The sequence below is a fragment of the Rattus rattus genome, chromosome 4 (assembly GCF_011064425.1).
Source record: "Rattus rattus isolate New Zealand chromosome 4, Rrattus_CSIRO_v1, whole genome shotgun sequence".
Taxonomy (NCBI): domain Eukaryota; kingdom Metazoa; phylum Chordata; class Mammalia; order Rodentia; family Muridae; genus Rattus; species Rattus rattus.
This window is the reverse complement of record NC_046157.1, coordinates 27,160,643-27,304,821: the sequence shown is the minus strand read 5'-3', so window position 1 is coordinate 27,304,821 and position 144,179 is coordinate 27,160,643. Positions and strand designations below refer to the sequence as shown.

The 144,179-nt window shown below is 40.6% G+C and overlaps 1 protein-coding gene across 1 annotated transcript; it reads left to right on the top strand.

Moving 5' to 3' along the window:
* The first annotated feature begins 34,644 nt into the window (after positions 1–34,644).
* Positions 34,645–128,439, top strand: Gap43 (growth associated protein 43). Its single transcript, XM_032900206.1, has 3 exons — positions 34,645–34,885; positions 82,830–83,394; positions 127,767–128,439. The coding sequence occupies exons 1-3, from the start codon at positions 34,856–34,858 to the stop codon at positions 127,850–127,852; spliced, it is 681 nt and encodes a 226-aa protein (XP_032756097.1). The 5' UTR covers positions 34,645–34,855; the 3' UTR covers positions 127,853–128,439.
* The last annotated feature ends 15,740 nt before the right edge of the window (positions 128,440–144,179 follow it).

The following is a 144,179-nucleotide window of genomic DNA, read 5'->3' as shown; positions in this document are numbered from 1 at the left end:
TGGCAGCTAGTTTGATGCTCTGCCCATTTAGCTGCCTAATGATGCTAGATTCATCCCTGTAGCTTGTGAGATCTCCAACCATAGGTTCTTGGAGTGACTTACAGTCCCAGACACGTGTCCTTCTGTGGAGTAGAAAGTTACAGAAATTGGTTAGTTATCTCCACAGCATTTCTTACACTAGTGCACCATAGGCATATCTGGCAACACTGGTCATTATTGCAGTTCATGGAATTCCAAGCTGGGTCAGGCTCTTAAGTGGCATTTTACTCCAGCAGCCTAGATAACACTCTCTGGTACTATGAACACTAGTTATCGAGGATGAAGTTTCTGGTCAGTAACAACTTGATGTTGCAGTGTCCTATGACCGACGTTTGCCTGTCTTCAGCAATAGGGTCTTACCGCCAAGTCCATACAGGTAAGCAATAGCAAGGTGACACCTTGTGTCGTGTGGCAGTCTCAGAGACATTTCTGACCAACAGCTTGAGGGGAGACAACCCATGTATGGAATTATGGATATGGCACTGGGAATTTTATTTGGCAACCTATGGCTTCCAAGAACAGCGTACTCCCCTTTGTAAGGTGACTCCAAGTCGAATTTAATATATATATATATATAATAAAATATACAATATATAATATAATTAACATAATATAATATAATAAATAAAATAATAAAATGGAATAAATTATACACACATATAAGGTTATATATTATAATTTATAAATATGTTTATTTTATCTATATTATAAGTATATAATATATTATAACTTTTATAGCACTTTTGCTGGTATTTATCAGTGAAGTTCTTCCTCTGTCTTACATTCCTATCCCTTTCCCCACTTAAACCTCCCTCCCCATTACCTACTCTTCTTACCTCGTTCATAATAATAAAAGCAAATTAAAAAAACAAAGAATGCCAAGATAATTGGTAGAATAATGAGACTGACCTTGGCATAGGCATTCATTAGGCCTGAATTAGCCCCAAATCATCAGTCCATTATGTAGTTTTCAAGTACTAAGTGTGTAGACGCCTTGTATAATGTGTTGTAGAAAATACACACACACACACACACACACACACACACACACACACACACCCCACAAACTGAATAAAGTTTTTCCTTTTGTTCTCCTGGCATTCAAGTCCATCTGAGAAGGTAATGTATTCACAAAAGTACCTATCACACAGCCCATTCATAGAAGAGGGACAAGTGGGGACCAGTGAACTATCTCTCCTTGCTGTGTGTCTCTAGACCTGGTACATTGTAAAGGGAATGCAGAAAGTCTAGATAGAAGCGTTCCTTATTCAAAAACACCCGAGTCAATCTCAGGGAGAACCCCGAGTTCTTCCACATCTCAGGCCTCTGCTTTTTCTGATATGAATAAGAAATTTCTCCTGGTCTGATTTCTTAATGCGAATATGGAGCAGAAGGAGCAAGCTTCAAGAATTAGCTCTCGTTAATTACAGCTCTGACACTTCATCCTTTACTAACTGAATTTTCTGATGGTAAAAATGAGGAAATTACTTCATGCTCTGCATTTTATACCTGATGGGTTGGTTAGGAGACTCATGTGACCCTGTGTGAAAATACTTCGAAAATAATTAAGTGCCATGAAAGTGTAGAGGGTTATTAATTGTGACTCACATTGATTAAGTACTTATGTGCCAGGTATTGTGCTGACATTTTATCTTTCCCCACCTCAGTTAACCCTTCTGTAACCGTTGGCAGTGGATACGATTATCAACATTCTAGAGAGAAAGAAACCGAGGTGTACAGTGATTATGTGCCTAAGAGATGATCAGGCCTAAGAGAGATTTCAGTCGGATCAAACCTATTCTTCAACCCAGACCTGCCCTCTCTCACCAGCTCTGCTATCATAGGAAACACCGGATAGGTGAATGGGCAGTACCTACAGCTTCCCGATGGTGCCCGCAGGCATCATGGTGTGTGTGCGTGGTTTAAACCAAGTGCTTTGCTGGTGAAAGAAGAAATGCAGAGTCTTGGAAGAGAAAAAACATTTCCAAGGAGACTCAAATATCCCTTTGCCTCATGTATGCACAGGCACGTCCACTTCAGCCCTGGGTATTTAACCAAGCTAATTTGAAACTGATATTCACAGCTTGCTGTGGTGGCACTGATTAATCTGTTAGATTGTGGTAACAAGCTGAGGAATTGTTGGTTCAACTGCTCTCTTCCTGCCCAGGAGTCCAGGGAGCCCTGACTTGCTTTTGCTTTGTCCTTACTGCCCTGGGTTTCCTAAAGCATCTAAATCAAGAAACCAGGCCATTTTAGGACAAAGTTTGAAGCTGGACTACAAGAAGCAGAGAGATGGCAGCTAATATTGGGGTGTGTGTGTGTGTGTGTGTCTGTGTGTGTGTGTGTGTGTGTGTGTGTGTGTGTGTGCGCACACATGTCCATTTGCTACTGTAACTCCAAAATATCCTGGTTCAAAGCCTTATACTTGGAGCAAGAGGCACAACAATGTTTACAAATAGAACCTCCCCTGTCCTCCATCTCCACAGAGCGTGGCCAAGCAGATGAGAGGAGAGAACAGAAAAAAGGTGAACCTTTGGGGGAGAGGCTTTATCTTTGTTGTTACAGTGGACCCGTCCCAGCTCCAAAGGAAGGGGGTGACAGCAAGCAAGTTCCACACCATTCTTCCTCTTTGCCACCTGTGACCCCTGTTCCTCTAAATTGTATGCCAACGGTAGAAGTACCAGCTAGAGCATCTCATCATGTGGCAGCGAGAGGAATGATCTACAGACAAACCTGCAGATGCTGGTCCACCCCAGCTTGAACAGTACAGAGGTATCACCACACCTCCCCATTCTTCATCCCTCCTGGATGGAATAACACGCAGAGTTGATGATGGAAAGAGGCCTGGAGGAACTTGGGCTTCTCTCCAACATGCTGGAATCCTCCCAAGCACACCCTGGAGCCCAGTGCACAAACCACGCCAGTCAGTCAACATCCAACATCTTATTTATTCCTCAGAACACTCTCAAGAATGAAGTAAATCTTATTGTTCTCATTTTCGGAGAAATTCCAGGAGTTGCAGTGCATTATCCAGATAATAATGTGGAATGAGGACTCCACTGGTCGGGTTTCTGGCTGACCTGTGCACCTATTCTCAGCAGTCACAATTGGAAATCCATATATTGGGTATGTCCCAAGTCTAGCAAAAATGGCTTCCTTTTGGGTTGCCTCAGGATGGAAGCATCCCTGTGTGTTCTATGCTCTTCATGGGAAGCATAGTCATCATTGTTTCCCTTCAGACTCTCTGCCTGAGTCACCGTCTCTCTGCACTTTGTGTTCACCTCCCAGTGTCTTGCTTAGCTTTCTGATTCTCTTGTCATCTGCCTAAGAAATCACTTCCTGCATATATTAGGAACTTGGTCATCTAACTGTCCCCTGAAGATTTTTATTTTAAAAGAAAGCAAAATGGAACACTGATAAAAATGTACCAATCCTTCAAGTGGGAGCAGATCACCAGGATTTGGAGGGGGCAGAAAATGATATTTCAGGGATCATAAGGCTCACAACCTGGCATAGACTAGTGAACATTCATAAACATTTAAACTAAGCTCAGAGGAACACACATGTGATTCTGGTTCTGTGGAAGACTGACTCAAATAACCCTACCTGTCTCAAAAGGATGAATCCTCCTTAGAAATAAGAAATTTCCTGCATCTCTGCGGCCCAAATCAGGTCCACTTTGTCCCAGGAAAGGCAGCCAATCAGAGCACATGTTCTTCTTGGCAACTTCGTGTCATGCTCAGGTACAACCTCTGTCTGACACATGTCACCCAGTGTATGGTGGCTCCCAAAGATTCACAAGCCTAGGATTTCTGTTTCACTCAAACCAGCAGAACCTGCTGTCTGAGCCCCATAGGGATGAGGAAGCCTCCTTTCTGACCTCCCATTTTGAGTGTAGAAATGCAGACTGCAACAGAAGATCTGCAGAGAGGAGGAGGTGAACTAGAGAACGTCACCATGGTAACATCTTTTCCCAGCATCATTTTTTCTCCGGACCAAGCCCATCTCTAAAGCAATCCTTTCTGGAGCTATAGCCCTGTGAAGAAAGGGCCATGAATTTGCAACTCCCTCGTGTGTCACACTCAAGTGATCTCTCTGCCCTCCTCCAATTCAGGAGCTTCTGCTGTGAGTCTGAGTGTTTATTTACTATTCTGTTAGGCAGAAGGTTTTTGAGTTCCTTTTCACTAACCAGCTGCCCTGCTTTCAGTCCCTAAACAGAATGTAATAAGCTATCGGAGCTTGGGCTTTAAATCACCTTTTTCTTTTGCTATATTTTCAGAGACTACCTACACCTGGTACATACATGGTAGGTATTTAGTAAATATTTGTTTAATGAGGACAAGTCTAATTTGAAAAATAAGAAATGAATGCATAGGTTCATATGAAAGTAGGCAGTTTTAGTATTATGTATAGATTCCCATGATCATGTAGCTGGACGTTAAAGGACAGCAGCTGAGTCCCCACCCTTTGACATATATTGGACCATAACTGCAGTTTGTTGGGATGGAGAGATGGCTCATTGACTAAGAACACTGCTGCTCTTCCAGAGGACCTAGGTTTCAATTCCGAGCACCCACATAGCAGCTCATACCTGTCTCCAACCCCAGTTCCATGAAATCTGACACCCTAGCACAAACATACCTGCAGGCAAAACACCAGTGAATGTAAAACAAAAATAAATTATATATATCCGGCTTGTTTCTTACTAAAGTCAATGCAAAGGGAAGGGTTATCCTACCTACGAGATAAAATTTCTCATCCTTAAACTTTTAACACAGATCCTATGTATTATATAGTGGTGGTTAATATAGATTCTCAACTTGACAGCATCTAGATTCAACTAAGAAAACACTCTGGACAGGTCTATGGGGATATATCCTGGATGGATTGACTGAGGAAGGAATGAACACTGTCCCCCAAGACTGGGCAGCACCCTCTTATGGTGACAAATAGAAGCCCAGAGTGGGGGGTCGGTGGGGGTGGACTGTAACATGCTGCTCTTGCCTGCCCATCTTTTGTTTAGTTTTTGAAACAATGCCTCACTGTATAGCTCTGGCTGCCCTTAGAACTCGTTGTGTAAACCAGGCTGACCTCGAACTCACAGAGATCCACAGGTCTCTGCCTTTATTGCTCTTTGCTCATGCGATCTGGGATCTGGGATCTCGTTACTGCTATTGCTGCGGCAATTAGCAATTGCAGTTAATGCTACCTGGAACTAACAAGCCATTCTCTTTTGTATAAAAAAACGATGTTGCTATTTTGGTTCAAATTATATATATATGGAAATTCATATATATGGGAATTCATGTATATGGGAATTCATATATATATGGGAATTCATATATATACATATGGGAATATATATATGGGAATATAATATAATATATATATATCCTCTGCAGAAGTAATTACAGCTGACTATGAGCTGCCTAAAACAGGTGGAACTGAATCCAGGTTCTCTCAGCAAGGGTAGTAATTACTCCTAGCCCTGATCCTTCTACCCAACCCCCTTTCTTTTTAGGAGAGTGGTTCTTGAATTTATATGTGAAAGCAAACATGGCCGCTTGTTTAAGTTGAACCATCTTGAGCTGGTGAGATTTGAAGAAGGAGTATACACAAGTTTTCCTAGTTACTCACACAGCTTTTCTGTAAGTTTTAAACTTTCAAAATTGAAAAAGAAAACAGAAAAAAAAATGGCAGGTTTCTGTATTCGAAACCACTGCAGTATGTCAGGAAAATGCTTCAAGTAATTTGTATGTACGTTACAAATGGATCCAGTCTTGAAAAGCTCGCAGAAAACTTCAAAACCATTGTTACACAAGTGAATCTGAGATACAGAAGTGCATGGTGAAGAGCGGTACAGCAGATGCTAATTTGCATATGGTATTTTTAGGAAGGCCTGGTTCACAACCATCTAAAGTAGATAGTATGACAGGTTGACAGGTGAGTAGCACTCTGCTCAAACCTCTCAACAAACCACCCCTCAGCCTGGCTTTTTCTGTGGACTTCAAAAAGGCCAATGGTATCTTGAAATATCTAAATGTTGAGCCGTCAGGTGGAAGCCTGTGTGTCCCTCCTCCTCATGTCAGTGATTCTCATTCATACAGATGACCTAAATTGTTGATGTCTTTGCCACTGTGCTAGGCTTATGCCACCTGTTCCTGCAATCAAGGAACTATTCACAAATAACCAATTCCACAAAATTATCAGAACAGGGAAAGCGACTATCAGCAGCAGCCTGTGTTCCACGTGGACAATTACTGAGGACTTCCTCTTCTCAGGATGTCAATGGCATCGGAGATTCTCATTAGGAAAAGGGAGCAGGAACAATAAGGGTGATGAACAAGGAAACTTAACGGAGAGGGAAATCTCATAGACCTTAAGAGTTAGCTATGGAAGGCCTGTGTAGCAGTGATGAGCATATCACAGACAGAAACTTACAGGCAGCACAGTGCATTTAATCCTGAACCAAGGTATGTTTCTGCAGATGGGTGTGTCTCCATGTTGTCACATGACCAGTTAAAAAGGAAAAACATTAAGCAAAACATGCTTATTCTGCTTATATCTTTCTTTAGATCTTTTATTCTTCTCTATCATACACTATATGTATATCTTTTTGTCATATTCCATAGGTAGCTCTCAAAGTAAAAAAAAAAGTTAAAATAATGTGTGTGTGTGTGTTGTGTGTGTGTGTGTGTGTGTGTGTGAGACTATTCAAGATCGATGTTTATGTGTATATAGTACTGAGAATGGAATGTAAGGTGAGGCGAACATGATAACCACTACACTACAGAAACCACCTGAGAATGGAATGTAAGGTCTCCTTTTATACATTCAGTCCTTGAGCAGTTCCTTCCCATACAGATATAAATGAACTAATGAAGGGTTAGCAAGCATGACTGTAGCAGAGGCTTGCTATCTGTTCAGTGGTCTTATGTTTTGGAAATTTTGTTTTGGAAGCCAGTGATCATATTATAAAGTACCATACATTAGAACTTGGAAAAATAAGAAGACATGTAGAGAATTGACCTTGGGTGCCCAGCTCTAGATGAGTTCCTGGTAGACTACAGCCAGTTTGTGACCTCAGAAGCATATGTTCCCAAAAGCCAGTAATTCCCCTCCAAAATGCAAACACACAACTATACAAAATAACTAATTGTTGATGTTTTAGTCAACTGTGTTTTGGAGTATATTTCATTTAGCAGTAAGCTAGTGTTTAACATAGCAATTGGTGCCTATAAATTGAATGTTGCTAGAACAGAAATCTATACTACATGTCATTAGATTAGGACACAACAGATGTTTAAAGAGTTTTATACACAAGGTCCTTTGTGTATGTGGTGCTGGCAATGGAATCTAGGGTCCTTGGATACTAGGTGGAAACTACACCACTGAGATACATTTCCAAGCTCTTAAGGGCAGGTGGAAATGTTATATTGTTCATGGCCACCTGGAAAGGCAAACAGGTTTATTAGGCCAAATGAGGGCCTTCCTGGGGTTTTGATGGGATAGAACAAGTTTTCAAGGGCTAACCAGGTTGTATCAGCAGGTTCCAGTGAGAGAAATGGCTTCAAAGTATTTAATACTGGCCCCAGTGTGATGATGGAGGTGGCACACTGGGAAGAACTGTTGGGAAAAGGAAGTGGTTGGAGGATATTGGTCATAGATTGGTGAATAGGATGGATGCTGTGTACCCTACTGCATCCTAATTCTTATGCAGACTTAACATCCAAAGTGACAGAGTTCAGACATTGAGAAAATAAATTTATCTATTTATAGATTTAAACATGGTGATGCTGACTAGCCATCTTGATGGAACTGGCACTCATGTAGGAAGGAAAAGAACATATCTTGTCTGTGTTGTAGACAGCCATACACAAATCAGGAAAATGTCTCTCAGCAGCTAATAGCCCAAGTGATTCCCAATTTTGGAGTCCTCACCCTCCAGAAATAAGAAAGATCTTTGTTATTCAAGCCCCCCAGTCTATATTATTTTTTTAATAGTAGACGGAGACAGGGGCTTTTTATACATGAAAGGTGCTCCACATGGAATTTCTCATTGTCTTAAGGATTTGGCCAGATCCTCTTAGGTCCAAAATGCCGCAGCATCATTAACAAACAAGGTGTGAAATGCATGACTATTGGGGGATTGGGAACTCAAAGGTAGAAGAAGCCTAAAGAATTTGGAGACTGCTGAACTTCTAGAACGATAAGAGATGTCTACTGAAAGCTGGAAGAAGAACCAGGCTACAGGCTATAGAAAACTGAAGTGATTGTCACTGTTGGTAACCTAGAAAGTAGCTATTATAACCACGAGGTTGAAAACATCTCTAAAGAGACTCCCAGGCAGAATACTCAGCCTAAACCTGTGTCAGGGTTTCTGTTGCTGTGGTAAAACACCACTACCCAAACTAACGTGGGGAGGAAAGGAAGTATCCTGCCTATGCTTCTACAACATGGCCCGCCAAAAAGAAGTCTAGGCAGGAACTCAAGGCAGGAACCTGAATGTAAAAACAGAAGCAGAAGCTATGGAGGAAGGTGGATTATTGGCTCTCTTCTCTTAGTTAACTGAACTTGCCTTCTTATGCAGCTCAGAACCAGCTGCTCAGGGGTAGTATCACCCGCAGTAGACTGGGCCTCCCCACATGGAAGACAAAGCCTCCATAGACTTCACCACCGGGCAATCTCACAAGTAGCCTTTTCTCAATTAAAATTCCCACTTCCAAGATATACCTAGGTTTGTGTCAAGCTCACCAAGACCACCCATCACAATTGGTGTCCTCTGGTTTTGAAGAGCTACAGTGAGAAGCTGAAGAGACTGCTGTTCAGTTTTCAAGCTCAACTTGGAGGCAATCTCTCCCACTTACGAACTTCTGGTTTACACAACATGACATTTCCTTATTTCCAATGTCTCCAGCTGGTAAAACATTTAAAAGAAAGACACAATCCTACTTATACTATACATGGAAAATGAAGTTACCTCTGATTCATTCTCATGGGTTCTCAGAAATGCTACATCGATGTTGTTTAAAGTTGAAGGGTTGCAAACTACAGGCATATTTGACTTGCCACTTGTTTTTAAGTAAAGTTTTATTGAAACACTGCCATACACATTTGCTTACATTACATCTATGGCTGCTTTTGCAGTATAATCACAGAGGCCATATGAATCACGGTCATGTTTCTTGCGCAATATTTACAGAAAACAGTTGGTGGTCCCATGTAAAAAGCAGGTAACTCTAGCTATAGTTTGTTATGCGGAAGATAAATGAGACCAATATTTATCAAGAAGTCTAACATTTTACTAGGACTGAGTGAGTGCTACAATGAGAGAGAACTATAAGAAGAGCAAAGTAGGGATAGAAAAGCAAGAAAATGGCTAGAGAGGGGGATGAGGTATCAGAAAGAATTTGATAGGAAGAATAGAATGAGAAGGAGAAATGCTCATAGAAATGTGTATGTGCTCATAGTGCTTGAACTGTGCAATTTCTGGTTAGTTATAACTTCCTGTTTTTGTCTTGCATACAATCACTGTTAATATGCTACACTTGATTAAAGCATCCACGTTGCTTCATAGAACATCCACTTTTCCCATATCCAACCCTCAGAACTCTGCCATTGCTGTCTGCTAAGGATCCTAAACACTCTTCGGGTAGTAACAGTCACACGATATTTCTGGCCAGAGACACAATCAGAAATCATTGGTGGGAATTTTCCAGGAAGTCTTTTAAAAAGAGGACAGACAGGTGGCTCTTTACTTTCTTTTGTCATTTCCCTTGTTCTCCTGTTGGGAACATGAGTGCAATTTGCATAATTACTAGCTATGGTTGTCAAGGAACAGCAAAGATGGATGCAGTATGCTGGGGACGGGCAGAAAGTCAAGAACCTGGGTCCATTTGAGAGTTTTCAGATGGTCATGTCAGCCTTGGGGGATCAAGCTGTAAATATTCGTATGAGCAAAACAAATCCTTTCTGTATGTATACCATAATTTCGTGGGTATATGACAACGAAATGGATCATAATTATTATTACATATCTAGTCTTTGTTTTTTCCATGTCTTCTCAGAAGTCAAGGAGGCAGGACTTAAAATAGCTAGTCGTATCACATCTACATTTAAATCCAGGGAGAGAATTAATGCTTGTATGCCTACTCAGTCTCAACATACTTTCTACAACACTTATCCAAGATCCCCTGCCGATCCAATGGTGACACCCACAGTGGCAAGACCTTTCACCTGAGTTACTGAAATCAAGGCAAACCCCTACAGACATGCCCATAGGCCAACCTGATTTGGACAACTCTTCTCTGAAGACTCTCTTGCTGGGTGATTCTAGACTAGGTCGAGTTGATGGTTAAAGCTAAGCACCACCCCTACATTCATAAGCAATAATGGACAAATGCATTCTCCCGATATTTTGACTTTCAAGGAACAAGATATATAAATTAAACTTAATTACTGTAAAATTATATCAGATTGCTTAAGCTAACGCATCCTAAATTGCCCCAAATTTCACATTCCTTGTAATCGACTACTGGAATAGTTTGAACATTTTACATATTGGAGTATAGAAAGAAGTATGTATGGTACAATGAAATCAAGAATCCTGCACCTATTTTGCATTTATGAAAAACTATAAATTGATCTAATGTTATAAGTACTTACAAACTAATCTTTCCCCCTAGGCCAGTGCTTCTCAACCTTTCTAATGTTGTGAACCTTTAATACAGTTCCTCATGTTATAGTGACCCCCCAACCATAAAATTATTTTCATTGCTACTTCATAAGTGCAATTTTGCTACTGCCATAAATTATAGTGTACATTTCTGATATCTGATATGCAGGTTACCTGATATATGATTCCAAGTGGGTTGCAGCCCACAGGTTGGGAACCACTGCTCTAGGATGTTTTCTCTTAAGCCAACCAACCTCTAATTCTCTATGGACAGTTCAAGTCAATTCCAATACCCACTACTTGCCACTAGCCTCGAACTCACAGGCTAAGGGCTCAGCTCCACAAACCTCTTTTCTACTTCAGATTTGTCACAAGTCTCCAGAACCACCTGTTAAACTGATTCAGTATCTATTGGAAGCTTCCACAGCTCCTTCATACAGCTTGATAATTTGCTAGAATGGATTAGAGAACTCCAGAAAATACTTTGCTTGTGTTTGCTATGCTATATTATTATAAAAGATAAGAAAAGCTAGATAAAGATAAGAGGTAATGGAAAGTCAGAGCAGCCGTGCCCTCTTTGACTGTGCTAAAGCAAGTGGAAGTGTTTAGCAACCTACACGCTCTCCGAGTCTCCTCATTCATTAACCACTGCAGCCACTCTCTTCTCTCCCTTTCAGAGTTCATGAGGTTGGGTGGAGAGATCCCAGTGTTCACTTGCAACTACATGTTACTGATGAAGAACCCTCATTAGACAGCCTAGGAACTGGATCCAGCCTATGCAATCTCATTAATCTACCATGCTCAAAGAAGCCCTGTCCATGTCACAAAAGTCATTCCCATGACACAAATAATTCCAAAGGTTTTAGGGGTTTTATGCCATGGACAAGGGATAAAGTCCAAATAGAGTTGGTTTTAAAAAAGAATTGCTATTTATTCTTGACATGTGCAGACATACAAAGTCTTTGTGTGCACTTCCTCTTGACCCTTCTTCACAGAAGTGAGTTTATGCCTGGTACATAAATATGGCCAATGGAACTCAGGACATGGAGTATTTTGCTTAAAGATATTTATCAACCTGCTTTCTAACTATGTATCTCTCTACCCACAGATTAACGGCATTCACAGCCCTCATCAGAGAAGCGTCTTGTGGCATCGGTGGCATAAGGAGACTCAAAAATGGCCGAAGGGCAGAGTATAGGAGTGTCTAAGAAAGACTGTAAAGGGCTGAGGAGTTAGCTCAGTGGTAAAACGCTTGCCTAGCAAGCGCAAGGCCCTGGGTTTGGTCCCCAGCTCTGGAAAAAAAAAAGAAAGAAAAGACTGTAAGGCCAGGGGGCACTGGGACAAATAGTATTCTTATGATACCTCATTTTCTAATTTTCTTTTTTTCTTCTGGAGACCATAAAAACAGCAATAGATATTCAAAGTCCATATTTCCCCAGCAGTGAATAACAAGGGTATTAACTACTTAAAATTATCAGGTCAAAAACCTGGAAAAGGAAGCAGTGGTGAGCAGTTTGAAAGCATGGGCATAGCATTGAGTATAGATGTTGGAAGTCATGTCTTATATGCTGCATGGCATTTCCATCACGCATTCTTCATAAAATTCCAGATTTTCTGAGGCAAAGGTTTCATATGAAGGAAGCTACAGAGACATTTTAACTCGGGTGGAGCCTCCCCCTTGGAAAAGTGGATTTCTTCAGAAATAGATTCATTAAAATTAGATAATTTCTTCACGGAATTCTTATCAACCTTAGTATTTTTGGAACCTCTGAGTACTTCCCATCATGGTAGAATGTGCAGGTTTTCTGCCTCTTCTGTCTGACAAGAATATTGATAGCCCTTGATTATGAATATTGATAGACTATGAAGATGAGGCTTCCAGTTACAAAGCAGAGGAAATTTACCCCTGAAGCAAAAGTCTGAGTCAACCAAGCTACTTTCTAAAAAGGCAACCCAGAAATTAGTCAGGTCTTTGAAAATGAAAGATTTTCAGACAATGACATTATTAAAGCTACTCTCATGGGGCTGTCCTGGTCAGGTTCTTCCTGAAATGCTAATGTGCACTGAGGTATTCACCACTTGGAGTGTTTTGCCTGGAAATTTAACTCCCTTTTTTTTCTTTTTCTTTCTTTCTTTCTTTTTTTTTTTCTCAGAGCTGAGAACCGAACCCAGGGTGTTGCGCTTACTAGGCAAGTGCTCTACCACTGAGCTAAATCCCCAACCCTGAAATTTGACGCTCTTACTTCAAGCACCTTTGAAGCAGCTGTTTGGCTTAACCTCGACCATGCATTAACCTTATACTCAGTCCCCAATCCATTTGGTGACCCATGACCTCATATGAGCTTACCTACCATCCAGTCATGTAGCCCAGCATAAGACAAAAGCATACTATATCTGTAGCCCAGTTACTGTGCGGAGGGTCCTACCAGTCCTCTGCAAAATGCTGCCCCCCCCCAAAAAAAAACTCCAAAGAAAAAACCCACAAAAAAGAAATGCACTCAGGCACATTGGTGTACACACACAGAACAAGGCAACACTCAAACATTAGTGGCTTCTTTAAAAAGTTGAAGGATGAAAACAACACATGATTCTGACCCCTTTTCTGTTTTAAGAAAGATATTTTACTACAAAACATTCTTTTCAATCTAAAGGGTTTTTTTTTCCTTTTTAGCAACAGACGCTTTCAAACTTGTTTCCCAGTGCCTGCATTTACCAAAATACTTAATCTGTTCTGATCATTTCATTAAAGAAACCAGCAAAGAAAAGCTATTTTTCTCCCCCCCAAATACAGACACAAAAACAGACTATTCATTTATGAAATCACTAACTTCTAACTATGAAGTGCTACGCAGACCTAGCCCAGAAAGCCACACAAAGGCCTGGCCAGACACTGGGATGGAACTACTCTTAAAAAAAAAAAAAAAAAAAGTTAACCAGATTTTAAGTGAGGAAAAAAAAACAAAAACAAAAACAAAAAAAACCAGACAGATCCATCTGTAAGATGTGAGCATGACATGTCCAGAATAAATGGTCTTAATATTTGCATATGGATCATAGTCAATCCAAAAATATAGAGGCAGATGCGTGTCTATGTTAAGCATATACTCACATAAATGTGAGACGCGCCATCTGCATTTATTATACCTTTGCTTATATGTAAAGTAACTTACACTAGCATTTGCTTTTGAGGAAAAGTAAGGCAAACCGCAAGGCTCACACAGAGGTGACAGGGAAAACTAAAACACAGAAGAAAATGTATTCTCTAACTTTGCGGCATCCTCGTGTAGGTCTCTAAAATGAAGACTAATGGCTTTGCTGATCTGTTGCTAATAGGGGTAGATTAAGGAAGCAGTGTAGTTAGAAGCTAGCAGAGATGAGTAAGCCTAGGGATAACAACAGGGAAACTGAGTGTTTCTAGGCGGGGGAGGGGAGCAGGAATCATGAAGTGCATAGAAAGCAGAACCAGTGTGTGCTTGGCGGTTGTGTATGTTGTTGCTTCGCTGGGCTGATCGAAACACTGCCAATTTGTTTTGGTTTGTTTCCTGCTATCCTAATGGATGGCTATCACCAAGCTGTTGATTGTGTCATTGTTCAGTTGGCTGGATTCGTTCATTAAGATGGATGAAACGTTTGCACCAAGTGTCTCATGGTCAGATGATTTTGGTCACCTAAATAACATTAATATCGATTATGGGGAGATCTGAACACCATGCACTCTCTTCTTCTTCTTCTTCAGGATGTGCTATTCTAGTGACTATTTTCATGCTATGCTTGTTTTCAAAACAGTCTCAGAGAAATAAGTTGCAGCTAAAGAAGATCTAAAATTAACACAGACCGACAGCATAACTATATTAACACACAAAAATCTGTAAGCATATTATAAGTAATAAATTCAGGAACACCACCTACCACTGAGATGCTAGGGTTTTTTTTAAATTGGATATTTTATTTATTTACATTTCAAATGTTATCCCCTTTTCAGGTTTCCCCCTCTGGAAACTCCCTATCCCATCATCCCTCTCCCTGCCTCTAGGAGAGTGCTCTCCCATCCACCCACCCACTCCAGCCTCTCTACCCTGGCATTCCCTTACACTGGGGCATCGAGCCTTCCAAGGATCTAAGGCCTCTCCTCCCTAGGCCATCCAACAAGGCCTGCTGCTGCATATGAGGCTGAGCCATGGGTCCCTCCATGTATACTTTTTGGTTAGTGGTTCAGTCCCTGGGAGCTCTGGGGATGTGTGTGTGTGTGGGGGGGGGGGATCTGGTTGATTGATATTGTTGTTCTTATGGGTTGCAAACCTTTTTAGCTCCTTTAGATGCTGTTTTGGAAAGGCTACAAGATAAACTTTTCCTATGGAATTATCAAATTAAGCTTTATGGTCCTGACAGACTTTCTTCCACAATCCACGCTCCCCTCCCCAAGTATAATTTCAGGTCAAATTTTAAAAGTAAATTGGATTCTAGCAACTGTAGAGTATTGTTCCCTATGTCCATACTGCATTCACAATGCTACAAACCACCAGCCTTAGCGCTTTCTCATGCCCAGAAGAATGTCCAATGAAGCTGGGAAATAAGTCTGGAGCCCTGGGCTCAAAGTTTAGCTGTAACTGAGGAACTTTCTCCATGTTTTATGGCAATTCTTTGCCAGCCTTCAGAAGCAAACACTGACATTCCAGGGTGAGCCCTGGCTTCCTGTGGAGTCCACGTCCCGGTTCTGCCCCTGATGTTGACCTTGCCTGCGTTTTCGTTATTCCATCTTCTTCTGTCTTGATTGTAGTCAATCATCCAGAGACCTGCCTCTCTCTGTGCCCAGAGTGCCAGCTTCTAGTGCAGTGCATTTGGCCAGCCCCCGGGGCCCCACCTGGCACCTGTCACTCCACCCCAGGAATCAGAACCTTGCCCAAACTCGGCCTTCTGTCGGGGATTCTGCAGCATATGGGCACATCCCCTAGAATCATGGACCGCCACCTGCCTGGCTCCCAAGGGGTCACCCACTGCTGTGCCCTGTCCTTCCACATTGGACCTAATGCTCAAGATTGCCTGCACCATGCTTGTGCTTTCTCTGTGTCCCTTTCCTTCCTGAACTATCTCTCTACATCTACCTCCATGGCTCTTGTCCCGCTAGTCCAATATTTCCAAAACTAATGTTTCTCATCACTTAGGCCTCGTTCGATCTAGCAGAGGAAATATCAGAGTAGGGTAAAAAAAAAAAAAAAACCCTAGAACTTTTTTTAGCTGTTTCAATAGTGAATTTAATAATACTGTGACCCTAAAGGCTTAGCCCGGTAATCCTAAGTAGTCATTTTGACTTTCTGTATCTGTTATCTGAACTGTAAGGTGAAGGGCGTTAGAGCATGAGCCCCAAACTCCCTTTAGTTATAATTTCCCTTTCATTCTACAAAAAGCCTGAGGCCTTGGCTTAGAGATGTAAAGGCATTGTAAAATAAGTATGCATACAATTTATTAAAAATATCTATACCTCTGAGACTCAAATGTCAACATCTTCCCTTCACACTTGACACTATATATGATTACATTCGTGATCTGGGAAGGGAAGTGGGCAGCATACTGGTGATACACATCTATATTCAATTTTATACTCACAGCTACATTAAATTTTTAGTTATTTAAGACAGAGTGATCCACAAGCAGCTACAATGTCAGAAAAATAAATAGAAAAAAATTAGAATGTCGATTACAAAAATATCAGTGAATGTGTCACGGAAGAAAGATGATTCAAATCAGGTGCTTCTTAGGCCTGGAAAGACTGTAGAAACCATGTCCAAACTATCCAGGGATAACTTTGGTAAAAATTTCAGTGGAGTAATGTAAATTAATTGTCAACACTATTTAGAAGTGATTAGCAGGAGAACTGATCTAGTTCTCTCTCTCTCTCTCTCTCTCTCTCTCTCTCTCACACACACACACACACACACACACATATTAAATATAAGAAGCTGAGAGTCATCCATTTGATGAGGGTTCATTAACTTCCATGAATATGTCCCAGAGTTGTCACATGAGTAGGTCCCAGAGTTGTCACATGAGTGTGTTCCAGAGTTACATGAGTATGTCCCAGGCCCTTTCCTGGGAAATTGGAGACATGATGATGAGCAAAACTGAATTCCTTCCCTTAAAAATATTGGCGGTTTCTCAGTTTCTCTATCTAATGGTGAAAACATATGGGCAAATAAACACTGTCAATAGCATGTGGTAAGTGCCTCTGTGAGAAAGAATAGCCACACAGAAGACCAGGTGACCTGAGGAGAGTGCTCTCCTTACAAGGCAGAGTCCATTTTAGCTGGTATTTGGAAGAAGGAGAATTCAACCACTAAACAATGGAGGAACCATTTGGTGAATTCAAGTCAGTGTACATTCACAAAGGCACAGAGATAATGAAAGCTTAGACATCTGCGAAGAATGGAGGAAATTGGACATATAGGGCTGGGATTGGAGAGAGAGGTGGGCAAGCTGCACTAAGGGTGAGGTACTTGAGTGTTTTTCTGCATTAGAATGACTTGCTGTGGGGCTTGAAGTAGAAAACGGATCTGCCTGAAAAAATGATTCTGTATTTAAGGAGAAGATTGATATGACAGCCTGTACCAGGCGAATTAGAAAAATATTCTTTAAAAAACATGTTTACAGTAAGAACTATAAGTATTGTCACCTAGAGGATTTCATGACTTACTGAATAGAGGTAGAGAAAAACTAAGAGACTTTTGGGATATTTTAGATCTGGGTAAGTGGGTAGGTGGTGGTCCTATATAGCAGAATAGGGATTACAGGAAGAGGTGCATATTGTGAAGAGAGGATTCAGGGGGAAGAGAAGATGTTCATTTTGGGAGAATGAATCATGAATATGGAGAAGTGCATTTGAAGTAGGATTCCAATAATGTCTGGGCTGAAAATAGAGGTTTGGGAGTCCCACATTAAACCGTGGTGGTGGTGGCGGGATCTGTGGGCAACGCTCAGAATGCCCAAGCAAGTGGTGGCAGAAAGCGAAACCTGACAAGAAGGAGAAGGCAGGTAGAGATGTAAATCAAAGTTAGAAGCTAGATGTCACCGAGACACAGATAAAAGGAAACTAAAGAAAAATGAAATAAAGCAAAACTAGTGAGTTCAAAAGCAGCAGAGAATCCTTGAAAGGTAAGAAATGAAACGGTATGCATGTGGCCCCTCTCTCTCTCTCCCCCCTCCCCGTGTGTGTGTGTGTGTGTGTGTGTGTGTGTGGGTGTGTGTGGGTGTGTGAGAGAGAGAGAGAGAGAGAGAGAGAGAGAGAGAGAGAGAGAGAGAGAGAGAGAGAGAGAGAATGAACTTCCTGGTGACTTAATTATATTTACTAATGTAATGAATGAAAAAAAGCAAAATGAGGTAGAGAATTGGGGTTGAAGGAAAACATTTTATTAACACAGAGATGGAAGGGACAACAGTGTTCTTAGACGATGAAACAAAACATTTGGTTGAAAGGAAGGTGTTGATATGACAGGGAATAGAAGAACAAGGGCTCTGTGGAACGAAAGGATGCTTTTCCAGTTATGGGGTTGAAACTCCTGCCTTCAAAACTCCTCCACTTGGCCAGGTCCCGTGGCTGTGAAACAGAAAGGTGGCAAAAGAGCAAATGGCTGGAATCTCTGACTGAATCCATTCACTTTGCTGGTGGGAACAAGGTCATGGTGTTAGTTGTCTAAGGAGAAGTAAAACAAGGGTAGATTTCCCTCTGGTAAGGTTAAGGCAGAGAAAAAAATTGAAATGTGAGCTGTTTCTCATAGAAGAAGAAAACATATTAGAAGAGCAGAGGTTCCCGGGCACTGTTTTGATGCTGTGTTTTTAAGAGAAAGCTGGGGTAAGGAGACAAAGAGGTTAATACGAGAGAAGAGGGACAGTTGGCAATCCTGGGGAAGGGGCTGGCTTTGCAGAGGGGCAGTATAATCCTGTTCTCTGGCATGAGGAGGTAGTGACAGCTTCTAGACTTTGTCTCACACTTCATTAACGAAATCTCTAGAGTATCAGTGACAAGGTAGAGAAATTTGGGCTGGAGACTGAGTTAATTGAGCAGACAAATATTTTGTTGGTAATAAATGGTTTGGCCCTTGTATGGAGAGAATATTCTATTTTCATGGCCATAGATACTGTCCTTGGCTCTGTCCTAACAGATTTTTATTAGATTAAAAAGATAAAACAAAACAAACAAAAACCATGTCTCCATCAGATGGGATAACAGTAAGCTAGAAAGGACACAGATGACAGAGATCTGTGGTGGCAGAAGTGAGATCTAAGGAGTTATTGACAAGGAGAAATACCCAGTTAAATTTACAAGATGAAAATAAAAACACTCATATATAGTATTTTACTCAAGTGAAAGGAAACAATCAAACAGATCTTAGCACTAGAACTCGAGAAGTTCAGGGCTGTGGAAAGGACACTTAGGTTTACAGTGTGGCATTTAAAATACAGAAAAGGACACACTGATGCTGACCTAGGCATGGTTGTAGGAACTTCTGTGAACCAACTGTTTTCAGCAATGTGAAAACCAGTATTAAATGCAGTCAGTATTAAAATTATGGAAACTGAAAATTAACAATACATTAAAATGAGTACTAGATACTTTCACTCCTAATTATTTATCCCCTCTTTGTTAGAAGGCTCTCACTGGACTTTTGAAATGGAGGATGCTACAAAGTACATCTTCTCCCATCCCGGAGACCCAGTTTTAAATACTTATCAGTATATTACTGAATAATTTCACTATTAACTGTGTGGATGGAACACATGAGGATAGTTGCCTGCTACACACAGGCACACCCACACACCCACACATATATACACGAACGCACCAAGTTCATACAGTTCTCAGATATAGGTATTGAAATGAAATACGAAAATTATGATGATGGTTTGTGCACCCTTCCAATCACTTCAAATACTAGTTATGGAAGCATACTTAAAACATCTCTGTGGTTAAGAGCACCTCATGTTCTTTCAGAGGTCCCAATTTTGTTTCCCAGCACCCACATCAAGCTGTCCAAACCAACCTGGGGCCACAGGCTTTAGGGTTATCCAGTGCCTCTGGCCTCTGTCTTCTGGGGATACCTGCACTCATGTGCATACCCCATACTCAGCAGCACACATATACACAATTAACAATAAAGAAAAGTAATAAAGATGAATAGTATCTTGGAGAGCAACAGAAAAAGAGCCAACAGTCACATCCAGTGAATTCTAAATGGGGTTGGCATAAAGAAGACTCAAGAAGGATGCCTGAACTCTGTCAGAACACTTGCTGAAATCATGGATGGAATTGATTCATTCTTGGTCACAAGTCATGCAAATAAGAACCACGGGATAATCCCATGGAAAGAAAAATATCCCAAGTTAAAGATGAAAGTGTCTGAAAGTAACATGTTTTCTTTAGTACAAGACATTTTAACCTTTAATAGAATCAAGAAGGGAGCTGTGCCCAGCTAGCATAGGTGCTGTCTAACCTGAAATCTTTGAAGCTCAGCAACATTCAGGTTAAGCCTAAAGGCATGCAGCAGGGACCAATTTCTATGAAGCTAATTACTTCATGGCTGATTAAGAGGGAGCCCACGTCCTTACTGTCATTCAGACCATTAAACACATCCACTTTGATGGACGCCTAGATGATGACAATTTACTAACATTAGGCAGATTCCTCATATGACCAATGTCAGGAATGAGATAGATAAAATTTAATGAAAGCTTCCTAAATTAAAAAAAAAAAAAAGGTCAGTAAAATATTGGAGAGATTAGCTAGCTGCAGGGAGATAAACAAGGTGACATCTGTGAACTCTAGTTAGAAAATTCTGGTCTCCTAATGCTTCAAGGAAGCTAAAGAAATTGGATTTGAATTAACAAGTGTAAGTCAAAGCCAACACACCACTTTCTACCTCTCATGATTTTCATGTGCCCTTGAACGACGATGTGGATGGGTGGATGAGTATGCAGAGTGGCTGCAGACAGCTTTCCAGGATTAACACTTGGGAATTTTGTCTTGGAAATACAGAGGGCTATCTTTGTCATCAAGTAATTTTATGGTGTCTGAATGGTTGACGTATTTTGATGGAATTTGAAGGACATTTGGGATTAAGAGACGAAGGAAGAGTAAAGACTTGTCTCTAAAGACATTGGATGCCCAGGATTGGAAACCAGAAGAACTGTGCAGGAACAGACAGGTAGCTACTACAATCGGTTTAGAGGAAAGTCAAGTGAGCAGCAGTAGGAACATTTACCCCAGTGGCCTAAAATAAAGGGATGGAGAAGAGTTTTGTTTTGTTTTGTTTTTTGTTTGTTTTGTTTAGGAAATCCTGGGACTGGAGCCTATTGGCCACCTGGGGTAGGCCTTATATTCTTTCTAGGGAAAGGATTTTAAGAGAGAAGGGAAGTCTTAGCTTTCAAGCATGAAAGGGTAGAGGCTGCTAAGACTGGATAAAGCAACGTTAAGTTGCGGTGAGGACAGAAGTAGAAAAATAGGTGGAAAAGACTGGGTTATAGAACACCATTCATTCTGGATGGGTCCGAAGTCTCATCCAGATGCTTTAAGTCAAGAAAAGCAAACAATGCAAAGTTATGTAAGTGAAAGTTCTTGTATCATACATAAATTGTACACTATATGTACTATCCCCCCAAACCACCCCAATAACAGAATATTTTACAAGGAGGTATCAAAATAAATGAGGTATCATTGGGCTGGGTATCATGGGTCTAAAAAGCAGATAAAGTTGATAGAGTTAGGAATGTTCTCTCTAAGCAAGGATGCCCTTTCCCATGGAATGGCAGCTGACATTTAATGGAACCCAAATGAGGAGCTGTATTTTTGGAACCTGATAAGAAGAATGTTGGTGATTATTTCTCCAACATATGTGCCTTCAAGAAAGAAGTATAGAATGGGACAAGTTTGGGAATAGTGAGAGATGATCATGATTCTGTAGAAAGAAAATCACTATTAAAACATCTGGGTTTAAAATCAGTATTTGATATTAAGACCAACCACACTTCCTTTTTGTTTTATTCCTTTTCTCCATTCTCTCCCTCCCTCCCTCTCTCCCTCCCTCCCTCCCTCCCCTCCCTCTCTCTCCTTATCCCCCTCCAGCCCCTGCCCCAGGAGAGAGGACTCAAGCAATGTAAGCTTTGCTATGCAAACCTGAGGTCTGAAGTTTGGCGCCTTAGAACCCATTCATAAACTGAGAGGGATCCGCAGGAATACAGGATGTAGCAGGTGGCCTCCATAATTCCTGAGACAAGCACTTCAGGCACACTGGCTGCTCAAGGTTCAGCAAGAAATCCTACATTGGTAAATGAGAGTGATAGATGAAGACACCCTCAAGGTCAACTTTGGGCCTCCACACACGTGTACTTATACATGTGCTAACATGCAGAGATAGTTGCATGCATAACACACACACATACACACACACACACACACACACACTTTATTACTGATTCAATGGCTTTACACCTTATCCAGAACACAGAAACAAATCAACTGGTAGACTCACCCAGTCTGGGCTTTAGAGCTCCTCACTTGTATGGGACAAGATTCACATTGTTGTATGTATGTTTGTATAGAGCTTGCAATAGTGAAATGTTTTAATAGCAATTCACTAGAATTCCTCTCTGTTTCCACTCAATTTCTCCCTTTGTGATGTTTTTCCTTATGCCCGTTGTCTGTTTTGCACTGAATGGATTGCAGACAATTGTGGGAACAGATAAATGCGGTGTTGTCACAGTGTTGCGTGTAGCCTTAGTAGACTGACTGATGTTGCTTCTGGGGACTCCTGTATACCTTTAGGTTGTTGCCAGTTACTTGTGTCTTGAAGGAACACAGTGTGCCAACTCACTGGACATTCTAGCCAGAAGCAGGGGACCAAATGCTGAGTGACACTACACATATGTCTTACACTACCTGGCAGGTGTATCTTGGTTGAGATGCTAAGCAAAGCTTAGAATGCCTGAGTCCTGAAGCTGTTCTTTTGGGAATTAATCCTACCTCCAGCTGTGTAAAATGCTAAGTGGAAGAGTCCATTCTCACCACGACAGATCAAAATGAAAGTTCCTTCTGTCAAGAATTACTCAGATAATGCCTTATATACAAACACAAGCTGTCATACATATTTTTTCTCATTTAATAGCAATCATTTAAAATAGCATTTTCTCAGGATTCATGTGCTTTTGTAAAACTGCCAGTGCCCTACACAACAAAATCTATCTGTATGGGCCAGTGAGATGGCTCAGTGGGGAAAGGCACTTGCTGCCAAGCCTGACAACATGGGTTTGATTCCCTGGATTGACATGGTGGAAGGACAGAACCAGATTCCCAAAAGTTATTCTCTAACCATAAGCCCAGTAGCATGAGCACATACACATATGTACATATACAGGTATATACAAATTAATAAATGTGATAAAATATGACAAAAAGTCTCTACATGGAGTCTCATGTATTAAGTCTTTCTGATCTCAACAATAAAAAAAATAAATTCTGTGGAAGAAAATAAAATATTATCTTTCTATTCTCTTAAAAGTTTCTTTTGGGTTGGGCATAGTTAACACACAGTTTTAACCCCAATACTTGAGAGGTAGAGGCAGGTGGATCTCTGTGAGTTGGAGGCCAGCCTGGTCTACATAATGAGTTTTAGGACAGCCAGAGCTACATAGTGGGACTCTGTCTTGAAGGCAATTATTTTCTTTTGTACAGTGAATGCCATACAAAAAATGCCATCAGATTATGATTCTTAAAATGCAAGGATATGAAAAATCTGATACAGACATGTATCAGAAAGTTATAAACTATTAAATTTTCAGGGTTGTCATTATGAACTATTAACCCTCACTAAATCACAAAAGCGACATTTTCCCTTGTTCTAAATACTCATTTCATACTTGACCTTTGCTGTTGTAGATTTGGTTGTGTTTTCTTTTCTTTTTGACAAAGTCTCATGTGTCCCAGGCTGGCCTCAAACTTGCCATGTGACTGAGGGTAACTTTGAGCTTCAGATTGTCCCACCTCTACCTTCACAACAGATTGCAGGTATGTGCTACTATGTCCAGTTTATGTTGTGGTGGGGATAAAACCGAGGTTTTCATGTATGCTAAGTAACGAACTGAGCTATATTTCCCATCCTCGATGTAATTTGCTCTTGTGCATGTATACATGAACATACACATGCCCACACTAGCTAGCCAGAAGACAGCATTGAATGCCAATCCTCAGGAGTCATCCACTTTGCTTTGAGGTAGGGTCTCTCATCTTCCTAGAGCTCACAGAGATTCAGCTAGAGTGGTTTACAAACCCCAAGGCTTCCCCTTTTCCCACCTCCCCTGAACTGGGATTGTATCTATGCAAGCCTACAGCAGGCTTTTCATTTGTGTTCTGGGGATCAAACACAAATCTTCCTGCCTGTGTGACAAACACATCACTTACTAAACTGACCTATCTTTCTAGCTCCCTGTGATTTTTATTGTTATCATTTTTAAAAGGATGGACAAAGTATAGAAGCTTGAGGTCCTATGAATCTCATGGATGTTCCCACTGAGAGTACCAAGAACAGATCTGAAAGCTAAGATGTTGTGTCTGCTATTGGGTAATGTGAGTCACATCTATTCACCCAGAAAATCACCAAAATGTTAAGTTCAATCCTAGTTTATGGTCGATGCTCCTTTCTTCCCCTGCTACATGGCTCCCTGTCTGAGATTTACTTTTGTGGGATATTTGCTGCTCAGTAATTTAGATGGCCTCCAGGGTTCACTGGAACAGGGGAAAGAGTGGAGGGTGTGTTCTGGTAGGATATAAGGCATATCTGGAAAGGTGAGCAAGCATTCGAAGGTCTTAAAAATCATACAATTTCTGGCTTCAGAAATCTTGTCTGACCACAATAAGCACAATGAATCCTGGCAGTGAGGCCATACTGTGATGCTATCAGCCTAATTAATATGGTGACATCATATCACAGAGGCAAGCCTCACCCTGGAACAGATGTAGCCATGTCTTCCTGGAAGCCTTTGGCAGGTTCAGTCTGGCAGCCGTATCCTTGGACAGTGATGCAGGTCTAGCTATTATGTGCCAGTCGCTGGGTCAGGTCCTGGAAATCTATAGGTGAATAAGGGAAGGTCTTTGCAAACAAAAAAGATTTATATTTGAACGCGGAGAGCAAAAAAATCATCCTTGAAATGATAAAAGAATCAAATGCCCTGTTCTGCTCGGCTACCATGAGACCTGAGCAGGCAGAAGGAGCATCTGCAGAGTTCAATGAAAGCTAACGGAGGAGATAAACTATATATCTGATAAATGATCATTTGATTTTTTTTTTAAAGATTTATTTATTTATTTATTATATATAAGTACACTGTAGCTGTCTTCAGATACACCAGAAGAGGGCGTAGGATCTCTTTAAAGATGGTTGTGAGCCACCATGTGGTTGCTGGGAATTGAACTCATGACCTCTGGAAGAGCAGTCGGCTGCTCTTAACCGCTGAGCCATCTCTCCAGCCCGATCATTTGATTTTTAAGGCTCATATAAGGTGGCTTTTTTTTTTCCAGAATGGCCTAAGAAATTGAAACAATATCATGTGTTCAGTAAGTATATATTTTCTTTGTATTTAAAGTGGAGAATGCGTGAAATAAAAGACGTGGCTGGAACAGGAAAAGGAGTTTGGGAATTCGGGTTTGCCTTTTGTTCTTCAGACCGATCTTCAAGAGTGACCCGAAGATGTCTGTGTCGAAATTCTTTCAGTGTGCTGAAACACTGTAGAGCTGAAAGGTTAGCATATGTGCATGAAGGTCAACCATTTGTTAGAAGACATCCAGATCACTCACATTCTAGCAAATTCCTCCGGAGAATCTCATGGGCACTGAAGTGTTGACAGTAACTAACATGACAGCCCCAAAGGGATTTTGATAAGAATATCACATGACTATTACTTTAAAAATTTCCTTTTTGTAATATTTAGTTTTGAAACAATAACTAGTCATATCTATTCATTACTAATAATAAATGTCACTATTTATTGATTATCAAGGATATTAATAATAATAACTATTATTATTATTTGTGTGTGTTTGAATATATGTCACATGCGTGCATCCAGAAGAAACTGTTAGACCCCCAATAGCCCGAGTTAGACCCAGGATATAGGTTCTGGGAACCAATTTTGGGTCCTCTGGAAAAGCATGAAGGACTCTTAACAGCTGTGCCATTTCTCTAGCCTCCATGCTCATTATTTTAGACAGAAGCATGGAGTCACAATATGAAAGGTGGAGATCAGCCATGGGTAAATATGAAAATAGCAAAGCTAGTGAGAATGTTACTGTAACCGTCTTCCTAAGAAATGATGGTTGGCTAAGCCAGAGGAATTGAATAAGGGAAAGAAGAGATAATCTGCAAAGAACTTCAGAGATAAGGAAGAAGACCAGCGGCTTGTGGACACGCCATCTCTCAGAGCAGCCAGAATGAGGAATCTTGTCACCAGTGGGTTTTCTTCAGGGGCGAGGGTGGGTGTTCCGATTCCTGCAGCCGATGAATGTGATCCTGTGTCTAATGATTATGAGAAAGTAGTGAAGGCACAAAAGAGCAGAGCAACAGAGGTCGCGGGACCTTGAAAGATAAAGAAATAGGAGAAAGGGGAAAGAGGATTGAAGCTAGAAGAGGATCAAAGCCACCAGGTCCAGATTTTGTTGAAGACTGAAGTTGAGAAAACAGGAAATGATGTTTGGGAGTTGCTGACATTGTCTCACCTACTCTTTCAGAGAAGGACAAAGAGTCACCTCAAGGTTTTGCTTAGGGAGCAGACTCAAGACATTGACTGCATTCTTTCATAGTCATTATTCCTCCAAGATATATGAGGAACTGGACAGAACAAGATCTCCGACCTGACGCAGCAACTTTTTCTTTGACAAAACAGCGACACAGTAGTGCAGTGCGTAAGAACATGCAAAAGTATAGCTGTCAGGAAGGGCAGGGGCAGGGAAAGCACCAACAGTCACTGGATCCTGCACTGCGAGTGAAGAAGATCAGTAAGATTTTTGTGGGCAATGAGAGAGAGGAGTCACAGGATGCAATGGAGAAACCATATTTGTGGTGGTTTGAATACGCTTGGCCCAGGGAGTGGCATTACTAGGAGGTGCGGTCTTGCTAGAGTAGGTGTGGCCTTGTTGAAGGAAGTGAGTCACTGTGGGGGTGGGCTTTGAGATCCTCCTCCTAGCTGCCTGCAAGTCAGTCTTCTCTTGTTTGCCTTCAGAACAAGATGAAAAACTCAGCGTGTGCAGTACCATGCTGGCCTAGATGCTGCCATGCTCCCACCTTGATGATAATGGACTGAACCTCTGAACCTGTAAGCCACCCCCAGTTAAAGGTTGTCCCTTGTAAGAGTTGCCTTGGCCATGATGTCTTGTCACAGCAATGAAACCCTAACTAAAACAATATTTAAATCATTTACTGAAATATGTAGGTAGGTAGTGACCTACCAGTGTGGCCCCGCTGAGCAATAGCAGGCGCAGTAAAAATGGTAAAGGCTTGAAAGATTAAACCCAGGTGAATATGAAAGCTATGGTAAGGTGGGGAAATATGTGGTACTTCAGATTCCTGGAGCCCTGGATGATGAAATGGTATATATACTTTTAGAGCTTAAGAGTTGAATTGGTAATTAAAGCTGTTGTTGATCTAAATAGAAGATATTTGGGTGACTGAGTGGTAAAAACATATCTCTACAATTTGCATAAATGCAGGGTCTTGGATCTGGCAGAACAAGTTTGAATTTAAGAGCTCAAGTCATCTCCATGGTTCTTACCTGAGAAGCAGACAAGTAATTAAACACATCAGCCCCAACAGCTCTTGGACATTAAGATTCTTGGATGGGTTCCTATAATGTATGTTGATGGATCCCTGTTTGATTGTGTGGGTTTTGATTATTATATAAAAATCGCTGTTTTAAAAAAGAGGCTCTATAATTCCCTATTTTTAGCTATAGATATTCACTGAAAAAATCTCAACTAAGTATATTTAGCTAGCCAAGTATTTAGATAATTAATAATTTAGATAGTGATAAGGCCGTTGGACTTCTTAATAAAATTTTAAGAAAATAAACTCAAGAAAACGTTCTCAAGCATTTTCAAGGATATTATTAGCTTCTAATTTGCCACTCCCCTCTTCATCCCATCAGCTCTTTTTTTGATTCTGTCTTTAAGTTCTTGAACTCTGAACAATTTTCAAGGTTTATTCTTTGACCCTCTAGTTTCTACAGCACAGAATTTGATCCAATACACAGAAGATGATTCTGAGTCGGATTTGTTACAATATGATTCCATGTGGCATGTGACCATTTCAATGCCCCCAAACGATGCATCCAATCCCTCCATCATCTTGCTTACCAAGTTACCCCCCTATGCCCGTTCACATCTGATTATGTGAGTCTTATTCTCTAGACTCCCTAAGCTCAATCTCCAGACAATTTTGTTTCTTTTATTTTCTTCTCCCCTTCGATATTCTCCCATGAGACCAACACTGCAGTGTGTATAAAATATAAAGTGGGCAACAGCTGGAACACACTGGGCATTTAACAAGAGGCAGGTTTTTTCCCTTGCCATGATTCCTCCCAGATCCATGCAAAAGAACAACTTCACATTCTTCTCATTCTGTATCTTTCTCTCCATTCCAAATTACACAATATCACCACAGGCATTCCCCAAATTGCTACCATTTACTTAGCTCTAATTCTTTGTAATAAGAATTGACTGTCTCCCAAGAGTACACAGGGATAGACCTATGGCTACAGCCTCATATATAGCAGGGGATGACCTTGTTGGGCATCAATGGGAGCCTTCGGTCCTGTCAAGGCTTGCTGCCCCAGTGTCGGGAAATGTTAGGGGGTGGAGGTGAGTGGGTGGGGGAGCACCCTCATAGAAGCAGGGGAAGATATCAGGTTTCTGGAGGGGAAACTGGAAAAGGGGATAACATTTGAAATGTAAATAAAAAATATCCAATAAAAGTAAAAAAAAGTCAAAGAAAGAAAGAGAGAGAGAAAGAAAGAAAGAGAGAGAGAGAGAGAGAGAAAAGAAAGAAAGAAAAGAAAGAAAGAAAGAAAAGAAAGAAAGAAAGAAAGAAAAAGAAAAGAAAGAAAAAAGAATTTATGGACCAAAAGTGGGAAAAATGGACTGTCTCTCAAAAATCCATGTCCACCTTCTAATTTCTATGACCAGTGATTGTGCCCTTATTCTTTGGAAGGATACCTTTGTTGATATATTTTGAGGATCTCAAAGGAAGATCCTTCTAGATTTAGGATGGACACTAAATTCAGAACTAGGCATAACGTAAGAGAAAACTGAGTCATCAGAAAAGAAGAACATGTGAGGATGGAGGATGTAAAGAGGGGTGCAGCTTCAGACTAAGCAATGGCAAAGGTTGACCCAGCCCCTAGAAGCCTGAAAGAGGGTCTAGAATGGATTATTCTTCGATAGCTATCTCTGGTACTTTTAGCTTTTCTGGGCTGCAGGAATGTGAGAGAATAAAATTGTTATGGTAGGCTCAGGAAGCTAATGTATTCTCTTTGGTATTTTAAAAATAAAATCCATTTCTTCATTGATATATAAAAATTTGTATGGGGAACCATGGGCTATTTTAATAGATGCATACATTGTGTAGTGTTAAGTTCTTCCCTTTGAATACTTTCTCATTCCTTCATTGTGAAAATGCTTATAATTTTTCCTCTGACTCTTTGAAATATACAGTAAAGGATTTTTATCTTGAGTCACTGTAGTGTAGATGTATTACTCCAGCATCACACACACACACACACACACACACACACACACACACACACACTAGCCTTTCATTTAGATTGCTGTAAATGACAGTTTTTCATTCTTGTTTTAGTCAAATCTTTAAAACATTGCTTATTTAATAGTATCTTTCTCTGTCTCTCTGTCTCTCTCTGTCTCTCTCTGTCTCTGTCTCTCTCTGTCTCTCTGTGTGTGTGTGTGTGTGTGTGTGTGTGTGTGTGTGTGTGTGTGTGTGTGTGTGTGTCTATGTGTCTATGGAGGTCTTGTAGAGGGCAGAGTGCAACTTTGAAGAATCAGTTTTCTTCTTCCACTATTTTTTTTTCTGCTACATTGTCTGAAAGCTTCCAGATTATTTTTCTGTCTCCACTTCCTGCCTGTCTATAGGAGTGCTGGGATTGTAGATGTCCTTGCCACCATATCCAGATTTCAAAGTCTAGTTTCTGGGGGGTCAAAGTCCAATTGACAGCATGGCACAACAAGGCTGAGCTACCTCATGGTAGTTAGTTAGTTGAATCTTTTAAGACACTGGGATTTGGCCTACCCTTCCATTCTGGTCTCTTTCTCCTACTACTTCCATACTTCCATAGATTAACAGCCCTGCCAGCAAACAGTCCTTGTCTGCATTTGCTTTTTCTAATAGCATCCTTCCCCTTTGTCTTAGCATTTCTCTTGCTTTGAAGAAAGACCATGCTCAAAAGAAACTAGAAAAGGAAAGGGTTAATTCGGTTTCCTTGTCCACATCGTAGTCCATCATTGAAAGAAGTCAAGATAGGAACTCAAACAAGGGCAAGAACCTGGAGGGCAGGAGCTGTCAAAAGGATCGTGGAGGGATGCTGCTTACTGACTTGCTCCCCCTGGCTTGTTCAGCCTGCTGGCATATAGATCCCAGGACTACCAGCCCAGGGAGGGCACCACCCACAATGGGCTGGACCCTTCTCCACCAATCTAATTAAGAAAAAGCCTTACAGCTGGGCTTCATGGAGTACTTTTCTCTCAACTGAGGTTTCTTCCTTTCAGATGACTCTAACTGGTGTCAAGTTGGCATAAGACTAGCCAGGACAATCTCTCTGAAGTTCATTGTGTCTTCATTTCTTCAAATTCTAATCACACACACACACACACATACACACACACACACACACACACACACACACACACACACACACACACACACAAAGCCAATCCTAGCCCACATGTTTTTTTTTTTTTTATTCTGATTGTAGTGCACGTTTGATGAGTAATCTGGTTTGGTTTGGATAGCATTTGTTTTGCCTTCTTACACATGTGTGACTCTCTCTGAGGACAGGGTGCTCTTTCCAACTTCTAAAATGTGGATGATGTAAATGAAGCCTGGTAGCCCCTGACACAGCATGCAGGTGTTGTGGCTAAATTGTGCTGTGAACCTCAGCATTCATATGTTAAAGTTTAATCCGCGGTGCTTCAGAATAATCCGCGTGCTGGTGCTTCAGAATAATCCGCGTGCTGGTGTGGGACCTTTAGAAAGATAATGGATCTAAACAGAGGTTTAGGAATCCCTAACTCAATCTGATTAGCATCCTTATAAGAGAAGACTTCACTCAGAAAGAATCAGAGGGTGGTCATGTGCAAATTCATGAAAGCACTTGAAACAGACACTTCACCCAAGGTTCCCAAAGGACAAGCATGTGAGCACTTTGACCTTGGATTTCCGACCTTCAGAGCTGTATGAAACTCTGATTTTTAAGTCACCCATCTCAGTAGTTTGTTATGAAAGTCCTGGCAAGTTAACACAGCAGGGGAGGGGCTATAAGACAAACAGTTTAGATATTGGGGAGGAACAAGACCTATTTCCAAGATGACACTCTCTTAGCTACTAGCCTTCTAAACTGTTTGGCAGGGTGCTTCCGCCCATCTCTACCCAAGCACATAGTCTCTGGTTATACCCATTGTCCTCTCAACTTCTATGAGACCAATATCTATCAGATCCCACCTATCTATGAACCAGAATGTGTACAGTTGGCTCTGTGTCTGGGTCCTTTAAATGACCTCTAGTTTCGTCTAGATGGTTGTAAATGGCAGCTGGTCTTTCATTGTATTTTTGCTTTAGTCAAATCTATAAAACACTAGTTATTTAATAGTTTCTCTCTCCCTCCTTCTCTCCCTCCCCCCCCCTCACTCTCTTTCCCCCCATCCCCATGTGTGTTTACACTAATGCCAAAGAATTACTTGGTTTATTATGAACAGAGAATGATTTTAAGGCAAAGATCAAAGAAATCTGAGTGTGGAACTGGAATCTACTTTCCCAAACCCCCTCTTCTTCCAGACTCAGGAAATTGACTGATAATTTTATTAATTATCTTCCTAGTCTAATCATTATCATTTTTCAGCCATGAAGTTCAAAGCCATACATTGGCTTAGAATGGTGGTATGGGAATAAAAAAATAGAGTAGTTACCTAGAAAAGAATGAAGGTAACAGTCGCTATATCATTTTTTTTATTCTGCGTGCTCACATTTATATTTTGTTTTGATTTTGGTTTTGTTGTTACTGTTTTGGTTTGTTTAAAGTCAAATCAAGGTGTATGAGAGAGAGAGAGAGAGAGAGAGAGAGAGAGAGAGAGAGAGAGAGAGAGAGAGAGTGTGTGTGTGTGTGTGTGTGTGTGTGTGTGTGTGTGTTTTGAGTGCTTCTTTCCCATTCTTTCTCCAGCCCACAACTTACATTGTTTAGTTTGGGGAAAATGTCTTGGAATTGGTTCCATAGTTTTCGAACTCAACTTCCAATCCTGAGTTTCCTCCTTGAGAAGTAAATTTTAGAGGCTCATTGACAATCTGTAGTATTTTTGTCCAAAGAAAGGCATCTAGGGTGAATATATCACTCTGCCTGGCTTTTGAAGAACATAGTTCTTCATGGTTGGACTTAACAGTGGAGCTTGACGAACACTCATTCTAACAGCAAACCTCCCTAGGTTATCCACTAAGAACCAGGAGCAGCGAGGTGCTATTCCTATTGACTGGTAATGTAGCTTGGTTGTTTGAAAGGCTTTGAAGTCTTAAGTTTATCTCCTATTAGCTGGATGAGGTAGTCAAAAACCCTCAATTTCTCTCAGTCTTTGAATCCCATCAAAATGAGGACCAGGCCTTACCGATCCCACTCTACGAACACAAGACAGAACTCACAGAAGCTGACAAGGAAGTCTGCCCTACAATTGTGGTGTAGTTATACAGTTGACCATACCCATGTCTGACTAAGATTCCACCTTCTTGTGACTGTAGCCTGCCACATTGTTTTTCGAGTTCCTTCCCATCCACAAAACAGGAAGGAAAGCATAAATGGGAGAGCTGAGATGGTGGAGTACATGAAAAGGGAGAGGGATGATCTTATCAACTGAGCAATAAACCCATTTTGGTGGGAAGAGGAGTTATCTTCTCTGCCATGCTCCCAGTCCTGCAGGCTGAGCTTCCTCCCTTTGGTCCCTTCCAGCACTAGGAGGCTGATCCTAATCACTAACTTCTGTGTCTCCGTTAGGAGTCTTATCCATTCTCCCCTCTTCTATCACTTACATCCATGAAAGCTGGTTTTCAAGACTCAGCTCTGATAGGTTAAAAGAATATTAAAACTAGAATGTAAGTATTTTTTTTTAAAAAAAAATCATAAAATATGAAAAATGATGAACACACAGGGGTGGGGAACCAAGTAGTTTTGCTGTCAATTGGGTCATTCTCAGAGAGAAGCCCGAGGGATAATTTCTAACCATCATCCCTGTATCCCCATCACTGACTCTGGTCATCTTTCTATGATGGTCCATTTTAAGGGGTGTGCACCTTGATCTACTAAGTACCCATGGCCCTCAGCGGTCCTGAAATAAACATGATAACACGCTGACTGCCTGCTGTCTTAAACAAGTTTATGTCTAGGAGGGAGAGAGAACAACATGGGCCGTTTAATTAGAGATACTTGTCATCAGTAATGAACAATAAGGAATCATCTGGAAAGTTCTCTGAAGTAGCCTCTCAGAAATGCTATCAACATTGCAGAAAAGTTGTCGCCTGTAAAACCACTATGCTGAGACTGGCTCCAGGGTGCCTCGAACACATTGTATTCCATCCTAAAACGTGTTGGCAAGACTGACATTAGTATATCCACTTTACAGACGTAAAGGGCTCTCCAAGCCCACACAATACCAAATGTCTAAACTTAGCATAATACGAATTTACAAGTCACAGATTTCCTCCCAAATTAGGGAAGGCACGAGAAGGAACTGAGGTAGGCTTCATGGTATGCATCCTTTCCTCAAGAGTTTACTTGTATCCGCTGTGTTTAAATTGTAAGACATCACTGTCAGTGTTACAGAAATCTGTCCTTCACAGATACTGAGCTTCTTTTCTCAGTAAAATTAGAAGGAACCACAATGGTCAAACAAGCTTGTGTGCACAAGCAAAAATACCTCTATGCGGTTTTAGATGTGGATGCTAATTCCTAGACAATAGTTGTGTGTGTGTGTGTGTGTGTGTGTGTGTGCGTGTAGATAGAGTGTCAAAGCATAAATGAAATGTTTGAGCATAGCAAAGCATATCATATGTGTGCATTTAGGTTATATAAATAAATTCCATTAGTTTTGAGACAACTGAGACTCCACAATTATCAACTGCACACAAAATCTCCTGGCAGCTGTAACTTGTGTGCACCTCTAGCTCCTTTTTGCATTTTCCTTCTTGTGGTACTGGGGAAGAGGAGAGTTAGGAAAGAAACACAAGCATTCCTCAGGCCCCACTTCCCTAAAACATGTTCCATCCAACCTCTCCAACTGTCTGGAATATCCTTCTCTACCCCCACCCCATAGCCCTCCCGATGCAGTGAGAAAGTCGGTGGGTAATTGGGTCCAGATTGGAGGTGTTTAAATATTCATGAGGCTGGCAGGGGACTGGGAGGGGGCGACGGTCTAGAAATGGGGGTAGGGGCTATGGGAAGTGATTAGTCACTGGAAGCTAGTGAACAATTCTGAGAACGGGACCCAGGCAGAAAGAAGAAAAAAGATTGGGTGGGGAGTGGAGGAGAGAGAGGAGAAGGAAAAGGAGAGGGGAAGGGGAGGAAGGAGAGAGAGAGAGAGAGAGAGAGAGAGAGAGAGAGAGAGAGATGTGCGTGTGCGGTGAGCAATAGCTGATCGCTGTAGACCTTACAGTTGCTGCTAACTGCCCTGGTGTGTGTGAGGGAGAGAGAGGGAGAGAGAGGGAGAGGGAGGGAGGGAGGGAGGGAGAGCGCGCTAGCGCGAGAGAGCGAGTGAGCAAGCGAGCAGAAAAGAGGTGGAGAGGGGGGGAATAAGGAAGAGAGGAGGAAAGGAGAGAAGGCAGGAAGAAGGCAGGGGAAGATACCACCATGCTGTGCTGTATGAGAAGAACCAAACAGGTAGAGCTAAAGATTTTTTTACTTCTTTACTGTTGTGAAATTACCAGAGTACAATATTTTCCCGTGAAAGGCAGAAAAAAAAATTTTTTTTTAAAAAAACTGCTTCTGCCCTGGCATGGTGCTCTGGTTTCCTTAGCATATGGTAACTGATGGTCGCATCCCAGCTTTATTCTTTTCTGCCTTTCATGTTCTGGTTTTTGGAATGCTGCTACTAATTAGGGTGAGGGTAGAGAAATATGCCGGCTTGGCTAGAAATATGATTCCCCTCGCCTATTAGGAAGTGCTCAGCGGCTGGGTCTCTGGTTTTGAGGGTGTGGATGCAGAAAGGGGTGTGGGGACGATGAGGGCTATATCTACGAGATCAGAAAGCTATTCTTGATATTATTTGTGGAAAAACGTGGTCTGGGAGAATTATATTCACATTTCAACATTGCCTGTTCCATGATTCCAATTTTCTCACACGTGCTGCGGTAGATACCTGATTTCCTGCTTGCATGAGCTTCAAAGGGATGCAGGTGTATGTGGGGAAGCATGTGAAGGTTTTATTTATTTATTTAATGAATGAATGAAACTGATTTAGGATTTTTTATTTTATTTTATGTTTTTAAAAAGAGCCTAAAGACAACAAGGGTTGGGGGAGAACTGGCTATGCCGAGGGGGAAAATCCCCTTCCTGAGATCAGGAGCGATTGTGCGCCAGCTGGTCCGGGAAGAGGGTGGACCACGCCCCTAGGAGCTTTGAGCTTAGATGGGGTGGGAAAGGGGAGCTGAGCCGGTATTACCTGTTGGAAATCGGGGCTTTTCTCTTTCCCCTCTTCCTGTGAGTCTTTCCTGGCATTAGCAGTGACCAGAGGTGTGTTAATATCTTGGAGCAGGGTAACTCGTGTTCATCAGGGTGAGGGACGCGTCCAAGACATGCTAGCATCCCAATCTCCACCTCCCCTCCCCCACCACCTAGATTATTTTTTTCCCCGTTTATTTCAAATTGCTCACTTATTTCTTGAAAGACGTTTTAAGAACTTAATTGAGGTGAGGGTGGAGAGACTGGAGAAGCTTGGGATCCTGCAGTCATTCACAGTGCAGTAACACTCTCCAAACGCAGTCTTCAAACATTCCTAGGAGCACGTTTGAGTGATTTTTAGAGAAGGGTAAGGGGAAAAAAAATGGGTGTGGGGTTTGAGTGAGTGTGTGTGCCCGCGTGCGAGTGTGCCCATGGCAGGGTGGGGTGGGATGGCGGTCTTGGTTGTAGAGACCCTCTGCATACTGATTGCCTTAAGGGCAGGGTGCAAGAGACGGGGTATTTGGCATTATTCTTGTGCAGGTATTGGAAATTGGAAATTGGAAATACACTGTCTGAATCCAAAGTGGATGGAGGATGGTACAGAGGAAACAGCCCTTCAGCCTGGCCACATGTAGCCAGCGCCCTGGAAGGGGGGTGGGGTGGGGTGGGGAGTAGGGAGGAGGAAGGGAGAGAAAAAGAGGTAAAAGCCAAATGCCAAAATAGTTAGAGAAGAAGCAAGTTCACGATAAACAAGCAAACAAATAAGTGAATGCGGATCCTTGGTTGTGAGGGGGTGAATGGAGAAAAAGTCAGTCAAGGCGGGGCAGGGGGGTGTTGCTGACTGTGTTGCTCTAACTGCTCTTGGTTCCAGAAACTGATACTTCCATAGGAACATTTGTAAAACATTCATTCCCCTGTCTTCTTTCATTTTAATATATGAATGTAACAGATACAGGTGCCAGGGGCTAAGCACACCTCAGAAAAAGGTTGCGAGATGACTGCACTGGCCGGCTGGTAAAATACAATTTAGGAAGGTGGAGCCTTCAGGAAACCAGTGCTATTCATTTGAAAGGCTTGAATTCTGGAAAGAGAAGTGTGCTGGCTGACAGCTCGTCCCCACCCTATTTTTATGGATGGGAGTATCCACACATCTTCAGTAAAGGGAACCAAGCATGGTTTTTAGACAGGGAATTGGGGCTAAAGGAATTCCCTCCCTAAAGAAGGCGGACAGCTGCTTCCACTGGCTTCATCCTCACTGACAGCCGGGGAGCACTCACTCTGATGTGCAGAGTGATGAAGATGAAATTACGTGTTTAGGGACTTGTAGGAATTTGCATGTAAATGTGTATAGCATGCACATACTTCCCATGCAACCATTACGCATGTACTCTGCATGGGTCTCACATGTCTCCCTGTGCCTCAGCATCACTGATGCAGAGGGGGAAATGGAATGTATAGAAATGGTCCTTTCTACCCACATACGTTATGAATAGGTCCTCAGGTATAAAATGGTTATGTGCCCCGTGTAGCAACACTGTGTGTCATTTGCATATGTCAGCATTTAAGGTATCGTTAAACCAGACAGAAGGAAATGGTGTCTTCAGGGCGTGGGCTCATATTACATTGACAGGCGTTCCCATAGTATGGATACTTAAGTCCTCAAGCAGGTTTCCTTCTTGTGAAGTGACCCTCTACCGTTCTAGTCAGAATCTAAGGGTTTCGTTGCTTCTTCTGAAAGGTGTTTTTCATTTCAGCTCCTAACAGGGACTAAAAATGAGGGCACAAACCTGCAAAGGTCTAACTCTGCCACACCCAAGAAATCCAGCAGCAATGTGGGAGGGGGGGACTGGAGGGCCTGCACTTCCTTCCTCTTCCACTTGAGCAGCAAAAGCAAGCAGTCTCAGACATTTCTAAGTTGTAATACATTGTCAGTGGGTGTGAACAGTTAAATGATCTCTCATAGCCATTACTTAACATTGCACATGAGTAAAGAGGAAAGGGGAGAGAGAGAGAGAGAGAGAGAGAGAGAGAGAGAGAGAGAGAGAGAGAACTACAAGGAAGTAGGTAAAGGAGGGTTAAAATAAAAGAATCTTGGAGATTTTATTGGCTCACGATTTTCAAATATCTTGAGGCTTACTTTAAATAGCTCAATTACCATGCATACTGCAGACGATTAAAAACTTGCAAGGTGTGATAGTCTACAGAGACAGAAAAAAATGTGAGATGTTTCCTTTGTTTAAAAATAATGACTTTAGTTTGTAGCTTAAGTGTTCAAAAAAATTACCCTGCAAGCAAGCAGACCTGTCCCCACCTCTCACTCCGCCGGCATCTGCCCCCTCCCCATATAATAAATTATATCTTTGAGACATTAGTCATTGGTTTAGAACTCCAGCCTTGCAGTTCCCTTCCCCTAAAGCATCGGGAGGTGTGGAAGGGTCCAGCCCTGCTGCTGGGTGGGGACCATTCTTTCTAGTAAGAAATTGGATTCCTGCTCAGTCTCTCTGAGCCACACCCAGTGTCATCCAGGGACTTAGTGAATTGATTCAATAGAGGCCTTCTACTTAATAGAATTGAAGCTGTCTGTTTTTAACACGCATGGTATCTGCCATATGTTTCCAAAATTGAATGGAAGAAATTATTTAAAAGGTTTTTTATCCCTCTTCCCAAATCATCTGGACTTCAGAGAACCTTTCGTAGTTTGTGGTGAATTTAGCAATGTGGTCGTTTCTGATTATTAAAGTTATACTGTGGCATATGCACAATGACCCCAATCCTTCATGTTAAGAGAGTGCTCTGAATGTCACTGTGCTCCCTGCCCACTCTATTCCTGCAAGCTATGCTGAGGCAACTGGAGGAAGAAAACACAGGGTTAATTTTCCTTCTTGCTGAGCTGGTGAAAACTGCAGAAACCTCCTTTGATGTTGCAAGAAAAGGGCAAAGTTCCTGATCACCAAGAGGGAGAGTGGCCCAGGGTCTTCTTCTGTCAGAGTGAAATTACCAGTGACATGCCTGGGGCAGGATGATTCCACAGACTTCAGAGTTTTGCTCAGTCCCTTAGGGAAGGGGCGGAGGGCTTTCAGCCAATCATGGAGCTCTGGATTAACCCATTGTACTCCCAGTGCAACCCCCTCCAGCACTGGTCCTATTGACTTTAAGACACACCTAAAATCTTCCTCTATGAAATGAATCTCAAGGGAAACCTCTCTCCACGTTCACCCAAGAGTGGGTACAGCATTTAACCCTTTCACTTCTTGGCTAATTGTAAGACAGGAAGTGTCCCTTGTAAACCAAAGAGGATAAATTTGGCCAGTGTTGTGCCTCTTGGATTTTGAAGTGTAGACAGGTGGTCTCCAGGCAGTTGAAATGGAATCGTTACAAAAAGTCTCCTAGGAGCACCAAGCTTCTAGTCCCTAGTTTGTGCCTCTTACAGACTCAGAGACATTGAATGGCTCACATCATATCACGAAGGGTTTTAGTTACTTCCTGTCAGGAAGACGGAACAACTGAAAGACTGAAGCTGTCCAACCGAAAATCTAAGAAAACCGCCCACCCCACCTTAAAGGGTGTTATAAGGATTTTCTCTAATTTGGACAGGACAGACATTTTTTTCCCCACAACTGCCAGGACAGACCTGGTCTTTTCTATTAGAGACGTTTCCACTGCTCACCTTGAACAAGCGAGCACTCCACCTGGATTCTTGCCTGTTTTCTCACTTACTCCTGTTTCGTCCCCTTATGGTCCCTCCAGTTTATAAAGCTTTAGCTGGCTTCTCTGTGGCCTATGAATGCCCCTTTTCTCCTCTGTTCTAGAGTCTTCTGACTCCATCCCCATCTCTATAGGTCCCGTCCCACTTTCCTTTCAGAACAACATTTCTGAAAGCCTTCCATGCTCACGTCTCACTCATTCACCGTTCTACCTACTTTAAAGAGGCCCAGTTCCCATGGTTCCACTGACCCAGGGTAGGTACCGTTTCAGGTTGAGCCATGCTTTCTGTTGTTCTGTCATCTGACTGTTCTACACCACTTCTTCTCCTCAAACAGGACCTTTTAAAACTCATTTGATGTCTCTCTTCACTCTCCTGTCTGAGGACTGTGGCTTTCCATCTGGCATCTAGGTTTTTCTGTCATTCCACTCATTAATCCCAGGTTAACAAATCCATATTCAGAGCTTCCTGCAATTTCCAGAGGTCTGTCTTGACCTATAGAAGCTTTTCAGAAAAACCCCAGTTTCTCCTGTGCTGAATCAGGTGTCGGTTGGTTTGGACCACTCTTGGACTTCCTGCCTTGTTGCCCCAGCAATGCCCATCCAACCTCAGAGCTTTAGAAACCTAGGATGTGTCCCAAACGTGTTCCTTCCTTCCAACTTCCACATTCAGGTACAAAACCTTTTGACTCTAGTTAAAAAGATTTTGAATGTCATCTCTGCTTCTCCACACTTACCTGTGTAGTGTGGTTCAGTCTTTTTTTAGCTTTCATCTGGCCAAAGGCAACAGCTGCCTGTCTGGACCGCAGTTCCACACGTTTTCTCTTTTCAGTCTCCATGCAAACAACAGACAAACCGACTTTACCTCATGTAAATCTGGTCACACTAATTTCCTCATTGAAATTCTATAATGTTGTCTATAAGCTACTAAATAACCCTTCAGCATGCCTGCCATGATCTAGTCTTGTCTTCCTCACAGGGTCATCCTTAAATACCTCCTCCTTCTCATCCCTCACTCTCTACTCACTTTATAGTTCTTTCAGAGCCTGGGAAGTGTTTATTTCTCTTACAAGGGTTAGCTCTTTAAATCCACATGTCCATAAACGAACTTTTTCTACTATTTTTATGAGTGTACCGCATTTTGAACTAACTCTATGACCACTTGTTGTACAGCCTAGCGTTCATTTTCAAAATATGTATCTGTGCCCAACTTGTAAGCTTCTTGTGGAGAAAACGATACAATTTTAATCCTCTTTCTACCCATAACGATTATCATACTGCCCAGCATATAGGTGGATCCCGTGAACTGTGCGTGATCTGCTTGCTAAATGAGAATGGACCAGAGTTTTTAGTCTTGCCTCAAATTATGGTATATTTAAATGGGCAATCATTAGCAGACTTTAAAGGTACTACTGGTGTGAACTGTTAACGTAGAATACATCATCCTTTACTGTGGCTACAAATGTACAGACCTGGCAGACTTCCATTTTTAATGTAAGCAGGCACAAAATTAATCCATTCATAGTCTGCTTTTCTCCAAACTGCCATAGCTGGAACTATCTGGAGATATCCTTTCTATATGGACCACTCCTAGCAACCAACATGCCAGCCCCATCCTCAGAGGTGAAGAATGGCAGCCTAGCTATGGTTACTAAATTCTTGCAATTCCATGCAGCCTTGGTTTTGGATCCTGGTATACTCATGAGCCTTGCTTTGCCCTACAACTATCACAAGACCCTGTGTTCATCTTCTGCTGCTTGCAGCTGATTTATTTATGCGCATGTAGCATTAGCCTATGCTGAAGGGTGTATGATCAATAATTAATTTTACCTACATTTGAAATTTTTTTCCTTCCCATGAAAGTATCTGAATAAGAGTGTCTACCAATGCACATCACATGGAGGGTGAATAGTGGAGGGTGAATAGTCAGTAATCTCTTAAACCTGGGTTAAATATACAGAAATTGGGTCATTTGAATCTTTTTCGGTTTTGGATAGACTTCAAAGGATTTGGATCCTGGAGCAAGCCTATGGCATCCAGTATGGAGAAGACTGCAACCACATATTTCCATAGTTTCAGGTGGTGCATTCTAGTCACTTAGTTGAGATATCTTTGAGAGAACAAAGCAAGATGAAAATTGAAGGTGAAGTTTGTGTTTCATAGCCAAAGTTAGATGGTGTTTCTCAACCCTGATACCCTTGTCCTGCATCCGACTAGTGGTCCAAGCATCTCTGGCTTTGGGGTTTCTTTTTCTTTTCTCCTCCCTGCCAATGCAAAAGAAGTTTTTCAGGTTAGTGCACTGGTTTCTGCTAGTGCTTGGTGTTTGAGGCTATGAGAGAAGAACGTTAAGAAAAGGTATATGTTGCCCAACTTTCCAATACATGTTTTAAGCAAATCAGGTGCTGATTTGTCATTTAATGGATGTCTACTACAGAGTAGATTCTCAATGGGTATTACTTGAAGGGATGGAGGCAGGGATGGGGGGCTCATCATGATGGGATCTGGGAAGAGATGATTTAACATCAAGGGCATTCCTGGGTACCCATTCAGCGAAGACTGGGTTTCCTACTCAACACTATTGGCCTTACCAACAGAGTGGCTATGGTTGATGTTACAGTTCTCTGTGTTATTTGCTTAGAGTGGCATACTTGAAATCATTTGGGGTTTAGTGTGGGGCTGTGGAATTTCACATTTCCAACCCTTAATTAGTTACAGATCTTGATTTCTTAGATGTTCTTTGTTTAATGTCCTGTTCCATGTCTTTGTAGTGGAATAAATCCCTCCCCTGGGTTCTAGACCTGGCTCTGCCAATTGCTTGTCCTGTGATCTTAGGTAAGTAACTTAATCTCTTTGAGCCTCAGTTTATTCATCTGTATTGATGGGCATAATAAAAGCCTCCAAATCCTGACTCACTTTCTTAACTAGGTTGGTATGAGGCTCAAATAAAGTGTTAAAAATAAAAATATCTTGTAAACAATGCCTTTTGATTTTCCTTAAAGTCTTCATGGTGCTACACAAACAAGAAGTACCATTGATATCTACATAGAATATATATATCCTCCATATGCCCCCTCGTATTCTCTACAAAATGTTAACCACATGGATGGATGAGCACATAGAAGATCTTTATCATTTACTTTGAAAACCAGACTGACAGAATTCAGATAAGCATATACTTAAGTTGTCCTTAGCTCTGAAATATCCACTGTTTTCCTCTCTCTCTCTCTCTCTCTCTCTCTCTCTCTCTCTCTCTCTCTCTCTCTCTTTTCTCTCTCTCTCATTTCATATGCTAATCTCCTCTCCATTTGCTGTCTGCTTCTTGCCCCCACACCTCACCCCCCACACTCCACCTCCAAACTGGCTTCTGGGTATTAGCACACATGCTGTGCTCACATCTATCACATGAGGGCCCAGCCAGGCAGAAGAGGGTAGAGGGAAGGTAGGGCTTCTCAGAGCCTGAAAATGGAGATGCAGCCTGGTTGGAAACCCAGCAGATTATCACCTGGCACCATTTCCAGGTCTCCTTGGTGTGCCACTAATAAACCTTGACCAGGAGAGCATGGAGTCCTGAATCTTTTAAAACTCAACTCTAAATGCTATTGGTAATCTTCTCCATCCCCTGGATCTCTATAAAGGACAGTTTAGTTCTCTTGTGTTCATGGTTAGGACTGGGAAAAGTTACCTGTTAACATAACAAAATTTGCCAAATTTCATTCAAAGCAAAGGAATTCTGCAACTCCACCCCCACCCTAGAAGCTTAGTTTTATATCTGTAGAAAATATTGGAATTATTTTAAAATACAATAATCAGAACATGCTAGTACAAAGATTCTGATTCTCCTAGAAGCCAAACATCTACCATAAGAAAACCAGCATCACACATTTGACATAGAGGATCCCACAAAAGCTTATAACAGAAACTATGCTAATGATACTCAAAATAAACTGCTCTTCAGAAGAAACTAATTTATTCAATTATATTTATAGTTTGTTAAGGTTAATATCACTTTTAATCTCTCTCTCTGTCTCTCTCTCTGTCTCTCCCTGTCTCTCTCTCTCTGACTCTCTCTCTCTCTCTCTCTCTCTCTCTCTCTGTCTTTCTCTCTCATCTCTTCTGTTATTTATGAATTTTTTGATTAGGTATAAGTACCAGAATCTGACTTTAAGTATTCACAAAATTAATTTGTTTTAAGGAAACTAAAGATCCTATGAATTTAAACAAACAAATAAATTCAAGACTAAAGCAACCAGGACAGAAGTGCTAATCTTAACAGCAGAAAAGCAACCAGGACAGAAATGCTAATCTTAACAGCAGAAAAGCATGAATGCTCCCCCTCGGGGTTCTCATTTGGAACAGCCAGTTCCCAGGACCCAGTTTCTCTCCTTTTTTTTTTTTTTTTATAAAGATATGAAGAGAAAAGGAATCGGGGGAGGGGGGGGGGGGGGAGAGAGAGAGAGAGAGAGAGAGAGAGAGAGAGAGAGAGAGAGAGAGAGAGAATATTTTGTTGGTCTTGCTTGGATCAGCTACTACCATTTAGACAACTCTCTGATTGTAAGAAAGTCTAAAGCCCATAGTTTCTGGGAGCCCACACCCGTGGGAGAGAGTCCAGGCTGAGGAAGAGTCCCTGCATGTATTTCCATATACCTACCACAGAGCCTTGGTCAGGAAGACTCTGCCTCCACTGCGCTGCATCACTGAGTTTCCTTTTGGGATGTTGTCAGTTTTGCTGCCTCGCTTACTCATTCTCAATGCCTTCTGTTACGGTGATACAGTACCCTGACCAGAAGCAGCTTAGGGAGAAAAGGATTCCCTTTGGCTAATGGGTCCAGAGGCATAGACATAATGATAGGAAGGCACAATGACGTCAGGAAAAGCATGGGTGAAAGCAGGGCGAGCAAGAGGCTGGCTGATCAATCTCTCATTCACACACAAGAAGCAAAGAAAGAGAAACAGGAAACATTATCCCCTATGATGTACTTCCTCCAGCAAGACTTCACTTCTTAGAGATCCTACAACCTCCTCCAACGATAGCACCAACAAGGGACCAAGCTTCTATACACGAGTCAGCACTTCTCATTCATACCACCACAATACCCTTATTAGTAGTTTCTAGAAGGAAGTGGTTATCTCACAGATTGTTAATTTTGTACACGTGGTGAAGGTTAGAACTAGTTTCTATGCCTGGAGACGACCAATGCTAGATTTCTTCATCTTTTAGAAGCCTACACCTGACAGTTACCAGGGTTCTAAGAGGAGTCCAAGCTATCATACATTCTTGCTAACTTGGCATGACACAGCTTTGTTCTCTCTCTTAGTTTCCAGAATCACTCTATGGAATCAGTTCCTACCAAAGGGTTGGGCCATATTGGATGTAAAGCAGATCTCCTCAGTTTATACCAGAAAAGCACTACTCCTTGATATTAGTCATCTCATTTTGAATGTTCTTGAATTAATTCCAGCCATCCTCACCATATTTATCTATTTTTAGCAGATTGGCACTTTCAAAAATATTGAGCTGTTGTCTCCATATGCACGAGTTTGCTCTAAATGTAGAACGTTGGTAATTAGCCTCACATCCATTATTTGTAATCTCTGTTCCAATAGCTATTAAAAATGCTGTTTTAAATGGAAATTGAAAAAACCCCTAATATCTTCCCATTAATGATATCTTAAAAGAGCTCCATGAGGCAAAGACAAAAATAAGTGGAATAAACTTCAGAGCATACAAAAACTCAGGAATCAGCTGCCTTTTAAGGTGACTTAGAGCATCTTAGCATAACAAGCCTAGGAACTTAGCTTGACTGTAAATTGTCAGAGTGCACATGCTCAGTCTATTCTTATGTCCCTGTGGCTTACAACCCAATTCACCCAATTAGACATGTAAATTTGAGGATGCTAGACCTCATAATAGCTAGTCCCCGAAAATGAGGTATATAGTTCTATTCTAATCCCTCTTCTATCTGAAGGAAGAAAGGAAGGGAAATTTAAAATATTTCCAGTTTTTATTTACTTATCTTGAAGTTCATTTCTTAGACACCTGTGTCTAGCTGTTGTGAATTCTTTACTCTTCAGGGCAGCTCACTTAGACTATGCAGGCTCTTAGTGTGTTGGTTATAACAGAAGAAAAGAAGTTGGTGTTGAGTAGATAGAACACATTTGGGGCGGATGTTACATTTCAAAGTCCCTTCACTTTAAATAGGAAGATGTAATATTTTATTCGAGTGGGAAGAAGGGATGGCAATTTATTATAAATCCTTCCATTTCATCTTTATATAGAAATGTGGAGAATTTTTCCTCATCATCACAGTTGTCTGGGATGTTTATTTTTAATTTCGAGGTTTAAAAAGTAGGCGTGAAGGGGAGAGCAATATTCTTTCACTCAAAAATAACCAACTTTTTATTGAGTAGGGAGTTGGTTTATCTAAACATTATTTTGAGGGGTATGATCGGTAGGATTTCCTCACTGCTCAAAGATTTGTGAATAACCAATGGGAAGAGTGAGTCTGTTTTTGCTGTCATCCGGAAAGTCAACTCTGAGACAATTGTGCTGGGATTGTGCATTTATTCAAAGAAGTTGTCTATTGAGGTTTCTTAACTCGGTGCTCTTAAGGGGTTCAATTGCTTTGAATTAAAAGGCATAAGGTCATTGACTGCCTTTTGGTAGCTCAGCCAGATTTGGCTTCATATTGGCAGGCAGTGAATTGAAGAACAATATTGAACCTTAGAGGAGAGGACTTGATGTCTTATATATTCCATTCTAGACTTGACCTTGGTACCTTACATGTCTTATATGAAACCTGGGAAGAGATGAAATGGAGGATTTGTACAACTGAAAGGGGTTACAATTTTAAAACAGAATCACAGTTTTCTATTAAAATACGCCATAACAACAGTGATGACCACAAATGATTCAGATTCTACTTCAGAACTTCATCTTGAAAACAAAACACCCAAGAGAAATAATATTCAGAAAGCAAACCAGGAATATCTACTACAAGTGTATTCCAATATACTTCTATATTCTGAGGCTAAATTCAGATATTCTTATTTAAAAGGAAGAAATTATTGATCCTTAGGTAGTAATCAAAGCGATCATTTTGTTATCACAATAAGAACTTTCAGTAACCTTGAGTTTTCTGCCATGAAACTCAGAGCTTTTCCTAAGTGAGTAGTTTAGTAACATTGGAAACTGACTGTGTAAATAATAATGTGTGTGTGTGTGTGTGTGTGTGTGTGTGTGTGTGTGTGTGTGTGTGTGTGTGTGAAAGAGAGAGAGAGGAGGGGGTAGGGAGAGAGGGAGGGAGGGAGAGAGAGAGAAGAGAGAGAGAGGTTTATACATATAAATTCATCTAAAGTCATAAAAGGTGAACTAGTAAAAGAGGTCAACTTTTTTATATGAGATTTTCAGATATTAAAAATGTTTTCCTTTTATTTGTCTTTATTTCGGAATATGCAATACATGTTCTAAAGGAAAATTTAACCTTTCCTTGGACACTGTCTCACTACCCTTGGTATGAACTTAAACACTAGTTGACCTTTGCTTCTTCTCATCATCACTGCTTTGCAAAGCCTCTTTTCATGTTCAAATCTCTTCCTCCTATCCTGAGTGGAGAGTTTCTTTACTTGCATTGATATCACTTACTACTGTGGTTCTCCAAAGCCGTCCCACACCACCGCCATCTTTAGATCTCCTATAGTGGATGTGACCTCATCCTTGCCACTCATCAGGCAAAGTTTTACATGATTATCATCATGTATGTTTATTTGCACACGAATCCCATAACTAGCTTACAAACTCTGAAGATATCCAGTGCATCATCTGGCTCAAAACACATTGATTGAAATATTGATTGATATGTACTCTGCAGTGAACTCTGTATTAGACTCGAGGATGTTGTGCAAGACAAACAGCCATTCCAGTAGAGTCTCAGGAAGATATATGGGACTAGGTTCTCTGACCTCTTTAGAATGTTCAAAATTGTGAGCAATGCCTCTCCCTAGAATCTATTTTCCTGGCCTTCATTGTGTACATTTCTGCTGGAATTTTCCTCTGTTTTGTTTTCACATCCTCTATCTAACTTCACTGTGGCTTATTATTCTTTTCTCTATCAATCTGCAAAAAACAATTGTTGTTACTAAGATTTCTGTCATTATTATGACATAATGCAGGGCAGGGCACACAAGTGATCTCATCCATGGTCACACCTCTCATATGGATCTGTGAGCCTCAACCTAGAGAATTCCCAGGCTCTCCAGAGGTTACTTTCTAGAGGCTTGCTTATTAACTGTCCCTTGGAAATAAGCCTTGATTTCTTAATTGAACCATTTTCTCATCCAGTGTGGTAATTCATAAATCAGACACTTTAGTCTTTCATCAGATGTTTGTGGGTACTCCTAGTTTTTATGAAAACAACAATAAATAAATTAGTGATCAAATAAATAAATAAATAAATAAATAAATAAATAAATAAATAAATAAAATATCTTCCCTCCTTTACTCCATTTCCTACCCCCAAGCCATTTTCATTCAGTCTGTCCTTCTTCCTTTGTCATCTCTACTGTAGTCATTGATGGCAGAAACCAAAAAATATCGTCTGTCTTTTAGTTTCCTTTCTTCTATTCTCAGTGGAATTCTCATTCTGCTTTCAGAAGCCAGAGTTATATCTTAAAAGTGTCTTTCAAAATGTGTGTCTCTGACATGTTTCCTCTGCCCCTACAGTCAAAACCAAATGTATAACTACTGAGGCCTTTTAAACTGCTACATACCGGCCTTTATTTCTCTCATTTCTTAGGTTCACTCTCCTCTTGGCCAATGAATCTTCTGACTTCCTTTTTAATTTATAAGACACATCAAGAGTGGCTCTCTCCAAGCTGTTTGTATATGTTGATCCCCAAACCAAGAATTCTCTTTCCACTCTTTACTGAAAGAGTTATTCTCATCTGAGCAGTATCTGAGTTACTTTGGAAACACCACATTTCTTCGTTTTTTAAGACTGCTCAAAGTCTGAATCAGAAGAAATATAGTTAACGCTATCTTGACCCTAATTACCTTTTCAAACTTCCAAGCCAACTCATTTATACCACAGACATTATTGCAATTCTGTGCTCTCTATGAGTGATGCACATCCTTTTATCAACCCCCTCTCCCTTCCTCAATGCTCCCCTTCCACTCCTTATCTACATGACACAATTCCAGTGTGGTCATCCTCTCTGTTTCCTGCATACTACTTGAACATCCAACCCATGGCATTATATGCATACCCACCACTATCTCTTTCTGAAATAAAAATTCCCTTAGAGCAGGAGTCTTGCTTCATTTACTGACCATGTACCAAATATGACAGGTAGAGTGCCATTAAAAAGAAATGAGTAAACAGCCCATACAAATGAACAAATATTAGTGTTTAATGAGAACTGCGGGATGGCAAAATTTGGTTAGGAGTAAGACCAAGGTGGCCAAATACCCACTGATCAATCATAGAAACTGCCCAATTCTGGCATAGTCCATAATAGGGCACCTAATAGATATCTCACACAGAGCTAACACCACACAGTCCTGGATTTCACCCAAGTAGGTCCAGCTGGCTGCCTCAACAAACAGTCACCATTTTGTATAAGGGTTTTTTTTTTTAAATTGTGATGAGAAATACAGCAATACTGACGCTACCAACTACTATCTTAACTACAGATAGGTAGTCACTTTAAAATGTACAGCATTGCTTTCTCAGTCAATAATTCTGTATTTTAAACCAAGTCCAGAACATTCTATACATTTGTAGCATCTGAAACTCAGGTTTTATATTTTCTGCAGGTTTCTTGTTCAATTTGCTGTTTATTGTATGACATATGGTTATATGTGTAACCATAGTTCATAAAATAAATATATATAATAAATTTATAATCTGTCAAATAAATAAATGAAATAATTGTACTACTGTACACATTTCCAAACTCAGCAAAAACAAGTCAAGATACTAATAGATTTAACTGGGGATGGATGTGTAAGAATGGACACACCAATGGCCAGGAAGTTGATGATTTTTCAATATCCAATACCTCTTTCACATAGAGAAAAGGTTTCTGGGAGGTGGGATTGGGTTTCTTGGAACTCTGATGCGAGAGAATATTCCCTTTTATAAACACAGTTCTGAGAATCACAAAGGAAGATGAATGGCTCATGAACGTTAGGAAACTAGGTCATTTTAAACTAAAAAGCTAACAACTGACATAGAGAACAAATTTTTTTTTTGATCTGCATGGGGAACTAGTACTTAAGAATCATCCCCTCAGGAAGTAATAGTGTAAATTTTAAACCATTAACTATAAAAATAAGAATCTCCAAACTAACTACTTTTGGAATATATTGCATATGGAAGTCAAATTTGGCAAGGACCAAAAGAATATCATTTTCCTGTTCAGAGAGCAAATGATTACAAGAAAAGCAAGATGAAGCTGATTTAAGCTGAAAAAGCTGTGAGTCACCTTTCTCAATTGTACACTTTTTATTTTGGTAATTGTGTGGGAGGTGGAGAAGCTGTATGAGTAGTTTGGGTTGCTGAGAAAGTATTAGGAAGGCGTTCAATGTTGTCAGAATTTATTTGGTGAGATCTGGTAAAACCGAGACAAGCCAGTGAGAGATAAAACCATAAAGAACAATTTAGAAGAAAAAGTACTTTTTGTTTGTTTGTTTGTTTGTTTGTTTTTCCACCTGAGTTATTGATCCCACATGCCTCTGTTTCCAGTCTTCACAGATTATGCCTTTAGGTAACTTTCACAACAAAACCCTGGGATGAAATATAAAACTACTTCCAAATCAAGGCTCTGGATTCCACAGTCGATGCTTACATTGATTGACAAACCGCAGGCTCAGGCCACAGTAAATGCCCAATAAGGTACCAATGGTCATGTGATGTCCAAGGACTGACCAATAAATTATTCACTCCAAGTAAATCACACATAGGCTGCACTCTGTGGAACTCAGAGCGGGGTTTCCCAGGACTCTATTAGCATTTCTGCAGGTTGGTGTCTAAGGAAATTCGACTAGGAAATGACAATTATTTCTAGCCACCTTTCTTCAAAGAAGCTGATAATACCTCCTAATGTTAAAACTGATACAGCTTACTGACCTGATACAGTTTTTCTTCCACTCCTTGTAACAAGATTCTGCTTCCAACCATTCTCCTGAAATATCATCCATTTTACAAAATCACATCCGATTGCTCCAAACTCCCTGCTTGTTGCTTCATGTACATTCTCTTTAGTGACCTCCATCGCAATTCCTTCTTAGTTCTTTTGTCTTTTTCTACACAAAACATATTATAAAACACATACAGAGCACACACTACTACTATACTTTGTGTGTGTATATACAAATTGTGTACATGAATCTCTGTATGTGTTTGTGGATGTGTGTGCACATGCATGTGGAGGATAGCAGTCAATATCTCGTGTTTCTTAAAATTTCATCCCACCTCAGTGTTTAAGTCACCAGTAGTTTTTGTATTCTTTGACTAATTTTTGTGTGTAAAGAGTGAATTCTGGTCACTTTCAAGCCAATTACCCTCCCTCTTCCTCTACCTCTCCCATTGACACCCTTCTTTTTAACAAGACCCACAGGGTTTCTCACCAAGCCATAGAAGTCATCAATTCGTTAGAGGTTGACCAGCAATCCCTGTGAATTTTCTTGTACGGCTTCACACATCCGGCTTAAAAGCATCTACACCATCATCCCCAGACTTTACATGGGCGCCTGGGGTCTGAACTGAGCTCTCCTGCTTGCATAGCAAACATTTTACTTGCTGAGCCATTTTCCAAGTTTTTTTTAGCATTTATATGTTTATATGCAATATAATCATTGTTTCTTTAGAAATATCTCAAAGCCCTATTTCTAAGTTTTCATCCTTTAGACTATACAGGGCACTGAATAATGCATACACATACTAGATCTACTCTTAAAAACCAGTTACTAATGTTTTACTAAATATTTTAAGGATACATTGTCATCCGCATTGTTTGTACAGCTAATGTTAATTACGCCCATTGGTTAATAGAGCTTAGTTAAAAGTGCTTGTGGATTAGTAGTCATTTGAAATTACTTTTTAGCCAAGTAAATATTGCTCAAACCCCAAACATATTATATGGCTTAAATATGCTGCTTTGGATAAAGCAAAGTCTGGTGCTCCAGTAATCTATTTAAGCAACCCCATTCTGAAGCCCTCTGATGAAGCCTGGAGAGTCTCCATTCTGGAACACTGATGTATGTACAGTCTTCCATGGAGCTTCCATAGTGGGAAGTTCAGTGCTCAAGACCTTCATTTTGTGCCAAACTAGAATTGTTTCCTGTATCGGTATTATTCCTTTGAAGGAGATAGAATAAGATCATGTGACAGATCTTTAGATGCCCATATCTTTACACTTTTAAAACTTATATCAGACCTTATATGGCCCCATTAACAAACATGGTTCTTTTACAAATGGCGGCCAAAAGCTATTCTGTTGCTTTTTGCCTTTTGGCTATTATTTCTATATTAGTCTTTTTTTAAAATATGACTTTATTTTCTGAAGTCAATATTTTCCTCAAATATCATAAAATATATTTTATTTGTTTAACATGAATTTACTAATCTGTCTAACCAGTTTGGAAGTTTGAGGAGTGAAGTTTGTCAACAAAATGACGTTCATAGGTCTAAAGATTTAAAATAGTACAATCCCCAAAGATTTCAATGATTAAATGAGTACACACATACACACACACACACACACACACACACACACACACACACACACTCTTTAAAACCTGACTGGCATGCAACACATACTTAATTTTAGTTATTGCTTATTCTTGTTGATGTTACTACTGATCCATGTTAAAAAGAATCACATATCTAGGTATCTTTTTGGAGAGTTTCTCAGAAGGCTGGTTTCTGTATTGAGGGGTTGTGTATATGCGTATATGTACACATATGTGTTGCACGGACTTCAGTGGACACATGATTGGTTTCAAAGGAAAGAGGATCAATGCTGTTGGTTAAATTCTGTACATTCTTGGCTCCCAATGCTCCTTAGGACTAAATGTATTGGTTGTTGAAATCTGGAAATCTGGCATAATTAACATCATACAGGTGTGGCCAACATGAAGGAAGAAACCTTGCTTAGGCTGGAGAGGCTGTCTACTCCTTGGGAGCTGGACAATGGCAGGACTAGATTATCCACTTTGAGCCTTCAGTCAATTATGCTGAGAGGCAATGACTACTGCAAGTTATCCTCAGTGGTTGTGTCATGCAGGCCCTGTGGCTGTGCTCCTGATTGACCCATGTCCTATGCAGCTGATCTCTCCTTGATTGTGTTCCCCCAGACCACTTTTCCTTGGTTCCTGCATGTTTTGAATCTATCCTCTGGCCTTCACATCAATGGCATGAACTCAAGTATTATCCTAACCCAAGCCAGTTTCTATGATCTCATGGATACAACACTGTCCAGAAATTAGGCCTGAAGTAATATTAATTTTTATCTGGTTAATTTTGATAGTGTTGGGGCTTTGGTTATGAGTGTTCTTCCTATGTGAAAGGCTTATTCACAATATATACTCGTGATTGGTTTCCTTAAGTCTTTGAACATCTTAGCTGTTCAATCTCCTCAAAGAAATCTCTAATTACCTTATATGAACTAGCACACACCATGCAATCATTGTCTGTTCCCTTCCATGCACATTCATCTTTAACTCCAGCCATGGCCTCTGCTCTAAGTAGGGATCTATTATAGTCTTCTCACCCATGTGAGAACTGTGTGAACTGCACGCAGCTTCCATGACTCCAGCAGTGGTGTCTAGTTGCTGGGACCAACTGCAGTGCCTGACATATAGGAGATATTTAAGAAATATGCATCTAATGCTGATATGCATGAGTTTAGATCCTGCTGAGACATAAGAAGAAGCTAAGAAATGCAGCCACCAGAGAATCTATTCCACCTCTCCCTGTGCCATTCATGATTTCTGTCCCTTCAGGATGACCAACGGCATCTCTGATGTTTCTTTTAGTCAAGCTGTCAGTGTAAGATATACGATAGAACGAATCTCCAAAGAGGTTTGAAAAATAAGAATTGGTTCTGCCTACCGCTATAAAATGCTTATTTATTTCTTCTTTTACATCTTAATTGTTTAAATATTTGGGGAGGATTTTCCTGCTGTGATAAATTTATACTCATTAAATTGTCAAATGTGACTGTATTATTTATTTATTTATTGCAGGCACTGCCGGGGAGCTGCCTGCTTTTGCCACTGGCATCATGGGGCTTTGACTGATTATTGCATTTTTCGATAGTCTCTGGGCAGGACTATCAGGGTGATAAATGGTAAAGGTAGGAGGAGGTCAGACTCTGGATGAGGAAGGTTAACAAACCTGAAACCGTAAGTCTGGCGCCCTGAGACATCCTTAGCATGAAGATAAAGCGTCCGCCCAGGTCTCATTTGCATTGTGGATTAATCTTCAAGGAGTTAACATGGCAGCACACACTCAAGACAAAACAAGCAAGATCTTCTAGAAAGGATTTACGTTTCAAAGCAAAAAGAAAAATCCTTGTGATTACTGGCTGTATTATGATTCTAGCTAATCCTTATGGTTGCTGCTAGAATTTTATAAATGTCTTAGCATCTGTGCCTTATATATGGGCATAAGTTTTTAAAGTGACCCATGCAGGACATTTTAAAGCACTTGGAGTGATGTAGACCTGAGGGATAACGTGTAGGACTGGAGCAATGGCAGGTACAGTTCCTGTGATTGCAATAACCATGACCTCACATCACTTGCTGCCCCGACCTGCTCAAAGTCCTACCTCTATCAAGCCTTTCATTTGAGATGGAAGTCAGGTGGTGGGTCTGCCAATGTGGGGTGTGTTCAGCATGTCTTAGTCCAGCTCACAGTCTTTATGTGGCAGAAAGATACAGAAGCTATTTAATCTTTTATCTTTCCCCAGAGAGAGAGAAATAACTTTAAAAAAAATATATATATATGTTTAGCTCCAAAATATCCCAATATTTTAATAGTCCCATTGATCTCTAAGTTAGAAAAGATTTTAAAAACTATGTTATCTGCAAATCATTCATTTATTCATTAGGAAATATTTATTAAGTACCTTGTATAATGATTGTTGATTAAAGTCATTTTTTTTTCGGTTAGAAAAAGGGATCAGAACAGTGTTTGATGGGCACATACTAAACAGTTAACTGGTGTTGCTGCTGCTGCTGCTGTTGTAACAGTAGGGGCAGTAGATTTTCTCTTTGAGTTAGGGTTTGCTGTGCAGTGCAAGGTAGCTGTGTAACCCAGGTAAGCATTGAACACACAAATTCTCTTGCCTCTACCTCTCCAATGCTGGGATTACAAACTCTTGTCTTTAATTCTCAAGTTTCACTCTCCCTGGACATTCTCTGAGCTATTGTAGAGATAGACTTAGTAAAAAGTCATATGTTTATAATATATGTGATATAATTCATATATTAATATATATACCATAAATAGCATCACAAAGCCTCTCCATGTATCTCAGAATGCTTACCTCTGCTTGGTATTAAAAGAAGCCTCAACAACTCCCTTTAGTCTTCTTTGTATAGAAACATTCTATCTGTAAAGTAAAGCTGACATGTTAAACTGAATTTCACCATGTGGCCCATGCTTTTAAATATCTCAAGGAAGAAATTTCTTGAAGCTTCTCAACATTGACCTCAGAAAGACTGAAGGCATTATAAGGTCTAATAAAATATAAAATATAAGGCACACAAAATTGAAAACTCTGGAATTTAGAGACTTGAGAGATTCATATCTTAGGTCTACAATAATGGTTAATTTTCACTAATCAGAAGTTTGATTTAATAATGATTGATAAAAAGAAATAATAGACTAATTTTCAAACTTTTAAATATACCACCACAAAAGCTCATTGGATTATGCCTTCTTACAGGATTATTCTTAAATCATGACCTAAGAGTCTCCTGTTATTCTATCATTGCCAGGAACCAGAGACTTGGTGCCAAGGCTAAGTCAGCCTTGGATAAACAGATTGTCTGGCCTCGGCCACCAATCTGTCCATTGTTTGTGACCTATAAAGATTTTTCCTGCAGGCAGCTCGGCTTGTATCAAGTGTGTATGCAGAATGGAAACTTCCCAAGCTGTCAATTCTTTATCCCTCTTCTCCTCCTCCTCCTCTTCCTCCTCTTCCTCCTCCTCTTCCTCCTCCTCCTCTTCCTCCTTCTCCTCTTCTCCTCTTCCTCCTCCTCTTCCTCCTCCTCCTCTTCCTCCTCCTCCTCCTCTCTTCCTCCTCCTCTTCCCTCTTCCTCCTCTGTTTTTCTTTGGGTTTCATGAGGCTTCATGAAAGTGTACCATTTGCTCACAGGTTGGAATCTAAAGACCTCAAGATAATAGCACTTTAGCTTCAAAATGTACCTGTTGTGTAGGAAGGACTGGGTGGTCAATGTAAGTGGCCAAAGGAAAAGGAGGCCTTCCAGTATTTTATATTAAATATAACCTTCAGAAATATTTGCAGGGTTCAAGTTAGCAGTCAGCCATCTCTTATAGACAAAACATAGCGAGGATTAAATCCTAATGTGAGAGGCTTCTCAGTTGAGACTCATTTGCAAGTTGGCACCATATGGTGATACATCAGAAACCTTCTTACTCTGTGTTACACATTACCAACCAGCTTGTGTTCTCTCAACCACTCTCATGGGTCAGAGTCTAGTAGATGCCTTGAAGTACATTTTGCTGTCAGTGGGTTAACATCTCCATTAGCATGGCTGGAGGATGCTGTCGTATGAATGATCATGCCACACCCTAAGCTTCACCCATTGAAATTCTAATCACTAATGTAATGATCAAGTATTGTTTATGAGCCAGAAAGAAAAACTCCAAACCCTACATCTGCCAGCTCTCTGATCCTGGACACCCAGCCTCCGGAATCCCCAGACAAATTCTGTTGTTTATGAGGAATCTGGTTTCTGTTGTTTTTGTTAAAGCAGCATAGACTCAGAGAGGAGAAGGGCTGATATTTAGTACATGTGTACAAGCTGAGAGTAACAATTGAGAAAATAGTAAAGCAAGGTTGTTGACTAAAGCAGAACTTTTTGATATTATTTTCCTCTCATGATCCTTTTCTTCTAGGAAATTTTTGCATGACCCCAGTACATAGGTAAGGAAAATGAATATACTATAAGGCATTTACTGAAAATGAACTATAAATATATTTAAAGCAATTCTTATGCATATTGCTTTATCACTTATTAAAGACAAAAGCAACTTTTCTATTAGTCAGATGACCATTTATGCTCATTTATTTTTACATAAATAGTTGAATCTTGAGTGATTATTCAATACTGTAGGATACAAAGAAAGAGTGTTCAGTACTTTTCAGTGTTGATCAATATTTGATGATTTTCAGTGGTGATCAATTTCAGCATTGCCAGTGCTGAAAATGCCAGTTCCCAGCTATTCACACGGTAGAAGGGTAGCACAGCTCATTTCAGGAAGCGTGTAAAAGACTGTCTCAATTCCACGCCCAAACTCATTGAATCACTTTTTATGAAATTCAAGTCAGCAAGTCAAACAGCAGTGCTTGAAGTCAAGTATTCTAAAACGTACAACCCCCAAATACATGAATTCAACCCTTTTATGATGAGTATAGGACAGTAAGAAAATGCTATAACTTTGTTTTCTGTAGTTAAATCAATATATTCTGTAAGAACAGGGAATACATGTATATGTGTGTTATATAGAGAACATATATAACATATGTTTACATTATATATTATATATCTATATAAACATTTACATTTATATAAATGTAAAGTGAATTGGAGAAACATATATTAAAAGCTTTGAAATTCATAATATACAACCAACTCTAGTAATTTTATCTGAGGTGCTTTGATCAGTGTGTAGTGTGATAGAATGCACATGAAGTGTGTTTTAAGCAAGGCTCTTGTAAAGTCACAGAATGCAACATTGGTAAGAGAGACCGCTAGACACCATGAATTCAGTACGCATTTGATTTTGAATGACAAACTTGGAGCTGGTGAATGTTCAAAGATCCATTATCATCTCGCAGTTTTTAATCCCCACTTTACAATGGTAGGGTCTAACCCAAAGTTACATTTTAAGAGCAGCATTGTGAGAACCCAGTGAGAACTCATCCCTTGGAGGAGCCAAGGGATCCCAGGAGCTCTCAAGAGAAGAAAACTGGGAGGATGCTCAGGAGATAGAGACGATGAGAGGGCAGGAAGGATGTACTCTCACAGAGCGTTGAGGGGACCATCCTGCAAACTGTGAAGAGAGCTGGGTAGTGAGGGCTAGACCACAAGAAATGAGTGTGTAGGATGTGACCTAACTAAAGCACTTCATGTTCTATAGGAAGACATCTGTGCTTTCAGCTAAAGGGCGGACTTAAGAAGCACTTGAGGTAGTTTGTGCATGCCAGATTGCACTGGATTGTAGAAAGCCATGTTCAGAATTTATTTTAAAAACACACATACACGAGGAAATGACACCTTCAACTACAATTTTCAAAGTTGAAATCTAAATGCAAAGCTAGTTGGAGAACTTTGGGGGGAAATGAGCCATTTCCAGTGCTTAGGCAGAGTAAAGTCTGTGCTGACATAAGTAGTCTGTGATCTTTGCCTAACCAGGTATACAGTAGACAGGGGCTATCACTTTCTTACTTTAAGCAATTACCATGGGGCCTTTTGAAGATCTAGTTTTCAGCTTTCATTTTTTAATAGGTTGTGAGCTTTTGATACAACATACATTGATCATATTAACATATTAATCTCATCACTCATCCATTCCCTCATCCCTCCCTGCCTACCTTTGTTTTTTCTTTATTAAAACCTATCAAATTCAATTTGTGCTGCCAGTATACTGTTGGGTGTATAACCAATGAGTGGAGTGTGGTTGACTCCTCAGGGGTCAACCCTTAAAGAATACTGAACTTTTCTCTGCAGTAGCTATCATTTCCCCTTAGCTCATTGGGGATCAGTAGGACTTCGTGCCTACTTCTTCTATCTGTGCTGAGATTTTGTCTGGCTTGAATTTTTGCAGGTTTTATGCACGCTGTCATGGCCACTGTGAGCTCATGTATGCTATTTCCTTGTTGCGTCTAGAAGTCAACATTTTCTTGAGGTCAGCCTTTGCCTCTGGCCCCTACAATCTTTCCATCCACTTTTCCAAAACAGTCTCCAAGTCTTGGGATAAGGGGTATGAGCTATTAGTGTCCCAGTTGGGGTTGAATATTTCAAAGTTTCTTATTCTCTGTATCTTCACCAACTGTGGTTATTGGTATTAATTGCCAACTACTGAAACAGAAGTATCTCTGATGTGTGGTGAGAGATGCACCAATGTATGTGTCTAACCATAAGTGTCTAGGAGTTGGTTTAATGTTGTGCCCATTAAGCAGAGTATTCCTAGATATTCCCTAAAGGCCTCTGACCTGTCTAGCCTCAGGGTGCCAAGTATGGGTTTCATTTCATAGAGTGGGTTTTAAATCTATTCAGAAAGTGATTTATTACCACCATGACATTCCTGCCACAGTTGTACAAGTAAGCATCCATTGATGGGTTGGTCATTATTATAGCTCCCAGAGTTTACAGCTGGTAGCATTAACAATACATTTTTCCCCATCACGTAGCATGCATAGGACATATGGAAACTAGCCAGTGGGGATGAAGCTTGCAGCTTGATTTCTCCATGTTCTTTGACTCAAGGATGTAGTATTTCAGAAATCAGGTCTTACTCTTAGGTTCCATCAGGAAGATGAGAGCAAAGGCAATAGCTTATAAAGTGGTGGTATGGTGGAGCAGCTATGAGATCTCACTGGCCAATAACTCTAAAAGAGGTGACCCATTACTGGTATTGGGCTTTTAAAACAATTAGTCTACTGTCTTATTATAGGGTAACTCGACTTAAACATTTTATAATGCATGTATCACATACACACACATACAACATACAACATGCAACACACACAACACACACACACACACACACACACACACACAAACAGAGGAAAACTTCTGTAGTGGTAGACTTTCAGATGGCCTTTACAAAAGTTTTGATGTTAGTTATCTTTCCCTGTACTTTTCTTGAGTTTAGGCTTCTGCTTCTGCACCCTAACCCTCTTTGCTGCTCCGGACTCCTTCAGTGTGCTCCACTGGTGATTCTGAGACTGGGAATCATCTAGATGGGGCTGGTCTTCTCCATCACCCTGGGTACTCTCTAGCTTTACCTCTTTAAACACATTGAACATTTAAATCAAGACAATTCTCCTAATTTTCTCTGTGAGAGTTAGAAAATTTCCATGATTTCTACTTTAGATTTATAGAATGGAAATATTCTTGGTAGAACCAATAAACTTGAAATGAAAAGCTGATTTGATAAGGAATACTTAAACAAACAAAAACATGAACAAACAGCACGAACAAATAAAAACCAAACCCAACTCTTTCAGTATGCTCAGCATAAATAGAAACTTCAAAAGAAATATTTACTTGGAGAATCTGAGCTGGAGGCAGGGTTACATGGTGCAAATGACTCTAAGAGTAACTGAGAGATTTCATAACTGCAGTGGACAGAGTCCTACAAACAATCTGAGAGAAAGATTTATTTACTCTGCCAATCAATGGAAGAAATGCTTTATTGAAAGAAACAAAAAAGGGGAGTCCATAAAAGAACTGGCACGTGGGATCAGAGATGACACTGAGGAGAAAGCTGCACACAAGATTGATCAACACTTGAACCAAGGTGATCAAGGAGGCTGCGGGTGGAGAATGGACTGCTGGCTATAGAGGAAAAGGATCTTGAGAGCCCCTGAATATACAGTGCAGTAAGTGGTGAGGGGAAGGGCAGATTCAGAAGAAATGCACATGGATAGGACACATGTTAGGAAACTTGATGCTCATTCAGCTGCAGTCCTCACACAATATCACAGACCAAATCTTGATGTACAGTAGATATTTCTTTCTCACTGTTTGGGCATCAGGGAATCTTAAAATCAAGACCCTGGTGAATCATGCATCTAGTGAGGGCCTTATGCTTGTCTGTTAGCATGCTATTGTGTTCTTGCATGGCAGAGGACAAAGAGGAATAAACTCATTCAAATTTTTTATACAAGAATACTAATCCCATTTATGAAGGTTGGAGCCTCAAGACTTGATTATCTCCTAATGGCTCCCATCCATTAATACTCTATAGAAGGTTCTACTTCAACATGAATCTGGAGGAGACACCCTCCAACCACAGATGGGTGGAGGCAGATGAGTGGGACTATAGCAAGAGTTTTGCTCCAAACTCACTCTATCTCAGTGCATAAAAACCGGTCCCCTTTGCCAACAGACTTTAGAAAGAGGCAAATAGATCCAGAACTGCACAGAGTATAATTTATTGGAGACTTAGATATAGAAGGATGGTCTTGGGAGAGAGCAGGAAGAGGTAGATGCTTATGATTTGTGTTGGAAACAGGAGACTTAAATAGTCGGGACAACAGTGACTTCATCCAAGCTGAATATATCTGAGTTATCTTAAGCTAACATCCAGGAGATGGAATATTCCTATCACTGACAGATCCAAGGTGATCTTAATATTGCACATGACACTCCAAATGTTTTGTTTATAGTATGCTGGGAAATTCTCCTTCTCCTTCTCTGTCTCTGTCTCTGTCTCCTCTGTCTCTGTCTCCTCTGTCTATCTGTCTCTCTCTCTCTGTCTATCTGTCTCTTTCTGTCTCTCTCTCTCTCTCTCTGTCTCTCTCTCTCTCTCTCTCTGTGTGTGTGTGTGTGTGTGTGTGTGTGTGTGTGTGTGTGTGTGTTCATTAACTAGGATTATCATGGGCAATCATGATTTAAATGATAAGATATGTCATGCAGAATCTATACAAGGATGCTATTTTTCCAGCTGAAGACTGATGCACATTAGAGAAGAAAGGAGAGGAGAGGGAACCCTAGAAGACTGAGGAACTAAGTCAGTGTAGTATGAAAGTGATAGGTTAAAATACTTAGATTTCCAGAGAGTTCCTTGAGATAAACTTGAAATAAAAAAGAGAGGACTGAGGGAAGCTCTGACTTGGCATGTATTCCGGGATCCCATCACAAGTCTGAGCCTCACTAGTTTTGCAGGGATGAACTCTCAGGGATGCGTTCAGACTCAAATAGGAACACAAAACCTTCAAGAGAACTTACCAAGTGAGTTATGAGTTAAGTAGCACGTCCCCATGTATTTTGTGGTTGATTTGAGGTGACATCTACTGGAGAAGTCCTTAGAAGTGACTTTTGTAGGACAGACTTCTTTCATATGTTCTTCACAAGACTTATGCAGCAAAAATCCTGAAGCAGATGTTGGTGGGAGGTGGAGCCATTTGAAAGCTTTGACTGATTAGGAACATAACAGGAAGGTATGTGGCCCTCAGCCTGGTGTCACTTTCCTCTTCCCATCCCTCAGAGTGGCTCCTGCACTGGGTATAGTGTCAGGGAAAGGACCAGAACGCCTCTGAGTATGCATTGGCTGGTGTTCTAAGTTAGGTCCGTCACATCTGAAGATCATTAGTGTTCACCCCTTACCGAAGCAAGAACCTCAGTACTGATCAAGCATACGCATGGAGTCCATGACGCACGTGTTTTTCCATTGAGTTATCTCTCTGCCTGCTAAGAACTTGCATCAGGTAGACATCTAAAGCCCCATTCTCTCTGTAGCCTCCTGGAATCCATCGTCTTTCTCCAACTTTCATCATTTCCTTTTAATCCCCTTCCTTCATTTCTTCCAGCTTCAGTGATGAATCTAGGAAAGCTCTAAGTCACACATTCACTTTTCTCCATACTTAATTCTGAGGGCTGCTGCTTTGTGCCAGTCACTTTCATTTTATTTGTGTTATACCTAAATGGCGTCTGTTTTGAATCCATCTCTACATCTTTCTCTTCCCAACTCCTATCTACTAGTCAAGAAATGATTCTTTTAAAAAGATACTTCAACTAAGTTACTAATAGTTTGCAATTATATCTCTCCTTTTGGTAAGTTTTGAAAACATTGATCTGTCATGATAAACTCATAGATAAAAAGATTTAATATCAGTGTGGACCACCATCTTGAAATCAAATAGCAGTTGGTAAGTTGATAGGGGCAAATCCCTAACTTTCTGTTGATAGAAGTCCCTGTGTAACTTTATACAGTTTTATCCCATGTTTGGATCTTCAACATCTCTCAAGGAGACAGTCATCAGCCAAATAAGCCATGAGGTAGCAGTGTGAGGTAGACTGAGCTAAAAATCTGGAACTAGAATTTTCTCCTTGCTCTGGGCCAACACAACACCAGGGAACATCCACTTTTCTTACATTTGGCTTTTTAACCAAAATGTGGAACAGCTTTTCAGTCTCAAAGAAAGCTAGAAGAACTGAGGACTGGCTTCCATCATGCACTGTATTTTATATCATTAGTTCACTAAATGTAACCTCTGGCCCTTCAGTGCTTGTCTCTACCTGACCTGTGTTTTCAGGTTCTCAGGATTAAAGGGTTGGGAAGGACTTGACTGTGTAACTCAACCTCTTATCCAGAGATCCCTTGCCTTGACCCTAATCTTGGTTGCAAGTTACGTTTTCCAATCTTGCCTCTGGGCCATATCCTTGAAGTTCCTGTTCTGTAGTGACCCTAGAGTCTGGGTAATTTCATACAAACATAAATATTGCTATCTGGGCAAAAGTAACAGTTTTGCCTTGTTCACGTTTAATGGCTTTTCCCATGAAAAGCAGAACCACTCCTGACTTTTAAATAGTCTTTGAACTTTTAAGAATGAGTGGCAAAAAAAAAATGTTTTCTAAAATATGTGAACCATCATTAGAAAAGAAATAGTGGTTATTTTCTCTCCGAGTTTATTCCCCTTATACCGAATCCACTACAGGCCCTTAGGCTGTAGTGCTAATATGCTCCTTTTCAGTTAAGGCTGGAACACCCTGTCTAATGGATTCACATAGGCTGCAGATGTTCTGTCTTGCCATATAATCTTGCATATCTCACTCCTTCATTGTACTCATTTTAACTTATCAACTGGCCCCTATATGTATAAAGCAGAATTCATTGGTGCTTAAAGTACTAAGTAATTCAAGTATGGACTAGTGTATTCATTTTCAGTATGGTCTTAAGCAAGTGACATACACACACACACACACACACACACACACACACACACACACACACACCACAAACACAAAACAAACAGCATCAACAACAACAACAACAACAAAAAGTCCATTTAACTGGCTGCAAGAGATTGACGTACCAGTAAACACGAGTTTAACTGAAAAGTTCTTCTCTGGAGAAAGACTCTTAAGCAATATAAACTATCTTTACTAAAGAGCCTGGCGTTTTCCTGGAAGATCCTAGGAAGTGGTGAGCAAACCCAACACTACTATGGCCTTCTGCTCTTACAGCTTGCCGTCTCAAAGCTCTCTTTTACTCGAACACTATGTTCCTGAGTCAATAGAGTGCTTCAACAAAATCTGCTTTTCTGGGGGCAAAACCAATCTTACCCAGAAAGGGTTTCAGAAAGGGAGAGACTGCTGAACGCTGACAAAAGATTTTTTTTTCCCCTCCAGCAGAAATTGCTCAAATGGCTTGAGAAAGAAACACAATATGATGTTTATCTATGTTTACAGATGTTTGAGCAGTGCCCCCGTCGCAGGGTCATGTGACTACAAACAGCCTCATGGTAATTATATCTGTTGCTGCAAAGAACAGATGTGTAAATTGGTGGTTTCTTGGGGGGGGGGGGAATAATGCCAAGTCCACTTTCCAGAAATGGACACGGCACAGTGCAGCTGCAACACACTGCTTGGAGTTCTCTTCGGTGCTGGAATGTGCCTACAATTAGAAAATATGAAAATTCAGTCAGACGTACAGCAGAAATGTCCAGGGAAACCTCGAAAATGATTCTACTGATTCGGTAAGATTTTATTCATCAGATTTTAAATTTCTCTGCCAATGTTGGACAAGCCTCAGTATTCAAAGGAGACGGCAACCATCTCTGTTTCTAGACTTTTCAGGCAAGAAGCATGCTGTCCACTGGGTAGAGAACGGCATGAGGAGCCACTCACCCCCATGGACCTTTGAGTGAGTGACCTTTAGATGTAAACAAGACTTCAGTGAGATCTGATTATATTAGAATAATCAAACTTTTGGCCCGTGAATGCCAGATTGCTTTTTTAAAAAATATATAGGTATATATATATATACCACTGAAAGGTCTGGCAGGAATCCTGAAGACTGGAGTCTGATAGCTGATTTCATATACCTCTAACACCTTGGAAATAAGAAATCAGATAACAGTGTTCCTACTATTGAATTTATTGTCTTTGTGGCAATTTGCCTTCCCCAGGATGCGTGTTGACAATGAATATGAAGTAGTCAAGATAATCCTGAACGTCAAAAGAACATCATTCAGCTCACTGTAGTAAAACAATTTACTGAAAAAATGTCTGTTAGCACAGATTCCATCACCATCATCCTCACCTCCTTCACTCTGCATGAATTCTATTTTGCTCCTAAACAACGACAAGCAGTGTGTCCAGGATGGTGCTCTAGGGTCTAGCATTTGCCTGAAGGGTGAAAGGTACCTTGGATGGGAGCTGTCTGTATTTTGATACGTACTGAAACTTTGTAGAAGGCTAATAGGTAGCCTATAACTTAGTAGATTTGATGAAACAGTGAATGTTAATTTGCATTTATATTGGATATTATATTGGAGGAAATTATGTAACAGGAGCTTTCCTCCTGGGGCAGGAAAGCATAATCTGCCCTTCTCAGGCCACTCTCTCCAGCTTTCAGGAGCCCACAGTCACTCCACAGAAGCACCAAAGCAAGCCTCTATGATTGAAATGTAGCAGAGGAACCCGCTTGTCTGCTAATCTGTATCTTTCAGGCCCAGAATGGAAGGATAATAAATGGAGACTTGCTTAATGCCTTAGGCTAAAGCATGCCTTTGACACTAATGATCTAATTCAGTTATCTACTTTGTCCCAAATTTAGCTTTCCCATTTAACATGGCCCTGAGAACTCAGAGGGGTTGGGAGAGCTTGCGGAGGTAAAGAGGGCTAACTAGCCTCAGCTCTATCGCGGACTAACTCTGTAAGCTTGTTTCCCTGGCTTTGAGATAACATGGCATTATGATTTTTTTTAATTGGAATTTAGAGTAGGGATTATTGGCCATTTTGTGGAAATAGCTACCTCTGGGTGTCCATTGGAAACAATGGAGTAAAGCGGAAAATTCTTACTCCATCAGTATAACCATTTTCAATGTATTCAAGGAAAATATGTTCAGACAGAAGTGTGGTTCAGGTCACAGCCAGTCCTCAGTGTAATCCATGGATCACTTAACTGCAATCAGTCAAAAATGCATCGGGTACTTCTGAGCAGACTCCTCCCTTCAGTGGCCTTGGAGGTGGAGTAATGAGTCTTTTTTACAATCATATTAGTTGACAGATATGTACACTGAAAGTTCCAAACCCCTGATGTAAATGGAAAAGCATTTTCATTACTAATCTGAAATCTGGTTGGGAGAAAATCATTTGATCTATTTAAGCTTGAACTTTGTAACAATGTAACCTTCCATTTTCCAGGAAGTAAAGGTATCTTAGTGGAACAGCCTCCTGGTGAACAGCTTGTTAGAAAAGACAATTGTTAAGCTTGAAACTGAAAACTCTTTCCACACTATACTAAGACCGTTTGAAAATTTCTTCATCTGTAAAAACTTCAAGTTGATCTAAAATGGAGCTAGAAAACTGTATATCTCTTATGGAAATTGGAGAAAAATAACACTGCAGCGTTATGGAGATGAAGCCATTTTAAAATCAATTTTATTGTGTTTTTATTCGCATAGATGAATTATACACAATAATGGTTTCCATTATTATGACATTTTCATACATGTACATAATGTATTTTGCTCATCCTCACCTCTTCCTCCTTGTGTCCCTTTCTTTGTCTCTCTCCCACACGTGCTAATCTACTTTCTCTTTCCAACTAGGGCCCCTTCCACTTTTGACCACGTGTGTGTGTGTGTGTGTGTGTGTGTGTGTGTGTGTGTACACCAAGTATACCAATTAGTTTCATTAGGGTTGTTTACAGGATTATGGGTACTTTACCAATGGATACATCACCAAAGAAAATCAATCTCTCTCTCTCTCTCTCTCTCTCTCTCTCTCTCTCTCCCTCTCCTCTCTCTCCTCTCTCTCTCTCTCTCTCTCTCTCTCTCTCTCTCTCTCTCTCTCTCTCTCTCTCACACACACACACACACACATACACCATTAATTTCCTATCAGTTAGAGGTCCCGTAAGTGCATCCCCTAATCATGTCAGGGTCTTCATGTGTCTGATCTTGTACAGGGAATCATAGCTACAGAGCAATCAAGAGCAAAAGCCATGTCCTGCTGGAAGCCAGAATCCTTTCTACCTGATTTCACTGGAGAAGGGATGTATGCATAAAAACACACACACACACACACACACACACACACACACACACACACACCTCCCCTCTCTGAGGTGTTACGCTAGCCAGTTCAACGGTAGCGAGAAGGAAAATTACAAAACTATTGTTTACTTGGAGCCTTTGTGTGAGAATGAGATCCTCAAGAGCAATGCCATGGGAGAGGGTAGCTAAATAGAGTTTCAAAGGAACCTTCCTGCTGCCTGGTTAAATGGTAGAAGGGACTGTTGGGTGAGGAGAACGGATAAATAGAAGAGTCAAGTCAGTAGGAACCTGAGAAGGCGACGCACTGAAGTATAGGTGTAGAAGAGGAGAGCTGCATAGGCCTAAGGATACAGCTGTCATATGGTCGTCTTCAGGCAGAAGAAAGGGACATTGGATAAAGCAGTTTTCAGCTACCCACATTTACTACTGAGAGCCTAATCAGAGCCAGAGCAGCCAGGGTACTGGCCACTTCCCTGTGCAGAACAGAGAAGAATCCAAACCTCTTAGTGGGCTCATTCATTGCTTCTGTAAGTGTTCCCAGAGTGCTCCCTAAGGCCCACAGACCATACAAGGAGCTTATATTAAAATGAAAAAAGAAATGGGACAAGTCCCTGCCTTCAGTCAACTTGACAGCCAAGACAAAGGGATGCTGGTGAGTACAAGGATGACCCAAAATGCTAGTTCATCTGTTTAAGTAAATGGCCTTCCTGTGTAGTGAAGTTCTGGCTTAGTCCCAGGGAAAACTGAAAGTCCCCTCTCTCGTCCTCTTTCTCCAGCGCTCTGCCGGCACTTTGGGCAGTATACCTCAAACACTCTTGGATACCCTGGCATCGAACCGCTCTCTTTTTTTTCCCACCATGCATCAGTCTTCAGGCTTTCCTTCCTGTACTTGCCCTTGATGTTGTGCCATAGAAAGTTATCCGGATTAGGTGACCGCTCTCAGCCATTTGTCACCAAATTCCTTACTCCTATCACAGTTTAGATGTTTCTTCTGTTTTGATCTTTTTTCTTTCCCGTAATTCAGCTAATAACAATGAACCTTTTCTTGTGGTAGAGAAGTAATGGGCAGCACTGAGCTTAGAAAGCTATGGACCCTCAGACAAGTAATCAACTAAACACACTGCCTGATGGTTTTTTGGATTCAAGAACGCCCTGAAGATCACCCTCTTACCCCTGACATACAAAATATGTATAAAGTAAGGGACTGACAAGACCGCAGGCTTTGGGCAGCAGAAGAGGGTGCTGAAACTAGCTTGCTTTTTTCCTAAGCAATGGTGGTTTTGACTGGCCTCTCTGCGGTTTCCTCTCTCTCTTGGACGCTCTGATTTTTGGCTTCCTTTCCGTGCCCTGGTTTCTCTGTCCTGCTCCTCTACATTTTGACATCTGTTTCCTTTGGTCATCCCTACTCTGCACTTCATTTTCTGTCTTCCGCAATGGATCGGGCTCCTTCCGGGTGATCTCATCGCTTTGTTTCTCCGTGCTCCTCTCTCCGTGGCTTTCAGAGCCCCCACCTCTAGGCTTGCGGGGTGGAGGTGGGGGTGGAGCTGAGGGCGTGGCTTGGGTCCTGCAAATCCTATGGATGCTAGGGCATGGCACAGACTGCTCACTCAGATACCCTACCCGCACAGCCCTAGTGTTGCCCAGAGGTGGGGACTCCAGGTCTGCAACTAGTGAAGCCTCTCCTCCAATTCCGCAAGCATCAAGGCTTATTGGCCTCTCCGAGCGCTAGGGAATTCTTGTTTGGGAGGGACTTGCTTGTTCCATGGACTTGGCTTGAAGAACAAAATCTTTATCCATGTCCTAGACCTCACAGAAGTACAGTGGGGGGGCCACGGACCTGGTCTCCTTTCTTAGTCTTCTTAAATCAGTCAGCTTGCTGCTCCCGCATATGCATACAGACCTGGGTGGTGTCACGGTTACACAGCGGGTGAGAAAGAACGGGAAAAGCTAGCTGGGCCAATCAGAAGCCTGTCTCCAATTGTTTTTTCCCCCTGACTTGGAGACTGCAGAGGGCGCATTCACATCCCTCGGGCTCTGTTCACCTTTTTCTTCAGCCGGATAAGGTGAGACCACCGCAGAGGGTTGCATGGTTTCTTTACATCAGCAGCATCAGAACTTTGCAAGCTAAGAAAGAATCATAGAGGATATCACAAGAGAGAAAGCCAGCTAAGGCAAAACCAGGGACTCCATTTGTAAACAATGACTTTTCGTAATTATTAGTATCTTTTTTAAAGTTTTTTTTTTTTTTTTAGGTTTCTTGAGTAACTGCACACAGTCTTTTTTTTTTTTTCTTTCCAAATTTGGGAGGATAGTAAATGAAGCAGGTGTGAAAGAAGAGAAATTACCGTAGATGTATCGAAATTTAGATATCGCGAGGTTTCCTCTTAGCTTGTAAACACATCTGGCACCAGCGTTGTTCATTCAATAACATGAATGAATTTTGGACACTGGCAATGGGATGGGGCTGTGTCATGGGCTGTACATGACATCACAGTCACAAATAGAAGAATAGTGAAAATTCTGGCTGCGAGCTTCCCTGGGTCCCCGTCTGGGAGGTGGAAGCTGTGAAAGGACCTAGAATCACGCAGAAACTACTGTGCAGAAAGATGACACTGTACTGGCCAGCAGGACGCTGATTGGAGCTAGAATCCCCACCCCCAACACACCCACTTTCTGACCTCTGGTATCATCATGATACACACACACACACGCACGCACGCACGCACGCACGCACGCGCGCGCGCGCGCGCACACACACACACACACTCGCGTGCACACACACACTGGTTTGCATATCTTTATTTTTAGCAATCTGACTTTCTTCCTTCAACCAGCTTGTGGTGATTTTCTTCACGTACACTCACAATGTGACTTCTTGAATGGTAACTAAGGCATTCCTTTAGAGTCCTTCCCTCCTTTATTACAGAGGCTTTGGGGAAACCGTGAGTGTCTGCTAATGAATGGTGTAGTGCCAGCCTTTGGGAAGAGCGGGTATCAGCGTGTTATCGGCGGGCATTTGCAGGACGACAGTGTCTATTTGACAATGAAATGATTCATTTGCCACTTCATGGGTGCTATAGTAAAGGCGCCTCCAGCAGGGAGCCAAGCTGCCAGGAGGCTTTTCCCCTTTTCAGCTTAGCAGTCTACTGGACGTGGGTTATGCTAACGCACATAAACAACCAGGTATTTGTAATTGTGATGAAGTCGGTGACAGTAGAGGCCAAAGTCCAGGGAGGAGACCCCATTCATACTAGATTCTACAACGAGATCATGAATCTCAAATGCTCATTTTCTAGGGAAATAGAAAATCAGAAAAAAATATACATAATCATTCTGTGATAGCGCTTTCATGTTTGGTATGTTGGAATCATCAGGTAGGCAGACTGAATTCATTGAAGTAGAAAGATTTTCACAGGTCTCAGGCTGGTTGGGAGGGACAAGAAGACAGCCCTGGACACCTGTTTTATGATCCTGGTCTTTTACAACTCTCCTCCTTCCTTCCTCCTCTTCCTCCTCCTCTCCCTCCTCCTCCTCTCCCTCCTCCTCTTCCTCATCTTCTTCCTCTCCCTCCTCCTCTTCTCCTTCCTCCTCTCCCTCATCTTCCTCCTCTCCCTCCTCCTCTCCCTCCTCCTCCTCTCCCTCCTCCTTTTTCTCCTCTTACTCCTCTTCCTCCTCCTCTTCCTCCTCTTCCTCCTCTTACTCCTCCTCCTCTCCCTCCTCCCCTTCCTCCTCTTACTCCTCTACCTCCTCCCCTTCCTCCTCTTCCTTTTCCTCCTCCTTTCTCTTCGTTTCCTCTCCCCCTCCTCCCCTCCTCCTATATTCCTCATTTCTCTGAATCCTTGAAAACATCTTTCCTTGTAGAATGCTACTCTAAAGGAACTGTGGATTTCTCAGAACAGGTAGTGTGGACAACATGACCGGTACTGTTCACATTAACATGTCTAGTTTTGTGAAGATGTAGCCCCTGGTGCAGTAAGCCTGGGCCAGGCTAGTCTGCATTGAGAGTGGCCACGCCAGCTGCTCCCAGGAGTACAGAGGCTGCTGGTCCTTGTGGTCCTGTACCCTGCCTGCCTTTCCTCTTTGCTTTTCCTACACGCATAGACACAGCAGCCCTGGGAGATTTAAGGAACCTTTTACGGTCCTGTTGCCAGGTCACAGCTCGCTTTGCTAATGTGGATGCCTTTCAGTGCCTGTCTTCAGCCAGACTGGAGATTGTTAGAAGTCATCTCTAGAGGCGGGTGTCTTGAGCTAAAGGGTGTGATCTTTTATCTAGTGACTTAGCACCATTTAGCTTGGTTCCACAAACCTTTCACACATAAGCAATTTGCTCAGCTCTGAAGGCAAAAGGCAAGTGGTTTTCTATGCCACACGGGTCCTCCAGTTGTCGCTCATTTCTTCCCTCTCGGGAGGGCAGCTGCTGTGCTGCCAGCTCGCAGGCCTGGCCCTTTCGCTGGGGCTCTGCCAGTGTTTCTGTGCATTTCCCCACCATTCACTCTTCTCCGTACATCCTCGTGTTATGTTATTTTATTTACTACATGTCCAGGGGCCATTGTGTATGATCTAAGAAATAACTGGGCAAAGGCTCTCCTAAGGCAGGCAGACTTCAGTGTTGCCCATTTCTCAGTTCTCTGAAGCTTGCTTACCTCCAAAGGGCCTTTGCCATAGCCCTGTACCTTGTCCCGGGGGCTCACTTTCATTGTCTCTTATTATACCATGCTCTCAGGTTATAGATCCCAAATCACATTCTGACTGTGAAACCATCAGAAGGGCTGAACTCCAGAATTAAGAAGCTGAGGCAGCCAAGGTCCAGCTCTTCCACTCATTAACTCTAGAATCTCCCTAAGCATTAATTCTCTCATTTGTAAAATAACATTACTTAACTCATATGTTATAATTATAGTAATGTCTACTTCCTACATATAAGGATTACCACGTAAAACCTTATCTCAGTGTCTGGCAGAGTGATCATTGAATGCTAACTTTTATTATTCACATCATTATGATGACAGTTTTTTTTTTTCCTTTCAAGAATTTATAGTAGAGTACTGGGGAGGAAAGTACATGAATAGCTTTAACACAAAACAAATACAGCTAGACATACTATGGGAATTTAAGATAAAGTTAATAGCCTATACCGGAAGTTGGCAAACTGGTGTGCAATCTCACAATAGCTTTTACATTGTTAAGTGGTTGAAGAAAGCCTAAATGAATAAAAATATGCTGTTTCCATAGTATTATCTAGAATGTACACATCCCGAATTCATAAATAATTTTATTAGAATATTAAGCACGCTCATTGTTTAGGCACTGTCCATGGGCTATGTCACACTGTGGTGACAGGCTTGAGTACTTGAGGTAGAGACCATATGGTTCAGAAAAATCTAAAAATATTATATTTTTAAAATTTGTAATTTTGGCAGAATAAATATGCTAACTCTTGGCCATATAACTGCAGCAAAGCAAGAAAGTTCTTCAGCCAAGGAGCTGAGGGTTGGGATGGCTCACAAGGGAAGTGAAGATCTTTGACGGATATGTAAGATGCAGATCCCAAGAAGGGGGTCTATCTATGAAGCATTGTCAGTGAGCACACAGACTGGGCTACACCAGAACATGTGAAGCACATGAGGATTTCTTTGACTGAAGTTCAGCTCTCACTTAGAAGACTAGGTTGAACCCAAATTCCAAAGCAATGCATATCTTCTTTGCTTGATAAACAACATGCATATTTTTAAAAAAATTGAGGGTAGGCAGAAAAGCATATTACAACAAAGACACTGCTCTATTTTATTATAGTTTAAGTTACTGTGATTAGTGGGAAGACTAAGAGAGATTCTTAGATTGACTTTTATATTATTACAGTGACAACACCCAGTGTCAGTTTTAACACTTAAAATATGGAAACAGCATGCCCGGGCAGAGTTTCAGGTATTTGATCAATGGAAAACCAACAAGAATCTTCATTCAGATTTCCCTTCCACTTCCACCACCAGCTAGCCCCAATAGTTTTCTGATTCCACTCAATGATTCACAATGTGTGCTCTATGTTTTTGTGCCACCTCTATTTCAGGTCATTGTCACTCTGTCAAGACCATCTGTCAGAAGCTTAGAGCAACGTTGGTTCACTAGTTGCCCTGTCTGTGTTCAGTTTGGGGAAATGGTGAATAATTACTTAATCACAGGCAGAGTTACTGAAGACCCCTGGGAATCTTTAATCACTCCTTTCTGTTTTCATCCTCCTGAGACACAAACAGAAGTTATGATGAATGAATCAGACTTTGAGAAAGAGTGGTAACATCCTATCTCAAGGAACAAAGATGCTAGGAGACTCCTGGCTCTCCATGACCTTACTTGCTCATTCTCTCCAACTCCTTTCTTTCAAGACGGGGTAATCCTGGCTGCACTGGAACTCTATCCATAGACCAGGCAGGCCTTGAACTCACAGAAACCTGCCTGCCTTTGCCTTCTGAGTGCTGAGATTAAAAAGGCAAGGGCCACCATGCCTGACTCTGACAAAGTAACTTTTCTTAACATAACTATCCCAGAACCAGACACTACCTCCCTCTTTTACTTGGTTTAGCTTAATCGTTTCGCTTAAAGAATGAGTTGCAAAAATCTTTGGGAAAGCCACAAGAATTAATTCAGAAGTGGCAAATTTTACTTAAGAATTTAAAAACAGGAGGTAATCGCCTCTTGCTAGGTAGATAGCTTTGAAGCATGAAATGTTTTCTTCTTGTAGGACCACAAAGTGGGCGGGGTTATGATTTTTCACCACTAAAACAGGTAAAGCATTCTTTCAAGGAGCTAGATGACATAGTATGATAACTTTGAGGGTGTAATCCAGACTGGTTCCATATGCATTTTCCCCTTTCTGCCTCATTTGAGGGCAAAAGAAATAGTTGGAGCAAGGGAAAAGCTCTATTTAATTCAGAAACTTGGACTGGAATTAAATCCCCAGACTGAGGAATAAGGCACAGAACCCATCCTTCGCTGCTCCTATAAGAATTCACAAGGGTAACTCCTTCATATGTCTACTTTCCTCATTTAATTAAATAGCCTTAATTTCTGATCTTAGCCCCCGCCCCCTCTTTCCTTTTCTCTTAGAATTGCTTCTTCTCCTCTCTGATAATTTCTCTTTTCTGCTTTCAAAATGAATAGGAAAGCTAGTCTCAGGGCTGCTTTCAGTATTTCAAATGTGAATCTTCGCCATCAATATCTTCACAAGGAAAGTGAGTCACGTCATCAGTAGGGTGACGAGGTCATGACGCCAAAGCCCCTGCTTTGAAAAAAACTCATTTCTATTTTCTTTCTACTGGAGCAAGATTTTGAAAGGGGGAAGATGAAAGTGGGGTGACAGCCCTAATGATTCTTTTAGAAACTGCCCAGCATTGCCAGACACCAGCTTCAACAGCCTATTCTGAACTGTATGCCCCACCCCCACCCCCGCTTTTGACTGTGCCTAGGAAGTTTGAGGGGAAATCTGCAGAGATGAGAGGTACCTTGTTCTCGCTTTGGCTTCTCAACTTCTTCGCTTTCTGGAGGTATTCCATGTCCAGGTGTTATCCAATATTTTGTTTCATATCCTAGCTCTTTTACTTCTTTGCTGTGTGATTCTGAACATGTTACTTATGCCATATGTCATAGTCCCTTCATTTTCTGCTGCAAAATCAGTTTTCTATTACAGCACTGGCATAGAGTTACATTAGTTATTATATAAAAAAGTATATAGTAAATATATTTGGCATATATTGAATATATAACAAACATAGGTTTTTTTATATATTTTTTTATTATTATTAACTTGAGTATTTCTTATATACATTTCGAGTGTTATTCCCTTTCCCGGTTTCCGGGCAAACATCACCCTCCCCCCTCCCCTTCCTTACAAACATAGTGTTTAAAGAATATTTAAGACGTAAAATTATGTATGTTTTGATTTGTTAACATTACACATATTATCATATATATATATATATATATATATATATATATATGTATAATCATTACCCCCAGCACTAGTTTTTGATGGGGACACACACTGTTTTTAAGAGCACATAGCCTTGAGACTTCTTATTCACTGAGCTGTGAAGGAATGAAAAACATAAAATATTTATCAGATAGCTCACCCATTTTCTAGTGTCTGTGAAGTAACAAATTCCACTTTGTTTGTATCATCTTGCTCCATGTCTTTTTTTTTTCTTTTCTTTTCTTTTTTTCGGAGCTGGGGACTGAACTCAGGGCCTTGCGCTTGCTAGGCAAGCGCTCTACCACTGAGCTAAACCCCCAACCCCTTGCTCCTTGTCTTTTATAGGTATGGTATATGTCCAGACTTGGAGCTGATATTAGGGTTGCTTCATACTTGATGATACTTTCTGTCTATTGTTAAATAACCACGTGACTCTGATAGGCGTGTAGCATGTAAGAGATTGTATGTATGTATGTATAAGATCCACCCTACTCACCCTGGAGCTTCTTGGTGACAGCACATTTATTTACTCTACCTCCCTGGGGTTCTTTGAGAAATAATATTAAGTTTAAAATACTCCACAATGAGTCACATACCAATTCAAACCATCGTCTTTTCCTTTTTGAAATGGTATTTCCAGTTTCTTGTTCATCCCTCAACAAATACATTTCCTAATACCATGCACTCTGGTGGTAGATAGCATGTACCCTTTCTAGATTAGGTACATGACATTCAGGTATTATTAATTTGCCCATGGGGGTGTGTCGAATGAAGTAAAAAAAATCTGAAATTAAAATGAATCTTTCTCGCGGGGAAAAGCATTCACAAACTAATCCCCCACAGAAATGTGTAGCATTTGCATTTATAACTTTTATCAGCTACGGTTATTACCAGTCACAACCAGCTTAGGCAATTATTCAGAGGTACAAGGGGTATAAGTAGATCAGCTGCACGTATTAAAAAATAGCAAAATGGGAGTATTTTTGTGTGGGAACAGATGAAGGTCATATATTTTGAAAATGACTAAATTTCATCATTTCTGCTGGACATACAGAGATTTAGGGGATGAGTAAAGTTCGAGAGGAAGGAGAGGGCAGCAGTTAGTGTGGGTCAGGTGGGAAATGAATGGAGCTGTTACTTAACCTTGACAGGGTAAACACAACGCTCTCTTCCCAGGGATAGAAAAGAGATAAACTGCACCTGGTGGCATTTTTACACAGTTTAATGTTCATACTTTTGAAGATTCGGAGTTCTGCAGTATAGGAGAGTTGACAAATGCCCCCAATCCCCACCTTTGGATTGGAATCACGGCAACCCTAGTGATAAATAAGATCTAATAGGCAAACCGTCTTTGATATTTATCTTACTGACAGGTCGTATCTTAGTCTCTTGATGAGGTAAACATTGCTCTGAGGGGGATAGTAATGAAGATGTCAGTGACTTTTTTTTTTTATTTGTTTGCTTTGGGAGGCAGAGTGTCACGAAGCCTAGGCTGACCTTCAACTCACTATAAAGCTGAGGTTGGTCTAGAACTCTTGATTTCCTTGCCCCAGAAGTGCTGAGATTGCAGGCATATACCACCATATCTGGCAGGCAAGAGTAATTACAGTGAGAGGAATTGTAGAAGTTAGCCATTTTGAGCATATACAATGTGTCAGGGACTGTATTAAATGGCTTCCATACATGCACTCATTCAATCATCATGATACAAAAAGGGAGTCTTGTTAGTTCTCCATGTCACCTGAGACTGACCTGCACAAGGTAGTCAGCTGGTAAGCCTGTGGGAGAGCAGGACTTCAGACCTCTATTTGTTGCTAATGGCCCATGCTCTAAAATAACCAAGGAATATTGACTTCCTCTGTTTTATTTTAAAAACATGGGACTAAGAATGGACTGTGTCGTTTAGAATCTGGGTCACACAGCTGTCTTCAGCTTTCCAAATATTTGGATTAGGAATCAGGCAACATGATGTACTCCTGGCACGGCCATGATGAAGACTGAATATACTGTCCTCTTATTACAGAGGCAGGGGGATTGAGGAAAGGGTCTGCTGGAGAGTGGCTTGATGAACCTTTCCAGGATACCTATCCAGCTAGCTGAATGGTTTAAGCTTCTACACTCTGTGTTCAGCAACACAACGTGGTCTGAGTTGCTTAACAACTATCAGTAGTTGTTTCCCAAGGACCAAGGACAGTTTTAACTCACCTCTGGTGGTGGTCCTGGGTATGTCTGGGCTACTCATCCATTTTTCCTCCATACATATTGGCTGACTACCCTTCTCCCGTACCTCCCAGTTGTCACCAGATATATTACTTACTTTTCTGTCACTGTGACAAAATACCATGGCCAAGTCCACTTAGAGAAGAGTTTCTTTTAACTTCTGGTTCCAGAAGTATAAGGAACTATCATGGTGGGGAATCATGGCGGCAGGTAGCAGGCATGGCAGCAGGGACCAGAAGCTGAGAGATCACGCTTTCACTGGCAGAGTGAGCTAGAAATAGGATGAGATTATATCCTTGAAGTGATGCAAGCTTCCAACAAGGTTTCACACCTAAGCTTCCCCAAACAGTGTCACCAATTGGGGACACTTATTCAGATGTGTGAGCCTGTAAGGACCATTTTCTTTCAACCCACCATAGCAAGAGAAATTTTATGGCCCCTCTCTGATTGGTCTGTGATGTCAGTCTTTCGGGAGGCCTGATAGGGAGTATCTCTCTCTTCCATCTCAGGGACCACCCCCCCCCAAATAAACAGTGGTCTCTAAGAGAGCAGGGCCTAATTGTGCCTGTCAATGACTTTGATCCTTGCTTCAGTCAGGCAACTATGCCCATGTCTGCCACATCCAAATGGTTTCTGTAAGAGTTTAGTTAGTTTTTGTCTAGCATGTACCCTAGGAAATGACTAGCATCAATATATGCCTTATCTTATATCTAGGTTCTTTCCAACTCCAGTATAGAGGGACGTGTCTTCCTGATTCTACAGAAGCAGCAATATGCTGCACCCTTCTTTAAGGAAGAACGTGAGTTCTCTCGCTACCACGCTGCCAGGAATTCCAGGTTCCCTCTGTGCTCGCACATTCTGTTGGGGAATTGCTCAGTCATGAAAGTGTGTCAGTTGCCCCATAACTAATAAAGGACCTTTACTGGACCTTAGACTGAAATTGAATCAAGTTTTAACAGTTGTTGGGAAAGGCTTAAAAGTTTCATTGCTTCTTTTGATATTTGCTTTCCTTTTACCTTGGGAAAAATCTTCAAATCAAGCAAGCACATTGGGAAAGGAGCCCTGTGGCTATCAGCAGTGAATTCTCTTCTCCATGTTCCCAGAAAGATGCAGACTTTCATGTAAGGAACTGAGGCTCACCCATACTTCTGTCTCATTTAGATGAATTTCATTCTATTTCTGGATCCTTAACTACATTTAAAGCATGTGAATAGGCACTAGTGTAAACTTGTTTAATACTTGCATTGTCCTTCTAAAGTATATTGACAAAGTACCAATTATGGTCACAAGGAGAATAAAATGTCTTTAAACTGTTATTAATAAAAATAGAAGGGGTCATAACTATTTGATAAATTTCATATTTATATATTAATATTTTATTCTCATTATTTTATAGGCCACATCAAATTTTTTCTTCTACATGACCACTGTCCTGCGTTAGAGGAAACATAGTTTACCATATCTCTTGCCCTTTGACTGTGTTTCTTCAAAATATCTTTTGCCCATTCAAATTGGTCATATTTTAATTTACTAAAGAAAGTCTCAGCTTTTTGAATGCTATACTTTCTCTGTGATAAAATACCCTAACCAAAGCAACTTAATTTAAAAAAGGTTTATTTCCATCCACAGTACAAAGGTACAGTCTCTTGTGGTAGGGAAGTCAGGCACTGGGAGCTTGAAGCAGCTGGCTGCATCACCACCACAGATAGGAGGGAGAGAGGTAAAGACATTTATTTGGCTCATTTTATCTTTTATAGGCAGTCAGACCAGGACTTTCAGGAAATGGTCCATTCTTTTGTAAGATAGATATCCTATCTCAGGTAGCTTCATAAACAGAATCCCTCAGAGGAATGCTCAGTGACTAATTAATCACTCAGGGCGTTCTTGGGGGCTTGTCTCTTAGACTCCAGGTAGTGTCAAATTGACAGCTAACACTAGCCCATCACAACTCCACCCCTTGTCAATTTGATTCCCAAACACATCACCTTTAACCCATATCTTTCCATTCTTGTTCCTATAGTCAAGTAACCATCTGAAAGTGCAAAAATGCATTCAGTTGAACTTTAAAATATCCATAGTCTTTAACAATTCCAATATTCTTTAAAAGTCCAAAGTCTCACCTAAGACCTAGCATAGTCTCTTAACTGTGAGTGCCTATTTATAGAAACAAAAATACAAATTACATGGTTCCATACTTGTGACATATACTGTCTAACAGTGCAGAAAAAGCAGACTTGTTCCAGAGTGAAAGAATCAGTTACAAAAGGGAAGGGCACACAATAATAGCTTTTAAAGTATTAAAAAAATCAACCCTACATCAGAACAAAAGAAAAGTTGAAATATCTGTTGTATAGAGAAGTAGATAGCCTGCCAGGGTTTACTTAGAGGTTTAAGCATTCTCATGAGAATTGTAAAAAAACCTTAAATTCACCAAGGTATCCCAGAAAAATGAATGGTATTTTTAGTTCTAAGTTTTTGGTACCCACGACACATATTGTATCCATCTCCTTCCTAGTGTGTGTGCTTAGCATGGACACGTTGTACACAGTGATAGTGCTGGCATGATGTTTCATGGAGTGGCAGCTACAACAGCTGCATTTTAAGCATTCCGAGGTTATAATGCAATGAACTTGGTCTTGGGGGATGGGTATACTTGGTGAAAGGAACGGAGTCCAAACATAGACTGAGCCTCTGACTAAATCATGCAATGGACGAGAAAAGTAGAGTTTTTCTAGACGTCGTTTGTCCAGATTGGTCTCTCGTTCCTCTAGAATTCAGTGACCTTAATTCTGGTTGGAAACTAAAAGCAGTGGAAATGGACTTGAGGGTGGCTGGGTATGGGTGGGGTGGGTTCTCTGAGACCCTGATTAATCACTCATAGTGAGGTATCTCATGCATGGCACCAAGGTTTTTTATTTAATAACCAGTGTCTTCTAGGGAAAGCACTGTCCACACATAGGAGTCCAAACACCATTTTTAAAAATGTCGTATTTTTTTATTAGGGTACAAAGCAGTGGGCTTACATAATGCTTTTTCACATGTCCTGTGTTGTGATTAACTTACTTAATCCTCTTTTACATCTTTTAATATTCGTGTTCTTAATGGGACTCTAGCTTTCTTGAGTCACTGGAGGGCCTCTCGTACATGTTGGCCTAATTTGTTTGTTTTTTTTTTTTTTTTCCGGAACTGGGGACCGAACCCAGGGCCTTGCGCTTCCTAGGCAAGCGCTCTACCACTGAGCTAAATCCCCAACCCCTGGCCTAATTTGAAATAACTGGTTTGTTTATTCTTAGAAAGAGTAGTATTTGTATTGAAGAACTACTTGGCAATGGCGTCCAAGTGCAGATGTCCTACCATATAAGATAGTGCCTCATTCAGAAAATCCACAGTAGAATACAGTAAATTGCATCTTGGCTCTACTCTATGCTCCATTCACAACTGTTAATTTTACAGGGTCATGATTTCATCTCTGAGCAGAGGGCTCCTGGCAGGGACAGATGCGCTGGTGCCCCAGATTGTGCTGTGTGTGTCCCAGTAGGAGCCATCAGGAGCAGCAGGATGGCAGGAAGGAGATGGTGCCTCCAATAGAGAAGCAGTTGTAGCATGGCCCTGGGAGGAGGCAGAAAGGAGGAGGATGGGCCTCTTCAAAGGGATCATCACTCATCTTTCCTTCTGTTTAGAATCCCATGCCTGACAAAATAAGAGAAAAGAAAGAGCTGCCCTGAATCTTACAGAGAATACTGTCAATCTCGATTTTAACCACACGTGTATGTTATTTTAAAATCTATCTCTATGTATCCACTAGCAGGCTGACAGCCCTAAGCACTGACAGGTCTGTATATCTGTCCAAAGAATATCAAATAGGACCAAATCATAATTAGCTGGATCTGGGTCACTAGGGTAGGCTGGTATGACAGGTGGAAAAACATACTGTGTCTGTGGCTTACTTACTAGTCTAGAGCAAAATACAAAGCAAAAGCTAAGGCCAGCTTTGGACCAACCATGGGTCATGGTACACAATAGACACATGTATTAATTTTTTGGAGAGCAAGTGCCTGTACTACTTACTGCTATAATTCATAGTGCCTAGAACCAGGCTCACAAATATAAGCACAAGTTAGATGCTCAAAACCCAGTCACTGTACATAGCCATTGCAGCTTTTGTCTCCAACGAGGAAGGCCTATGAGACTCTCCTCATTCTTGTGGGTCTATGAGCTGTGAACCATCCCTGGGAGAGGAGGGTGTCATTTTCTTCAGTGGTGTAGCCTCTCCTAGGTTGCCGGTGCTCATAACGTCCTACATACGTTCATGCAAATCAGTGGGTCACACACAGAAGGAAGAAGTGAAATGAGAATGGTTTGTTGGAAGGAGGTGTCTGGGCAAGAGAAAGTGGGGGCAGGAGACAGAGGGCACTGAAGGAAGTGTGCAAGCAAGTAAAATTCAATATGTGAATGAACACAGCTGTTGAGGAATAAAAATGTATGTGAGGAAAAGATAAAGGAAGAGATAGAGACCATTAATAGCTAGACAGGATAACACGGTGAGCAGCGTCATGGTACGGAGTTTTGTTCACTTGCCTATACATTTCTTTCCATGACTATAATTTTGTTCCTACCTTTTGGTTGAATTTCCAAATAGAAAAGGGTCATATGTAGCACACGAAAGACTGCGAATGTTATTACCAAAGGGTAAAACAGTTTATATTCTAATTTCATGCCTACAGTACTAGGATGCTTTATTTATGATAATGAAAACTAATTTTAGGTTTGAATGACTTTGGGGCTATGATTGTGACTTAATAAATATGGGCAAATTTTAGAAACAATCAAAACAATGTTTTCTCACTTTTTAAAACGCAGTGGTAATGACTACTTTCTATATTCTAATTCTGAAGTCCCGGTGTGCTTATTGATGGTGGTAGACCACACGTTGAGATAGTTAAATAGTTGGTGACCTGAGCATCATGAATCATCATATTCTGCCCTTCTCAAAGCCCTGGAATTCATTTATGTTTTGCATAAAACCCTGATGAGGTTTACCATTGAACTATTTAGCCTGCTCCTTTCCCTGAGTATATTAAACTTCTGATCATGCTTGGAAGCTTAGGGGAGAGAGACGCATAGGTTGTTGTATAATGTTTCTTAAATCCTTAAGCTTAAGAGTCCTCAGAAATCCTGAGAACCTGGTATCTTTGAGAGCTCTTTCATAAAAAACTAAGGCAAGTGTGATTTGAATCCTTGAGGTGCGTCTAAAACAAGGCCTGTTTGATTGGTTTGTAGAATAACATTGACTTGAGAAAGAAAATACGTACAAAGCTAATTTCAGTGATTTTTGTCTGTTTAGTTTGTGTTGTTTAAAGTAGGGTGGTGTGTTTTATACTGTAGCCTAAGGCTAGCCTGAAACTCACTATGTAGTTCAGACTGGTCTTGAATTTGCCCCTAATCTCCTTTCCTTCCTTTCTTGAGTCCTGGAATTACAGAGCTTCTCCAGCCTACCCCTTGAATGCCTGGGATTGTTCGGGGTCAGAGACACGCTAGCATTTGGGTAGTGACCTAAGTCTGTAATCCCTGTATAGGGAGGCTGAGAAGGAAAGAGCTCATCCTCCAGGTCAGGGAGGGTGACACATCAAAACTATGTCACTAAAAGGAGAAGAATGACTGGTGAAGTGTCTCTGAAGATTGATTCGAATTTTAATTCTCCCAACCGCATAAAGGGCTTAGCACGTAACGAATCACTCAAGAGTTATCCACCCGTTGAGCTTACCTTTTTTTGTCCCCCTTTTCTCCACACAGGTTGAAAAGAATGATGAGGACCAAAAGATTGAACAAGATGGTGTCAAACCGGAGGATAAGGCTCATAAGGCTGCAACCAAAATTCAGGCTAGCTTCCGTGGACACATAACAAGGAAAAAGCTCAAAGGCGAGAAGAAGGGTGATGCACCAGCTGCTGAGGCCGACGCCAAGGAGAAGGATGATGCTCCCGTTGCTGATGGTGTGGAGAAGAAGGAGGGAGATGGCTCTGCTACTACCGATGCAGCCCCAGCCACCAGCCCTAAGGCTGAGGAGCCCAGCAAGGCAGGAGATGCACCTTCTGAGGAGAAGAAGGGCGAAGGGGATGCGGCCCCTTCAGAAGAAAAGGCCGGCTCAGCTGAGACAGAAAGTGCTGCTAAAGCTACCACTGATAACTCGCCGTCCTCCAAGGCCGAAGATGGCCCAGCCAAGGAGGAGCCTAAACAAGCCGATGTGCCTGCTGCTGTCACTGATGCTGCTGCCACCACCCCTGCTGCAGAGGATGCTGCCAAGGCAGCGCAGCCTCCAACGGAGACTGCAGAAAGCAGCCAAGCTGAGGAGGAGAAAGGTGAGTACCACGGTGGGGCCACGGGCGGGACACACCAGGGATGTTAAACCTAGAGCCAGACCACCTACACTGTCCAGAGGGAACTATCTAGAGAGCATAGACCACAAATCACAAAAGTTCTGGTGAATCCCCCCCAAATCTACAAGCCCGAGAGGAAACTCAGAAAGAATTACATGGCGCTAGTACTGGAGAATCAGACAATTATCTTAATTGGATTGATATAAACAGTCAAGCTTGATAATCCCGGTTAAAAGAAAATGTGCTGTATGCTGATAGACTTAGTTTAATAAGTAATTACTGAGACTACATTTATTTCATGGATGGGAATTAGCTAATGTGATTATTTGGCTCTAGGAAGGGCTTCCTATAAATACAGCCAACTCTTTATTGATTATCTAATGTGTGAATTGCCAGCAACAAAAATATAATCTCAACTGTCCTTTCCCTGTCCCACAGTACGTTCTGGGCATTCTACCCACCACCAATTGGCGAGTGGTATCTGCTTATATGGGGAGAATGTTTATATATGTTCGTAACTGGATAATGTTAGCTGTCACACTAATTGGGGTCAGACACAATTAGGAAAATAAGTCTGTTGATGTTGCCAAAAACAAAACAAAACAAACACAAAAGAAAAAGCTCCATAAATTATCATTTTATTATCAAAGACATCACTCTCTCATATGCATAAATAATTGAGAGTTGACTGTGAATATGAAAAGGTACTGGATTCTCTTCAGTTTGGAGCTATAACTTGGAAGTTGGAGTGTTTTTGTTATGATGGCCCAGAGAGTCTGCATGGAATTAGAAAAGAACATCCTATGAACAATGCAAATCTAATAGATTTTCATCCCCGGAAGCTGGCTCTGTCTCTCACCCTAGCATATCTAGGGTGGAGGAAATCAGTCTCCCCAAGGGCTTTCCCTAGTCTGGTGTGATTGAGAATACCTTTTATGTTGCCTGGATCACTGTGACAATTACACTAGAAAAACAATTTAAAGGAAGAAAGAATTATCTTGTCTCCAGCTTCAGATGTTTTAGTCTATGATGGGCTTTCTCTGTTGCCATGGTCCTACGGTAATGCAGGATATCATGGCGGCAAGGGTGTGTGCAGAGCAAAGTTTTGCACCTAATGGTAGCTAGGAAGAAAGAGATTGGGGAGGGAGGTGGATATAGATGGATGGATGGATGGATGGATGGATGGATGGGGACAGAAAGGGAAAGTGAGGGGAAGAGAGAGACAGAGATGGAGGGAAAGAGGGGAAAGGGAGATGGGCAATATAGATGGAAGGATGGATAGATGGGGACAGAGGAAGAGAGGGGGAAGGGATGGAGAGGAGATGGAGAAAGGGAGGGAGGGAGGAGAGAGAGAGAGAGAGAGAGAGAGAGAGAGAGAGATTTTAAGATACACTCTTCAAAGACACACACAACTAGATCCCACCTTCCTTAACTCTATCACCAGTTAAAGTCTATTCTGAGTTAATCAATGAAATAAACAATTGATTAGGACAAAGACTTCTAACTGTCTCTGAAATCTCCCTCACAGACACACTCTGAGGTGTGCTTTACTGATGCAGGTGACTCTCAATTGACAATCAAGATATTTCATTGTGCCTTTCGATTCCAAAGGTCTTGAGAGATAAAGTTACTTCTGTGCCAGTTTACCTGGGTTGATATGCCCCTTTAGAACTTTATAGATTTATCCCAAAGACTAAGGGTCTAAATTTGAGCCAGACCACTATCTTGGGAAAGTTCATGAGACTGGACCAGAACACTAATCCAGAAAATGTTAAGACAGCCGACCTTCAGATTGGTAAAGCAACCACTGAATCTTTGACTAGATACTAAAACATGGCAGATGAGTAGTCTACATTTTCAGGTCTGGTTTTTTTTTTTTTTTATTCAAACTTCTAGGGTACAAAAATTATCAGAGGTATCAGCCCACTCTCACATTCCAGCTTCAAATTAATCATTATTCTTTCTACCAGTGACTTATTATATATTGTAGCTGCATACCTGCCCTGGAGGCCTGGACTTACAGTTAAGACAATGATATCGTTTTCCCAGTAATATCAAGCTATGTGGATAGGACATTGCTGTAAGTTTATTCAACACAATTGTCTTGATTCCTTTCCTTTAGGCGTAAAGTTCAAGGCTCAGATAAGAAGTTTGGGAACCGCATTGAAGATATCTATGGTGTCATTCTGTAACTATTGGAAGTCAATCATGCTTTTAGGTATTTGACATGTTTGACATTACTTAGATCATATTTTTTTAAACTGGGATTTTTAAAGTGCAGAGAATAGACACAAAGGCATGATGTGATTTCAGGTATATATACTTATTGTTTGGTTTGATAGAATTTGTTGAGCCAATAAAAATCTCTCTATATATTAGTATATAATATTAAATATTATATAGTATATTAATAAATACCCCACACTATTTTATATCAGTATATGATAAAATATTATATATTAATATATTTAAAGATAGGCAAGGAACTCCATTATATTAATTTCATGCTTTATCATTCTAAATGACTGATTATAATGTTTTATGCGGTAAGTATTCAATAAATGTCACACGTTGGAAGAATAGAAATTGACCAGATTTAATTTATAGATAACACATTTTACCTGCCTATGCAGTGCTCTTGCAATAAATGATTCTAATCATTTATTCGATTTAAAATGTTTCTAATCACTGAAAGTAACTAGAGATCAGATATCCGTCTTGAGCTTTTCAAATTCTAGATGAAAACTATCTGAACTAATGAGACTGTATATGGTACGTTGAAAGGTTACTGGGAGGGCAGGTGACATTCAGTGTGAAGGTGATCCAGGAGGCAGTAAATGGTGCCTTTTGATTTATCAGGCCATGTGTTTTAAACTGGGCTTTCTGAAGTTTAAAGAATAGATACAAATACATGCTATAACTTTATGTGACTTGTTCTTTTAAGCTTCGGATTGATACTTTTGTCTCAGTTAGATTCTGAATTTGCAGCTTGCCTTTCTGGACTGAATTCTATCAGTCTGGCTTGTTCAGTGGGACAAGCACGAATCATTCAGTTATTGGGACTGCCATGGAATCACAGAAACTAAAGGTGACAAGAAGATCTGTCATATCATATCGGTCCCAAATTCCCCGAGCCTCTGCCTCATGTTCAGCCCCTCCCCCCTCACCGAGTTTCATTCTAACCCTGGCTAAAATAACAGTATTTTCTTTCAGACGGACTTGGAAATGGACAGCTCCCATGCTTGTTTTCAGATTCTGTGACTGCAAGAAGACATAAACCAGCAGTGTACTGTACAGGCAGGGGCCAAATAAGTCCTAGGAGATAATTAAGAAAATAAGATAAAAATTTTCAAATCAGCTCTGCTCGGTGCTTTAATAATATGGACATGATTTGTAAACTAGGAATATATTACCTACCTATGCCATTTGCTATTTATGGCTTTGTTATTGGTGAGTACCTCTTGCCCTGATACTGGTTTCTTTTCTTGTTTTCCTCAGCTGCCTAATTATGCATCTCTGTTTCTGTTTGCACACTCTCAACTCTCAGTGTGCCTTTAATCAAACGATTTCACTGAGTTTCTGACTCCCTTGTAGGAAGATGTTTCCTTATAGGAAGCAGCCTATTGAAGCCCTAGGACATACCCTCCTTCACTGAGGAGGGGAGAACTTTAAAAGCCCTTTAATGATATTGTCCTTGGTCATTCATGCCGAGCAGACAGCATGTTCACTGACTCTCAGTGATGGAGTCCTCTGCTTCTGTCCCTCACCCCCCTCCAATACTGTTGATGGAGTTTCCTCAAAGATGACCCTAAAACAGCTGCTGCTATATATAGTATTAGCAATGTCACCTATGTATTCTGGGTGTTGATTTGGTTAGATTCCATTTATTTCTTTTAATTTAAAAATTACAATCACGTATTTGGGAAGCATGTGGGGGGAGGTGGGACGGTTGCCACATAGGTGTGGACCGCCAGGGACCACTTGCCAGAGCCAGTTCTCTCATTCCACCATGAGAATGCTGGTGATCAAATTGAGGTCACCAGGCTTGATGGCAGGTGACTTTACACACTGAGCCATCTTGCCAGCTCTATGATTTACTGATATGGTGTCATGACATCTTTCAAACTGAGATTATCAACATGAATCAGGGAAACATTTGTTCTGAAATTCTCTGCTCGAAGGAAAAAACTTAACTTATTATCTTTGTGCCTCTCTCCTCTTTTATCTTTCCTTCCTCTTCCCCCTTTGTGATTTCATTCTTACTTCCTCTATGTCCTTCTAGTTAAAATATCTTCTGGTGTCGTAGGAGTCCAGAGAGTGGCATTTAATCACATTAATAATCTCAACTGAATCATGTAAGTAGGTATGGGATACTTCTATTTGCTGTATACTTTAGAACAAAACCAACCAACCAACCAACCAACCGGACAGTGCTTCTGTAGCCCAGATAGAATTTAACCTATGATATTAAAAACCTTTGATTCATGCATATGCAAGTAGCTAAGTTACGAGCAAACAAAGCAGATAAACATTGACAATTTCTAAAATGATTATGTATAAGAAAAAGAAAATCCAGTGTATACTTCCTGATTTAGAGAAATTCTTATATATTTACATATATATGTAATATATATAATATTACACACACACACACACACACACACACACACACACACACACACACACACACACACACATTGGTCCCATCCAACTCTGTAGCTCTCGAAAGAACAAACCAGCCTTGCCAAGCTGTGTGTTAGAGTGGGGTTTCCCTGGGAGTTCACGATTGCTTGGCAGGATGCCTCAGAAAAGGTTTAGATTTGAAATGCGGCTTCAACCACTTCCCAGATTTATATACCACTCATAAAAACTGAAAATTTGAGTTGTTAAAATCCATAAATGTTTATAAAACATGGGTACCCTGTCAGCTTACTCAGTGCAACACTGCTTAAATATGGTTGATTATTAAGGTTTTATGGACCACTTTTATACCAGCTAGAGTAATCATTTTTATTGGTTTTACTTGACAACAATCCAGTCGCATTGGTTAATATTTTCCTTTCTATTTTTACAGTCTGAAGGCAAAGTAAAAAAGTATGCTGCCCACAGACACAGTCACTGACAAAGTGGGGAGGGGCGGGCTGTCCAACTGATAAATTTCTAAATCCTTACCTTTGGGTAGCCTTGTAGTTTTTAAAGCTAAAAGGTTTGATCTTGTCTTCGTTTCTTTTTCTCAGTGGTGGTGCTAATCTCTCATGGTTCTTTTGAAGTCTCAACCAGAGCATCTGGGGCAGGCTCTGTTCTACATACCTATGAGGCAGGCAGGGGGATGTATGCTTGAATGAGGAGACGGAAGGTCTGTTTACAACAGTTAATAGGCAGTTTATTAAGAGCCACACGTTTCCATGATAAATGATGCATGGTAGGTATCCCATTGAACTGTTATAACCACTCTATGGCATGCTTCGGTACCATGTCCCTCTCCCCTTTATGGGAGAGAAATTTGAGGTCCAGAAATTAAATGGGATACTTAAGAACTTTTGATAACTAGGGAGGACCAAACCAGAAAGCTCAAGCCTCACAGTCTGAACCCTTACATACACGCAGCTAGGTACCACTCTGGAGAAAACAGGAGAAAAATGTTCAAGGAGCCAACTATCTTGGCTAACATAAGAATATCTCCTGGTTTGTATAGTCGTGTGCTCCACGGTGTAGGGAATTATCAGTGATCACTCTTACAAGGAGGCATCCAGGAACACTGATAATTTCCTCTCAGCTCCATCTCCCTAGAACGATGAGAAATGTTAAAGTAATTTGGATCCTAAAGTTCTTATCCAATGGTCTTCAAGTGCCCCTTTGTTAGAGATAGGTAAGCTTCAAAGATCAGTTGAAACTGTTCAAGATAGTATTATTGCTGGTATCATCAGACTTGTCAGGGGGAAAAGTGAGAAATACAAATAGAAAAGGGTAGGTCTCTGCTAGTTGCAGGTCACTTGCCTCACAATCAGGATGTGTCTCTCCCTGAATTTGGCTTTTGTGAGTGAAAGCCTTGCTAGATACCTGTTTAGACCACACCCCTCTTTCCAGCAAGTGTGTTTATAAAAAGGAATCCACTGCCTTCATACTACCTAGGGCCATATTGCTGAAGAACTTTCTAGAAAACATGAATTGGAGTATAACTTCTATTTCTGTAGTTGACAAAGGATGCAGAGAAAAGAGAAGATGAAGACATAAATTTCAGAGTCAAGAAATATATTGTTAAGGCCCTTCCTGCATTCTCCCATGATTCACATATGGCTATCGCTTTATAAAAGATAAAGTTCATGCAAGCAGAAAGGCATGCATGTGAGTGCCTTAATTTAAAATTGGTCATATTATATTTGGCACTGAAAATAGAATATTTCTTAAAATATAGAGTAGTTTAAAATTTCTTAAAATATAGAGTAGGGATAAACAGTCATTCATATTTTTTTTATTCTGCACACATGCGCCCTCAGTCTCAGAATTATGGAAGAGTGAAACATGAACATAACACAGGGGACCTGTTTAGCTAACCATGGAGAGAAATCGGAGTGCTCAGTCTAATGGAAGGCTCCTCACTCTGTTCTCACAGACATAGCTCCATTACACGATGAACCCTTCCTATAGCTAACATGAATGGAAGGCAGAAGGAAACAGAGGAGCAGCTTCAAGCTCTGAGAACTGTATTCCTAAAGATGTCTCAAGATGAGATGGTTTAGAGCGTAAATCAAGGTGTAGAAAAGACAGGAAGGCATGTTTAACTTTTGTCATGCTTCTTAATCCAATTTAAGAGTTTTACATAGAGAAATTGAATGATTCCAGCAATAAAAACTCATTCTAATTTATATAACAAAAAAAAAAGCTTTGCACTTTTTCCTTCTTCAAAATATCAGGTATTGATTTCACAGCAATAAATCTTGGCTTTTAAAACAAATATTTGTTTCAGGGCTTGCTTAAAAGATTTACAGGTTTTCTTGTTAAGGGTGATGAGTGGCGTCATGTCCCAAATAAATCCATCTTATCGACTATACTTAGTGCAATTTCTGTATGCTCTTAGTATAATAGATTACGTACCACCTCCAATTATGAGACTTAAGTTCTTAATCAAATTTCATTGGTAGTTCAGGCTAGCTGTTCTGTACTTTATACTTAGTGTCTGTGTATAGTTAAGTATGTTTAACTAGGTTTTCTATGCCCTCCAAAAAGCAAATGGTACCAAACAGACACCTTTGATTTGTTGGCAAATGGCCTCTTCCCCAAGCATGGCTACTTTCCTGTTGAACCTTCTTGTCTCCTGGGCAGTATATTAGGGGGAATGAAGTTGAGAAGAGAGAGGATCGGATAATAGAGAATGAATCTAGGAAGCCAGTTTTGAGAGACTTTGTGGTCATACCCGAGGCCTAACAAATGACAAAAGATCAAAGGGTACTTTTAACCCTATATTATACTTGAAATTGGAAATAAGGACTTAAAATGGGGGTTCCCAATATGGTTAAACCTCTGTCCTTTAGTCCTCCTAACCAAGACTCTAGGAAAGAAAATTATAACTATGTTGACTATATTTTTGTTGACAGTATATTTTCACTTTCCTCCTAGACATAATCATTATTTATGTCATTTTAAATCTGCATTATTTAATTAAGTAATTATAGCGGTTTTTATTGTCATATTGATTGGCTTTATAATCATTAGTAAATTGGCGAGCTATACATTTGGGTGTATCTCCCAGGTTGACTCTAGAGGGTCAATTACTGGGAGGAAGAGACCATCCTGATGGTGGGACCCTGAAAGAATAGAAGGGACAAACATTCAAATGTGCAGTCATTCCCTTCTTTCTGCTTCATGTGTACCATGAAGCAACTACTCTGCCACATACTTCAATGTCATGAAGTATAACCAAGTGTGTGCGTCATAAGGACTATGGAGTGGACCACCAGAAACTATGAACCAGAAAAACATCCTTCCCGCTGCAAACTTGTTTCTGTTGGGTACTTTAGTGACAGTGAAGATAGCAATGACACCGTCAGTAAGGAATTAAGCAACCGCAATAGCTTAGAGAGTTGGGCGTTTCCTTAAATAGATAAAGGATATATCCAGCAGACATCCGGTGGGTTTAGGAAAGTTTTGCCAGTAGATAAGATGTGTGGAAAGATGTAATATCATTTTCTTCTTATTCCTTAGAAAATGATATTCTCTGTAACAGGCCATTTAACCATAACTGACTAGCAGTCTTAGCATTTGCAGTTAGGCCATATCAAACATCTGTGGGAAGGATAGCCTAGGTAATACATAATACGTTAAATGTGTTTGCTCAACAATTCTCAAACCTGTTTTCAGATTTCAAGTCGCACATACTGTGGTTTGTCCATCCTGCACCATTCTATTTTGGAGGAAAAGTTAGTATATTCAGAGGGGAAGACACACACAAGGAAGGACACTTTTCTGATAAATTATGCTCAGAATATGGGTTCCTCATGAGGCACATGAGCAGTGAAATAATTTCTGAAGGATAGCCTTTCCTACCTCAATACAAGTTAATAGTCTTTTTTAAATATTAAAATTGTAAATATTAAAATTTAAATTTTAAATATTAAAAATTTAAATATTTTTTTAAAAAATATTTATTTTATGTATGTGAATACACTGTCACTCTCTTCAGACACACCAAAATAAGGTATTGAATCACATAACAGATGATTGTGAGCCACCATGTGGTTGTTGGGAACTGAACTCAGGACCTATGGAAGAGCAGTCAGTGCTCTTAACCGCTGAGCCATCTCTTCAGCCCTGATACACTCATTCTTTAATTAGGAAGAGGAACCAAAAGCTATTCCTCGAAAATCACTCCATATTGATGCTTGATGAATATGTGCGTGTTTCAGAAAAACAAAATTCTTTAGAACAATGAAATAATGAACAAACCACACACTTTCTTTGTCTTTAACCCATAAAGAGTGGCAATAGTCCAGAACCAACCGACTTTCTTCCTCTTCTTCTTTTTCTCTTCCCTCTTCCTCACCCTCTTTCTCCTCCTCCTTGTCTCCTCTTTCTTCTGCTCCTCCTACTCCTCCTCTTCATCCTTCTTTCTTGCCTTGGAATCTTCAATAGAAAGACAACTCAGCACTATGACTATTTATGTATTCATGTAAATTAAAACTATTCTTTTCATTGTCTCTGTGTGGGTATGTGTATGTGAGTGCAACGCCTGTGGCTGTACAGAGCTCTCTCAGCCTTAATCAGTGGCTGTTGTCAGCTGAGAACTGAACTTGGGTTCTCTGCAAGAGCAACGTGTGCTTTCAACTGTGAAGACATCTCTGCAGCCTTACAAAATATAAAGCATATAAAGATGGAAACTTTTGTTTAGGCTAACTAGAGGAACCCTTCTAGAAGGTCTTGATACATAAGTTGCTTCACCTGTCTCAAAGGACAAGAGGTATCCAATAAAAAGAGATAGTGTGTTTTTAAATCATACCCAAGAGGCCCTACTTTTCATTCATATTATTTCAGAAATACAAGTATTTAAATTCAAGTCATGACTCAGCAATGGGTAGTTAAAATTAACCCACAGTAGGAATGCCAGTTGTTGAGCATCTTCTATGCTATGCTTTGGCTAGAGAAGGCATACAATGTGGATTTAGTGAATGAGTTAGGAATGAATGAATGGTCCTATGCAGGGGAAAGTCCCAAGCTGATACAGGAGACTGGTTTGTAATCTCCAGACTTGGCACAGGCCAATTCTTAGGTTCTTTGAGTATGAGCTTACTTTTTATAAAGCAAAATGTTAGACAGGGGATCACAGAGTCACTAGTAAAAGATCTTGGTGATGATCGTCTTATGACATGTTCCTGATTTATATGCACATTCTAAAATAGCAAAGTGAGGTGGAACCTCCTTTGTACAGTTTTCTATGGTGTCACGGACCTTTCTGGTAATTTGGAAGAGGGATAAGAAACTCCCCCAGAAACTGTTGCTTTTATTTGGGGCCATGTGTCCTCTCTGTGGTGGCCAGAATTCAAAGCAGCTAGGGCTTTCTAGACCAAGGGGGACATTTTACAATATGTTTAGAAACATATTGCGAACTGGAGGCAAACCAGGGCTGCTCCGTTCTGCCGCAGGTGATTAATTTCATCCCAGCTCCAGGAGTGACCTGTAGGGTGACTCTTACCAGTGTGTGACAGGCACACCCAGAGAAGGAATAATCTGCCAGGCTTCTTGGCTCAGTTCCTTCTCTGACATGTCTAAGTAGTCTTTGCAATGTGAGCTAGTGTCCACTGAGCATTCTGCTGCTCCACTCTGGGATCAATGGTTTATGCCTGCCTGAATCAAGAGTGCTGCTGTGACAGAGGTGAGGAAAAGGCCTTTTCCACCCTTGCTGTATGGTCTCCTTTCACACAGCCTATAGACAAAATCTGTGCACAGCTTGGGAACTCTTTCAGACTGTAAAACTTAAGAGAATTGGTGGTCAAATAGATTCCTCCATATCCATAAAGTGCAACTTGTTATAACTTTGATGTATTTGGCAAAACAGACAAACAACAATCGCACCACATAAATCCCTATTCTAATTTAAAGGGCAGAGCAGTCCAGAGTTTAAGCAGTTTGCATGCTTCTACTGCTACGACTAAAGCCTTTTATAAGGAAAAACAGTGGTGTGATAAAAGGTGTTTTATTTCTCTCCTTTCTGATCTTTTAATACTCATAGGATTAAAAAGAACCCTGCAGCTTTGGAAGGGGCAGGATCATTGATCCCAGTGGATGGACATTTGGTGATGCTCTACTCGCTTTACAGTATGTTGATGGTGGTCTGGGTAGGAGGTCAGTGCAATTGTTAAGGTACAGGTCACTTTTGAAAAGCTGAAGAGAGGTATACCTTTTTTTTTAACATCAAGTTAATGAAGGTTTTATTTGTTGGGTCAGAATACCATTTAATAAGCAGAGAAGAATGTTTCTTATAGCCAAGATTAAACTGGAACTCAAGTTATGTGTCTCTCACTACGAAAGCCTTTTCCACAGACTTTGCTTGAAGGATGAGTCAGAATGCATGCTTCTGGAGTTTTGAGGTATACCAGGACAGCATTTTTCTGTATTCTCTGTATTTATTTTAGGTGTGTTTAATTATTTGCCCATGGATGCACTATGAACACATAAGTATATAATCTAATATGTAAAAGGAAAAGGAGGTGACACAGAATGAAAGAAAGCAAGGGAAAAAATGAACAGGAAGGAGCTGAGGAAATGGCTCAGGCAGGAAAGTGTTGCTCAGAGGCTATGTAAGTAAGCATGAGGATGTTTGATCAGATCCTTAGCACCAAGTGGAAAAACAGGCTTAGTGGCTTGTGTCTATAATCCTAGCACTGGTAAGGTGGACAGGAGGATCCTTGGAGCTCATAATCCAATCAGTCTTAGCAAATAGTGAGCTCCAGGTTCAATGAGAGACCTTGTGTCAAAGCACCAGGTAGAGAGCAAGAGAGGAAGACACCTGCCATTGACATCTGGCCTTTACAGACACGTGCACACACATGTGCACAGACACGAACCAACCCTCCTCATTCACCATGCACAAAGGAATCCAAGAAAGTTAAAGTATCCGTGATGTAATTAGCCATACCTGCAGTGACATGCTGATAAGTTGGCTTCCCAAAGCACGAAACTCAACATTTTAGAATTTGCCTAGTTCAGTTGTCTAAATACGCCTGTTGTAGCTAATTCGGGCAACCTATGTTGTCACTGCATAAGCAGTTGGGAAAAGATGTCAAAGAGCTCCAGCACAGGCTCGTATCTGTGTATTTTTAACAAGTTAATTAATTTTCCTTTGGATAACTCTAAAGTACTACAATAGCAATTATCAAGTCTTGGTGCTTCAGTGTTGGAGCACATAAAGACCCATGTGTAAAACCATATGCTTATGTATGTGTGACATCATGGGAACCTGCTGTAACATTTGCAGGCATCTGTTGAGCCCTGTGCACTTGTTTAAATGGTTAAGGATAAAGGCAATGCTTAGAACTGTACCTAGTATTAACTAGAGAAGTTATTGCTCACAAATGAACTGATATATTGTCTTCTGAAGTGTGAATCAAGTGTTACACAAGACCACAGCAGGTAGTGGCCTGTGTCCAAGCCCAATGGCTTGAGCTCAATCCTAGAGTCCACATGGTGGAAGGAGAGAGCCAGCTCCTGCATGCTCTCCTCTGAGCCTCAAGATGCATAGGGCGGCATGTGCCTGCCATCCCCTGCCTCCTCCAGATAAGCATATGTAATAGTTTTTAAGAGTGATCTGTCATTATATCTTTTGAATGAATTGTAAGGCGTTTTATTTTAGAGGCAAATTCAGGGTCCAGGTTGAATTGTAATCACAATACTCACGTGTCCTTTCCCTCACACTAATTTCAGTGCTAGGAAGAATATTGTAATAAATGAAGGAGGGACAAGATTAGTGAATAATTTTAAGAGCAGATTTTTTTTATTGTTGTTCACAAATAACAGTACTGTGGTTGAAGATTGTAGGGGGAATGGAGTTGTTTGGAGAATGTTAGAAGCTTTTTGCTTGTGTCTCTGTCCCTCTTGTCCAAGAGGATCATTTTTCAGCTCTAAACTACACGTTGAAAATGTAAATGGAAGGAGATCCTTTGCTACTGTCTGTGTGTGGGACTAGAAAATTGCCCACATCCTTTGATGCCCACGTTTATTATGAGTATGGATAACCATGACTATGCTGATGCTTAGATTATGCTCGTTAGTTACATGGCTGGCAGAAAATGCAACTATTTTAAAACCCTACATTTTATTCATTGGTCTGGGTCACCCCTAAACATTGCATTGTTTAAGACAATATTAAGACCATGTGAAATATATTTAATAAATATTATAGAAATACTCTACTCTCTAAAACCCGTGTTAAAATACTAAATCAGTGCATAAGTATGTGGCTGGAATCCTACAGTCCTATGGAGAAGTAATTCAGAGTGGTAATTTTTGGGAACTGGGATGTTTGGCAGAGTGATGGTTCAGGATTCAGGGTTCAGAGGTCAGGGACTTCACCAGTGTACAGTCTCCTGTGCTACACCATTATCCTTAACTATTTCTTGATATTGGTAAAATACTGAAATTTTAATCAATAGTAACTAACAATTCCTATACTGAACCTAAGATCATTTTCCAGAGACCTTGGCTTTGGTATGACTAAGTTCAACCAAAAATTCAGAACTCATTCTCTTCATGGACTCACCTGTTGTATTAGTCAGGGTTTTACTGCTGTGAACAGACATCATAACCAAGGCAACTCTTATAAGGATAACATTTAATTGGGGCTGGCTTACAGGTTCAGAGGTTCAGTCCATTATCATCAAAGTGGGAGCATGGCAACATCCAGGCAGGTATGATGCAGGAGGAGCTGAGAGTTCTGTATCCTCATCTGAAGGCCGCTAGCAGAATACTGACTTCCAGACAGCTAGGATGAGGGTCTTATGCCCACTCCCACAGTGACACACCTACTCTAACAATGTCACATCTTCTACTAGTGCCACTCCCTGGGCCAAGGATATACAAGACCATCACACCCTTCCTGCACCTGACTTGAAGTGTGTTTTTCCCAAACAGATTATCTTGCTAGAGGCACTACAGAAATTGTTTATATTTCAAGAATTTGTTTATACTGTAAATCATAAACCCATTGAACTTCAGGTAACTCACTGAACATTACTGTTCAAAGCACAGTAAGATGACAATGTCTAGGGCTGCCGAGGTTTTCAGAAAAGCAAACTCAGGAGTTGTCTTCCAAGTTGTAACAGAATGGTGCAAACAAAGAATTTTTTTCAGATGTTCTCCTAATTAAGAATCTTATCTATGTAATTCTGAAACATTCACAACATTTAGATTTACAGACATTAAAGTCTGTGAATAGGTTTTAAACATTAGAAAGAACGAAAGAAAACTCATAACCTGTGTTTCTTTCACTGTGAACCCCAGCAAATGATAGCTGTTTGCGTGTCTGCCTAAAAAGTTGCCCCAAAGGAAAACGTTTGTGAACTACGGCGCCAAGTCCTAGTCAACTCCAGGGACTGACATCCTAGATATCACATTAGTGAGTCCCATCACATGACAGGCCCCAGCTGTGCAGAGGAGTTGCTTCAGTAATTACAGGTTTTAGCTGTGAGGTGCTTTACCTTCTGATAATTGCTTTTTTAACTTTCAATTGTATTACACCTTTTTGTGTATTTATTTGCGTGTGTCTGTGGGGGTGGGGAGGTGGGTGGGAGGATACACTCATGGAGAACAGAAGAACCTCCTTGCGTCATTTGGGTCTTGAGAATCGAGCGTAGGTTCTCAGACCAGGCAGCAAGTGCCTTAAACCCACTGAGCCCTCTTGTTGACCCAAGCTTCTCTTGATTTTCAGTAGATCGCTCTGAGGACCACTCTTCCAAAGCTCCATGCTTATGCTTGTCAGAATCTTACCCTTCAGAAATTCCTCCAACACGTTATCTTGGCAGCTGGAATGAATTTAAAAGGATTCCTTTTGCCTACATGACCTCCCGGGGTCTGACTTCTGCTTGTCTCTCTGATGTGTGTGTCCTTTGACCTCCTGTGGTCTGACTTCTGCTTGTCTTTCTGATCGGTGTTCCTTTGATACTCACTACCCCTCTTCCCTCTTCTCTAGCCACAGAATAAATATCTCCAATGAGTTTAGTTTATGTCCCTTGGTGGCTTTTGCACTTTCTGGCTCTAGTCTGGGGTGCCTCTGACCATTCAAGTCTCAGTTTGATTGTCACTCGCACTGAGAGGACTTCTCTGACCCCCTGACCTTTGCTCTGAGTAGCAGCACACCCATCAGCTTCATCCGTCCTACCACATCCATCTGTTTAGTTCATCTAGAACAATGGTTCTTAACCTTCCTAACACTGCAACCCTGTTATACAGTTCCTCATGTTGTGGTGATCTCCAACCATAAAATTATTTTGTTGCTACTTCATAACAGCAACTGCTACTCTAAGAATTTCAAAGTAAGTACCTGATAGACAGGCTATTTGATATGTGACCCCCAAAGAGGTCACAACCCACAGGTTGAGAACTACTAGTCTAGAACATCCTTATGCCTAATATGAGTGTATTTACCTCTCTTCAATATCTTATTTTTTTTCTCTGTTACTAAACAGTGACAAGATCCTTTCCCACAATACTTAGCATCTTAGTGCTGACCCACACATAGGAGGCTTTCAAGAGGCATCCACTGATTAACTGAGAACATTACTCTCCTACCTGGAGGGATTTCTTTTCGTAAGTAGCTTGCATAGAAATGGATCACTTCAGTCTTCTAATTTCAAGGCTTCAACCATGTTTTAAAGAAGACTTTCTTTTTGCTAAAGTATCTATAACACTTATAGCCCACTCATTTAAGTATTAAAGTCAATTATTTTTTCCATGACCTATTTCTGAATATTTCCTACACACACACACACACACACACACACACACACACACACACACACACACACACACACACACAGGTCTGAATTCTTTAGGATCAGATTTCAGCCAACCCCACTACCACCAACCAAGAGTCACCAACTATTTGATTCCAGGCGAGAAGAGAAAGGAAAAGGTGAGCTTCAATATCCATGGAGTTTAAACTTAAGCTGCTTCCATACTTAATTAATCATGCATTGCAGATTCTAAGTCAGGTTTTAAGAAACAAATTTACCTAAGGTCCCTCATTAAATATCCTACCTTAGGCCAGACTGGGCAGCCCTGGATTCAACTCTAAGCTATTCTAAAACTTCTCGCTGTGTGCCTTTAATGATAGGCCCAACCCCCAGACTCTTCATCTGTAGGGTGAGAATATGAACGCTACTCCTATTGGGTTATTGTATTTAATAACCACGTCTAAAGCGTTGCATCTCAAGTGAACCTGCGTCAACTCCTTCCTTCTGATAAGTGAAAAAATTATTCCTCATCATCATATCCTCCCCTTGTGGTAGGAAGAAGGTCCTCTGAACAGATCTTTAGAGAAAGTAAAAAACACGAATTGTCATCTTTTTACATAAAGATAGGGAAATATTCATTTATGTGGGAGGTGAGTGTTACTAGGGTGCATTGAATATATGTACAAAATTGCCAAAGAACATTTGAGTTTAAAAAAGTTAGAAGAGGTTATTTTATCCTGTAACTGGGATAAGACGTTTACAAAGTGATGCATTTTAAATTACATAGAACTCGTTTTATAGATGCAAGTGTGTTATAGGACAGGTCTTGCATCAGTAGACAAAGCATTGCAACAGCTGTGGGGTTAGGTAAATCTCATCTCCTCCTGTGGCACGGTAGGGAGGGCGTGGGTCTTAGAACTGAATTTGAAGCGCAGACATGGTCCCTAAGGAGCTCTGTCAATAGCCCAGTATGGGTTTCATCATTGTGGAATGGTATCACGGATGAAACCAATTGGCATTACATGGTTTGCATGTAAAGTACATCTATTTTCTTGAACATATAGTTAGAAACCACACACACCCCCTTTTTGGCATGTTTTTTTTTCCCCCCATAGGAAGTTATTGGAAAACTTAATTTTTTTCTGCCTGGGTACCAACCCCCTGACTTTACAGAGGAAATAAATGTGCAAATATGACTTAATTTATTGTAGTCAGCTAGAGGGACACACATCTGGGAGTCACAGGCTATTCTATGCACTACCAAGTACTTACATTATCAGTAATGATTGAACCTGGAAGTTAGCCAAGGCCACCAGGTAGCAACGGTAGGATTAATTTAGGCTTCCTGTAATTGGTCCCTCAGAAACTGCAATCTAGGGATTTGATAGAAAGAGTTGGAAACTCTTAAGAGAAACAAGTAATACGCTCTTTCTAGGTAGGCGCCAGTATAATGATCTCAACTTAGATTTTAATCTCCGAGGCCTACGCATAGAGGGAAAGTTAGATTATCACCTTGACCTAGGCATGGAGGGTTTCAAGACAGTCCTGTCATCCCCTGAAATGGGCTGTGTCATTTTTTCACGGTGTGTGTGATGCATATAGATGACGGTTTGGCCTTTCATCAGATATTCAGAAGGGACCCGTTCTCAAAACTGTTCAACCCAGTGTGCTTGAGCAATTCCCAGGACAGGCTGTGCATGTGTGTATTCTAATGAAAAGTGACGTGTCTTGTAGGATCACCTTGAACAGTCACATAATGAGTTAGGATCAGAGTAGAGGAGGCAAGGTATCCCAAGGAGCATGCTTCGTTGTCGTACAGATAACTTTCATTTGTTAGTGGGTGTGATTTACGCAGAGCTCTAAGCATTGTGAAGAATACAGGGTATAAACGTAAAAAGAAAAATGCTGTCGTTCAATGTACCCTCTGGTTGGAAGGAAAGTAAGACCCTTCAATGGAGTTAAAGGTCTTAGTCATAAGATAAGACCTTATCCTGTAGAGATAAGGCCAATGCAAAACATTCTCTCGAAATCCATTTCACAATATTATTATTTCACAATATTAATTTTACTTCATTCACTCACATGATGACTTCAGTAAACAATATTTCTGGACTTAGTTTTTGATAGTTATTTTAATAGTTACAAAGAACTTAAAAATAAAATTTGCCTTCAGAAAAGCTTCAAAGCAGGACCTTGTCACAGTAAATCATTCCTGCACCATCCCGAGGCTGCGTGCTTTGCTTGGAATCATTTCCGGCAGCCCTGGCTGGTCTGCAGGCCTCACGGTTGGAAACAGTATTACTCTGTTGCCCTCTGCTGGGGCGATATGGGAAGTTCACCCGAGAAACAATGGTGCCCAGGCCTTTTCCCTGGTGCAGGGACTGTTGGTGATACTGAGGTCCACCGCAGCCTCCAGGCAGGATTCATTTAGGGCTGTTCACAGGCCTCCCAGTCAGGTACACGTTGGCATTATGCCTGTATTCATTAACTAAAGGGAGTAATTGGATTTCTTCCGTAAGGATGTAAAGCTAATTTTAAAAGTCGTTCAGAAAAATAGTCCCGCTTTTTTCTTTGGCTTGAGCACTGAGGGCTGCTTTCACAGAGCACTGTGTGTGCGTCATCGTGGGTGGTGAGCATCTTGCCACCGGAATAAACTAGGGTGGGGCTCCGAAGTCATTTTTAAATTCTGTTTGATTATTATTTTTAATGGTGAGGAAAGCGCCTTGATATTCATCACTGATTTTCTTGTCTCGAATAACCGAGTTAATGCCATGGTGTTAAATTAGATTTAGAGTGTCCTCTTCGGTGTTCCTTTGGTTTCCTGCTCAGCTGACTTTTTTTTTTTTTTTTTCTGATAGAGGTGGAAAATCATTCACTGTAATTAAGAAAGGAGTGGGTGGGGCAGGTACTAAAAAAGAGAGAAAGGAGCTGTGAATTGTCACGTGTGCAAATTGGTGACAAACTTCTAGAAGAAAATGAGAGGAGCTGAGTGAGGAAAGAAAGAGGGACAGTGAATTCTAATGCCCCATTTTTTTTTTTTTATTTTAAAGGATCAATAATATGTACATGATGCTCTGCCTCCGGTTTCCATAACAACCCGCCCCACTGAAAGACAGCAGGCTCCGCAAATCTCCAATTATCAGCCTTCCAGGGCTTATTAATGGAGCCGAGGATCCCAGCGAGGCAGGCAGCTCATTGTTGGCACGTGCCTGGTGGGCTGGCAAAGGGGGTGGGAGCGGAGTGAAGTGGAACTGTGTAGCGAGCCAGCAGCCATTTGTCCCCTGTCGCTTCTGGGGGGCTACGGCCACTCGGGAGACTTGGGCACATCTTCTGAAGCCTCCTGAGGCTGTACTGATGTGGCAGGAAGCTGAGGGTGGAGGGTAGAGACTGCTCTTTCAGCTCCACACCAACCATCATCCTCCTGTAGTAAATCTACACGAAGAGTACACACTCCCTTTGTCTATTGACCTCCCTCAATTTACTGAGGGTTCTTCACAAAAACAATTGTGACTCTCTGCTCCCAATGCTACCCCAAGTCTTAATTAAAATGTAAAACCAACTTAATGCATATCTGATCGTTTCGAGTTTGTCAGTCTTTGGTCTGACATTCATTTATTAGGTCCTTACATAACGTCATCGGAAGAGCAATGAACTTGGTGGTGAATACCTTTAATCCTAGCACTCCAGAGGTAGAGGTGGGCGGAACTCTGAGTTCAAAGCCAGCCTGGTCTATAGGGAGAGTTTCCAGGATAGACAGGACTACCCAGAACCTCTGTCTCAAAAACAAAACAAACAAAAACCAGAAAACCAGTTTTTAAAAAAGAGCCAGCAAATATATAAAACTGAAGGTGATATATGCTTTTGTTCGAGTAATTGGTAAATTCTGTGTATATAATATCTTTTTGAAGCCACAGTCACTCTGTCCTTCTTATAGATCTACAGGTGAGCAACAGAACTTCATGTGTGTGGATGGGTCAGAGTCTCCATCTCTCCCCCTCTACATAATCCTCATGTTAATACTTCTCTTTTCCTTTAAAATAAAGTCAAATTAGAATAAAACGGACCAACCGAACTACATCATCTGATGTGATCAAGGAAACGGTTATCCTAATCTTTGATTAATAATTGCTTTCTATGTCATTATTGGATTTCCAATCGGGGGAGGGTTAGATATAATAAAACACACGCAACATTAGAAATAGAGTAATTGCAGTCATAAAATGTGTCGGGAACATTATACAGATATCAATTTTTATTGTAACGCTGAAGTGCTAGTTGATAAAGACTTCTGTTTGACAGAGTGCCAGCTGAACTGACTTGGTAGCGCAGAAATGTCTGCCTTAACATTTTGAATAGTCCTTTACATAAACCATCACTGAAATTCAACGTGATCAGAAGAGAAACCTTTTGGGGTCTTTCAAAAATAAAGAAGTTAGAGGGAGTCATTAGCTATTCAGAATCTCTAGGCTGCTCTCAAACACCTGAGCATTACATTAAGCAGGAGGATGGAACGTGGCCCGTCCTTACAGAGACTCCATCCACAGCTGTCACAACGTGCTACGAGACCAGATCAGCCTTGGCAGTATTTTCACAAAAAACCGCTCAAATAACAATATTTGTGATTTTGTACTCCAGGACTTGGAACAGAGTTTGATAACAGAGTCATCTCTTCCAGGATAAAGTGGCAGGCACATTTCCTACTTAGCAACTTACATGCCTCACACACCAGACAACCTGTAAGGAAGGGTTTGTAGCTGAGGAAGCTGAGGTGTAGCGAGGTGACATGAGATGCTTACAGCTCCACATTTAGGAATTGACAGATTCCAGATTCACACTTGTGCCCTCTGGCTCTTGAGTCTTCCTCACAAGTGTTGTCTATACCCAGACACCAATTTCCTCTTTTACGTGTTTTGTTTTGTTTTGTTTTTAAATTTCTGAGGACCATCTCCATCGCCCCAGCGTCAATGTAAACAACCTTGTCCGAAATCACACATGTCTCCCGTAGTGAGAAATGCAGCGGTCAATTTGGAGTTCTGAGCCTTGCCTAGCACTTGATAGTTAACTGGTCGCTTCCTACTCTTTGAAATTCTTCCGCTGTTCCTCTTTCATCATGTCTTTCATTTCTGTTACTGTGACAAAGATGACCAAAAGTTGCTTAGAAAATGAGAAGGTTTAGTTCATCTTACAAACTGTGATTCACCATTGAGATAAGTCACGGCAGGAACCAAGCAAGGGCCTGGAGGCAGGGACTAGAGCAGAGGCCATAAAGAAATGTGTCTTTCTCCCAGGCTCGCTCCGGCTATTTCCTCCTACCTTCCTTGTATCTTAGGTCTGCCCAGGGGTGAAACTAGCCATGGTGGGTCCTCCTCCATCAAGCAACACTCAAGAAAATAATGCACAGACATGGCTAGAGGTTACTCTGACACAGCTATTTCCCTAATTGAGGTTGACTCCTCTCAGAAGTCTCTGCTTTATTCCAACATTAACGAAAACTCTCAGGCACATAGTAATTTACCTCGTCTTACCCCTCTACCTCAGCTTCGATCATTTTCTTTCTTCTGACTTCTTGTGTCACCTCAAAGATTGGTTCTTTGCTATCTTACTTTCCATCCAATGTATGCCTTTGATGATCAACTGTTTTGTTTACTCCTACATGACTATAATCAAAACATCCAATAAAAACATCCCCAGAGAGGAAAGACTATGGCTTCAGGGGTGTCAATTCATAGCTCCTTGGCCCCAGAGGCCTAAGCTAAACATTATGACAATGGTCGCATGTGATGAGGGAGCTTCTTCATGGTGCACAGTCAGGGGAGTCCTAAGAAGAGGTGATAGAGCAAGATATAGCTGCCAAGGACATGGACTCACAGGTACCTCCTCTATCCATGATGGATGCTGGACCACCCAGTCATGCCCAGGTATTCACTGCTGCTGTCTGTTCATGACTGTGATGACTGTGTATATGGCAGCATTTCATGACACCCCTATATTCCAGCTTTTACACTGTTTCTACCCCCTTGTCCACCATGTTTGCTCGGCTCATGGAATGGTATAAACATCCATTATAGGGCTGAAGTGCACTTAAAGCTGTATAATACGTTGTAGATCTTAATGATAAGGTCCGTGAAGACAAGGTCGTCTTTGTTTTAGCGTTGTTTAGTACATGGTTGCATCCCTAGCAAATAGAACGAGGGGGCAGCCTTAGAGCAGAAATTTGTTTCATTGCATGACTGAAGAAGTCATCTACATGGCAATAGGACAGACATTTCTTTTGGTTGTTATCACTTTGTGGAAAACAAAGTAGCCAGGCTAGCTCTGAAAGACAGCACATAAGTGGCAAAAGAGACATGCTCACTTTCATTTAGTAGGCTTAGTCCCTTTGTACCACTAAGGTACTTCTTCCCTTTACCTGGATAGATCTTCGCCCATCTTCCTTCGCTTCTGCCGACTCTTTGATAATTCATATCGTCGCACAGGCTGGAAGGGCCCCAAACACTTGATCTTGTTTCAGAGTCTCTCTCTGCATGGAAAGCAGCCACAGGTCAGGCACATTGTCTCATTCTCCGAAGGCAAAGGATATATAAAGGGCAGAGAACCACTTCCACCAATCCAAACGTTTGGGTTTGAATGTAAAACGTCCCATACAGCATGTGTGTTTGAACAGTGGGTCCCAGGCTGCTGAAAGGTTGTAGCCTGTTGACGAGGTGGAGCCTTTCTAGAAGTGGGTTATGGCGACAGGGTATGAGATTTTATCACTCATCTCCTTCCTGTTCACTCTCTGCTTCTTGATTATGGACACAAGGTGACCAGGTCCCCTTACAATTCTGCCCCTGTGTCTTCTTTAATGTGGTGGACTCTATCATTTTAAACTGTATGCCAGAAGAAATTATTTCTCCCCTAACTCGCTTCTTGTCAGATGTGTGGTCACAGCAGCAGGAAAAGTAAGTAAGGCATGGTTTTACCTCAACCGCTGGGGACTCTGCTCTGACTGAAAATAGATGGTAAGACCCATATTTGCATCCGAGTGAGCTATCTTTCTCTCATGGTGAATCAGCAAATCAAAGTCATGGAAGCTTTCGTGTCTATAAAGCTTCTGTGAATTAAAATTTTCTATGCCAGAAATTATGGTTAACTCAGCATTTACCCAACAGTGGTTCTGTTTTAGTATGTTGAATGTTCTTACATGCTGACTATAGCCCAATAGAATTTAAACATTTCTTGAAAGCATCCATTGTATGAAAGCCTATAGAATACACACACACACACACACACACACACACACACACACACACACACACACACACACATATATATATATTATTCAAACACACATACATATGTGGGTGTTCAGGACACTCTTTTAGCTTCGAGTGATGTCTTAGTTACTGTAAGAATGATTTGGGTTCCCAATTCAGATAGTTTTTTTTTAATCGGGTATTTCATGGATTTACATTTCAAATGTTATCCCCTTTCCCTCCCCCTCTCCCATCCCACCTCCTCCCAGCCCTTGCTTCTATGAAGATGCTCCCACTCCCACCCACTTCCACTTCAACGCCCTGGCATTCCCCTTCACTGGGGAAACAAGCCTTCACAGGACCAAGGCCTTCTCCTCTTATTGATGCTGGACAATGCCATCCTCTGCTACATATGTGGCTGGAGCGATGAGACCCCCATGTGTACTCATTGGTTGGTGATTTAGTCTCTTGGACCTCTGGGGGTGGGGATCTGGTTGGTTGATATTGTTGTTCTTCCTATGGGAGTTGCAAACCCCTTCAGCCCCTTCAGTCCTTTCTCTAACTCCTCCATTGTGGTCCCCATGCTCAGTCCGATGGTTAGCTGCAAGCATCCTCCTCTGTATAATGACCCAGAAGTATGGGAAGGCAGCTGCGTTCTTGACAACTGGAGCATATGGTCTGGACTATTCATATCCTGTGAACCAGTAAATAGAGGGAGCAGAACGGGTTCTTCGGGCCAGCTCTCCTACAATTGTCAAAGTCTTGTCCTCAGTGACCTACTTTTTCCAACAAGGCCCGGCCTCCTGAAGATTCTACAGCTTCCTAAAATATTATTACCATCCGAGAAACAGCTATTCAATACGTACTCCTATGAGGGATGCTTCAGATTCAAAACATAAGTGTTGATCATAATCTAAACATTAAGTTTCCTGTCATCTATTAACACTGCCTGATTAAAAAAGACACCTGCAACCTAGAAAACGCCAGTAAACTCAGCGGGTCTTCCTTTAGATTTGGACCATGGTTAGGAGAGTTACCTGTAAAAGGACAGAACACCGAGGCCAGCAATAAACCTAGTCTGTATGAGTTGGGGTGAACTTTGATGAGAAAGGACTGTGGGGGCACATTTATGTGCGGCTGAGTTTAGAGAGCGAAGTGGGGGATCGGGGCCAGGGTGTGAACTGGGAACGGAATGGGTGATGGAAGAGGCAAGGGGTGAGAGCTTCAGTGTGACTTAAACATCCCAATCCAATAGGAAGCTGCGTCAGAAAGGACCAGGGGGCCAGCAAGGGACTGTAAAGCTCCCGAGTCTCTGGCCTGAGAATTTCCCACGATGGGAGACTACATGTGAATCAGAAAACAAAATATAGTTGTGTAGTTAATGATTTTTGCCCTAAACTGGTAGCCTATCTTTCCTTAGTCAATTCTCAGCATAGCCACCACCATCTCTCACCCAAACCGATGCCCAACCCTTACATATAACATGGGTAAGTGAAAAGAATACAAGCATGTGGGCAGGGAAGTGCTGTGATTAACTGTCACTGCTGAGTACTTGGGAATGTGGCAGCCACTCTTGGGGATTTCCTACTCCCCAGACTTACATTGACGATTCTCCATTGAGTCTGTTGACTGTGTTAAGCATTGGCTCACTAAAGTACTTTGGCACTGGCAGGAAGTTGATGGGAATATAATCATTCCAGCTCAGCTATTTGTCTTTAGCAACCTGTGTCCTGACACCTGCTGGGTACAGCAGATTTATAGCCTGTCCCCATGAGTAAGGTGTTTGAGAGAAACTGTAACAGGCTTAATGCTACCCTTTCTCAAAATACTTTTCTCTTCTCTTATTGTATCCAGTGTTATTGTAACACCCTGTTTCTATTCCATCTATCCCAACCTTTCTCTGCCTCCCCCTACCACCAAGCTCCCACCCAGATCTCCAGAGAATCACTGCTACTCAATCCATCAGCCAAAGTTAGTGGGTTCCCATGGCAACCAGGCAGCTGGTGTCTAGACACTCAGAGAGAAGCTTTGCAATTGAACTGCAAATCTAGATTCTAACACACCCCCTTCTCTCTCCCCCCTCCTCTTCCCTCCCATCTCCCTTTATTTACAACAGGCATTAGTGCCAACACTGGATGAGGTTTCCTTTTGACAGACCATTAAAGGAAGGAGGGGGAAGAGAGAACGGGTGGGAAACCCAAACGTACTGTCTTGTCATGTCAGTTTAGTAAGAGGACAACTGAGCTGACAGACTCTGACTGCGCTTGCTCTTTTTTTCTCACAAAGGATTTTATTTAATTAAAATATTTTAAATTAGAAAACAGTGCCACTAGTCCATTGGGAGTCATAAGCATCTTTAAAAGGCAATAAAAGCATTTTCAGGGTGAGGCTACAGCCGATACACTGGGGTGAGGCGGAATTTTTCACCAGCACCAGGCAATCAATATAATTTCTCTTTCTATGTGGCTTGGGGGAATTACATGTCTTTGGTATTATAGGAAAATACAAGAAAGGACTTTAAGTGACACCTCATATCTATAAAAGTCAAGTTGAAATCTTTATTTCTCTTGAGGAAGAGAAAAGCTGTCCTTAACAACCAGGGTCTAGTCTGGTTTTTAGTCTTTTTGTAGAGTTCTCCTGTGTATATAAACATTTTACAGACCATAGGAATCGGGCAAAGGCACTTTATATATGTCAACTGCGATCACATCTGAACATAGTTTAAGTATAAACATTTTCGGAATTACAAAACGAACAGCTTTGTCCTTAGCCTGGCTGTATAAACAATTAACTTTTTGTTCATGATATTCATTGAGGTGTGCAGTCATAAACTACCCATCCTTGACATGATTCCAAGGCGGAACAGTGTTCTGTTTCCTTGCGTTCATCTCCAGTTCACCAAACACAATCATTTCTGCTTCTTGTGAGATGTCTCATGTCTCTGCATGTTTTCAAGGTTACAACCTGTCAATAAACCCTGAAACTCCCAGCAGTCTTTGGATAGAAAATGTTGATGCTCCATCAAATTTCTTTGTTCCCTTGAATGAAATAAATGTTATTTTTCTCATACACATACATGTTTATTCTAGAGTATATATATATGTGTATATATATATGTATATATATATTCATATACATGATTCCACCTTGGAATCATGTCAAGGATGGGTAGTTTATGACTGCACACCTCAATGAATATATATGTGGATTAAACACGTATAATACATACATATATATATTAAATTTTTGAGATTATCTTCTAAAATGTTATTTAAAAAAAAAAAAACACCTAACTTAGAAAACAAAATTCAGCCTGGAGAAATGGCTCTGTGGGTAAAGAAAAATTGAAGACCTGACGTCAGATTTCCAAACTCAAGACAGACATACTAGTGTGTGTGTATAATATCTGAGCTCTTGTACCAGATGAAATGCAGAATAGCAGACTCTCCAGAAACTTCCACGACAGGTAGTCTGGTGTATGCAGTAGCAAATAATGGGCAACCCAGTCTCAAACAAGTGGAACGTAAGAACCGACACCCAAGACTGCCCTATGGCTTCATATGCACACTGGAAAATGTGTATGTTCACTCTTAACCTCCCCCCCCCACTCACACACATTCAAAAGAAACATAATTCATTAAACTGAGTTTTCTTTTATAACCTTTCACTTTTATCTCAGCAAGTAGAGAGGATGACTCGGGCAGTGAGGGTTTGGGAGCTCCTTTGACTGTTTAGAAGGAAGGTTTTAGTGATACTTACGCTATGGGGATCAGAGAGACAGCAGCTGAAGCTGAACTTGTTGATGCAAAATATCCTTCTCAAATTCAGTACATTTTCATTTTGCTCTGGAGGCAAATTATGTCCTAAGTTTCAGATTAACAAGTTTCAAATAATTAGAGCATCAGCCCTCTTTCTCTCTCTCTCTCCTCCCTCCCTCTCTCTCCCTCCCTCTCTCTCTCTCCCTCCCTCTCTCTCTCTCTCTCTCTCTCTCTCTTGCTCTCTCTCTCTCGCTCGCTCTCACCACTTATCAGCTTTAAGTGAGGATTTTAGCTACTTGAGAGCAGAAAGGCATACTAAGACGTGATTGCATTAGTTCAGTTGTTACTGTGTTCTCCAGCAACCTCTGCCATCAGCTGTACCTGCTGTCACACATCCATGTAAGTCTCATCAATGAAGTTAGCATGTCTTTCAGGCTGTGTTCTGTCCCTGAATTTGGAATACTCTTACTCCTAGCTTCAGGTAGTTGAAAGAGCCCTTCTCACAATTACCGAAATATTGAATCAACTTGTGTCAGCCAATAGTTTGGAAACCATTCCACTAACTAGGCTTTCCATTAGTTTGTATTACTTCAGGCCCTACATCATTTATCTCTTTCTAAAATTCCAGGTGATTTGAGACTCATGCCCATTCTTATTGTCACCTACCCCCACAGAGCTGGAAGTAACATTTCTCTGAAGGTACACAATGAGAGGGACTCTATTGCTAACTCATGGGTTTCCATAATTTATCACTGATCTATCTGAACTATTCTCATCCTAATTACTGTGTTCCAGCATGCTTCATTGCTTGTTTACTGGCTGTTGGACTATTCTCCTAACCACATACTTCACATATTTTGTTCACCTTCCACTCGTTAACTGGCCTCACACCCGAACAGCAGTTGTGTGGTTGATTTCCATTCCTTTCAAGTCTGACATTCTTTTGTGTCAACTTTATCAGTGTAGTTGTATTTCTTAATCTCGTGTTTATGGCGTCAGTTGGGGAGGTATGCCAAGGAAAGAAGAATGAAGAGATATGGATACATATAGACAAAGAGAATTTACATAGATCGTCGAGATATGCTAAGTGCAGTTTGATTATATTTATAAAAGGAATGGCCAGTAATGTTCAGTATACCTTAAAATATGATAATGGAGGTAGTATGGGTGTCAAGGATATAGAAACATATTTGACCAAAGAATCTGGAATTTGGTGAATGTGACACAAAGACAAAGTTTTGTGATTAAAGAAATATGTTTACAAGATTCTTCAAATATTAGAATATGGGGATAGGGCTAATGAGATGGCACTTGCCACCAATCCTGGTGACCTGAATTAGACTCCAGAACTGACATGTGGAAAGAAGAGAACTGATTCCTGCATTTACCTTTCCAATCTCCATCTATTTACCTTGGCATGTACCATGGTTTGTACGCATCCATAATAAGAAATAAATGTAATTAAAATAGATAGGATACTTTTAACAGCTCACTTTAAGGTCATTAGAAGAATTAGTCTTTGAAACAGTCAGCAAAGACAATTTGCAGAATTGAATCTTGGATGACAGTCATGTTAAGGGTCAAGGAAAGGAAGTCTAGCTCTACAGGGGCAGAAATACACCCATAACCGATTGATAATTAAAGATACAAAAGAAAAGTAGTGCAAGAAGAAGTCAAAACTAAAATATGCCAGTAGCCTAAGAGATGGTTTTTACTAGGTCATAGCAATTGGAATCCCACCACCAGGATCACAGTATCTTGGTTTCCTATAAGTGTGCTATAGGCAGGAACAGACTGGCTATTGTTGAAGTGGTTTACCGTTGGCATTGCTTTGAAGAAAAAGGAACTTCATTCAGTTGAGCAGTGTTTGTTTTCCAGGTGTCCAGCTCATTTCAAAGGGACAAACAGTTCCAGTTGCAGCTAAACATGTTATAGACAAGGAATGCGATTGAGAGGTTCTGCGTGTCCTGTTCAGACTTGTCAGTAGTTTAGGCAAAGTGGAATAGGTCAATCAATGTTTGACATTGTTACAGGTATTCAAGGGCATCCTGGAGCCCTACAAGAGTCCCGACTGTGAGAACAGTAAATTACATGAAGAGGGTCTTTGGGGTCAGCCTCTTCCTGGAGTACAAAAGGATAACCAGGTGTTCGGGAAACCAAACTATGGGCGAGTTTCTTAACTATTGCTAGTTTCTCCATCACAGATCTTAGATCAAGGTCAACATTCAAAAGCAAAACTAAACAGTAAAGGTCCAGAACAAAGGAAGCATGTCAGTGAGGGTAGCTGGGGTTTAGACTTTAGAACGCCATTGTTCTGTTTTGTTTTGGTGAGCTCAAGAGGGGCACAGGTAGAAAACTAAGGAAGGAGGGTTAAAGAAAAGATGGACAACTTATGTGGTTTCCTCATATGAAGTTTGTTTCTTGGAAATGAGGGGAGTAAATAGGTCAGCACGTTTCACCAGAAAGAGTTTACCCTGGAGTTTTGCAAAAGGCATCGGATGGAAAAGAGATTACTAATTTATTTGCTGTATATTCTTCCAGCAGACAGGCTACATAAAGCTTATGTTGGTAGATTTCTGTGGGATATCAGGGATAATTTACACTCAGAGTTGTGTAAGTAGAGATTGTCTATCTCTGGTGGTTTCACCGTGGGTAGTTGTATCAGACTGGGGGTGTGCCAAGGTCTCCAAGGCCCCTTTTAACACTGAAGTGTTGTTGCTACATATCCTGGCCAATTTCAAATAATCTCAAAATATGTATTTTAAAGAGGATAATAGGACATTGTTTCTATAGACAATATGTCCTGGAGAATGGCTTTATTGGAGAGTAAACATTGGATAGAGAAACAGAGAGGAGAGAATTTCTTCCTCGTTCGTTTTGTTGTTTGTTTTGATTTGATTTGGTTGCTTTGGTTTGGTTTGGTTTTCTTTCTTGTTTTGACAGGGTCCCCCTCTGTAGCGCAGGCTGATCACCAACTCCTGGAAGTCCTCCTCATTAGCCTCCCTAGCTCTGGAATTACAGGTATGAGCTACCACGCTCAGCTTGAGGGATATGTTTTCAAATGGCACTTTAAATAATGGACCTAATGATTCTGTCCTAGATAACATTCAGACTCCAGAAATCTTCATTCTTTTGCTGATTATTCTCCTGATGTCCCCAAATAGCCAAAGCTGTAATATTCCATCACCACATATAAGAGATTGGAGATCATGCCTAAAAAGAAGAAATTGCTACAAATACTAATATTACTTTTCCAATACCGTTCTGATTGTGTTCCAGTGAATGCCATTGATTCTTAAAGCAATTCTTTTACTCAAAGGCAGAGCCATAATTTGACGAACCCCAGGAAACCAAAGCACACAATGGGTACAGAATGAATTGTCCCAGTAAGAGGTGGGAATTGCATCTATTTACGCACGTGTAAGCTTATAATAACAATGCCTTTTATGGGCTGCGCTTGTTACAATAATGTGTTTGAAATTAACTTCAAAATTGGGTTAAACCTTCACAGTTGGTTTTGTAATGTCCTGCTACCGCTGGAATCTGGAGGGGGTGGTTGATAAAGGAATGGTATGCATTTTTCATTTCCTCTTTTGCAGGACATAAAAATGATCTCTTATGGATTCGTAGCTAAGACAGCATTTGCGATAATTGTAGCCACTTCTGGACTTTGACCATTCACTAACTCATTATGTAATTTATAAAATGTATCATAATCCATATTTACTGCTCGGCCTAATGAACTCCTTGAGAGGTCCCTATTTTTCTTTCCTTCTCTGTGTATGATTTCCACACCGCCTCCTACAAACTGAGCACAACACTGAAATTTTATAAAGCGGTAATTCTCAGGACTGGCTCTGTGAGCCTCCAGAGAATGGAAGATTACTTTTGATAGATCTTAAGGCAAGATTATATTGAATTGTCTTGTAGGTCACAAAGGAAAATAGGAATGGAGGTGGAAAAATAGGAAGCAATAGAGATAGACAGCACATTCAGGACTAAGGGGAGAAGTATAAAGTAAAATCAGCATTAGAGTCCACTCATCTCCAAGGATGGAGAGTGCTTTGATCTCCTGGAAGGATCCCTGCATTCTGCTCTGTTTAGTGACTTTAGGCAAAGCACAGAACCACTATCTTCCATTGTTCTCTCAGATAGGGAGGAGCTGAGATTACATCATCCCCAAGGCTCCTCCAGCTTTCACTAATTACATGAACAATTTACTGTAATTTTATGAATCATCACAAGCCAAGTCTGTGATAATATATACAGACAGGATTTTTTTTTTGTCCTGAATTATGTAGTTCAGCCATTTGCATTGATAAAATTAGCGAGACAACTGCCAAGTTGCTAGTTTGCTGGGTGCTGTGTAGACACAGCCATAAGGGAAAATTACACAACAAGGATAAATAATTGTCTGCCTAAGCTCGAGTTCTATCCAAACACATCACGGCGAGTCATGGCAAGAGCCTAGCTGAGTGTTCTCCATGGGTGGAGCTCCCTCACGGTTTGCACTTCACCTACACAATGGGCGTTTACAAGCAAGGCGGGCTTTCAGGCATCTGTACCATGATTGCCCTCTGTCACACTCCTAACACTGGAGACACGCCCAGCCTTAATTTCTGAATGTCAGCCCTGGAATCAGATAACCAGATCATCTTATCTGATATCAGACTGTAGGATCTAGCAAACCCCCAAGACGTTTTTGTTTTTGCTTGTTTTTTTTTTTTTCTCATCAACTTTGTAGTAGCTGACGTTAACTCAATGTATTGGGAAATATTATTGAGGATAAGTGTAGGCTCTTTTAAATAAAAATCAGCATCACCTAGAAGATAGCTCATTAATTTTCTCAAGGTCTGATGTGACCCAAGTCACAGGAGGAGGCTTTGAGGTCAGTTCCAGCTCAAGGGCTTCTGGGCCCTAGCTTTGAAATGCATGGTGTCTTCAGGAATTGGGCCTAATCTTCCACCTCTGGGAATCTAGCAAGGACAATAGCCTGTGATGTTTCTGATGTCCCCTTAGGGTAGCTATTCAAAAGGGGGTTTCTTAGGAGGAGGAGTGGGGGGGGAGCGTGGGGAGAGACCAGGCAGACAGGAGGGAGGGGAAACTGAAATTTGAATGTAAAAGTGAATGAATGAATAAACACACAAACAATAAACAAATAAATAGAGAGGGACTGAGAAATACAGCTGAAAAAACGGGGGTATGCCTACTGTGTGGTTTTTATTAGACAGTCTTTGACTATTGGCTGAAGCATTGTCAGTGCAGATGGGAATTTTCATTTAAACTATTCATGGATATTTATAAGCAGACCTATAGATTTTTTAAGGTAGATAGTTAATAGTATAATTCCTTAGGACTCTTTTTTTAGACATCCTTAGTATTATTATCACAAAAGATAAAGGAAACTACAAAGAACAAAAGGACACAAATCTCTAGAAAAGGTCTGGGATGGCTCACGTCAGGCAGCCACACAAAGCTGATAGGTAGTTCAATAAGTGAAAAATTCTGATCAAAAGGAAGCCAAAAGAGTACATGGGTAAAAATGGCCAATAAGCCGGCTTCTCCTGTTAAATCTCTCCTAAGTTTATTAAGTATTAAATCCTAATAAATAATATCTAATACATTGTGCTGGGCTGGTTTGTTTTGGAGTTTTCATTTTCTGGTTGTTGTTGGAAGAAGATAGGCTTTACTGTGCCTCACAGTTTGAGGATATGATCAACGGTATTGGGCAGTGCACGATATCTGTGGGGTGGTTTTTGTTGTGTTTTGTTTTGTGTTTTTCTTTTCTTTTCTTTATTTACATTTCAAAAGTTATCCCCTCCCATAATCTCCTATCCCATCTCCCCTCCCCCTGCTTTTATGAGGGTGCTCCCCCACTCACCCACCCACTCCCTCCGGTCTCCCCGCCCTGGCATTCCCCTACACTGGCTCTTCATAGGACCCAGGGCCTTGATGCCCGACAAGGCCATCCTCTGCTCCATATGTGGCTGGAGCCATGGGTCCTCCATGTGTACTCTTTGATTGGTGGTTTAGTCCCTGGGAGCTCTGGGGAGAGTCTGGTTGGTTGATATTGTTGTTCTTCCTATGGGTTGCAAACCCCTTCAGGTCCTTCGGTTCTTTGTATAACTCCTTCATTGGAGAACCCGTGCTCGGCTCAATGGTTGGCTGCAAGCATATGCCTCTGTTATTTGTCAGGCTCTTCCTCCAAAATGTGTCAGAGAGAATGTAGAAAATCTTTTCCAGGTTGAGAGAAGAAAGTGAAGTACCAATTTCTGTCATGTTTGACAAAAGTTTCTAAAAGTATACCTTTTTATAGAGGGGGGGGTGTTGTAACATCATTTGAAAAGACCGTTACTTACAGTGTTCAGACTCTGGTGGGATTTCTTACCGGGCAAGGTAAAGAGATGACGGAGTGTTGCGCATGAGTGAAAAGAAGTTCTCCCTGGGGTCCTGCCCTCAGCTCAGGCCCCTCCCCACATAATCACAAGACTTCCTGGAAATCAAAAATACTTTTACATCACAGAGCTATGAAATCTCACTCCGTATGATTCCTTTTAAAACTTTAATAATGAACTATTAAAGTATAGAATTCTATAAACATGACTGAACAAAGTTCTTTTTCTTAAAATTGTCTAGATAATCTGAAAATTCTAGAAAAAAATCTAGAAAAAAACAGAAAAGTTTCAGTAAAAAGTAGATATTATATATACCATATATGATGTCTATATATGTTATATATATTATGCATAAGATATAAGATATATATCTTTTACATAACATTGATGATACATAGATGATAGATAGATAGATAGACAGACAGACAGACAGACAGATGAATAAATAGATAGTCATTCTTTAAGGAAGAGCCTTGGAAGGTACAAACTTTTCTTTCTTTTTTGCTAGAATACCTGAAAGTTCCTCCTAGGTTGGATGAGTTCTTAATCATATGGAAAGGAAGACATCAACTCATTTTTTATGCATCCATGTGAGCCAAGAAGTGACACTTTGTTAGTTTTTTTGTTTCTTCATTTCATGTTGTTTCTTCATTTCTATTAATTTATTATTCCTACTTTATTATAATATAAAAAACAAGGAATGAATATATATATATATGTATATATAGAGAGAGAGGGGGGAGTTGTTTTGTGTTGTTTCTAAATACAGTATTTGGCTTATAGCAAACATTGGTCATCATTCTCTTCCAAAACCAGCAGATGATTATTTAAACATGAAGTGTTGTGAAGGACTTTAAATCAACACATTTCGTTCTCATAACAACCTCATGAGAGAGGTGCCAACATTACTGCTAATTATAGATAAGGAAAATGAAGCTACAAGAGGTTAAGTAAGTTACCCAAAGCCATAGTAAAGTGTCACAGGAGGTAATTTAATGCTGTCTAGTTCTAGTACTAGCCCATAACCACTACTCTAGGACAATTAAAAATAATTATGCTTCAAATATCTTTCTTTTTTAAAACTTTCTTGTATATATCAATAACTGTTAGTGAAATTAATATCTTTGAAATTATCAAGGAAATGTTTTCCATGGCTATAAATTTTGGTTGTTGAAATTCATTTTGTAACCCTCATTTAAAAGTTGGAATTTCGGGCTGGAGAGATGGCTCAGTGGTTAAGAGCACTGACTGCTCTTCCAGAGGTCCTGAGTTCAATTCCCAGCAACCACATGGTGGCTCACAACCATCTGTAATGGGATGCTCTCTTCTGAAGTGTCTGAAGAGAACTACAGTGTACTAATATATAAATAAAATAAATAAATCTTTTTTTAAAAAGTTGGAATTTCATTATAGGTACAAAGTTTTCCTGCCTAAGGTTGTTAACTTTAATTTATATTTTAAAGGGATTCATAGATTTTACTTAATTTTTTAATCATTTTAAGTATTTTGTAAGCATAGATATTAAACATGATCCTACTAGTTGGAGACAATACAAATGCATGCTATTTTTTCAAGCATGCTTTAAGTACTGAGATTCATCAGCTTATAAAATTTAAAAACTCCTACTTGTGTGGAATATAAATTCATGTAAATATATCCCTGGAAAAAAATGACGTTAGTTTATAATCGACTGAAGACTAGAAAAGACTCCATAAATCAGCAAATAATACAAGGACTACAATTTCTTTGTGAAAAGAAAAAGTGATTAAGTCTCCCTAGAGTAGTTTTGAAGTGGGAAATATGAGTTGAACTTGGTCTTGAGAGTTGGTGAGGGGTTGGGGATTTAGCACAGTGGTAGAGCGCTTGCCTAGGAAGCGCAAGGCCCTGAGTTCGGTCCCCAGCTCCGAAAAAAAAAAAAAAAAAAAAAAAAAAAAAAAAAAAAAAAAGAACTTGAGAGTTGGTGAGCATAAATTCAAAAGACTTAACTTTGAATATTTTCTGTATACACTGAATAAATTACAAGTCACAAGTAGCATTAGTTACAATGCACAGAAGACATCTGACAGGCATAGGTAAATATGCACAGATGTAGAATACATCTGAATGTCAAATAAGGAAAAACACACACACACACACACACACACACACACACACAGACACACACACGTGCGCGCGCGCACCCACAAAATCTCTCTCTCTCTTTTTCATTTGCTATGGTAAGCCATTTACAAAATCAAAACTAGATATATGTTTTACTCATTCTCAAAAGAATATTGAAGTGTGTTGCACGCATGCTTGTGCACGCGGGGTTTGTGTGTTATTCTTATATTATTTTTTTAAAAAAAGATTTTTTAAGGTCATAAGGGAAACTGGGACACCATTAAGGCGATTGCTCAATCCAACCACCAGATCACTCTGGCACACTACTAACCATTACTACTAACCGTAGAGAACTAATGCTTCTATAGAATTATATATGACTGGCCACTCAGTGCTTCTCTGGAAGGATGGGTGCAGAAATAAGTCTACTTTGTGGCTATGCTACTATGAAAATACTATTACGTTTGGGGTTTGAATTTCTGCTCTTAGAAGTTGACTTTTTCATTTTAGTCATGATAATAAATGAAGTAGTCTGATTAGGAATGTAGCTCAGATAGAGAGCTTGCTAGACCCTGGGTTTGAGTTCCCAGCACCACACATACATACATACACATACACACATACATACACACACATACATACATATACACACATACATACACACATACATACATATACACACATACACACACATACATACACATACACACAGACACACATAGACACAGACACACACATACACACATACACATACATACATACATATACACACGCATACACATACATATATATATACATACACACATACATACATACATACACATATACATACGTATATTCACACACATGCACAAAAAGAAATACAATTTAATAATTTAACTTTATGTATTTATTGCCTCCTATGCCAGAAATGACTGATATCTATTAGACAAGCTATGTAAGTTGTAGTTGCTGCTCTTTCTCTTTGTCAGTACTAGGAGGAGGTGGGACATTAGCTTTTGATGATTGTGTAATCTAAATGTATATATATAAACTTTAAGAGTTTTCCGGAGGGTTGGTGAGGTGGCAAGGTGGTGAGGTGGTTAAGAGCACTGGGTCCTCTTCCAAAGGTTCTGAGTTCAAGTCCCAGCAACCACATGGTGGCTCACAACCATCTGTAATGGGATCTGATGCCCTCTTCTGACCTGCAGGTGTACATGCAGATAGAGCACTTATTTACATAAATTAAATAAATAGATTTTTTACAAAAAGATTTCTGGAGCAAGTTGACCCACTTTGTCTTTTGTCTTTAATCACTGGATCATCTTTTCTTTCAAATAAAAACTCCAGCTTTCTTTCTACTAGTTGAAAACCTGAATTCCCTTTTAGCTTCTAGAGCGGTAGATTTCCTTGGTTAATAATCTTCCTTTTCTGGGTGTCTGCTTTTCTGTATAATACTGTTTACAATGCACATATCCTTTCTGCCAGAGATGTAAAAGTACCATGGAAGGTCTCATTTTATCTAGAAAAGTATGGAGGAAAAAATAGATGCTTATCTTCCTTTGGAAATTTGTTTGGTCTTAGAAAGATAATGTTAATTTACAAAATCTGCAAGTTAGAGTAAAGCCAAAGAAATTAAAGTCCAAGTTGGTTAAATACTCAGCAGACTATTTAACCTGGTCCCCTTTATAATTTGTGGTGTATTTTACAATATATATCAGAATTTCCATATAGCTAGCAATGAGATGGGGGCAGGCACAATCGGCCATATTATTATCTCTGGATTAGGAAACTGAAGCAAAGAAAGGAAATCAATTTGCCTGAGCTTGAATGACTAGTTGGAAAAGTCAGAGTCAGGGCAAATGGTAGAATTGCTTAGTCTTAAAACTCCCAGGGCAGGCGAGAGCATGGTAATGGTATGTTTGGGGGATCACTAAGACCCTGTGGCAGCTGCCTTTGACATTTCTTCTTAATTAAATTCTTATTTGTTACTCTCTGAAAAATGTAAGTGCGTAACGGATTATTTTCTCTTTCAAAGGCTCAGAAAACAAGGGACAAGGGTGGAGGTGTAATTTAGTTCATTATCCTGACATCAAAAATCATGTGCACGCGCTTGGCATTTTAATATGGTTGAAAATAGGAAACAAAGTGAGCGACAAAGGAAAAATATGGATCCCAGGGACAACTAAAAGCCAGCCCAAGCTCCAATTTGACATCTGGTGTACAGCTCAAGGAAAAGATGGTCTGAGTCACAAAAGGGCCGTACACGAGTACGCTGCTAAGCACCCCTCGTGGCTTCCCTTTGAGCTTTTGCGGTAACGACGCTTAATATTCAAGAAAGATGAAACTAAAAAGGAAAAGGGAAGTGCACCTAGTCCAGTGGTGATTGGTAGAGTAATTGTGGGCATGGCCCCAGGATGATAGCAGCTTCTATTTAATCAATGTTGACAAGGCTGGGGAGAGCTGGGCAGGTCCCAAGAGGTAATGTTTTACTCGGAAATCCACTCAACCTAATTTCAGTAATGTAGGGCTGTGGAGGGACCTGGAGAAGAGCCAAGAATCGGGGCCATTAGAGCTCCATGTGGGCGACGGCAGCTGGGAACACCGCCATCCCTCTAACAGCATTGCAACCGGGCTGCCTGGCTGGGCATGCAAGCAGCCGCTGCTGCATATGCTCCTGGTGTTTGCTCATCAACAGAAGGAAGGCACAGACAAGCTATTCTCACTCGCCCTTTCGAGGAAAAGAATTGAAACCCATCAAAAGCAAGAACTGCTTCCAGAATCTTCTTCAGCAAGGAGAGGAGAGTCAGGTTGACATACGCCTTGAATGACCATGGTGAAAACGTTCGCTCAAATCTCTTTTGTAGTCTTGTCTATCATTTATAACTACCATTACACTGTGCAAGCGGATACAGGGATATTGTACACATTTATTCTTCTTTTAACGTGACTTTGAGCATTTTAAAGAACAGTAGTCTTAGAGTTAGGGTGTGGCTAAGCGGCAGAGCATTTGCCTAGCATGCCTAGCGTGTATAAAGCTCTGGGTTCAGTAACGAATGAGCACAGGGAAAAGAGTGGTGTGGGGAGGGCATGGTAGTCATGGGTCATAAGTGTCGGAAACTAGGAAGGTCTTCCTTCTTTTAATGTATGAGATTCTTTAAGAACATTCAAAAATTTAAGAGAATTTGACTCGAGAGAAGTGACGTTGAACTAAGTTCTCTCTCTCTCTCTCTCTCTCTCTCTCTCTCTCTCTCTCCCCCCCCACCCCAATAAGAAACACATCATACAGTCCCAAAAGATAGACATTCTCAATTTGAGAATTTCATCGTAATCACTGCTAATCTACTCCTAATTCAAAGACCAGAATAACATAGCTCAGTCCCTTTCATTAGGTCCATTAATGTAGGGATGACCACATTTTCCTTCATTTTGACGTGTCTTTCGGCTTTGAAGCATGAATAATATATGACTTTATTGTCTGTGGTATTGACTTTCTTTTTTAAGTTAACACATAAATAAATGATAAAATTAAGAGGCTTCCTGCAAGCATTATGATTTCTAAGAGGTCTTTGGGTTTAAAGGACCAAGATTTTGCAAATGTTAAAATGCCGGAGTTACAGCCATTTGTTAAATATTATATCCATCTGTCGAAGTTATCTCAATATTCCTTTTATAACCAGGTGGCCCTCACATTATTTAGACTATGGCATAAGGAAAAAGTAGAATTAAATGTTTTTTTCTTTTTAACGTCCTAGCTTAAGCTTCTCCTGTGGATATAATTGTTTACTCTTGAAAAGATGACCATGTTTGATTTGAAAGTTCTCTCAACCTCATACTTAAGAACACATGAATATGTTTTTCTTCTTCTTAATGTAAGTCACTAAAAACAGATCACCAATCTTCATGAGATTTGGGGAGCTAATTTTGATATGATCACAATCAACTTAAACACATCATCCAGTCACATGAGATAGCCCTCTACCCTCCCCACCCTCCCATACAAACACACAGACACACAGACACAGACACACACACACACACACATATATTCTCAAAGTATTTCATCTTGGTTGATATGGGTGTCTTGGGTAACAGATTTACTTCTCACTGTGAGTGTTCAGTGGTCCATTTTTAAAGAGCCCTTAGCCAAATCATAAATGATTCATTCTCATGGTATAATCATGGTTAAAGGCTCTACCTCTTAATCCTCTTACAGGAACACCTAGGAACAACATTTCCAGATACACATTTGGGGCAATTCGAACATCCATACCATAGGTGCTCTGATCTTCCCCCTATAATATCTTAACCAAAATATCAATATTATTTCTGTACTTATATGATTAAAAGTAGCATCCGGAGACAAATGACTGAGGAAAATTCTGCTCTTCTCTTTACTCACATGGCCTCAGCTTCACCTCAGTATCCCGAGTCAGACTCATTTGTCAGGTCTGAGCCCTGTTACCTCTGCTCCCTTGCTGGATGTCTCTTGGCACCGATTATCTAACTTCAGTTCTTTAACTTCTTCAGGCTCTTAAGTAACAACTGTCACAGAGGGAGGGTGATGCTCTACATGAATGTAGTTATTTATGCTAATTGGACTATCGTAATTGGAGTGACCAGCTGGCCTCAGCCATTCATGTCTTTCACACTTACCACCATGATCAAAGTTTTGTTTTTTTTTTCTTCAAAATACCAAAGATTACATATTAACTCATCTCTAGCATTTGCAAATTACATAATTAGCACCAAAATGTGCCAAGGCCAGCTTTCATAGTGCCAAACACTAATCGGGGTTCTCCCCATCATTTTGAGCCAATTTTTGCAAGTCCAACATCTAGATTTTATTGGCACTGAGATTGAATATCTATGGACTTGTATCACAGTTCCCATTGAGCCCATCCATCCTTATTCAGGTAAGTTGACAGCAGAGGATGTGACATCAAGAAGAAGGCTTGAACGGGTTCTATGACAGGCTGGAGTAAACTGCCACTTACCATCCATTTGTACAACTTATATAAACTATTTAATCTTTTGCCTCAGATTCCCCAAATGTAACATAAGGTGGTTAAAGGATAGACACGAACAATACAAGTCTACTTAAAACTGTTCAGAGTATCAGCAGCAGCTTAGAAGGTATTGAGCAATGTACCTTAACAAAGGCCAGGACTGTCATAATTTACAATCACTTCCAGAAGAAAATTCAAAACCGTAGACCTACAACTGAATGACCAATGTGATATGCTGTATGTAAGACTTGTTTATGGTTGGCATCGGTGAGGGTGAAGCATGTTAAGAACACAGAGACATTCTTTTCTGCATGTATGTTCAAATCCATCTACTTTAAATGACGGAGATTCTAACAAGTTCCTTTCGGTCTGATGTTAAAACCTGTCACAGGCTGCATTTAGTTACTGTAAAAGTGGATCCTGTCTGAGCAGGTATAACCCACGCCTCACTGTGATTTCTTTCATTGATCTGTAGGGTTCTCTGTAGTAGTAATATTACAGGTTCTTCTTAGTGGACCTCACATTGGGGCCATCCATCCTGATTGGGGTAAGGTGAGAGCCTGGTACTTTCCAGTGTTTCTTCCTTCCAATCTTAATTTTTCTTTGCATAATTTCTTGCGGACCTATAAAAACTCCGCCAAACCCCCTGATTTGATGATAATATTTTACTTTCATGAAGTAGTCAGCTTTTTATCTCAAACAAACAAACAAACAAAAAACAAACAAAAAAACCAACCTGTCTTCTCAATATCCAGACAGGAAAATCATTCATATTTGAAGTGAAATAAGGTATACACAGCGTAAACTCTATGTGTTCCTCTTAATTAAGTTTCAGCTAAATGAGATGCAGATGAATCTTATCAATTATCATTTTCTGGTGTTTACCTTCTAGTGCCTTAAAAAAAATCTTAGTTTCTTTTTTTTTAAGTAACCAAAAGCTTCCAGACTCTGGCTACTGGTTTTCTAGTGCTCAAGTGGTAAATTAGTTATTTTCCTGATTCCTGCTGCTTAAGTTTGTTCCACTGATATAAAACAAGTAGAAGACCCGTGCTTTAGTCCTGGCTTGGCTCTCAGCAAACCGTGTGAGTTAGGCAACAATTCCTACTGTACTTCAGTTTCCTCGTTTATGATATGACACTACTTATTCATTGTTTCACCCAACACTTACTGAGAGCTTTTCCTGTGTTACTTCTGACCTGGACACCAGGAATTCAAAAGGGAACAAATGAAGGAACAAAAATAGATATTTTTATTTAGATAAGGAGTTTATATCTAAGGTGCTACGTTAAAGGTTCCCATCACTGATCACACTCTCTAGCTGTAACTATTTTTTTCTGTTAAATAAGTGTAAAGATTTCAATTATGATGGCATTTTTATGATTGCTTTCACTGTCTCCTCAACCCATAGAAGATGAGTTTGCCATACTGCAGGTGTGTATTATAAGTCTCAAGGAAAAAAGCTGTAGGTCATAAATCTCTCTTAATATAGAACTGTCAGCAATGAGTAGTGTTGTACTCATCTTTGTCTGAGGCCTAAACAAAGGATGACAAGAGAAACTGTTAGATTGAAGAGGATTAAACCAATTCTACCCCAAGGAAGATCAGAAGTGTAGCTGCTTTTCAAAGTCATTGGAATCTTTGTTTTCTGTTTATTTTCTTAGAATTTCCTCTTTGATATTGTACAAGTACAAATCTTTCTTATTTCACCCAGCATATAACTCCCTTTTCTTTTGAGTTTCATATCTCCCTCGAATCACATGGATCATAGTTCCAAAGGTTTTATTTCAATAGGGTAGATTTGAAGTTTTCTCCTGCTTCTACATTTGAACTGTCCATATGCCGCTGGGTCATTTAAATCTTGGTTCTATAATTTTAAAAGGGCCCTAAAACTGGTTCTTGGAGACAATAAAGTTATTAAACCAATGTTGGAATACTTTTAATACTCAAAGGTTTGAGATGGGTACCATGTGAATCCTGTAATAGAATCCTAGATTGCTATCGAGAACCTCAGTAAGTTAGGAAGCCTACTCCTAGAAAAGATTACACCAGAAGTCCATAATCTTCAGGGAATACTGGCACATGTAAATACTATGGTGAAAAGACTGAGTTCACTTTATCCAAAAACTTGGGCTGTCAGTTGGAAAGCTGTAGACTCTTTCTGAGTAACCACTGTCTTGCAGAGGTAACTCACACTGAATGGTGAGCCCTACAAAACTGTAAGACCTTTAAACTTTGGGCAGAAGTGAACCATTAAAAGGTAACATTATTCTCCAGATGAGGCTTGATTATAGAAACCATGCATATTTTGGAAAATATATTTTTCAATATATTCACAAAGAAGGAATTCAAAGTTACATTTCAGAGTGGTGGGCTTACTTAAATGTAAGTATTCAGCTTTAAGTGACCCCCCAGTCTATGTGTGAGTGACTTGAAAGACACATACATTTTTATAACTTATAATGGCCTGCTAAGTGAGGTACATTTCCCTAATTTCTGCATCTCCTCCCAATACCAATCCATTTTTATTTAATATTGTTACTTTAATCTCCCTGAAGCATAATTTTTTTTTGCTTTAGTGTTTTCAAAACATACCCATTATCTTCTAATTAAATATAAATCTCCCAGGCTAGAAAGACTACCCTGGCTTTAGTTTATCTGTCTGAGAGACTGGAAGAGGGCAGGTTTTAAGGGGAGGAAAAGCAACCATAAAAGCTTCATTTTAAAGGGCATAGGTATCTTTAACACCAGAAAGCATGTAGAAAGACTAATCTTAGCATAGTAGGGCTGGTGCACCTGTTCCTAAACTGGCTCATAAAATTGACTCATGATTGGTGAGCTAGGACTTTGAAGAGTTCTTACAATTGCCTATTTGATAAGATTGATTCCCTGAACTTAAGGCAGGGAGTCATTTAAAGCAGGGTGCTTTATGTGCAATATCTCAGAACTTTCATTCTCGGAGCCTGGCTTCCATCCATGCTAGGCAGTAGGTGCCTAGGTGACCAGCCCCCCATGCATACTGGACTTGTGGGCTTGAGTGTGTGTCCATAAGAAATGCTACCTTATGTGTGCTCTCACAGTTTATGACTGAGAGGACTAAGCATGTCATAACATCAGAAGACTCACAGCTCCTTGTGTCTGTTCTCTCTGTCTCTGTGTCTCTGTCTGTCTGTCTGTCTCTCTCATCCCATGAGGTTCCCATCCCCTGCCTTTTTTCCTTTGTGTCATTCCACTATCATAAATTATAACCATGAATAGAGATGTTTCCTGAGTCTACAAGTTCTATCTGAAAAAAAAAATCACTGAACTTAGGGATGGCATAGGTTTGGGGCATAAGATAGTTGATAAGTTGATACCAAGTAATTTTAGGGAAAACGGCTTTTGTTTAGACAGGCTAGGATATTAGTAATATGTCTTGTGGCATATCATCTGTTGGCTGAATTCTCTAGGGAAAGTTTTGGAGTTGAGGGGAGTGGGACCAACCTTCATAAAGATATAAATCTATGTTGTTAAGCAAAACAATGCCCGTGTCACAGGTTTGTGTATTCCCTTGGAGCATATTATACTCGGTTACAAGAGACTGTAAACCTCCTCGGTGCTTTAAAGCAGTTGGCCATTTATCTCATTCAATGCAAAGGATGATAGATAGGTGTTGAAGTATGATACACCCCATGCAACGATGAATTTTCTTTCTGTTCCACCTGTTTGGTATACAGATCGTGTCTTCATGGTCATAAGATAGGTGCCACATTTCCAGATGTTATCTGGTGCTTGCTATATTGGGGAAAGGTGAGCACATAGGGCCCAACTCTATCCTCCCAAGGGAGATAGATACCTTCCTCCTAACTAAACTGTAGTTATTAGTGGCCTCCAATGGGGGCTCGAAATTCACATATTTCCCTTTCCAGATTTCACATTACTAAAAATGAATGGTAAGATAAATTGGAAAGGATGCTCAATGAACCATATGAATTATTTGCTACAATTATTTTGACACTAGGCGATAGGAAAACAAGGTCATTGCAGAGCCTCAATTGTGAGGCAGAAAGATGGATAACCACAACGATGGGCTGGAGATACAGTCAAGATGGAAAGAAAACCTGTGTTCAATCCCAGGTAGCCACATGGTGGGAATTGAGAACTGACTCCTCCCTGCAAGCTGTCCTCTGACCTAAAACAGGACTGGGGCCCGGACGGTACGCACGCAAGAATGTAATATCTACCAAGTGATGAGCTGTCCTTTACTTCCTTGTGTTTGCTGAACCGCATCCTAGAATAAAGGTTTTTAGCCTAGGAAATTGTATTACTGGATATTAATCATCTCATCATCGTAATTCCTTAGGCAATTTTTGGAAAGAAGTAATGCCTTCTACCATTGAACAGATTTCAGAGACAAAATATTAACCCTCCTCTCCCTCCCCCATCTCGTTTTCTTTTTCAGAAGCTGTAGATGAAGCCAAACCTAAGGAAAGTGCCCGACAGGATGAGGGTAAAGAAGACCCCGAGGCTGACCAAGAACATGCCTGAACTTTAAGAAACGGCTTTCCACGTTGCCCCCACCTGAACCCTGTCTCTCCTGCCCTTTCTCAGATCCGCTCTGAAGTTTCCTCTCCTGTCCTGCTCACGTGTGTGAGCCTGTCCTCTCCTACCTATGAGCCCTCTCTCTCTGTGTGGCAAACATTTAAAAAAAAAAAAAGCAGGAAAGATCCCAAGTCCAACAGTGTGGCTTAAACATTTGTTTCTTGGTGTTGTTATGGCGAGTTTTTGGTAATGATGATGCAGTCATCTTGGGAACTTCTTGCACTGTACCCCGGTTTTTTGATCTGGTGCGTGTGGCCCTGTGGGAGTCCACTTTCCTCTCTATTTCTCTCTGTTCCAAGTGTGTGTGTGCAATGTTCCGTTCTGAGGAGTCCAAAATACTAAGTGAATTCAAAAAAACCATTTCTGTTTCCTCATTTTCAATGTGATGGAATGAACAAAAAGGTTAAAAAATTAAAAAAAAAAAACGGTTTGTTTTAAAAATAAATAAATAAAGCAAATGTGCCAATTAGCGTAAACTTAAGGCTGTGAGGCTCCTTTTTCAATCTGAATATTAATAAATCATGAGTAATCAACTTCGGTGTCCCTGTGTTTTCTTTCCATATCCCTTGGCCTCTTTGTTCCGACACATCAGGCTCTTCCTCTCGTTTTCCTGAGCTCTTTCGTTAGACAACAGCTCTGGGAAGGGAAGCACAGACCCCGGCTAAGACCAATGGCTGCCATCCCAGTGGGATAGTTGGGTACCACAATGGCTGGGGATGCTCTGACAAAGAACCAGAGTCGGTGTGGCTTAAGTCACAGATGTCATCTCATGGGAGTGAAAACGAGACGTCTGAAACCAGGATATCGGCCTTGCGGATCCTTTCTGAGGCCAATAAAAATATAGTGTGCCGCAGGCTTCTTGCCATGGCTGATTCTAATTGGCAACCTTTCTCCTACACGTCTTCGTATTTTCCTCTACGTGCCTCTTGGTGTCCAGGTTTTCCCCTTTTTAGGATGCTGGTCATATTGGATCAAGCCTACCCTAATAACCTCATTTTGACTTGATTGTGAAGATTCTATTGTCAAGTCACATCCTTGTCTGAGGTAGTAGGGGTTAGAGCTTTAACATAGAAATTAATGGGAGGGGCACACAAATTTCCAGTCTAAGGTTTGCTCTTACCAAAACAAGTATTTTCGAGATTCAGAAGAAACGTGGTTTATTGGACGGAAAGTGCTTTATGTTTCACTAAGTATCATAGAGATGTCAGTATCTTTTAGAAACTCCAAGGCTTTTGTTTAGACGATTTATTTTAACCTGAATATTGAGAGTCAATTCTAAACACCCCCCCCCAGATTATGAATGTCTATTCCCCCACAAGGCTGGTGAATAGTTATAAACATTGTCCCAGCTGATACTGATATGTAATAAAGGTATCCCTCAAGGCAGTTCAGTTGTTAAAGCACTTGCTTATGAGGCATGAGGACTAGACTTTAGAAAAACCCAAGCAAGGTGGGACTTGTTTGTGATTTCAGTTCTGGAGAGGCAAAGATAAGTGCGTCTCTGGGACTCAGTAGCTGGCCAATGAGAAAGCAGGCAGGCGGCAGGCAGGGGAGAGAGAGGGAGAGAGAGAGAGAGAGGGACGGAAGGGAAAGGGGGAGGTAGAGGGAAAAAGGGGGAGGGAGAGAGAGGGGGGGAGGAAAGGGAGGGAGGAAGGGGGAGACAGAGAATAACTCTTAATATTTTAGCAATTTTCAAATTTCCTTCTAGTTTTAATTTTTTAAACCACTTCTGTTACCTGATGCAAATTCACGAGTGGTCATGTACTGCAGTAGCCATAATATTCTTTCCAGACCAGACACAGACAAAGAATGCCTATGTCTATGCTAGGAGGAGAAAACTAAGTCAAAGATAAAGACCTCAAAGTGGTAATGATCATGGATTTAAAAAATCATTTTAAGAACTCCAGTCTATACCTTGGCAATTCCTGTAAGCTCCAGGCAGTGACTTAATGCTTTAAAGAAACCCAATGCCACATGGAGCTCGAATCTCACATGCACCAAAGGAGATTTTTACTTGGTCACTGAGACTAAGCGTAATTTCCATTGAGTGAAGTATTAGGAAGGAAAAAAACTGTACACCCTCCTGCCACAAATTAAAACAAGTTGCATGTTTGACTTCACTCTGGAGTTGAAATTCTTTGTGTGAAAGACATTGAAGCAAGAGCTTGGAGAGCAATCATTATCTCACTGAGGCATCAACCATCGAATAGTATGCAAAACATGAGGAAAGGCCATTTTAGATTGGATCCGTGTCTCATGGAGTGACCAGGAAGCTTCTTACTGCTTTAGAAATTGTCTTCTACCTCACTTTATTTCCCAGTAGGATCTGTGCTTTAATCCATCCCTCACCCCCAGTCTGTATTTCAGGTCAACATTGCTATGGCTTTGGACATAGAACTTGTTTATGTATTCTAAATATATGCCATCAAATCCACTGTAATCATAGGGGTTTTTGAAAATCCATATTAATATATACTGTTTAGTGGTTTTCATCGTTCTGCTGGAATTGGAATTTTCATTTTTTTATGGTTATCTATTTATATTTCACTCATAAAATATTGTTTTTTTAACAGAATTTTAAAAGTGAGGAAAACACATTAGAGAGTCTAACTTATGCCTTATGACTTATATGTCTTAAAGATGTAGCCCGCAATTTGATACAAAAATATTGACTCAAATTTACACACATCACACTCGAAGTCAGGGTGACAAAGTCATGGACCATTGAGGATACAATCTAAAGCAACATAAGTTGTTTACACTATAATATCTTTTTTGCATTACTTTGAAAAATAAAAGCTGGATTGAGAATGAGTCAAAAAAATCCTTAGCAAAGACAGATGATATTTTGGAAGAGTAAGAAAATCACAGGGCACCAGACCCAATGTATCATTCATAGTAGAACCATGGCTTTCTCTGTGGGAAATAAGTTCTTTTGATGAAGCTGCATTACTCGGCTCTACAGTGTAATGTAGATGTTCCAGCAATGATGTACCACTGTCTGAGCTTCTTTGAGGGCAAAGGGCTTTCCATAGTCACATTTCCACTTTGCTGCCTCTCCAACATGTTCAACATTCTCTAGATCAGAAGTCTAGATCCTTCATTTCTTTACATATCATTTAATTCACTTAAGTGTTGACCCATAGATCAGGATGAGGTCACAACTTACATATGCTGCCCTGACCAACTGTCTTTGGCCAGTTGAAGCAATCTAGGCTGACTTCTATAGTTATCTCTTCCGCTGTCCAATTTCTTAACAAATGAGGCTGAGTTAACTAAACCCCTCTTTAAATATCCTACCTTATAGGCCCTTGGAAATCTCAAAAAAAAGAAAGAAAATGAAAATGAAAGTGAAAAAGAAAAACTATTGTCCTCTCTCAACAATGGCCTGCCCTGTGGAAGCTGGTGCACAATAGAAAAACCAACTGCGTGAATGATTTCCACACATCATTATTAAGCTCACCACAAGTTCCATTAACCTTTTTTGAAACCTTGTTATGTATCATCTGTTGTCATGGAAACATAGCTTCTATTCACCTGGCTATAAAAATAACTTAATTGGTGACCTTTCTGGTGAAATGTCAGTTAATGAGGATAGTATTATAAATGTGGGCTTCTTTAATTTCCAATGGAACTCTTGCTTAACTCTCTATTCCCTACATGGTGAAAGCTATCTACAAAGCCCATGACTTTCATATATTTATCCCCGTGGGACTGCAACTCTGTCTTGTCTAGCTGAAAAAAAATCACAGTCACCAGGAATGTGGGCAAAATTATACCTATGAGAATGTCAAGAACTGAGGCAGCCAGGGTATTTTCAGTGTATTTTCCAGCAAGTTAGGTGCCTGGTTTGTTTTCTTACAGGTATGTGTGATGGATGGCGATCACAGCAAGTATTATGTCCCAGATGGTGATATATACATATATATATATATATATGGAAATTACAATATCTCTAGATGGGAAGAAATGTTGCATAATACAGAAAACAAGATGTGGAAGCCCATAGTAATCTTCTAAGATATTTTTCTTTTTCTTTTTCTGAGATACAGTCTCCTGTATACTAGGTTGGTCTTGAACTTGTGACATATCAAAGGATGACCTTAAATTTATGATCCTCCAGCCTCCACTTCCCAAATGTTACCACGCATTTGCTGGGGCTTTGTGTATGCCAGGGAAGCACTGGTGAAATAACTCATGCACTTCATTCCAGTGGGTAATGTCCTTATAAACATTGAGGAGTAGGCTGGGATCCAGGGATAGATGCTTCCCACTGGCTTAGTCTGAGATGTTAGGGATGCTCTATTTGTATGGAGAAGGACTTCAGTCCTATGTGACTGATCGTCATGGCCCTCATGGCTTTCTCAGTGGGGTGTTGTGGTTACATGTTTCAGAACAAGTAGAGCTTGGTGAGGAACTGGCCCCATGCCTGATATCTCAATTCTGAGATTCCTGGGATTTTGGCCTGCTCCACCTTTCTAGTTCTTCTGTCTGGTGGCCCAGTCTACTTGCCCACCCCCACCCCTATATGCACACACATGCACTGCACATTTATTCCTCTGTATATGGAGACATCTGATTGCACACATATGTCAAGAGCCTATACTGTACATTTGTGTATTCTATGGGCAATTATAGAACTCATTTCATGTATGCGAGTGTATATTTACAACAATGTACTTTAAGTACTGCACTGTATTTTTGATACTTAATGAGAGGATTTGCTAGATTAGATGCAAAAAATGCTAAAAGTTGGGTCAAAGGGCATGAATTCTTTTTTATATAGCTTGCCATATTAAAGATGGGGGCTTTAAATTGGTGAGTACTATTGTGGTTTCTTTTTTTTTTAATTCAGCTATTATTCTTTTTTATTTTTTACTTATTCACTTTATATCCCACTCACTGCCCCCCTTCTAAGTCAGCCCCTCCCATAATACTTCGTACATCCCCTCTCCCCTTCTCTTCTGCGCGGCTGCCTGTGAGGCTAGGTACTTCCTCTCCCACTGAGGCCAGACAAGGCATCCCAGCTAGAAGAATATATCCCATAGACAGGCAACAGCTTTTGGGACAGTCCACGCTCGAGTTGTTCAGGAAACAATGAAGACCAAGCTGCACATCTGCTACATATGTCTGGGAAGGCCTAGGTCCAGCTCATATATGCTCTTTGGTTGGTGGTTCAGTCTCTGATAGCCCTAACGGTCCACGTTAGTTGATTCCATTAGTCTTCTTGCTGAGTTCCTATACTTCTAGAGGCTGCAATCCTTCCTTTAACTTTTCCACAAGAGTTCCCCAGTTCCATCCATTGCTTGGCTATGGATGTCTGCATCTGTCTGAGTCAGCTGCTGGGTGGAGCCTCTCAGAGGACAGCCATGCTAGCCTCATAGCATTGGGGATGTGGCGCCTGGGGAAGCTGCCTTCTGTGACCAGGCAGGAACCCCAGTGGAGCAACAGGGACAACAACCCACCCACAAAACTTTCAACCCAAAACATATCCTGTCTATAAGAAATGACGGGATTGGGGATAGAGTAGAGACTGAGGGAACAGGCAATCAATAACTGGCCCAACTTGAGACCCCAGCCCATGGACAAGCATCAGTCCCTGACACTATTAGTGGTACTCTGTTATGCATGGCCGTTGTGGTTTCTTAATGCCTGTGGGGCTCTACTGAAGGCTAAGCCAAGACAAATGTCCAACGCAGCATACAATTATCAGAGCATTGTCCCTTATTTTGGACTCAGCGTGGGAGATATAAAGGCTCTACAATCAGAACCTGAACTCTCTATAACCCCTCACGTTGCTCAGTCTATTGTCCCACCTTCGTCAGCCTCATAAGTCCGCCCACTTGTGCACATGCAAACGAATTACTTTGCCAGGATGAGGAAAGTAATACGTGCAGTGGGGGTGGGGCGGCTGACCCCACTATATAATAATGCAGAGTCATAAAAAACAATCAGCTGTTGGGGATTGGTTTTAATGCTTTGTCTTATTTTGGCTCCCAAAATGCTGCACTTCCAGACCCAAAGGTCCCTGACTCCAGCTGGCTTCAACTGATAATAAAGATTGCCATACAGCTCCTTCATCAAAGATCAAGTGGCCATAGGTGTGTGGGTTCATTTCTGGGTCTTCAATTCTATTCCACTGATCTACCTGCCTGTCTCTGTACCAATACCATACAGTTGGGTTTTTGTTTGTTTGTTCGTTCGTTTGTTTGTTTTTAATCACTGTTACTCTGTAATACTACTCGAGGTTACGGATGATGATTCCCCCAGAATTCTTTTATTGTTGAGAATAGTTTTCACTATCCTGGGTTTTTGTTATTCCAAATGAATCTGCAAATTGCCCTCTCTAACTCTGAAGAATTGAGTTGGAATTTTGATAGGGGCTGCATTGAATCTGTAGATTGCTTTCAGCAAGATGGTTATTTTTACTGTAGTAATCCTGCCAATCCATGAACATGGGAGATCTTTTCATCATCTGAGATCTTTGATTTCTTTCTTCAGAGACTTGAAGTTCTTGTCGTTCAGATCTTTCACTTGCTTGGTTAAAGTTACACCAAGGTATTTTGTATTATTTGTGATTATTGTGAAGGGTGTCATTTCCCTAATTTCTTTCTCTGCCTATTTTGCCTCTGGGTAGAGGAAAGCTACTGATTTGTTTGAGTTAATTTTATATCCAGCCACTAGTCCATCCCATATACAGACACCAAACCCAGACACTGTTGCAAATGCCAAAAAGTGCTTGCTGACAGGAGCCTGATATAGTTGTCTCCTAAGGGGCTGTGCCAGAGCCTGACAAATACAGAGGTGGATGCTCGCAGACAACCATTGGACCAAGTATGGGGTCCCCAGTAGAGGAGTTACAGAAAGGACTGAAAGAGCTGAAGGGGTTTGAAACCCATAGGAAGAACAACAATATCAACCAACCAGAACCCCAGAGCTCCCAGGGACTAAACCACCAACCAAAGAGTACACATAGAGGGACCTATGGCTCTAGCTACATATGTAGCAGAGGATGGGCTTGTTGGACATCAATTGGAGGAGAGGCCCTTGGTCCTGTGAAGGCTCGATGCCCCAGTGTAGGGGAATGCCAGGGTGGGGAGGGGGGGGGGAGTGGAAGCATCCTCATAAAAGCAGGGGGAAGGAGGGTGGGACAGGGAGCTTCTGGAGGGAAGCTGGGAAAGGGGATAACATTTGAAATGTAAATAAATAAAATATCCAAAAAATGAATCCAGGAAAGTGGCCCTAGATGGAAATTTAGAGGAGCCCAACCATTGAACTAGTCAAGGCACATCAAAATTAGCTGGCATGTGTGGGTCTTTCATTTGCAAATCCAGAGAGCCACTTGGGTGGGTATGCTAGTGCAGCTCACTGGGAGCCCAAGCAGTTAACTAATTCCCAGTTACAACCAACAACAACCTATCTTTGTTTTTAAAGTTTTAAGGACAGTTTTGTGTTATCTGTATGACAACATGATACTCACTGATTTTGATGTCAAACTATAAATTTTGGAGGTTTTTTTTTCCCATTTTTAGATTGATCTTAATTAGGTGTATGTGTATGTGGCAGGGGTGTTGAGGTGACCTGAATGTGTGTACTGGCGCCTATGGAGGCCAGAGTTATCAGATCTCTTTGAAGTTATAGATGAGCTTCCTGGCATAGGTGCTGGGAACTGACCTCAGGTCCTCTATTAGAGCAATGTATGCTCTTAACCATTGATCCATTTCTCCAGTCCTCTCCCTTCCACCTTGTTTCTCCTTAATCTCAATTATCTTCTTTTTTCAAAAATGATAGAATCATTTGTTTCCTTATAATATGGTTTGGATATGGTTTGAGTTTACCCCAAGGGTTTAGTGTCTATTATGTATAAAATGGCATAGTTTCCATATTTGGCACTCCTGAGATGCAATGCTTTCTTCAAAAGTTGGAGCCTAATCAATATCCACAGGTTCATTGTGGACATCAGTTAGTTCTGTTAGACATACCCTTGATATTTCTCATCTGTCCTTTGAATTCTGGTCAGTGTGTTATTATGCAAAGAACAAGCTTGTCCAATCCAGCTTACCCAACTCTTGGCTTCAAATGTAATCACTTATTTGCTACGACACAGGCTCCTACCATTGCTGTCTGGATCATAAGGAAATATAACCAAGGGACCCTCACTGTAAAGTCTGATTGTGTCGCCTAGGGTTTCTGACTTGAAAGCTGTGAACTAATAAATCTCTCATCCTAGTAACTTCTTTCTGTTTTGTGATGGGGATGAAAAAATGACTAAAAGAAGAGACAACTACTTTCTTATAACTATTAAGCAACTGTGGTTATGTGAAATCTTAGTGATACCCAAGACTTGAAAGGCTTGAGAGTGAGTGAGGCTATCTGGACATGGGAATTAAATGCTTATTTTTTCTAAAGATTTAATAGGACAACTTTGAGAACTTTCCCTGCTTTCCAAGGAAGATATTACTATGGAGTGGAGGCCTGCAAGTCCTTGTGATTCATATGCTGAAATCTAATACCAGATAGAATACTATTTGGAGGAAGGATTTGGAGGAGGTAATTAGGGGAGGGTAATTAGGTCATGGGGGTGGAGACTTCCTGGTAGGATCAATAGTGTTGTTAAACTGTTGTTAAAGAGCTCTCCACAAATTGGTGGCTTCTGGTGGGGATGGAGTATACAGAGTTGAGGGGAGTGGGGGTCTGGGGCACGGGAGGGGGGCCTCAATGATTTAGTTTTCTTTAAGGAACTGGCCACTGAGAGTTCAACCATGCTCCAATAAGTATATGGGCACCTCAAATTGGACTTGGTTTCTGTTCATTGTTGTTTTGTTTTATTTTTCTTTATTTTTTTTGGGGGGGGGAGGGTCACAAGAATTGGGTGGACATACCTGGGAAGACTGGGAAGAGACTGTGCTCAGAGTTCATGATCTGAAGTTCTCAATCAATAAATATATTATGCAAAAAAGAAAAATGTTAAAGAGGTTCTTTCCTCCCTCTCCCTCTCCCCTCCCCCCTCTCTCCTTTCTCCATAAGCTTGGGTTTTATATCTGTCACACACTACTTAAAATAGCCTTGACTCCATCTAAGCCTTTTGCTTGCTCCAACCCCAGTATCTATAACATGACCTCACCTACCCCATATAGGTCAATGTTATTTTAAAGATTTAATATACTGACTGATATCAGATCGACCAGAAAGGAATCTTTGATAATAACAGCTGAGGTTGTAAGTGAATAATTACCAGTAACCTGTTTTCTATCCCCAGACTTATGGTGCAAATCACAACGTACATTTTATGCTTAGAGACATGGGATATTGAAAGCGATCTATTTTCAAAATCATAGGTGTCTCCTTCAAAAGCCCAACATGAATTTACACCAGAACAACATATGGTTTGAAAGTAATTATACATCTTAACGAACATGAAGCTATCCCTATTAGCAAACTTATGCTGAGCAAATATTTTTAAATATTTGCTGTAGATATTCACTGTTGTGATACAACAGAGTGGGTGTTTAGCAAATTAAAATTAGTATAGTTGTATTGCCTTCAGAAGAATTACTTTATATACATATAGATATACAGATATGTTGTTTATATACATAGTGTTGCATGTATAGATTTGCATATATGCATGTTTATGTAAGTATATAGGAATTTCATATGATGAAAAATACAAAATAAAAATAAACAAAACAAAATTAAAAGATAACATTGATGCCCTACATTAATAGCTGTAACATGGAGTCAATGGTCGCTTGTATCCATCATGGATCAAAGGGAGCTAAAATCCTTAATTTTACCAGGATAGCTCTTAAAATAGAGGTTAATTCCTTCATCATATTCCTGAATAGGAAAAAGTCACATTGCTGTTTCTCTGCTCTGCTTCCATTTTACCCAGTAGTCTTAGGAAGCTCTCAGCTGGAATGTCATGCTGTGTGCTTTAAAACCCAAGTTCCTACATACTACTTTCAAGCCATCATCAGGCCAGCTCGGAAGGGGTCTCCTCTTAGCTAGGAAGACATTACTATGAGATAGATGTTTGCAACCCCTTATAATTCATAGGCTGAAGCATTGTACCATTGTGGTAGTTTTTGGAGAAGGGGTAAATTATTTTTCAAAATCGATACTAGCCTTGGCTCTATGTATATCTGTGTGTAGAGGGGCATGTAGACATTGTTGCAGATACCCACAGAAGTCGGAAGCATTGGATACCCCTAGAGCTGAAGCTCTACATGGTTATGAGCCTCCAAAGTCAGGTGCTGGGAACAAAACTAGGGTCCTCTGGAAGAGAAGTCTGCACCCTTCACCAGTAAGCCATGTTTCCATCCCCTATAGCTCAAATTAGATGATTACTCCATGGAATGCTAGAAGGGACTACAGGCTCAAAAAGAAATGGCTTGACTCTACAGAAAATGTGCTGAACAGTTGTACAATCCTTGACACAGGAGATAACCAAATAAATAAAGTGTAAAAAAGGACAATGAAAGGTTATGGTGGCTCCTTTGGGAGAGTAAAAAGTAATGGGCAGGGAACTGTGAAGCTAGTAAGGGCAGCCTTTTCCTCTGGGAAAGGAAGGGTCAGGAGAGTTTGGTTGCCAGGTGATACAGGAAAATGATGCTCCAGTCCTAGAGACCTAAAACTATAAAAGAGCCCGACTTGACTGGAAATGTGAGGGAGTGGGAGGTAATATCTAGAGACAAACCAGAAGGACATGCGGCTTTCTTTACAGAGGAAGCAAGAAAAAACATTGGAGGTATGTGTAAAAACAAAAATTGCAAGATGCCAAAGGATCTCGGAATAGTGCATAGCCCATGAAATTCATGGATTGGCTATAAAGATTTATCTAGAATAGAACAGGTAATATGAAGGGGGAAAGTGGAAGCAGGTAAAGGCAGTCTTTAATTGGGGAAATGGGAAGTAGGACTGTGATGAAGGAGAGAGGAGGAGGAATAAATGACATTAAATACGCTTGAAAAAACAGGGAATCATTATTCTATACTGAAATTCAGTGACTTGGAGTGAGGATATACCATCCAAAACCCATTGACCAGTGGTTCTTCACCTTCCTAATTTTGGTGGTTTGAATAAACATGGCCCCCATAGGTCCATAAGGAATGGCATTAGTGGGTGGTGTGACCTTTTGGAGGAGATGTTCCACAGAATCTCAAGCAAAACCTAGAGTTTCATTCACTTCTTACTGCCTACCAATCCAGGTATAGAACTCATAGATGATATGCAAGTCTCTAAGGAGGAAAGCAATCAATAGTCCTACCTATTTGGGATGCTGATTTGGTCACTGGTCTTTTACTGTGAAGAGACATCATGACTAAGGCAACTCTTACAAAAGAAAGCATTTAGTTGACAGCTCACTTACAGTTTTAGAGGTTCAGTCCATTATCATAGCAAGAAGCATGGTAGCTAGAGAAGGAGCTGAAAGTTTGACATCCTTATCCAGAGGCAGAGTGGGGAAGAGACCTGGCGTGAGTTTTTGAAACCTCAGGTGGACACTTCCTCCTTGACCACACTTCCTCCTTGACCACACTTCCTCCAACAAGGGCATACCTCCTAATCCTTTTAATCCTTTCAAACATTTCCATTTCCTGGTTACTAAGAATTAAAATATGTTTATGGGGTTGCATTCTTAGTCAAACCACCACAGATACCTATCAACCACAATAATGATCAGTATGACAAGATATTCCTAAAAGTGCGATAGTGTTGCTTGTATCTTGGCAGTAACCTACAGTTATCTAATTGGACTCAGTTTGTTTTACAAGAGGAAATGATGTTTGGTACTATAAATGTAGCCCACTACACCTGGCTAGAGAGAACTTAGAAGAGAACAAATTACCACTCTTCCTAGATCAACATAATTCCTAGTTATATTCCAAGCACTTATACCTATAGATAAGTATAGTTTTCACCTTTTACTAAAGAAGCTTTTTTTTCCCCAGCAGAAGATCATTACAGAAAACCACAACTTGTCAAAATGCAGATAACTGACCACAGGCTTCCCACCCCAAGTGATACATCTGTCACACAACTCCTAGAAGAAAGAATCAGAAAGATAGTAAGAACTAGAAGACCAGGAAGTCTGCTGTGAGATTATGCCTTCTAGTTATGTTAGAGGAGTAACATCCATGAAACCTCAAAATCATGTGGACTTAAAAAGGTCCTCTTGAATAATTCCAAAACAAGTTGACATCCCAGCATAGATGGTGAACTCTCATGGGGCCCCACTCCTAGATGAAGATCTATAAGCAATTAATAACTACTGTAAGAGGAAAAATCTCCCAAAAATGAGACTATGGTTGGTTATCCCATACCAGTGGTGACACCTAGAAATATATACAAGCAGGTGACACTGAGAGACCTCAAAAGATTGTGTTTATACGTTTATTTGTGTGCATGTGTGTGTGTGTATATATATATATTCATATATAATGTTACATATAGAACTATATAATGTTGTATACATATTATATTATTTATATGTGTACATAAATATAAGTGTTCAACAATGGTTAAAGAAAGAGATGCTATGATTTTAGAAAGGAGGGCTGGTGAGGTGGGGTAGACATGTGAAGGGTAGGAGAGAGGTGAGGGAGGAAGGAAATGATATAATCATATTTTAACTTAAAATATAAAAAAGACAAGGAGTTGGGGGCACATGGGGGACTGGGAAGTGGATGCATCTAGGAGGAGTTGGAGGAAAGATTGGGGATGAATATGATCAAAGCATATTGTATGAAATTCTCAAGGAATTAATAAAATACTATATTAAAAAGATTTATCTAGAATAGATTTCAAAAGGCTCATAAACTTGGATTTTTATATGGAATTTGTCATTTCCTTTCCAGGTATAACTAAGAAATTGATACTGCTAGCAATCTCGGTGACTGTCCTCAAAAGTAATCATGCGTTGTCATTTCATATTACAGTTGCAGATAGTGAGACATGATATGTATGCTGTTTAAAGTTACAATAGTTACAAGATCTACTGTCCTATCTCGTCATTTGATGGGTTAACATGGAAGTACATTGGTAAGTATTTCATCACGGTAACAACTTTACACGCACAAAAAACTGTGTTCGTGCTGCATCTACATGCATATCGCCTTCTGTTTTAAAATAATGTTCTGAAAATAGTGCAGACGCTCTCTCAACCGTAAAAGAATCTATACTTTGAAAGGTCGAGGGCATAGTGTTAGAGATAGTTCAGAGGCTGTGTTTGTACGGAACACTGGCACGGTGAGTGAAAAGAATCTGAGGATGGACACTTGAGTTGCGATGTATTTAGATGAGAGGTATTGTGGACTAAGGATGCACTGAGATGAAAGTTGTGTAGAGGAGCAGGGAAGAGCGGGAAAAGAGTGTGGAACCAGGGGGCTCCAAGTCCTAAAGGGGACAGACGTGATTCAGAAAAACAACCAACCAACCAACCACCACCACCGCCGCCACCGCCACCGCCACCACCGCCGCCACCGCCACCGCCACCACCACCACCCCACCACCAATGACAACACCAACACCAACACCAACACCAACACCAAACAAACAAACTAACTAAACTAAATTAAACTAAACTAAAAACCAAACCAACCAACCAAACAAGAACACCCTGGGCAATGGTACTGGAACTGGAAACAGGTTGAGTATGGATGAAGTGGAGTGGGGCATTGTGGGAAGGAAGGCCATTGTAGTCTTCATAAGAAGACTGCCTTCTCAAGAAAAGAGGAAGTCACTTCAGAACACCATGAAGGGAGGTAGCGTGGTTTTACTCATCTTGTATAAAGGAGCTCATTGCATAAAGAGATGCTTGAAGGAGAAATAGAATGGAAGTCTGAAGGCGTCCATGTGGTGGTACTGGAGGCTCTCACAGGAGGTGGTGGAGGAGAGGGAAGGAAGAAATTAAATATAATGTGATGGCTAGCATTCTGTGTCAGTTTGGCTCAGTCGCAGTGCACAGTAATTGCTCGTTTTTCTGGATGTTTCTAGGAGCGTGCTTAAATGAGATTAATATTTAAATCAGTGGACCTTTAATGAAGCAGAGTACTCTCTGCTACGATCTTTGGATGGGCTTTGTCCCCCAGTGTGTTGACAGCTTGGTCTTCAGTGTAGCAATTTCAGAGTGCTGAGACCTTAAGAAATGGATCCAGGTTTGGGGAGATGGCTCAATAGGTTAAGTGCTCACCACGCGATCATGAGAACGTAAGTTCAGAAAAAGGCCGAGCACCTTAGTGCACACCTATCATCCCAGAACTGTGGAAAATGGAAAAAGCAGTTGTCTGAGGCTTCCTAGGCAGTCAGTGTAGTTGAATTGATCTAGGTTTAGATATAATGCCCACAATACTACCTGATACTCAAGGTAGTCTCAAAATATTCATATGGAAAGCAATTGGCTTCTGGCTTACAAACACACACACACACACACACACACACACACACACACACACATGTACGTATACACACATACACTCACACAAAGAAGTAGACAGGCTAAGGATTTTTCTTATCTTTAGGCTTCTGTTTTAATTATTAATGCTGTATTTAAACTCTGTCTTCTTCCATTTTCTTGGAAGGTCACAGAAGGCAAGGATACTAGGATTCTATTTACTCCTTTTTTAAGGCTCTGATTGAATCACTTGACAAAAACGGCTTATAGACACTACTTAGGCTCAGGATTTCTGAGGACTCTTTATCCGCCATGGTAAAGAAGGCAGGAAAACACATGATGGCTCTGGTGATGGAAACATGAGGCAGCAGCCTAGTCACATGGGAACAGACAGGAAGCAAGCTAGCTAGACTCCAAACATTCCTATTTCTACCTGAGATTTCGTCAGACTGGATTTAAATTTTTTACTTTTAACTATGTGTATGCCTGTGTATCTGTTTGGGGTGTGTGCAGAAGTGTGTCTACAAAGGCCAGATGAGGGCAGCAGATGCTATAAGCTCAAGTTAATAGGTGGCTGTGAGCCTACTGAGTGTTGGGAATCAAACTTGGGATGTCTGTAAGAGCAGTGTGAGCTCTGAACTGCTGAGCCATCTCTCTAGCCCGTTGTGTTTCTACCACTATTCTGATTATGACTGCTGGGGCTATATCTTAGAAGACTGAGGCCTTTCTAGCTTTTCCTTGGAGTTCTTACCAGAATTGCCCCTTGTCATGCATGCATTTATTTGCATGTACTTTGAAGTTCTTCCAGAGTCAATTCACTCTGGAACTCCAAATCTACTTTAGGGTATCTGTCTTTTATAATAACACCTGATTTCTGGTGGCAACTTTGTTTTGTTCACTTGGATTGCTGTAGCGAAATACTTTAGACTGGATAATTTGTAATCAGCATAAAATTATTTCAGTTCAGAGAGCAGGAAAATTCAGAAGTAGTAATCAGAAGAAAAGAAAATGTAATTTTGAAAGAAGAATATTCAACAGGGAAATAGTGATCATTTCACAAGAGCTATAATCTACATTCTTGGAATATAGTCTACTTACAGTTAAAAAAGACTGAACTGTTCAATAAGCTTTGCCATACACACACACACACACACACACACACACACAGTCATTGTCATGATTCTGATAGGACATTTCTTTTATCCCCAATAGGTTGTGGTTCCTACCCAACTTACTCCTATTTGATTCCCAGACAACTAGGAAGGAAGACTATACCTCTAAATTTGAATTGTCTTTTATAGAATTTAATTTTCATGAATGGAAAAGTATATACTTTTGCATTTGACTTTTTTAAAGCACTGTTTTTGAGATTCATGTTGTTTAATGTGCTAGTTATTCTCATTTTTCTATTAGTGATGGCATTCTAGTATTTATCATATGAATTCACAAATATCTGTTCATCCACCTATCTGGCATTGGACTGGGGACTCTTTCCAGGTAGAGAATTCTGAATTAAACTCCTACCAATGGTTACATACAAATCTCCATGTTAGCACGTGATTGTGTTTGTGTTTCCTGTGAGTAAGAATGAAGTTCTTTAACCACAGAGTTGAGTAAATACTTAATATTAAAAGTAGTGTCAAACTGTTTTCTAAAGAGAATGTACTCTTTTGCTCTCATATCAACAGTAGAGGAGAATTTTGCTTGATCTAGACTTCTTTCTTCAGCCCCTAATGTATATCTTCATAACTTTGGATATTTTAGTAGATGCAGGGTAGTTATTGATTTTATTTTAATCTGCTTGTCATTGGTGATTAATTATAAAATTCCTGGGAATATATTTCCAGAAAAATAGACCAGCAAATTTTAAAACTCCTGTGG

Bases quoted from the DNA above. Each gene is read 5' to 3' on its own strand.
- Gap43 (XM_032900206.1), top strand. From the start codon at position 34,856: ATGCTGTGCTGTATGAGAAGAACCAAACAG. The intron at 34,886-82,829 runs GTAGAGCTAAAG...TTCTCCACACAG, and splicing joins GTATGAGAAGAACCAAACAG to GTTGAAAAGAATGATGAGGA. The intron at 83,395-127,766 runs GTGAGTACCACG...TTTCTTTTTCAG, and splicing joins CCAAGCTGAGGAGGAGAAAG to AAGCTGTAGATGAAGCCAAA.